This window comes from Schistocerca serialis, chromosome 1 (genome assembly GCF_023864345.2).
Source record: "Schistocerca serialis cubense isolate TAMUIC-IGC-003099 chromosome 1, iqSchSeri2.2, whole genome shotgun sequence".
In the NCBI taxonomy this organism is placed as follows: domain Eukaryota; kingdom Metazoa; phylum Arthropoda; class Insecta; order Orthoptera; family Acrididae; genus Schistocerca; species Schistocerca serialis.
Window position 1 is genome coordinate 597,231,338 of NC_064638.1, and position 144,179 is coordinate 597,375,516.

Here is a 144,179-nt window from a genome sequence, read left to right on the forward strand (position 1 = left end):
GACGTGACGGACAGTGTATATAGAAGCGGGCGCACGGTACCATTAAGCAACACCCACTGATTTTGCTCTTCAAAGCTAACAGCCCACGTTATCCCACGTATCAGATACAAAGTGTTTCTACAAAATGCCTATGTCGAAGTAACAGCGCTTTAATATTACTGGTATTTAAAAAAATAATGTAATATTATATTTATCACTTTTCCTGGTGGCAAAGCTCCTGAAATGGTAAAATGAAGCACAGAAAATTTTTACTTGTGGATAATGAAATTATATATTCCGCCAACCAGCATCAGATTCCCATCAGACCGACGAGAGCGTTGACCAACGGCATTGTTCAGAGACCAGTGACCGATCTCAAAATTACGCAGTTTGCGTAATTACATTGCCCTGATACTGATAGAAAATACCAGTAGAAAGGTCTCAGGGACGCTGAAATAAAAGTTTAGTAAAATAATAGCCGATTGAACACTAGTAGCGTTCGGCTGTGGCCACCAAACAATTCGCCGGAAACTCTCCTTCGCTGCAGCATGAAAAAGTTCTAAAATGCAGCATATTATTTTGACATGGGGAATTAATGAAAAAGGGAAGTAGATTGTTAATTTAAACACGGCAATTGCAATTAAATTAGCGTAACTATTTAATTAAAAGTTATAGATACGAGAGGGACTATTACATTTTGTGAAACAGCCATCGAAAACAAATGAGAGAGAGAGAGAGAGCACACAGCGCCTACTTTTATACTGGGTGGAGCAGAGGAAACGCAGGTTTTCACTACTGAATGATTGGGACATGGTTTGATGAAAATAATAGAAAGTGATACTTTTTTAATGCAGTTTTGAAATATACGTAAAATGTCTTGGACATGACGTCCTTCTTGCTGGATACAAATTTGGATCCTCCCCCGAAAGTTACGCATGGCTCTCTCCAACATTTGACTCGGCATGGCTACAATTTCCTGACGAATGGAATTCTTCAGGTCATCGACTATGCAAGGCTTGTTCATGTAGGCTTTTGATTTTAAATATCCCCACAAAAATAAAACGCATATCGACAGATCGTGTGAGCGAGGGGGTCAGTAAATATCACCATATCTCGAAATAACATGTCATGGGAACATTTGTCAAACCACTTCCATGAATGCTCTCGCCGTGCGGGCTGTGGCACCGTCCTACTGAACCCATGTTTCTCTCATGTTCACTTGACGCCTTTCAAGTTCTGGACGAAGAAAGTTGTTTAACATTTTAAAGTAGCGCGCTGATGTCACAGTAACTGCAGTTCTATCCTCTTCAAAAATATAGGGTCCAACAATCAAAAAAATTGTTCAAATGGTTCTAAGCACCATGGGACTTAACATCTGAGGTCATCAGTCTCCTAGACTTAGAACTACTTAAAGCTAACTAACCTAAGGACATCACACACATCGATGCCCGAGGCAGGAGTCGAGCCTGCGACCGTAGCAGTCACGCGGGTCCGGACTGAAGCGCCTAGAACCGCTCGGTCACAGCGGCCGGCGTCCAACAATCCCCATCTTTGAAATACAGCACCACACTTTTACTTTTAAACTGTGGAGAGGACTTTAGCGTAATTCATGTGGGTTCTCCGGTTCCCAATACGGACAATTTTGAACATTGATGTAACCGTCTACGCGAAAATGTGCTTCATCACTGATGAAGACTGTAGCATCTGCATCTACCGTAAAAATTTAGTCCATTACGCGACAAAACTCTCTGATCTGCACAAAATCCCCTTCACTAAGCTGCTGGACGATCATTATCTTTGACGGGTGAAGCTTAAGATCATCATGTAAGATGCGGTGAAGCGAACGACGTAACATATCTAGCGCTACAGCCTGTCGTCTAGCCGATCGTTTTGGACTAGCAAAAACTGCCGTTATCACTCTGTCTACATTTTCCGGAGTACGAACTGAACGGGCAAGACCAGGCGGTTTCTTTTTCATCACAGATCCAGTGCTTCTAAACGCTGCAACCCATCGGAATACAGTATTTCGATCAGGCACTGCACCTCGACGTCCAACTATAAAACTTTGACGGAAAATACGTTGCACTGTGACTACGGAATCACTGTGTCTAATGTACTGCTCGACAATGAACACGCGATGCTCTACGCTCCAACGCTCCATAGCGACTGAAACTGCATTGTATGGGCAGTCTGCCAACATTCATTCAAAGTCAATACCCCCTCTCGTCGCCGCGTACTAGCGGTTCAAAAAACATGCGCTTCCTCTGCTCACAGCTCCTGCTTTTATATACTCCTTAAAGAAATTACGGCGACTCCCTTCAACTTGCCTTACAGTTTCGTTACATAAACATTTCTCTGGAACATTCCTTATCGGAACGTCAGAAAAATACATTCCTTACATTAAATCGTGACCTTTTCTCTTTACTTTACAGTTTTTTTTACACAGTAAATGTATTTTAGCCTTAATTAAAACATTGGGACATAGTCTATTAATTACTCAAAAAAGTAGCTTTTCAGCGTCTACAAAGGGAACCTGTCAATTCTAGCGATATAGTGACTTTCTAAATACATAGGACGCATTACAGACAAACCCACGTCATCCCTAGATCACGTAACCACTGTGCCATTGTATATTTCCAACACAAAATAAATTCTGCTCATCTTAATGCTTACTCCAGAGATATTTCTACTGTATGGAGTGGAAGACTGTCGGCATAATTCACCTAAAACTTTGGATGACAATATAAAAGTGGAAATCGATCCGCCCATATTCTAAACACACTGAAAGCGCTAACAAAGAGCTAGCATTTCTCATGCCAGATGCGATTACAAAATGTGTCGGAGAGAGAAATCTAATTTTCTATCACACGAAAGTTTACTTAATTGACCTTCACGTAAATGCGACACAAATGTGCAAAGCTAGAAACAGTCTATACAGAATGAAGTTGATTCAATTGGCCCGTATCAGTATCGTAAGACAAAGCATCGATACGACAAGGAAAATTGACACGTCCTATCCTGACAGTAGCCAGAAAGGATTTCTATATGTCCGGCCCCAGTAAAAGCTGACCCGATAAGTCATATCTTCCAGTCTCCACGAAGAGATGTGCTGCTTCAGCAGATAGATGACTACAGGATTTCGACGATGACAAGGGACTATCGTAGCTCACGCTAATATGCGCTCGTGAGAATAAGTGTTCGTGTAAAAACAGACGCCCTTCAATGCAATGTTTTCGTATGTCCGTTCGCACAGACACGTTTTACGCAGGAGTCGTTTAGAAACAGTCAAACTCAGTATCACAAGGAATGAAAAAGCGACTCACATTTTAACTCTTGTACTAGTAGTACGGCTTGCGAACCAGTGGTCTGAGTCAATCTTTCCTCTTCTTTAAGCGCAGATACAGGCACTATTACTCGTCACTTGTAACCTGTAATAAGATCCCTCGACGATTCTATGGACACTTGATATTCTGTCACTAACGAAAATCGTTCAGTGCACCAATTTTACACGTGGCCAACGTGTACCTAGTTGTTGATAACTTATGGTGAGACTCTGCGTAAAGAGAAAACTCATCGTCATTGTTGGTAGTATTTTTCACGTTATGCATTGCCTTTCCATGCACTGTTTGCAACTGTAGAAATACTGTTGTTGAAAACAGAGACGTTCACTATCAGCAGGGCAACGTGTGCCCTTCTAAATAGTCGAAAGTGTGTGGACTATGAGGTGATCCCATACTTCTGTAGAACTGAACACAACCCGAGCACGAGTCGATGCAGACGGACTGGGTCGGTGCAAAAGTTTGTGCCGTTTTCACAGTGCCATGACTTTTTTTTTGTTAGTACAATGTACAGTAGCTTACATTACAATACAAGGCACAATAACAAGACTGATGTACAGACAGTTATGTAATCGCCAACCTTATTAAAGCTGGCGATGTACTGGAGGAAAAAATTATGGAAATGAAAGAGGATGTAGATGAAGATAAAATGGGAGATATGATACTGCGGAAAGAGTTTGACAGAGCACTGAAAGACCCAATCCGAAACAAGGCGCTGGGAGTAGACAACATTCCATTAGAACTACTGACGGCCTTGGGAGAGCCAGTCCTGACAAAACTCTACCATCTGGTGAGCAAGATGTATGAGACAGGCGAAATACCCCAATACTTCAAGAAGAATATAATAATTCCAATCCTAAAGAAAGCAGGAGTTGACAGACGTGAAAATTACCGAACTACCAGTTTAATAAGTCACGGCTGGAAAATACTAAAACGTATACTTTCAGACGAATGGGAAAACTGGTAGAAGCCGACCTCGGGCAAGATCAGTTTGGATTCCGTAGAAATGTTGGCACACATGAGGCAATACTGACCCTCTGACTTATCTTAGAAGATAGAGTAAAGAAAGGCAAACCTACGTTTATAACATTTATAGACTTACTGAAAGCTTTTGACAATGTTTACTAGAATATTCTCTTTCAAATTTAGAAATTGGCACGGGTAAAATACAGCGGGCGCATGGCTATATACAACTTGTACAGAAACCAGATGACAGTTATAAGAGTCGAGGGGCATGAAAGGGAAGCAGTGGTTGGGAAGGGAGTAAGAAAGGGTTGTAGCCAATCCGCAATGTTATTCAATCTTTGTATTGAGCAATCAGTAAAGGAAACAAAAGAAAAATGCTCCGTAGAAATTAAAATCCATGGAGAAGAAATAAAAACTTTGAGGTTCACTAATGACATTGGAATTCCGTCGGAGACAACAACGGACCTGGAAGAGCAGTTGAATGGAACGGACAATGACTTGAAAGGAAGATACAAGATGAACATCAACAAAAACAACGAGGATAATGGAATGCAGTCGAATTAAGTCATGTCGTGCTGAGGGAATTAGATTAGGAAATAAGACACTTACAGTTGTAGATGATTTTTGCTATTTGGGGAGCAAAATAACTGATGATGGTCTAAGTAGAGAGGATATAAAATGTAGTCTGGCAATGGCAAGGAAAGTGTTTCTGCAGAAGAGAATTTATTAACATCGAGTATAGATTTAAGTGCCAGGAAGCCGTTTCTGAAAGTATTTGTATTGTATTGTAGCCATGTATGGAAGTGAAACATGGACGATAAATAGTTTTCCTACTATTGAATCCCAGGCCCCCATGACTATTAAATTTACGTTTCCCTTCACTATCTGAATAATTTCTTTTATCTCATCGTACATTTCTTCAATCTCTTCGTCATCTGTGGAGCTAGTTGGCTATAATCTCGTGCTACTGTGGTAGGTGTGGGCTTTGTGTCTATCTTGGCTACAATAATTCGTTCACTATGCTGTTCGTAGTAGCTTAACTGCCCTCATACGTTTTTATTCATTATTAAATCTATTGCCGGCTGCTGTGGTCGAGCGGTCCTAGGCCCGTCAGTCTGGAACCGCGTTGCTGCTAGGGTCGCAGGTTCGAATCCTGCCTCGGGCATGGATGTGTGTGATGTCCTTAGGTTAGTTAGGTTTTAGTAGTTCTAAGATGTTAAGCCACATAGTGCTTAGAGCGATTTGAACCATTAAACCTACTCCTGCCTTACCCCTATTTGATTTTGTATCTATAACTCTGTATTAACCTGACCAAAAGTCTTGTTCCTCCTGCCACCGAACTTCACTAATTCCCACCATATCTAACTTTAACGTTTCCATTTCCCTTTTCAAACTTTCTTACCTACCTGCCCAATTAAGGGATTTTACATTCCACATTCCAATATGTAGAACACCAGTTTCTTTTCCCCCCTTGTAACGACGTCCTCATGACTTGTCCCCACCCAGATTTCCGAATGGGGGACTATTTTACCTCCGGAATATTTTGCCCAAGAGGACGCCATCATCATTTAACCATGCAGTAAAACTGCATGCCCTCGGGAAAAATTACGAATGTAGTTTTCCCTTGCTTTCAGGTATTCGCAGTACCAGCACAGCAAGGCCGTTTTGGTTAATGTTACAACTCCAGGTCAGTCAATCATTCAGACTGTTGCCCTTGCAACTGCTGGAAAGGCTGCTGCCCCTCTTCAGGAACCACACGTTTGTCTGACCTCTCAACAGATACCCCTCCGTTGTGGTTGCATCTATGGCACAGCCATCTGTATCGCTGTGGCACGCAAGCCTCCCCACCAACGGCAAGGTCCATGATTCATGGGGGGCTTGACAAGGTATGGATACCCAAACGGAACAGAAGGCGTCGCAGTGTCAGACATGTGCGGAAAATCTTTCCGCTCTGCCACAAAAATTCTCTCCTTGGTCGAAGCCGCAATCACCATGGCGACGTATGCACATATAGACTTTCCGGGACCTTTTTGGAACACTCGTTGGTTTATTTTGGTAGACTCTTACAGTAAGTTACCTTTTTCTATGGCAATGAACTCGACAACGTCACGTAGTACAATTCAGACGTTGTTCTCAGTTTTCCACCTCGATGGTTTGCCTGAAGTCCTAGTGTCGCACAACGGCCCTCATTTAATGTCAAATGAATTTGAATCACTTTGCGTACGCAACGGCATATAGCATCTAACTAGAGCGCTGTTCCATCCATTGATAAAAGGCGAGGCGCAATGTTTTGCCAGAATCTTCAAGCAGCAGATGGCCAAACTTACCACTGTACACATCAGGGATCAATCATTGCAACTATTTCTCGGCTCCTAACGTTCGCATTCACGAGATGGACCATCGCCTTCGAAATTGCGTCGGTGCCGCCGCCATTGGACACTGCTCCACTTGCTCTACCATCCTCAGCATCCGGCTTTAAAGGAAGCCCGGAAGTATCGCTTCACACCGCATAATATTGTGTTTTTCAGGGGTTTTAGCGGCAACAGTGGGTGGGCGCGAGGTGAGATTGTTCGTCGATTTGGCGCATACATGAATCGTTTCAGGCTCATAAGGATTCCAGCGCCCGCATCACAGGCACTTTCGCCACTGTGATGTGCACGGTGATCCTTCTCTGCCAGAGGGTGTCATCGCAACATCATGGGACGACCCCATGGAGATGGAGCATTTATCACCTCCGCTTCCTCTCATCCTACCGATGGAGCTGGACCCGCTCACGCCACAGCAGCCAACGCATTCTACATCTTGTTATGGCCCTTCTGGTCGTTTTCTGGAGGACGTTTCTGCCAGATGGCGGAGTACGACTGAAGGTCTGCCGTCCCCTGCAGCTCCAGCTTCCTGTCCATCGCAGCGTCCACGCTCCTGCCTCCTCAGCCGTTGTCGAGTTCCCTATATGGCGACGAGCCGTCATTTTGAGGTGGGGGTGGGGGAGGGAGGAGGAATGTCAAGCGCCGGCACGCCAGGCGGGAATGAGAGAGGGCTGTGATAAGGTGTCAGCCAATTGCACGCTGACCGACCCCTCTCCAGGACGACAACGCGACAGCAGCGGCCTCAATACGAAGAGGACATAAGGCTAGGCGCAAATTGAGACGCGTATAGCACGTGTGACGTGACACGACACTACAGCGCGACACGCACGTGCCGCACGAGTCGCGCGGGTGCAGCGCATATTGCGACGCGTACACCATACTTCGCACGCGCCGACCGGCGATGCTCTGCGCTGACAGAACCGAAGCGCGGGCAACCTGTTATCTTCCTCAAACAATTTTAAAGAAACTATTCATTGAAAATATTTGATTTTTGCCTTACTTGTAGCGTTATATGTCAGCTTCGTGGCGAAGTGCCCATCATCTCGCTAATGACCATTCTTATTGTGATTGTACACATTTTACTAAGACAGTACGCAAAACTCGTTTGCAACGAAAATTAGGGGTCCCTATGATTTTGCGTTTGGAGCGTATTACACCATATGTTGCTGCGTATGAAATTTAGCTAACATGTTGAATTTTTGTTTAGACTTGGGAGGAGATCTCTACCTGCTCTGATCTCGAGAAAATGGATCCCATGTAGCGCGCTCACTTCCGATCTCACGCCCGCGAGAAGAAATACTCGCAACATCTCTCATATCTCCTAAACCGCTCGAGACATCGAAACGAAAGTTTGGCGAATGATAGCACACAAGGAAGAGAGTGTTTTGCTAATTCTTAAACACACGGAACTTTCTTATCTATGGCGATATATCAGTACTTATACTTCCATTTTTACTTATTTCACTCGAGTGACTGCAAGTTTTTAAGAAATATCGACAGCTAGCGAAACAAAAGCTTTGTAGTATGAAAATAAACATGAAATTTCTTCTTTTACGTTACTGCAAACCGACACTAAGAGGTTTTTCGTAAGCTATTGAGCTCTGTGATTGCCAATTATTTGTTTAATGAGGCACTCCGTTCCGGAATTCTGTCTCAATAGCTGCTGTGAGATGAGTTTGGCAAATTATACTGTGACAAAGGAAGTACAATTAAACCAGTCACCAAGAGAAATGTGGGCGTTACTCACAAACGGTGATGCTCCTTCGAATGAGAAAAGGTTAACAGTTCACACAAAAATAGATTGCCAGTTCTGTTGGAATATTGGTGAAATCCCCGCAACCCATTGTATTTTTAACACTGAGCGACTGGAATGGAAACTTAGCAAAGGATTTTATTCCTTCTCTTGATCTGAGCAGTATTAAAATAATGACGAGCGTTCCTTCAGGCACATGCCAGATACTGGTTACTCACCTACAGCTTGCCAAACTGACAATGTGTGATCGCGAATAAAATAGTTGTTATTGAGAAAAATAAACAACTGATCTGTCGCACAACACAATGGTCAGTGCATTGTCAACAGCGGAGGATAATGCGCACGACAGGAATGCACAAGCTAGCCATGAGTGCCTTGTGAGTTGGGAGTTCGAAAAACATTGTCATGAAAGTAGATCTGCCTTTGTCAGCAGTAGATTTCAACAAATTAAATATATCTAATCATAACACTCTTTTAGGATATTCCTGCTTTCGTAATAGTACCGATCATTTTCTTCATTTGTGTAGCCTGTTGTATCATTAGTTCATTAATGCTGATAATGTGCATGCAACAATTGAAGTGCTTCTTCTCATCACGGCGAACCAATTAAAACATTGTTATTTGTGACTGCTTTTCGACTTTTTCTAGCTTGCAGTGGAAATGTGATGTTCACATGCATGTAGTATAGTATGTCGTATTACATTATTACATCCATATCCAAGTAATCACAGAGAGACTTCTATACTTCAGATCTTGGACGCTTTTTACCAGGAGCACAAAGAGATCACACCTGTGCGGATTATCCCTTTCTGTATTTTTGTAACAGATCGTACAGATACGCTAGCAAACTAGGCAGTGAGAAGACAACCTTGTTTTACTTTCCTGCCTTGCTTCTTAATCACATGATTTTATAATATTCCTTGCTTCCTTATTCACTACCCTCTGTCCCTTCTTGCGATTTGAAAACATCGCGGAGGCATATGATACAATTCCAGCGGCCAAAGGCTCATTAGTTACTGAAATACGCATTTTTCTTGACAGAAGAAAAACAAAACAAATCAAAACTATACAGATATAAATAACAGAAAAGTATAATGTGCTAACGAAGAAAGTTGGAGCGTTTAAATGGGGAAAAACGAAACACTACCCAAAGGCAATAAAATTTAGTACACAGTAAGGCAAAATTTATCGTATGGGCAATACTACCACTGCTCATATGCGCCGTTCAGATGTGAGCATATGGCCGGTTACTTTTCCGCTCCCCTCCTCAATTTCTCACGGTGCTAGCGAGACACGCGCGACATGTGGCGCGAGAAACTGTGCCACAACCACAACGCCGCGCGACCTGGCACAGGCGCGTGTCGCGTCCCGCGCGTGTCGCGTCCCAGTCGCGTCGCGTCGCAATTTGCGCGGTCCCATTTGAACCTGTGAAGCTACAAAAACGCGCTGCGCTGCGTCGCGAAACACGCGCTATACGCGTCTCAATTTGCGCCTAGCCTAGCACCGCGCCTGACATGTCGCGGCCCAGCTCTACAGCAGCATCGAGACTGGCAACTAAGACAGAAGCGTCAACACTTATTTTGTCTGTTCCCCTTTGCTTGCGGCACATCTGTTTAACACGTAGTTAAGTACTGTGTTTTTTCCTTTACGTAATAAAAACTCATTCATACGATTTGTCTGAATGTTATCTAGCTAACCGAGAAAGTAGGTAGACGTCCCACAATTCGATGACTAGGCAGGATTCAACAGCACCTGTGTTTTTCTTTCCAACTTCTGTGATGGCCCTTTATAGAGATGTCCATTCCTCTTCAAATGTTCTGCTTACTGAGCTATTTCTTACTGCTGTATCTATGCCCTTAGGGAACTTCAAGCGCACCTCGACATTCCTTAGTACTTCCATATCCAATTTCTTTGCATATTGATTCTTCCTGAGTAATCTCTCAAACGTCAGCCTACTCTTCATCACTGCTACATTGTGATTAGAGTCGATATCTGCTGCTGCGCACACCTTACAATCCAGTATCTGATTTCGGAATCTGTCTGACCATGATGTAATCTAGCTGAAATCATCCCGTTTCACCTGACCTTTTCCATGTATACCACCTCCTCTTGTGATTGTTGAACATAATAATCGCTATTACTGGCTGAAATTAACTACAGAACTCAATCAGTTGTTCTCCTCTCTTATTCCTTGTCCCAAGCCTATATCCTCCTGTAACTTTTTTTCTTCTACTCCTTCCGCTACAACTGCATTCCAGTCCCCCATGACTATTGGACTTTTATTTCCATTTACGTACTGTATTACCCTTTCATATCCTCATATACTTTCTTTGTCTCTTCATCTTCAGCTTGCAGAGTCGGCATGTATACCTGAACTTGTCGGTTTTGGCTTGCTGTCGATTATGATAAGAACAACCCTATCACGGAAATGTTCATAGTAACAGACTCTTTCCGCTCCCTTCATATTCATAACGAATACTACTCCCATGATACAATTTTCTGTTATTTTTGATATCACCCTATACTTTTCTGACCAGAAATCCTTGTCTTATTTCCATTTCACTTCACTATCTCCCTATAATATCTATCTTGAGCCTTAGCATTTATCTTTTCAGGTTTTGTAGCTTCCCCTCAACGTTGAAGTTTGTGACATTACACATCCCAACATGTAGAACGTTGTCTTTTCGTTAGTCATTGAAACTTTTTCTCATGATCACCTCCACCTTGGAGGCGCCTCTCGGAGACCCTAATGGGGAACTGTTCCGGAATCTTTTGCCACTGGAGAGGTGACACTTTTTCAGTTACAAGCCACATGTCCTGTGGATACACGTTATGGATCTTTCGTGCAGTGGTTTCCGTTTCCTTCTGCATCCTCAAGCCGCTGATCATTGCTGATTATTTCGCCTTTATGGGCAGTTTCCCACGCCAAGCACAAAAGACACGAAAAAAGCACTTCAGAGAGCAAATTATTTCCCGAAAGTCATCGTGCACAATACACACGAAATCATAACTGATAGCAGAAAGAGTTATTTTAAGAACACATCCATTGTTTTTCCCCCTCGCAGGTTCCCATATATCATTTCTAAAGGCAATTCTTTCATATAATTCTATAGCAGTCGTTTCCATCTGGGGGATAAAATGAAATTTTCTGGGAGGTCAAATTGGAGGCGCTTTGTGCCTGTAACTAGAAACATCTTGCAATAACCGCTTTTAGACCATAAAAATACATTGCTTCCTCCACTATACATCAAATTAGGCTTGTCGTTTGTAAGGCTGTCCACACGGTAGATCCTGCGTACCTTTCTGTGAAATTTCCCTTCTTCAGTTAAGAAAAAGTGAAAGCCGTAATTTTTGTTGTTCGTCAGATTTACAGATTGATTAAGGATCGTCAATTTGAGTGTACAATGAATGTTAGAGAATAGTGTGTATAGACTGCTTTCTGTTCTTCACTGAAAAATGTCTAAGGAATCAAAAATAAAACAGAAGAAATACAAAACAATCTGGGAAATTATAGGGAAGGACGGGGAGAACGGTTTCATCAGTAAGTGGAGATTGAGAGGATGTACCAGGGAAGATGGAGTAAAAGCGCGATGGCTGACTATTGTTGTGTGTTAAGAGCGACGAACGTTCAGTGAGGAAATTAAAAACGCGAAATTTCTAAAATTAAGTGTAACACACTACTGACAATGCTGGCAAGAGTACTGTGCATAGTTGTTTTTTTTACTATTTTCCTGTAAAAATAAGCAATAATTATTATAAAAATGTAGAACTTTATTGAAATTTTGTTTCAGTATTTGTGCTTCAGCGACTTAAATCCTTAACATATTAGACCTCAGTTTGTGAAATGTTCTTATGTGATAGAAAATTAGAGTAATTTTAAAAATCTTGTGTACTATTGATTATAGAACACTTATTAGTGAGCAATTGTGTGACAGAAGTTTTGAGGCTGGTTCGTGTTACCTGTATTTCACTGCAGCTGTTTAGCTCCGATCCTCTGCAGGTGGTGGCAGGTGTGTTCCCAGTCGTGGGGTGGGGCCTGGCCCCCTTACTGTCTTGCGCCTTCTACTCGGCCAACTCGTCTTTGCCATGTGGGAAGACGCCCTTCCCTGTGTGGCTGCCACCAGTCCTCCAGGTGTCTCCAGGATACGAGGTGATGTACATCACGCAAGTTTCTAGCCACCTGGTGACAACCAGTACGACCACTGGCGTGAATCTGTTCTTCATCAACCTCATGCTGATGATCGCTGCTGAACTGGATGTCCTGAATGAAAACATTTCTGATGTCCGGAAGGCGACTAGTACATCAGCTGGTGGTGAAGTTGAGGAGGGCGCAGTAGCATCCTATGTTATCACCGCTGATCGGCGAACCAGCACGCAGGACGTGTTCGGAAGACGAGACATCTCAGATGGCGTGCAATCGTCGGGCACTGTTCAGCATCACCCGTCTGGAGACATCATCATCGATCCTGACGAGGAGATGTACCAGCAGCTAGTGGTGAACATACGGCATCATCAATATATGATCGAGTAAGTTATATGAAACATCAATCAACATTTCAGCTATACATCATAATACTAAATTGAGTATATACACTGTTGAGCCAAAAGATTACGACCAACCGCTAGCTGGTGCGTTGATACATCTTTGGAACGCAATACAGCAGCTAATCTGTGGGACACGGAATCGACAACTCGTTGATAGTTCTCCGGAGGTATGTCACAGCAGATGTCTACGCAGAGGTTATGCAGTTCCCGTAATTATGGGCCGCTGACTAGTGGACGCGGATTTCTCGTTCGATAGCGTCCCACATGTTTTCCTCCGGATTCAGATCAGGCGATTTTGTGACTAAGAGCTTAACGTGAGTGCACTATCATGCTCCTCAAACCACTGTAGGGAGGATCTGAGTTTTTCACACCGACTGTTTTTCTACAGGGAAATGCCATCACTTTCAGGGAAGCATGAAAGGATGCAAATCGTTTGCAATAATGATGATATAGTCCACAGCTGTGGTGATGTCTTTGATTAAGAACCTATGTCCCTTGGAAGCCCTAGTGAACCTTATAATATTACCAACAAAGGCCTGCGTCCATGGCACAGTGAATGTTTCGAGCAACCTTCGTCTGGATGATGGTATCCGGACGCGACCATCACCTGATGTAACACGAAATGCCATTCATTGGATCAGGCGACATACATCCATTGACCCACAGTCCAGCCTTGATGTCTGTGAACACTGCAGTTGTAATCGACGATGTTGTTGCGTCAACAAGTGAGCATTTAGGGGACATCTGCTGCAGAGCCCCATCTTCAACAATATGCGCTGAACGAAGAGCTCGAAAAGACTTTCACCTGCACCAGCGTCGTACCTTGCCATCAGATTTGCCACGGATCGTCGCCTATCCCCTTCTACGCCTCCATCCTCCACGTCCTGTCACAGGACGTGAAAAACTGACACCTTATGTGCAACTCGTCATCTTAGAATGCTTCAACCACTTTGCGTAAGAGCTCACGACAGTAGCGCACGAGCGGCCAATTGGCTTCGTCGTTTCTGAGCTGCACGTTCCCAATTGCCGGGCGATAACAATATGACCTTTGCCACTCCTGTCCCTATATCTCACAATTTACGACCCGACATCGTCACTAGAACGATTCCTCATTCATCTCAACTCCGCTTACGTACTTTCCTTATTATATCAAGGGCCTGCAGCGCCAACAGGTAGCATTTTATCTCGTTGTGGGCAGAGGTCATAATGTTTTGGCTCTTCTTTGTGTTACAGTGAAACTGGTTGTATTACTTTAAGACAGGTCGTTTATAACGATGAGTACGGTCTGAAGATGGAGGACAGTGCCTGAAACAGGCAATCTTGAGATGATAAAACAGTGATCGACAGACTGGAAGAATCGTATTTTCTAGATAGTCTGGCGGATGCCTTTCTTAAAATGAGGAGGAAGTCATTTGAAAGTAATTTAATAGCCGCAAACCCTAAAAATTAACAAACCTTAGCAAATCTTAAGTTTGCTTTATAATTTAGTTTGGCTGAAATATCTCATTAAGGGGCATAGCTAAAAGTCCCCTTGAAAACTATGATACCAATATAAAAGTCATAACTAGTGCCCCAGTTTCAGACCTGACTGCAATGACCGCTCTAGCTCACCTAACTAAACAGCTGAACACAAAACATTAATCCAAGCGATAAATTGTTGTAGCTGAGAGAACGATTTAAAAACTGTAATTCTCGGGGGAATTTATCGAAGAGTAAGGAAACTTCAAACATTGCTGCAGAGTAAGTTGGTTAAGCCAAACGGACATTGAATACGTTTTTGATTTAAAATATGCTATTTTTGAGTTTATGGAAGAATAAGAAGAGCAGGATCGAAAATTGTAGCATCCGGAAAGGATGCAAACTATGAGTTTTAAGTGAAGTTGACAATACACTGCCCACAATGACATATTGAAAGGTGATTCTGACTTGATAGAGATGAATTTGAAAAATGAAATCACATTGTGGAATGGACGAATTCTGGCAATAAGCAAGTTCTTTTCACTAAGCTTGTTGACGTTAAAGAAGACTCTTAGTTTGAAGAAGTCAATGTGACCTTGAAAGAATTCCCATTATAGTTTTCTAAATGTTTTGAGGACACTGCTAACCTTACATCTGTTTTCGAGCTGTTTTCGCGGTTATTTTCTGTAGCTGTTAAAGCACCCCCGTGCATGTTTATATGTAACTGACTGATCTGCAGGGAAATTCCACTTTAAAAAATAAATTCAGTTGTGTTAATATCCTCAAGTCGCTCTCTGTTGTTTTCTTCTGTTAGAGTTTCTACATCTCCATAATGACACTGAGAATATGACAAAATATGTCGATCAACATATGTGTGTGAAAGTCTTTCTTCTGTTACGAAAGTAAATACGTCACGATTATGTGGTAGCCTAACAGTGAAAATGTGTGAAATTGTATGCATCTGTTAGCCGATAGTTTGTACCATATTAAAAGTTATGGCCCTAGTGCTCCAAAAATAACTGAATAATACCGGAAAATTTGTTTAGTTCGTGATATGTGGTGCTACAGAAGAATGCTGAAGATTAGATGGGTAGATCACGTAACTAATGAGGAGGTATTGAATAGGATTGGGGAGAAGAGAAGTTTGTGACACAACTTGAGTAGAAGAAGGAATCGGTTGGTAGGACATGTTTTGAGGCATCAAGGAATCACAAATTTAGCATTGGAGGGCAGCGTGGAGGGTAAAAATCGTAGAGGGAGACCAAGAGATGAATACACTAAGCAGATTCAGAAGGATGTAGGTTGCAGTAAGTACTGGGAGATGAAGAAGCTTGCACAGGATAGAGTAGCATGGAAAGCTGCATCAAACCAGTCTCAGGACTGAAGACCACAGCAACAACAACAATGCGTTGTTGAGAAGTATGAAATCTGGTGAAATGCAGTGCGACTGCCTTACCATTTCAATGCAGCACATCCGCAGATTACTCCTCTTCCCCCTCCTCATCTGGGGGAAGTGTGCAGCCAGCCAATAGGGTTTTGGCACGCGAGCAAGAGCCATTCGTGCATGCCGATTTCTTTGCCGTCCCTACCTTATGAGGTAACTGTACCATTACAATAATAGGGCGTTAAAATTTGAATGAGAATTTGGTTTTGTTGCGCATTTAACGTGTAAATATACTTGTTTTATATGCAGCTCCACAATTTCATATGTTATATAGGGCGCAGTCAAATGAAAACGAGACAGCTGGAAGAAAGTAAGTAAACTGTTCATTATTTCAAAAGTAGTCTCCATGTTAATGCGTTTATCCGACTGTGGAACGAGAAGGACAATGCCTTCATGGAAAAGTGGTTACAGCTGCCTACGGAACCATGATTATACCAAGCTATGCACCTCTTCACCAGAAGCAAATCGATGGCAATAAATGTCTTTCTTCAGTGGTCCAGAAATATGGAAATTGCGTGAGGAGAGATCGTGAATGTATCGAAGATGTGTAAGGGTTTTTCAACGAAACTTCTGCAGCGTAGTTGACACTACCTTGCCAACATATGTGCAAGCACTATACTGCAACAGAGCGATGCCATCTGTCAATATTCCTGTGTGTTTGGACTACGCTGCTGAAGTTTCGCAGGGACGCCCTTACGGTCCCGATATCTTCCTGCGTGATTACCATATCTTTGGTGGCCTGAAGAAAGACTTCTATCGCCGTCTATTTCCTTCGGAAGAAGATATTCACGCCTGTTCTTTAGGTTTTGTAGGCAACCATAAACATTTTCGCACGAAGGCAGTAAGCCTCACGTCTCGAAGTAGGATAAAAGTGTTAACAGTAATATATTGTATTGTGTGTTAACCGGGTACCTAGAAACGACGGAAAGGCTCCGTCCCCGCCGCAGCCGCAGTGGTCCGCAACCCCACGACGACTACCGCAGTCCACTTCACCCCTCCGTCGCCCCTCACCGAACCCAGGGTTATTGTGCGGTTCGGCCCCCGGTGGACCCCCCCCCCCCCCCCCCCCCCCAGGGAATGTCTCACACCAGACGAGTGTAACCCCTATGTTTGCGTGGTATAGTAATGACGGTGTACGCGTACGTGGAGAACTTGTTTGCGCAGCAATCGCCAACATAGTGTAGCTGAGGCGGAATAAGGGGAACCAGCTCGCATTTGCCGAGGCAGATGGAAAACAACCTAAAAACCATCCACAGACTGGCCGGCTCACCGGACCTCGACACAAATCCGCTGGGCGGATTCGTGACGGGGACTGGCGCTCCTTCCCGCCCGGACAGCCGTGCGTTAGACCGCACGGCCAACCAAGTGGGCTTAACAGTAATGAGAATTACTTTTGAAATAATATAGAGTTTTCCTAATTTTTCCATATGTCTCGTTTCCATTTGACTGCCCCTTATACGTCAATCAGAGTATTACATCGCCGACATGGGGTAACAGCAATGCAAGAAATCATTTACTGTCTGAATAGAGAAGAAAAAGAAGCTCGAAGAACACGAAAAGAATCCATTTGACCCTCGTCAAAAAGATTCACGAATATTACGTAATTAATCTTTGACTCACAGCACTGTTTGGCGCTATTGTAAGAACCACCTATTTTATGCTGAACCGGTACCACTGCCCTTCGCGGCTATACCCGTAGCGACTCTATTGTTTTGAATAACATACTATAATCTGTTTTCAATTACTGTTTAGTATGCGATTGCAAAATTAAATGAAATATCATTATTCGTAAATAAGAAACTACATTTATCATAACATGTACCGGACAATTTTTCTAAGTGGTACAAACTGCAGGAAACGATCCCTAAGACGATAAGGAGCAGGAAACCTGATATGCACATATGGCGAAGAGAGTTACACTCACTTGAAGACGGAAATAAAAGATCTTTGGGTGTGAGGGTTTCAATGATTGAAAGAGCTCTTGAGAAAACATTAGACAATTTGGAATTTTCTATCTCTACTAGCGTCTTAAGCCGTTGGCATAAGAACCGTGCTGTCGAACGCCAACGTTGAGCATGCCGAGTTCCACTTGCTGCTGAACGCTCAGAAACGATGCGACTTGTGCACACGATTCGTGTGCTCCAACGTGGTATAAGCGATTGCAACGCGCTCAAGTGGTCGTTGTCGGCTATATCTGGCTCATGAATCACAGTGTTTACGAAAAGGAAGGGAGTAAAATTCCTATATTAGTTCTATTAAAACGTACTTTCGTCCCTTGTCCATATGCTAGTCAGGCAGTTCTGTCTGTGGTATTCATAAATTAAAACTTCAGTATCAGTGAAAATGTTATAATGCAATAGGGAAAGTACCATGTCGAGTCAATAAGGACATCGGCTTATAAAAGTTCCATTACAAATATGCGATACAAATTTACAATAGTTCTCCACGTAATATAAAAATTATCTCACCATTCTCACTTTTTAGTAAAATGTTAAGATCATTCATACTTGATCACTGTCCGTATTAAATAGCAGAATCTCTACAACAGTTGAATTACAAAACTTAAAAGGAAAAATGTGCGAAATATCTTACTGCATGTAGTGCAAGATGTCCTGTAGATTAAACCAACAGAGTAAACTCACTCGTCAAAAGGAGTGTACTTTTACTTACGTAACATCGAATATTATCGTATATACTTGAACTAATAAAAAAGTGTCAGAACGTATTAAAAACACGAAGGTTAGAAAAAAAAAATTTAGATGTGGTGCGACGTCAACCACAAACCAACAATGTTATTATATTACGAGTCCATGACGCTACTTATAGCGCTAATGCGCCCACTGCATTATTTAGTATATCTACCTCGCTACTATGTCCTAAAGCTTCACTCGTAGCTAAATTACCAATTGAATTTCTTGCTCTGCCCGTTCGGAAAGACTCACCAACGTGCTATTCAACGCTCTGACTTTAGAAACTCGGAACGCTGAACCCTCAACGTTCGGATGCACGGTCCGTGTGCCGACGGCTTTAGCTCCACTCTCAACAGGACAGTGACCTGTGAACCACCATAATGTAATAGCCAAATTATTCTTCGTACCACCAAAGGCTTGTCTTCCAGCAAGGGAGGCAGGGTCATCCACAAGAAGTGCAAATATGCCTTGTCTAACAGACATTGTGGAAGGCGCCATAAAGGTAGTCTCATCTGTGAACAAGATGAATCACAGAAATCCCAATGCTGCACATAACCCCATATGGCGAGAGCAAGGAGCACGTAATGCACACAGGAATACTGAGAACATGATCATTTTGGTGGTCCAGGTGTTATGGTGTGGGGATTCGTTATGTTGCATGGACATACTGACCTCAAAAGTCAACGTTATTGTGTTACTGTAATCCTTTCCAAAGCGCATCGTTCAGAGGTGCATTCAGTCCTGACTCTTGACCTGAAAGATGTTTTCTGAGTGATTGGCGTGACTATATCGAACACAACACGTGGAGGAGCTCTTGGCACTAGAGATATTCGGAGAATGAACGGGCCTGTCCGTTCCTCTGACTTAAATCTCATCAGGCACTTAAGCCATACGACGGGGCAACTGCTGGACGGTAGATGGTCCATGTGCATGATTCCACATGCACAGACGACCATCCAGCACTTGTCGACCGCCTTGGTGAATGAATGCAATGCCCTACCACAGGAGCTACTGACCAACTTCGTGGCCTGCGTGGGAGGACGTTGCAGATCAATCACTGCTATCCGTGGTGATCACGCACTGTGTCAGTTACCATGTCCCGTCATTTTTAATGTCCAGAGGACGGTAATGAATGGCGGTGACTCCAGTAATGTCTTTGAATGAAAATGTCTTTTCCGTTCGTCTCATTTAGTTACCTTCCGTATTATACTGTTAACGCAGTTGATTATGGTCCAAGTTTCATCGTGCTATCTTACTTGAGAGTGTGACATCATGCAAAAGTTACTTTCGTCCTTAAGTGTTGCGCAACAGTGTATTTATGTAGTTCACTGAGGACATTAGTTACTGTCCTCGTTCTTTTAAATTCCTCGTGCTAAGCCACAAGTGACAGATCGTCAGAATGTCCAAATTAGTTTTTGTTGCTTTCAGGCATGTCAAAAATATAAAAGTGGAAAGACATAGGGGTAGTATTGACCCCTGAGGTAGTCTTTCTTGCTTATAAGATTGTTCTGGGTTACTCGTCAGTATTGAGCCAGATAATCGATTTGATTTAGTGACCGAAAATCTAAACGTATGCAATTTCAAGTATCTGTTAAAATGTCGTCCACGATGAAAGTCTTCTCAGCGATGGATGAGAACTTCCAATACAATGAGTCACTCAATACAAGTCGAGCAAGGTGCTAGATTTAACACTGGTCACATAACAGCACATAACAGGTGATTGCACCATACTGTAAAATCGCATAGTCTTTCGCGACCCACTAGTTCTGTTAAAAATTCTCGGTACTCACACTTACAAGTATTGCGACTCGATAATTGGAAAGACTATGGAATTTAGAATGCGTGAACACCTCTAATAGAGATGAGACAATACCACTAAGTAGTGCGTTGGGGTGTTCACTTTGCACCGAGATACTGCACGGGAGTAAGTCCCGGATTACAAATAACGGAAACGATGACGCTGCGAGTGGTGTGCCGCTCATCGTTCAGAATACAATCCCTGGTCGCAATGACCGTTAGTAAACCTATGCATCGTCGTTACATCTTCAACAGACAGTTACCTTCCTGACAATGACAGCCGCGGGTATTGTCGAAAGCTAGCTTCTACCATTAATGCTAGAAAGGCATCGGCAACATTTCATGGCAGACTCTCGTGTGTCCGCATCACCTAACCAACCAGCGGAATATGATCTTTAATTTAGTATACTACAGGCTACTGACGTTTGTCGTGAAACATACTGCACCGTTATTTCTGTTCTTTTCTCTTTTTCCTTATTCCCATACTCGTCGTTGTGATTGCTGTAAATTCTATAAACATTAGTGTCTTGTCTCAAACTAATGTATTTGTAGCTCTCTGTCACCTGTTAAATGTAGCCCAAGAGAAATATGATATTTTACTTCTCTACAATTGTTTTAGATCAGCAACTTTTTTTTCGAAATGTTAACTTAGCTGCAAGAACTATTGTCTCCAAATTTTTCATAACTGCATATTTATACACAAAATTATATGTGTATTTTTTTTCTGTTTCAGGTCTGTCACACTGCTGCAAACGGCAATGGATTACCCAGTTTTTATTCTCTTATTCATGAACATGTCTACCATATGTGCGAACATATTAATCATTTTTGTGGTACGTGTAATATGACAAGCGTATGTTGTTACTAAAGCCATGTGAAACAGAAATAAGTTACATTTTCTTATGTTTACAACTGTGTGATTCACACGAGAATATATCACTGGTGATAATACGAGCATAATTCTCGACATCCGACTCACGAGGGACGGGTATTTCTGATACGCGAAGAGGTTTCTAGAGCTTACAGGGGTCAAAGATAATGCTCTGATAATGGATATAACTTCAGCTCAATATAGGTAGGAAATTTTGATCTAGATAACCGAAGTGTCGTAGGTAAACATTTATGAGGATGTTGTAAACAATGAGCTTGATGATCGTCAAGATGCTATTAAGAGTACTGTGAACAAGAGGACATACCACGGAAACACTTGGAATGTTGAAACATCATCACTGTGAAGGAACTTCACAACAATCCTACGAGATCCATCCTCAGATACCTTGGATTCGAAGCGACAGATTAGCTTCGACCGGTCGATAAACACAAGACCGTGGTCAAAGTAGTAGTATTCGTATTTGAAAAGAAAGGTAAAATGTGAGTCACTCAATCCGTTAACAGGACCTCTAGTCTGACGAATAGTGCAGTCATTCGTTCGCCGTCGCACTATGATGGAGACTACCCAGCATGCCCTTGATAACACACTGAGAGGAACTGGGGTTGTCTTGGACAGTCTCGAAAGAGAAAAAATTCCTACCCCTCTCCGTGATCGAACCCGAGATCTCCAGGGCGGTGTCCCGCACTCTACCCCCACGAACATCAAAACCAACGCAATAATAAAAGATAATATTATTATTCGGAGGAAACTATGAGAGTTTGGTACATGTTATACATCTTAAGGTACTTGAATCTGGTTAATCTACGACGTCTTCATAGCTGTTCCATCTGAGGTAACTTACGTTAAACATTTATCGAAATTTCTAATGCATGAAGCAAGTCAGTATTTTTTATTTTCTCGTGACCATTATCAAGTACTAAAATAGCGTAGATTTATGTTATTCGGGCGCTAGTCCAGAAACTGAACCCAGTTCTTTGCTTTCGTATGTTACCAGACAACGCCTTAATTCTGAACTCGTGGTCAGATGTTTACTCAGTCAGTATTTCTATCCTTCTGTTTTAATATTCACTGGAGTCATCCCGAATATCTTTCTAGATCAGTGTAATGAGAGAAAGTAAACGCAAGAGAAAGGCAGTTGCTTTGGGAGTTCTGGTCAATTACGATCTGAAGAACGTCTTCTGAGTATAGAATAACTGGAAGATGATATTTTTAAATTGAGGCTTTGAGAATACTGCGCTAGCTGGACAAGAGACAACCATTTCTCGACTAGATAGAACTTTGTTGCAGGAGACATGAACATACACTTTGGCGTATGTGATACTGCCACAGGTGGTCATAAAAATAGTGTTAGTAGTGCTAGAAACTTATTAAAGATTTTTAAAAAAGTACTACTCTTGCTTTACAAGCCAATGCGATCAAGAACTTTTTTCGGAGAAACTTTTAATATTTTTCGTACACTGCACTATTTGCTCTAGTTTTTCATTTATATTGATAAACTCTAGTTTTATACATCAAAATAATCAACAACCAGTTGCAAAACAGAAATTTAATTTCTTAATCGGTTTCGGCCACTTAGTGCCCTTCTTCAGAAGATTATACCTCTCGCATTACTTGCGAGTGTGAACAACAACATGCATACATGCCTACGGCATTTTGACGTATGCATCTTATCGTTGACTCTCGAAAATAATTCCACAGATACAGTCTTCTGAAGAAGGGCAGTAACAAGTGCCTGAAACCGGTTAAGAAAGGAAATTCCTTTTATCCAACTGGTTGCTGATTATTTCTACAGAAGAAAAAAATTATACTTCTCTACATACGATCGCAAACAGTGGTTCACGTTATTGGGATCATAAGTGATGTAAAATTTCATCCATTTGAAGAGTACGCTCTGCTGGGAAGCTCTTCATTTGAAAGTCAACAATATACAATTCTCTACTTCCGGAAAAGCATTGTTCCTGCACAGCCTGCTTCCTTTAGATATCTAGGATGTTGTGCTCTCTCTCCCAGTGTTTTGCTAATGACGGTTTGATCAAAATAAACGATTTTTAAAAAAGATAAGAGACTATCGCAAGCTCAGTAAACAAACGGAACATCAAATAACAAATAAAAGCAGTTGAAGCTTTTCCGACCTCTTGTTGACGCCTGACTCGTTTGCGCTCAACTCGGAAGTTCCGGCCGGGGACAGTTCACATTTCTGACAGACAACAGCATTGTAAATGCGGTTTTGAAAACATTTACCTTTAGCACGAATCTATCAGCAATGTGTCAACGCCATAAAACTCGTAATTTCACTCCGCAACGAACACGAGGCTAAAACCGGATAAGGTCAGAATAAAGACGTAACACTAGTAGCACTTATACACTGACCTTATGCAGTATATTTTTATTTTCTAGACACGCCTTGGAATAAATGCTCATGCCCTATGATATTTTGTCTGTCATTGGGGTGTATGTTTCCTGTTGACTCTTTCACTAGCGAATATTTATAAAGCGTTTCCTGTGTACAACTGATTCAATCCGTCCTCTGCAGAACAAACTGCGCGACGTTTCTAACAGACTGTGGTCGAGATACCGACGCGTAGCAAAGGCCAATATGAAAACCTAACGACTGTTAGAAGCTGAAGAGAACTGTCTCAAAAATTATACATTGAAGCTGTAAACAATTCTGTGTGACAGCGATATTTCAGAACAAACTTAAATTCCTATTCCATTTTCTATATGCTGTAGAACGTTTCCAGATATAGGTCTTGCTGCAATCGTGCTCTGAATGCACACCTAGTGTTTTAATTTTACGATACAGCGCAAAGGACGTACGTAGGGTGATAAAAGAAAGTAATGTTAAAGGTAAATTAAAATTTATCATCGTAAGACTCTGCTGCGTATTAAATTTCAAGGCGCACAACAAATTTCAGATAGTACAATAGTTCGATATTTAGCCAGGTTAAAGAGATTTCACAAGATATTGTGGTCTCAAGGCAGGTATATTCCATCTTTACCGATCTCACTATGAATAAAAGACTGTTCATTTCTTTAGAAAAGGGGAAGTAAGCAGTACTGTATTCATACAAGTATATCATACACTATTAGTCACAATGCATTTCCAATGTTACAACATACCCCGGAACAAGTAATGGGACTGGAGCTATACACCGTTGTCTGAATCACATAGTCTGTTCTATCAGTGCAGTGAATTTCAACGTCCATCCTTCAGTATCATTAGGCTTACTAACAGTATGCACTATTGTTGTTTCAGAACGGCATGAATCCTGCGTCAGCCCTCAAGTCTGTAGTGGCAAGCCTCTTTTTCATATCTGAAACTGCGATTTACTGCTGTTTTGGTCACATCATCGTTCAACAAGTGAGTATGGGAAACAGGTACTACTTCCTCTATGTTAATAGTAAACCATTGATTTCATTGGTAGCTTAAATCAGAGTATTGTGTTATACTAAGTCTGTGTCTTGAACACTACACCTGCTCCAATAATCTCATTTCAGAGAATATAATATACTGTGATTTGCAAACACGTATGTTTACTTGTAAAAATAAGAAATGCCAACAGCCATACTTTTTATAAAACATATTAATTCCACGACCTTTTTCGACACTTCATTTGTGTCGTCTTTAGGCCTCTATGCATACTGAACGGTGATACCCAACCCTCGGTGTATTAGTATGGATTCCACGTATATCCACTGGTCTCGTGGAATTCTGTTTACACAATGTGTACGCTGTAGCCGTCTAGGAACTGCCTGGTGGAAAGTATTATAATGCACATACATTAAATTGTTACAGAGTTTAGTGATAGTGTTATTATACAGGAATATTTCTGTTGTCTGGGATTTACGTATGCACTTCATTCATTTGCAGAAACCGTTAAACACTAATCTCTAAGCTACATGTAATGCGTTCTTTTGATAGTTAAGTTTCAAGGACGACCTTTTCCACACATTGTCTACCCCAATGGAACAACATTCATAAGGCCGACCTTCTACACACATTCACTACCCCGTGGGAACAGTAGTAATATTGTTATTTTTTATTCTGTTTTAAGGTTTTATAGACAAGATTAGCATGTATTCTTGGTTTTCAAATGATGTATTGAATTGTTCATTGAAACTAAACTCGCCTTGTGTGTGTTTTATCGTGTTGCGTTCTCTTGAGTCTATTGAATGTCGCCTTGTTTATTTGCAAGTTCGTTCGCCAGTCTCCCCAGATTCTCTCCAACTCCAAGTCGACGTAGTGTAGCTGGAACTTTCTATAATAATTAGAATGACTGGAAAGCGCAATATTTACGTTCAGGTCTCACCTAATTATTTGTCACAGATGGATGCACGTTTATTTTTTTCCTTGAATACAACTTTTACTCTTACTATCGAGTTTTAATACGTAATGTTCGCAATTATAAATTCCCTTCGTCTTTGTCAGAACAAGAACAAAATTGGAGTCTGTAACATTACATTCGACAACAGAGTTAATATAAACCAGAGATAATGCAACGATAATGTTCGCTTTCCTTTGCAAGGAATAACGTCTTTAGTTCCTACACACAGCACGGTATCTGACACAGTTATTTCAGAAATAAAACTGGATGTTACACTGTCACGTTGACCATCCCACAGAAACATTGATTGTTTCGTGATTAAATGTAGCCTTTGTGTTAACTCGGTGTATAAGCAGTCTCCATTCCACATTTAATCCAAATCCATGCAGCCGTTTCAGTATGAAGAACAAACGTACCTACACATGTACACACTCACAAAAATTCGCATTTATATATAAGACTGGGAATTCAGGAGGTTATCTCCATACCCGTACATATCCATCCGTTTTCTTAATATTTTAAGTACTTCAGGATCTCCACTGTATTTTCCGGAACTGCAGATATTGAGTTTAAATACACTGAAGCTGCAAAGAGACTCGTACAGGCATGCGCATTCAAATACAGAGAAACTTCCAGTCGCATTTCATCTGCTTCTTAAGTGTTTGAAGCTTTGCACGTGTTCCAATTCTTCTCCATCGAGCATTGTCTCTGCCCTTTCATTTCCTTCTGGTGACATTTCTTTTATTATCTATCTACCGATTCTCATTCGAAAACTCTTGTTCTTACCTTCAGTAGTATCCACCATATTCCGTAATTCATTTTCACTAAATGATTTATATACCTGCACATATACAGGGTGAGTCATAAATGAGGAAAAATATGTCGAGGATCTCATACTGCTGTGTTGTTGCGGAATAGTAAAGAGTTGGAAACGTGGAATATTGTCAAAGTTTCGTTGCCTATGCCGAGAGCCAGAGGCAGTAGGTTAGTCAAGAGGTGAGAGGGTTGCACATGTATTGGAATGTGTCGTCACACAGGGGCAGTGGCCTGGATACACACAACAGGCGAGAGAGAACTGCCTAGCACACGGGTTTGTGTTAGACGGAGACTTTCGTAGAGTGTAAGACAGAGGTATAGCGTCAGCTGTAATGCATTTGACAACTTCACTTAAGTTGAAACGTCCCCTTAGAACAATTATACATGACTGTGCTTATCCTGACACACAATATTTTTAGCGCAACGCAATCTGACTTTCAAAAATCCCTACAAAAAAATTGCCCTGACTAACATTAACCTATGCGTTTCACAAATCGTTTACCTCACAAAAATCTTGGTTACTCGAACTACTGCAATACAGCGAGCGCCACTACTGCCAGCTAAATAAAAGATTCAAACTACTGAAGGCACTAACTACTGATAGGCATAGTTAGAAAATGAAAGATTTTGATAGAGTACAAATGATGTATTTACCTTAACAGTCATAATATACATAGCAGTTCATGACATCCAGTCTTACAAATTTCAAAACTCCGTCATCTCTCTCCCCACATCCACCACTGCTGGCGGCTCACCTCCAACTGCGCAACGCTACGCGCTGTTCACAGCCAGCTGCCCAACACTACAATGGCAGACAACAATGCAAACTGGCCACATACTGCACACAGCACAACCAGTGATTTTCATACAGAGCGCTACGTAACGTTGCCAATAGGAAAACATAAACATCCTACTTACAAAGTCTGTCGCGACAACACGTAACTCTGTCGCAAGAACACCTAAGGGGCGAGTATGACAGATGAATCAGCAGTATAAGTGGAACGAATGCGGTCATTACAAACGAGCATGATGTCTGCACGTCGCTCGTGCTTACTTTAAATACGCCAGCTTTGATAGCAACAAGGCACTCGCACTCGCAGTTAGATTTGCAGTTAGATGTGCACTGGGTCGCTGCGTAGCGCTCAGCTCGGTGATCGACATGTTAATCTTTATTAATGAGAAGTTGCAGTAAGGGCGGCCCGTCCAACAGCAGACGTGAGGGGACAGTACCAGCTCTGGTCCTCTCTGCTGCCGCCGTCAATCATCAACCCAGGATTAGCAGACATCACGGCAGACTCGCTCGCCGCCAATGCTGACCACATCAGTCAGCCGCCGCCGAGGTCGTGTGGGGTCTAGGCCCTGTGCATCCGCCGTCACAACCAGGTGAGCCGACGACGTTGGGGGACTGCAGCCTGTTCCGCCTGTCCACCGCGGACGAGCCACTAGGAGGAGCAGGGAAGAAGACGGGGTGGGATAGAGTACACTCGCACTACGAGAACGCTTCTCGTGCCGACAGCGCCGCGACTCCAACCCGGAGCCTCCTACCCACAGCGGCCTGCTGTCCGCCGCCGAGCCGGGCGGTCAGCCGGGCGCCGCCAGCCACGCGCGGCCGAAGTAAGGGCATTCCACCGCTACGTCACAGCATGCGGCGCTGCGCTAGTGCGACTGGTGCGGCCCGGAGCTGGTGTCATCGCTCCGAGTCAGTGAGGACTCGGGGACGGTCGTTAATATCACCAAGCTCAGCCAGCCTGTGTTACGGGGGCCACATTGTACTCGGTAGGAATAAAGGTGTCGTGAATTATTAATGTTTCTTTGGCGTTTCTGACGCGTCCACAGTCATTTCCTAGCATCCTGTCAACTGGAGAGGTCACCGATCGGCTTCCAGTCCACCGTATTTGACCGGGACCACCGGAGCACCTACACTGCTAAGCGTAACACATGACCCGCCGTTGTTAATTCCTCGGTGTACTGTGTATGTAAAACAAAAACACCTCTTGCCCATTGAACGAGATACCGACGACCCTCACGATCACGACATGTCATTCACCCGTAGACACAACACATGACACACCAATGAGCTGATATGTATCTGACAGCTTTTGAAAGATACGAGAAAGAACAAGTCCCTTCGTAATGTATGTGAAATTTTATCAGAACTTGTGACTCAAACGTTGCCGGCGGTAGCGGAGTGTGCAGTCCCATATTAGGGACTGTGTGTCCTGTAAGTAAAACCGCGGCGTGCATGACGTGTTTATAACACTGCTGCGCTGCTCACTCTGACCAATACTCGCCTTGTCGATAGCTGCTAACGTCCGCGTCGCAGTGTTACTACAGTACCATGGCAAGTTTCACAAACGAGGAATACGCTGGCATCCACCTCACCTACGCACTTGCAGATGGAAGATCTGACGTTGCAAATCAACTGTATCACTAGAGGTTTCCTAGCCGGCGCCTTCCATCCGCAAAAACGCTTTACTCTGTGGACAGGCGCTTGAGGGAGTACGGTGCATGTGTAGCACCTCGAGGATTTAGTGGTCGTGGTCGAACGTCGACGTACAGCGCGGATGACGAAGAAAAAAGTGTTACAAACTGTTGCGGAGGACCGAACAATAAGCACCAGGTCTCTCACCACTGCGGTCGGAATGTCACAATCTACTGTTATGCGAGTACTCCATAGAAACCATTACCATCCTTTTCGCATGCAGAAGGTACAGGCATTATTGCCGAAAGTCTACCAGAGGAGGCTGGACTTCTGCAACTTTATCCTACGGTGTCACACCCACGACCAGCATTTTTCACGAACAATACTGTTCATCGACGAAGCCTATTTTACGAAGGAGGGTATAGTGAACACGCATAATTGGCACGAGTGGGCTGAACAAAACTCCCACAGCACAGTGATACGAGGGTACCAACAACGATGCAGTGTCAATATCTGGTGTGGTATTATTGATCACCATCTCATAGGGCCACATGTGCTACCACAAAGGCTTACAGGAGAGCGGTATCTGCGTTTCCTGTATGCTACATTATCGAAATTGTTGGAAGACGTTAGTTTGGCCTCTTGTATGAAGCTGTGGTACATGCACGATGGTGTCCCCGCTCACTTCAGCGGCACAGTACGACGCCACCTGCACAATACCTTCCCTTCGAAATGGATCGGTCGTGGAGGCCCTACAGCATGGCCAGCAAGATCGCCAGATCTGAATAGACTGGATTTCTTTTTGTGGGGCCATTTGAAATGTGTGTTTTATTAAGGAGAGGTAGTTGATATCAACACCCTTCGACGCAGAATACAACATGCCTGTGATATTATGCATCGTGTTTAGCAATCCTTCCTGCGAAGAGTTCAACTTTGCCACATACATTGTGGTCGTCATTTCCAACAGTACTTATAAACCGCCACTGCAGCTTCTGGTCATGCGTTTCTAGGTTAATTTCTATTTGTACAGCTGTATCGTATTCGTTTGTATTAACTGCCACATACCTGTGTAGTTTTATATTGTATTCTGCATTTTTTTTTTTTCATCAGTCTACTGACTGGTTTGATGCGGCCCGCCACGAATTCCTTTCCTGTGCTAACCTCTTCATCTCAGAGTAGCACTTGCAACCTACGTCCTCAATTATTTGCTTGACGTATTCCAATCTCTGTCTTCCTCTACAGTTTTTGCCCTCTACAGCTCCCTCTAGTACCATGGAAGTCATTCCCTCATGTCTTAGTAGATGTCCTATCATCCTGTCCCTTCTCCTTATCAGTGTTTTCCACATATTCCTTTCCTCTCCGATTCTGCGTAGAACCTCCTCATTCCTTACCTTGTCAGTCCAATTAATTTTCAACATTCGTCTATAGCACCACATCTCAAATGCTTCGATTCTCTTCTGTTCCGGGTTTCCCACAGTCCATGTTTCACTACCATACAATGCTGTACTCCAGACGTACATCCTCAGAAATTTCTTCCTCAAATTAAGGCCGGTATTTGATATTAGTAGACTTCTCTTGGCCAGAAATGCCTTTTTTGCCATAGCGAGTCTGCTTTTGATGTCCTCCTTGCTCCGTCCGTCATTGGTTATTTTACTGCCGAGGTAGCACAATTTCTTAACTTCATTGACTTCGTGACCATCAATCCTGATGTTAAGTTTCTCGCTGTTCTCATTTCTACTACTTCTCATTACCTTCGTCTTTCTCCGATTTACTCTCAAACCATACTGTGTACTCATTAGACTGTTCATTCCGTTCAGCAGATCATTTAATTCTTCTTCACTTTCACTCAGGATAGCAATGTCATCAGCGAGTCGTATCATTGATATCCTTTCACCTTGTATTTTAATTCCACTCTTGAACCTTTCTTTTATTTCCATCATTGCTTCCTCGATGTACAGTTTGAAGAGTAGGGACGAAAGGCTACAGCCTTGTCTTACACCCTTCTTAATACGAGCACTTCGTTCTTGATCGTCCACTCTTATTGTTCTCTCTTGGTTGTTGTACGTATTGTATATGACCCGTCTCTCCCTATAGCTTACCACTACTTTTCTTCAGAATATCAAGAGCTTGCACCATTTTATATTGTCGAAAGCTTTTTCCAGGTCGACAAATCCTATGAAAGTGTCTTGATTTTTCTTTAGCCTTGCTTCCATTATTAGCCGTAACGTCAGAATTGCCTCTCTCGCTCCTTTACTTTTCCTAAAGTCAAACTGATCGTCACCTAGCGCATTCTCAATTTTCTTTTCCATTCTTCTGTATATTATTCTTGTAACCAGCTTCGATGCATGAGCTGTTAAGCTGATTGTGCGATAATTCTCGCACTTGTCAGCTCTTGCCGTCTTCGGAATTGTGTGGATTATGCTTTTCCGAAAGTCAGATGGTATATCGCCAAACTCATATATTCTACACACCAACGTGAATAGTCGTTTTGTTGCCACTTCCCCCAATGATTTTAGAAATTCGGATGGAATGTTATCTATCCCTTCTGCCTTATTTGACCGTAAGTCCTCCAAAGCTCTTTTAAATTCCGATTCTAATACTGGATCCCCTATCTCTTCTAAATCAACTCCTGTTTCTTCTTCTATCACATCAGACACATCTTCACCCTCATAGAGGCTTTCAATGTATTCTTTCCACCTACCTGCTCTCTCCTCTGCATTTAACAGTGGAATTCCCGTTGCACTCTTAATGTTACCACTGTTGCTTTTAATGTTAGCAAAGGTTGTTTTGACTTTCCTGTTTGCTGAGTCTGTCCTTCCGACAATCATATCTTTTTCGATGTCTTCACATTTTTCCTGCAGCCATTTCGTCTTAGCTTCCCTGCACTTCCTATTTCTTTCATTCCTCAGCGACCTGTATTTCTGTATTCCTGATTTTCCCGGAACATGTTTGTACTTCCTCCTTTCATCAATCAACTTAAGTATTTCTTCTGTTACCCATGGTTTCTTCGCAGCTACCTTCTTTGTACCTATGTTTTCCTTCCCAACTTTTGTGTTGGCCCTTTTTAGAAATGTCCATTCCTCTTCAACTGTACTGCCTACTGCGCTATTCCTTATTGCTGTATCTATAGCGTTAGCGAACTTCAAACGTATCTCGTCATTCCTTAGTACTTCCGTATCCCACTTCTTTGCGTATTGATTCTTCCTGACTAATGTCTTGAACTTCAGCCTACTCTTCATCACTACTATATTGGGATCTGAGTCTATATCTGCTCCTGGGTACCCCTTACAATACAGTATCTGATTTCGGAATCTCTGTCTGACCATGATTGAAATCTTCCCTTATCTCCCTGCCTTTTCCAAGTATACCTCCTCCTCTTGTGATTCTTGAACAGCGTATTCGCTATTACTAGCTGAAACTTGTTACAGAACTCAATTAGTCTTTCTCCTCTTTCATTCCTTGTCCCAAGCCCATATTCTCCTGTAACCTTTTCTTCTACTCCTTCCCCTACAACTGCATTCCAGTCGCCCATGACTATTAGATTTTCGTCCCCCTTTACATACTGCATTACCCTTTCAATATCCTCATACACTTTCTCTATCTGTTCATCTTCAGCTTGCGACGTCGGCATGTATACCTGAACTATCGTTATCGGTGTTGGTCTGCTGTCGATTCTGATTAGAACAACCCGGTCACTGAATTGTTCACAGTAACACACCCTCTGCCCTACCTTCCTATTCATAACGAATCCTACACCTGTTATACCATTTTCTGCTGCTGTTGATATTACCCGATACTCATCTGACCAGAAATCCTTGTCTTCCTTCCACTTCACTTCACTGACCCCTACTATATCTAGATTGAGCCTTTGCATTTCCCTTTTCAGATTTTCTAGTTTCCCTACCACGTTCAAGCTTCTGACATTCCATGCCCCGACTCGTAGAACGCTATCCTTTCGTTGATTATTCAATCTTTTTCTCATGGTAACCTCCCCCTTGGCAGTTCCCTCCCAGAGATCCGAATGGGGGACTATTCCGGAATCTTTTGCCAATGGAGAGATCATCATGACACTTCTTCAAATACAGGCCACATGTCCTGTGGATGCACATTACGTGTCTTTAATGCAGTGGTTTCCATTGCCTTCTGCATCCTAATGTCGTTGATCATTGTTGATTCTTCCGCCTTTATGGGCAATTTCCCACCCCTAGGACAAGAGAGTGCCCTGAACCTCTATCCGCTCCTCCGCCCTCTTTGACATAGCCGTTGGCAGAATGAGGCTCACTTCTTATGCCGGAAGTCTTCGGCCGCCAATGCTGATTATTTACCAAACTTTAGGCAGTGGCGGGGATCGAACCCAGGACCGAAGACATTTTGATTATGAATCAAAGACGCTACCCCTAGACCACAGGTATACGGTATCTATATACTCGTTTCTTAAAAGTAAGTCTGGGACACAAAAACGAAATTATAAAACATGCATGTACAGTAGTGGAGCCCCTCCTCGCGTTCCTTCCCTATGCCAACTAGCCACGATACAGAATACCGGTTAGCGTAACCGGTATGAGATATATGTGGGCGCTGTCATTGCTCACAGTGTCACGCAGGCGCCGTATGCCTCGCCTCCTCGTGAGCGGCTAGACAACCTACAACACTCGCAAGTTGTGCCATGTTGCCGATCTGTCCCTTTGTCCAGCTCTTCAAGTAACATTCCAACTACAAGTTTTAAAACTTCCTTCTATATTTGTCCGTTTTTCTACATTGTGTATATTGTGCTGTTATAGTCCTTCAGTGATGATGGTTTTATGAACGTAAGCCGTCAGAGGAATGAAGTAATTTTCGTACAGCGGATGGTTGCTAGTGTATTTCATATCTTTTCCATGTATTCTAAAAAGGACAATGACGTCTGAGAAGCTCAAACATAGTATCCTTCATCCTTTAAATTTTACCCACTTGTCACCAGTGGACAGTAGTCAATCATGATTTCCAAGAAAACATTGAACCGAGTGGGAGACAGCTGCCTTTTCTTACACTTTCTCCTAGGTCCGTCCAGTTTGTACTTTCTATTCTCACTTTCCCTTATGCTTTTTTATGTAAATATAGTGATTTTATAAGTAGTCTGGTTTTCCAGTCCACTCTCCTTTCCCTCTTTGGAATTGCTACGTTATCCCAAGCTACACTATCAGGTGCCTTTTCCAGGTGTGTAATACATGTATATCTCTTCCTTTTCAATAAATGCCTCTTCCAAACCTCACAGTTTTTCTATTGTACCTCTTCTGCCTGTATTCCGCCTAAAAGCAAATTTCTCCTCTGCCAAATTCTCCACCATTAGCTTACCGAGTCCTTCATTAATGCCGGCCGGAGTGGCCGAGCGGTTAGTGAGGTTTAAGTAGTTCTAAGTTCTAGGGGACTGATGACCTCAGAAGTTAAGTCCCATTGTGCTCAGAGCCATTTTGAGCCTTCATTAATGGTTTTTCACAGAAAAGAGGCTAATCGTCCCATGCTCACTGTATTTCTTGGGTCCCTGTTTCTGTGGCACTGAAATCATTACCGTAGTGAGAAGGTCCTCTGGCCAGTCACCACTATTACACAGTTCGTTAAAAAACTCAGTGCTTCTCTTACTTCTTCTTGGTTGAAACATTTTAGTATTTCTCCTGGTACCGTATCTGTACCTACTGTTTTCCAATTTTTCTGTGTGGCTGTTGCACTCTTTACCTCTTCCATTATGATTGGTGGTCTTTCCTCATCATTTCAAGCGTTTACGTTTCAGACTGTTGTTTTGTGATCTGCCATGCAACTGTTTCAAGAAGTGCTCCCGTCTCTGGAGTTCGCCCTCACGATCATTGTACAGCACAATGAGATTTTCACGCTGCAGTGGAGGGTCGCTGATATTAAACATTCTGGCATATTAAAACTGTGTGCTGGACCAATATTTTTTTTATTCAAAATATCAAATTGTAAAAACTGATATCCCCGACTGCATCTTAATTGTAAATCTGTTACATACATTCTATTACTTAACCATTCCGAAACCATTTACACAAATCGACTGAGCTACCCCAGCACGGCTCACGACCTGTCTTGACAGCCTCACTTCCGCCAGTACCGCATCTCCTACCTTCCAAACTTCACAGAAGCTCTCCTGTGAAACCTGAAACACTAGCTCTCTTCGAAGAAGTTCGTGTCTCGGTCCGGCATACTCTTTTAATCTGCCCAGGAAGCTTCATATCACCGTACACTCCCCTGCAGAGTGAAAATTTTCATTCTGGAAGTATCACTCAGTCTGTGACTAAGCCATGTCTCCGCAGTATCCTCTCTTCCAAGAGTGCTAGTCTTGTACGTTTTGCACGAGAGCTTCTTGAAGTTTGGAAGGTAGTAAATGCGGTACTGGAGTAAGTAAGCCTATGTGGACGGATAGTGCTTCGTGATTGTGTATCTGTCAGTTGTCAGTAAAGCTCTTGCCTGCGGAAGGCAACGGTTCCGAGTTCGAGTCTCGGTTTGGCACACAGTTTTAATGTGTCAAAAAATTTCATTGTAAATCATATTTTAGTCTTAACTGAGAATTTTTACACTAGCACTACTTGGTGAGCTTTAGTCCCTGGTTGTAATCTTTTATTAGTTGTACAATAAATCATATGTTACCTTCCTAATCATTTCTTCAATTGCGTCGTACTCCTCTATTAGCCATATTCCTAGCCTGCTCTTTTTCTCAACAGACTTCATTATTCAGCCTGCGATTGATCTTCCGTGCATTTTCATTGTTCTTCCTTTTGAGTTTCCTTCTCTCACCCATCTTCGAAACCGTTTTCTGTTTAACTCATGGTTTTTTGGCCATTTTCTATTTACGTTTCCCATAATTTTCTGTCCTTTCTTTATGATTCCATCGTTCCGCATATTCCAGTAATCATTCACGTTATCAGATTGTTCTGTGTCTCGCACTGTCTTAATAAGCCGAAATGGTAGCAGTTCCATAATTCTTTCTTCCCCGATTTTTGCTTTCGCTGGTATTCCCCTGCTTCTGCTTTTTTTAATTTTATTTCTGTTTCTGTCATAAGGAAATTGTGGCCGTTATTAATATCTACACCAAATAATAGTGCGTCTTCTTGATTCCCTTTCTGCGAATAATTCCGCTAGCATAAAATCAGTGTAGTTTCTGTGTAAATCCCTAGGTCGTTTCCATGCGTAGGTCGCCCTGTGATTTCTGAACCATCCAGTTGTTACAACTATGCCTCTATGATTCCTTCCTTCCGATTTCCCACGACAGGATTTCAGTCACCTGCTAACGTCTTGCAGTGTCCTTGATTATTGTCAATTATTTTCTCTGTTATATTACACATTCCATCTACGAGGAAGTTGGCATATACAACTGGATAACAAACATATATTTTTGTACTTCTTTCAGCCGTACGCTCATATCCATTCAGCTGCAAAGTCTACATTTTCCACACTTTGAGCCATTTCCTTTGTTGTAATCTATCCTACTCTATTCCTCCCTTTAATTTGCCATTTGCCATACTGAGTAGTACATTACCTATTCATCTGAAAGCAATTCTCAACGTTCATCCCACCTTATTCCGGCAACTCCAACCAGGTTCACATTATTCTTTTCCATCTTTACGATTCTCTAATTCTCCTGCTTGCAACAGCTTTCTGATATTGTAGATATCGACATTTTTTTGGTATTATTCCTCCTCTGAACACACCAGCCTCCATCCCCTCCCCATGGAGATCAAAGCAGGGGATTGTTTTAGCTCCTGATATTGATCTACATTGTGAGCAAGCCATGTTTGAATGTCACATAGGGATATACTGGTGTAGTTACTCGTTCATAGTCACATTTAGTGTTGCGTTTTTACTTTACCGTATGTTGGTAGTATACCCTGATGAAAAAAAATCATAGTGGTACGAAAGGGTTGTGCGACATTAACGAAGGTTGGCAGTCGTGTTTCTACATATGAAACATGGCGTCTATTCTCATTTCGCGCCAGTCGCATAGAAGTTGTGCTAAAAGCAGCATTATGAGGATACAAATCAATAAGTTTCTTTTAATTTAAGTCAATGGTCCCAAATTTTTGTTAACAGTTTACCGGTTTCGGTCTATAATGACCATCATCAGATCTGTTTTATGAAAACAAAGTCCTAATGTACAGCAGCCATAGTGGTATCGTAAAATGTTAAATGCAAATGTTAGGACGATGCCACTGTGGCTGCTGTACATTAGGACTTTGTTTTTATAAAACAGATCTGATGATGGTCATTATAGACCGAAACCGGTAATCTGTTAACAAAAATTTGTGACCACAGAAGTAAATTAAAGGAAACTTATTGTATATACAGGTCACTGTTTTATTAGCGACAATGTCGCAGCTTATGATACAAAACAAGTTTGCTTCCAGTACACGCTGTAACCGTTGCGATCGTTAGTTGTCTTTGAGACTGATCTTGGTGAGTTGATGTCGACAAGAATGCTTTTAAGACGACTACGACGCCATTATCAACGCCTCACTGAGTTCGAACAAGTCTACATCTACATCTAGATCTATATGGTTACTCTGAAATTCGCACTTAAGTGCCTGGCAGAGCGTTCATCGAACCATTCATACTACTTCTCTACCAGTCCACTCTCGAATGGCGCGTAGGAAAAAGGAAAACCTAAATCTTTCCATTCGAGCTCTTATTTCTCTTATTTTATTATGATGATCATTTCTTCCTACTTAAGTGGGTGTCAACAAAATATTTTCGCATTCGGAAGAAAACCGCCTTTGTTTCAGTGACTGCCACCCCAACTCGCGTATCATATCAGTGACACTCTCATCCCTTTTGCGCTCTAACACGAAACGAGCTGCCCTTCTTTGTACTTTTTCGGTGACCTCCGTCAATCTTACCGGGTAAGGATCCCACACCGCGCAGCAATATTCCAGCACAGGACGGACAAGTGTAATGTATGCTGTCTCTGTAGTGGGTTTGTAGCATCTTCTAAATGCTCTGCCAACAAAGCGCAGTCTTTGTTTCGCCTTCCCCACAATATTATCTATGTGGTCCTTCCTTTTAAGTTGCTCGTAATTGTAATTCTTATGTATTTAGTCGAATTGACATCAGATTTGTGCGATTTATCGTATACCCAAAATTTATCCGGTTTATTTTAGTACCCATGTGGATGACCTTTCACTTTTCTTTGTTTAGTGCCAATTGTCACTTTTCGCACCATACAGAAATTCTCTCTAGGTCATTTTGTTATTGGAATTGATCGTCTGATAATTCCACTAGACGGTAAATTACAGCGTCATCTGCAAACAATCTAAGGGGGCTGCTCAGATTATCACCTAGATCGTTTATGTAAATCAGGAACAGCAGAGAAATTATCTTGCGGAACGCCAGATATCACTTCTGTTCAGCTCGATGATTTACCGCCTATCACTACGAACTGTGACCTCTCTGAGAGGAAACCACGAAACCAATGCACGCAATTTGATTAATAGTTGTTTGTGAGGAACTGTATCAAAGGCCTTCTGGAAATCTAGGAGTATGGAATCGATCTCAAACCCCTTGTCGATAACACTTATTACTTCATGGGAATAAAGAGCTAGCAGTGTTGCACAAGAACGATATAATCTGAATCCGTGTTGGTTATGTATCAAAAAGTCATTTTCTTCGAGGTGATTCATAATGTTCGTGTAACAGTATATGATCCAAAATCCTACTGCAAAATGAGGTCAGTGATAAGGGTTTGTACTTCAGTGGGTTACTCCTATTTCCTTTCTTGAATATTGGTGTGACCTGTGTTACTTTCCAGTCTTTAGGAACAAACCTTTCGTCAAGTGAGCGGTTGTATATGATTGCTAAGAAAGGCGCTAGTGTGTCTGCATACTCCGAAAGGAACCCGATTAGTATACCATCTGCACAAGAAGACTTGCTTTTCTTGAGTGATTTGAGTTGTTTCGCAACAGCGAAGATATCTTCTTTTATGTCACTCAATCTAACGGCTGTTCTGTTTTCGAATTCTGGAATATTTACTTCGTCTTCTTTCGTGACCGAATTACGGAAAACTATTTAGTAACTCCACTTTAGTGACATCATCATCGGTAATAGGGTTAAGAGAAGCTATATGTTCCTTTGCGTTACTGCAGAAAGACTTGGCAGGAGTGTAGCCATTGTGCGTGATTGCTGGCAGTGTTGATCACGGGAATCTATGGCCTCAAGAGAATCAGACTCCGGACGGCCACATGATACTACCAGAAGGGAAGACCATCGTGTTCGGCGTATGGCTCTGGTGCATCGTATTGCATCTGAAAAAGAAATCTGAGCAGCAGTTGGTACCACAGTGAGACAACGAACTGTTACAAATCGGTTACTTCAAGGAAAGCTCCCAGCCAGACTCCTTATAGCCTGTATTCCACTTACCTTAGATCACCGCCATTTGCGACTACAATGGTGTGCAGCGAGCGTTCATTGGAGGGCCGGGTGTAGGTCTGTTGTGTTTCCCGTTGAAAGCTGATTCTGTCTCGGTGCGAGTGATGGCCGTGTGTTGGTTAGAAAGAGGCCAGTTGAGGGCCTGTAACCAACCTGTCTGCGTGCTGGACACACTGGACCTACACCTGGAGCTATGCTCTGGGGTGAGATTTTGTACGACAGCAGGAGAATTCTAGTGGTTATCCCACGCACTCTGACGCCGCAATTGAACGCCAGTCTGGCGGTTCGACCTGTTGTGGTGCCATTCATGAACAGCATTACAGGCGTTCTTTTTTGTCCAGCGGGATAACTACTGTAGCCCAAAATGATCTACAGAGTGTTGACACGGTGTACTTGCTGCTCGATCACCAGATCTGTCTCCAATCAGCACGTATGGAACATAATCCGAAGACAACTCCAGCGTTATCCACAAAGAGCATTAACCATCCCTGTATTGAGCAAGCAAGTGTAACAGACACGGAACATCACCCCACAAACTGACATCCGACACTTGTACAACACAATGCATGTACGTTTGCATGCTCGCATTCGACGTTCTGGTGGTTACCGGATATTAATGTGCCAGCATTTCATATTTGCAATGGCTTGTCTCGCTCTTACATTAGCCTGTGATCTTTCAATATTAATCACTTAAATAAGTTATTCACGAAATATCATTATTTTACATTAACTATTTTTTATTGTTGAAAATTTTCTCCGTCAGTATACTTTAAAAATCCTCAAATAAATTTACAGAAGAATTAAAAACCTTTTACCACCAAACAGAAGATTATAGTTACTACCGCGAAACACACACGCGCTGAATAAGCTGTCACTGTAGCTTCTGCTGCTTCAGCCAATAAATATTTAAAACTTATCCGAGTCTGTTTTGCTTATAATCCGTATGAAATTTGCAGGAATGTTTTTGGATAAATCTATGTAACAATAAAATACGAGTATAACTGTTGAAGTAAAACAGCCAATTCTAGAATTTAAATAATTCGCTTGCAGGGGCCATAGCCTCTCGTATAATTTCATGTAGCATTCTAAATTTCTTTATCATAATTTACATTTTCTTATCGCATGCCAACCTGAAATTTCTTCAGTAGAAGTCTACACAGAAGTTTTATTCAACTTGAAAAATGTCGTTGTTGAAGGGTTTGTTGGTTGGTTGATTTGTGGGAGGGAACCAAACAGCGAGGTCATCGGCCCCATCGTTCAAAAGGTGATGAATAAATAGGTGATGTGTACTTGTTCCAGCAGTGAAGGCTTATCTTTTACCATGCTGAATGTCATTGTTTCTTACGGCAGCATCACACGTCTCCACAGTCGAGGTCTTCTAGCTCACATCTGTGCGGTAGCGGTTGACTCGGAGGTAGCCGTGTTTTATCTGTAGGAATCGAAAAACGTTTTACAACAATTGAAGAGCAGAAGCAAGAAGTCATCTTCGTTTCGCGCACAGAAAAATTATGGGTAGTTCATATCACCATTAACAATGATCACTTTTCTTTAATAGTATCAAACGCATCAAGCGATATTTGGCGGCAAGGGAGGCGGGTGGGGGTAGGTGACGGGTAGGAGTACAACACACCCTCATTTCAGAGACTGGTGGAGTGTGAGATACGGTTTCTGACACCCACCCTACCCTCCAAATTCCCCCAGAGTTGTATATGTTCCATACTTTGAGCCATCGTAAGGAACTTAAGGATGACGCTGTACTTCAGCAAATGTACGAATAGCATTTTGGTTGACAGCAGTTGTAGACTTGAAACAAAAAAGCCTCTAAGTGCCAAAATTATAAATTTCAGGAATATGAGTGTTTAGTACACTAGGTAATTAATGGTCATAATTGCACGATTAATATGGTTTATTTGAAAGTTAAGCATAGTAAAGATCTAATTTCCAAAGAAAATTACAAACATTGTATTGTTACAGTATAAAAAGCTTACTGAAAGTGGAAACGTAATGAAAAGCTCTCAGTAACACTGTTCAGTACTCAGCAAAAGCATACTGGAAGTTAATTATGCTTTTGTATAACCCTACGTGGTCATTATTTGTCAGGTACTGCGTCACTTCAATCAAACGTTCCTTCTTTTCTTCACAGATGTGGCTTGAAACATCCAGGGAAGGTAGCTGTATTTTCTTGATGTCCTGTACTCGTACACCTTTCCTCAAAATAGGGATACCTTCTCAGGCTTCAATTTCATTTAAACTTCTCCTGATCTTAAGTCCATGAGGCTTATGTTTGTCTAACCTCAGCCTCTGTACTTCGGATATGTTCACTCTGTGCACTATGGGACTTGACATCTATGGTCATCAGTCCCCTAGAACTTAGAACTACTTAAACCTAACTAACCTAAGGACATCACACAGCACCCAGTCGTGATGAGGCAGAGAAAATCCCTGACCCCGCCCGGAATCGAACCCGGGAACCCGGGCGTGGGAAGCGAGAACGCTACCGCACGACCACGAGCTGCGGACTTCGGATATGTTTAGATTTGCTGTGTGTATATAGCAATCTGCTGTTTCCTTGAAATATAAGACGTCAGATGAATTCACGTTGCTGACTGTAAATGGCTTTATTTGTCATGGCGATTGTATCATGTCCTTGGAACGTTTGGTAAAGCTAGAATAAACATTCTGTCCAGATATGGAGTAGGTTATCGATCAGTAATGAGACTTACCTCGTATGCCACGCAAGTTTTTCCAGCAATACATTTATTACTTGAACTTAATAATTCATTCCATTCATTTTTCAGTTTTTTCCTCGTTGCTGTGACAGCAACTTCTCCTATAACACGTCGTTTTTGTACACTCAGACTGTTACAAGGATCTGCTGCCTCCTCCATTTTATCTGGCACCGAGCGGTAAACGCGCTGAACATAGAGCCTTACATGTGGTAACAGCAGTGGCTAATAAGCGTCATGCCATCCGTTGCTTGCATTTGAAATTACGTTTCCTTCAATGGCAATTTGAGCCGTTCATATGTTTTTGGGCTTGGCACGTAGATACCATTTCACACAGAACTTCCAAATCCCTTATAATTCCACTTAGAGCCTTTTTTATTTCAAGTCTTCAGTTTTTGCTTGGAACTGTGTCTTTGAGGCAACTATCTGTCAGACAATGTTGAACGTCTGATATTTCCAACTACGACCTGGCCTCTCCTCCTTTCTCTCTGTTCGCTCCATTTTTCATTCCGTGCGTCGTAATTCACCGCAAGGAGAAGTGCTAATGAGGTTTACGTTCTGTCACTATACCAAATGTTTTCTGAACGCCACCTTCATTCACTGCTCCCTTGAATCGAGTCCCTGCACTCTACTTTCTCAATCAAATTATGTTTTCATTTTTTCCTTTAAGATGAAACGCACAGTGCGTGTAAAATAGCAATGAACATTATCCGTAACAGCAGTGTGCAGTAAATCTATGTTCAGTGTGTGTGTGGTTTGAGGTTTTCGGGCGCTAAACAGCGTGGTCAGCAGCGCGCAAACGCATAGAAACAGGAACACATGCGGTGAAGGGACGAAGACGGACAGCGAACAAGGAGAACGGCTAAAAGACACAGGCCTGACGCAGTTCCAAATCCTCACACAGAGAGGCAAAACAAGAGGAAAAGAAACGCACTAAAAAAGGAAAGGAAACACAAGGAAAAGAGAACAGAAATCGAAGTGAAACAAGTAGGTACTCGTGACTGGCGGACCTCTTACCTAAAACCTAGGTGAGCCAGTCACCCAGCAGCACATTAAAATCCTCTCCCTAAAATCCGAGGCAACAAATTGGACAGGACACAAACCGTAAGACCTTAACCACAGTCGTTGCATCGCCTTGCAAAATAGAGGGCAGATCCGGTGGCAAGGAAACCACCACCCTCTGGTCAGAGAATAAAGGACAGTCAAGCAAAATGTGGCGGACAATAATCTGAACGCCGCAAGTACTGCAGATTGGGGGGTCCTCCCGGCGGAGTAAAAATCCATGCGTTAAGGGACTGTGCCCGATGCGGAGGCTGGCCTTGACCAGACGCAGCTTATTTTCACCAACTGCCAGCCACTCCTCTTCACACTGACGCATAACACGAAAACGCAAAAGGGGCGTAACAGCATGGAGGGGGACGGCACATTCAACAACGTGAGGGAGGGAACATGCATCTTTGGCAGCCATATCCACCAGTTCGTTTCTCCTAATACCCACGTGCCCCGGCACCCAGCAGAAGGAAACCTCCTTCCCCTGCCGTTGCAGGTGGAATAGGGCATCATGGATGTTCTGGACGACCGTATCCGCTGGGTACAAGTGTTGCATGGTCTGAAGGGCACTCAGGGAGTCAGAACAGATGAGAAACTTAAGACTGGGAACACATCTCATCCTCTACAATGCCCGCAAAATCGCAAACAATTCGGCATCAAAGATGGTAAACGCCGCAGGAAGCCGTAACTTGACGACTCGATCAGGGAAAACAACAGCACAACCAACAGAGTCCCCCTGTTTAGAGCCATCCGTAAATACTGGTACATGGTCGGGATGCTGGTTTAAAATATCGTAAAATAAGGAGGTAAAAACAAACGCAAGAGTGCAGCTCCTCCGGTACTCTGACAAGTCTAAAATGACGCTGGGCCTCTGGAGCAACCAGGGAGGTAGGCGGGTAAAACCCTGGAGTTGGGGTGGCACACGCTTCACACCAAGGAACTCAAGCAAATGCTTGGCGCCAATCCCAAATGGTCTCGTTGCCCTGGGAGGACTGGAAAAGAGACGTTCCATAGGCGGTCGGGCAACAGTAGGGTACGCAGGGGAGGTAGGACAGGCAAGGAATTGACCCATCCGTCGCACCATAAGGAGTTTCCGCCGGATGGCGAGCGGCGGTTCCCATGCCTCAGCACACAGGCTGGGGATGGGCTGGTACGGAAGGCACCAGTGGCCATTCTGATACCCTCATGGTGTACTGCGTCAAGAATCTTCAGATACGAAGGCCTCGCTGACCCATACACAGTGCATCCATAGTCAAGACGCTACCGGACGAAAGCCCTATAAAACTGCAGCAGACGCGCCCGATCTGCTCCCCAGGACCGATGGCTCAGACAATTCAAAATATTCAGTACCTTCAGGGCCCGCACCTTGAGGTGGAATCAAAAGTGAGGCCCAGGAACCTCACAGCGTCTCTAAAAGGAAGAATGGTGTCCCTCAGACGCAATTCAGGGGAGGTAAAAGCACGTCGAGAACGATTAAAGTGAACACACACACATTTGTCTGCAGAAAAGGTAAAACCCGTCTTCGCAGTCCATGCCTCTAATCGCTCTATGTTCATAAAAGGTCTCAGAAGAAAGTGCAACTAATATCTTTCCGGCTCATGACTTTTTTCTCAAAATCAAAAGACCGAAATCGTTACCATGGAGCAGGACCTAAGGAACTGGATCCATACTTACGACTTTGCGTAGTAATATTCATGAATTATTTCTTATTGCACAACAACGTAGCACTGACTGCCTAACACACCTACGCACATTATCGGTATACAAATATGCTTAATGGTTTAGCAGAAATAGTATTTATCATTCACGCTAAAGCTAGTCACTGAAGGGGTCTTCTTGTCCCCACATTAAAAATGTAGTTTGCTTGCCATTGCTGAACCAATATGTCATCAGATTGTCCGGTGTCTGTTACGGCAAACACATCTCTAAGGAGTACCGAAGATCTCAGTTGATCAAATATCATTTATCATTAGAAGTCTACCTGCGACAAATATTTTTCAATTAAATGATTGCTCACTTTCTAATAAACTGAAACAAATGTACTCAGGATTTATCAGCAGAGTAACCATACATCAATATGCGTTGGTTCATCGTGACAAATTTGTGACGAATTTTCGCTTCCCCAGAAGAGATAAAATCATGCAAATATGTAACAGTGGGTTGGCTCATGTTAAATTTTCGTTCTGTAGCACTGAACTGAATTTTCCATCTCTCTCCATTTCATACTAAATTACTAAACGATATGCATGCAGTCGAATGTTCTGTGATTGACTGATCTAAACAAGGTGCAGTAGCATGCGTTTACAGAGGCCGAATTTTTTACTGCGCTTGCAGTCAGTTTCGAATTTGTTTGCTTCTGTCTCTCACCCTCCCGCCCTTTCAAATATTTACGTCTGTTTCCACATGAATGTAACACGCTTAATGCAACGAGTTGTGTAAATTTAACGGGCTATCGAATTACGTGATTATGGCCATTTTCCGTGTTTAATGAGCTGCTAGTCGGTGATTAAAAGTGACTTGACACGACTCTGTGAGTCTTAGAATCGCAGGATAGTCTATCTGAGCATACATCCCGTTGCAGTTGCCAAGAAAAAGAGCGATTCATTCCAGTTACTGGTTTTGGAGGAAGGTGCACGCATGTAACTGAAACGCAACACTTGCAAGGTCTTCCATGTACTAGGCTATGTGAGTGTAGAATCAAAAATGTTTCTCCCAACAACCAACATAGAAAAAAAAGACTATCGTGAATCAGTGACGTAAAAATTTTTCAGTCAAAGACATAAAGTCTGCTTTCGAGTCAGCGATCATATCTGGCATATAATTAATAGTTATCCGCCTTTCTGCCACCATCCGATCATTAGGAGTATCCTGATATGATTAGCAACGTCAAATGTTGTGTACATGCAGGTGTTCATGTACCTGTGTATAAAGTATTTAACATTTATCCTTATAGTGCTGCTAATGATCTGACGCTGACACAAGACCGAAACTGGTAATATTGTGCATTTAATAACAAATTGATGTGAAACGAAAATGTTTAGCTGCGAAGTTCTTACCAGCAATAATGTGGCACATGAATAGAGCAGCTACATGTGACTAATGGCAAGTTTCAGTTTTACTTGCTGTCCAAAGCGAATTAGTGATCCCTGAGCTGACAGAAGTCGGCAAAAAGCGAATTAGCGCAGCGGTGACGGAACCGAACCGTCGTCGACTGGTGACAGGTAACAACTGCTAATGAGTCCTCGACACCTTTGTTGGTGGGAAGAGGGTAATCATCTCGAACGAAGCTCACGTAATCAGAGTCACACATGAAGTGCCAGATTCGTCAGTGGAAAGCTAACACTTGCATTATTGGGAAAACACAACAAGGTGGTGCTATTCAGCTTGGGAATATGATTTACAGCATTTCACATTTGCAATCGAGTTACCAGTTTCTCTTTACACAATATTCCGACAAGTTCCCTTGTTGTTTTCATTGGACTTCGAGCACAGATTTCGTTGTCCGCTGTCTGGACTTCATATAAACTGTGAACGATGTAGTTTGTTCACGACATTTATGACCGAGTTTTCTGCGGGGGATCGGAGGAAACAAGATTCATCTTCCAAACCCAGGACACATAGACAGCCATGGGAGACTATAGATGTGGGGGAGCAAGCAGTGCTCTTCAGTGCACGTACCTATACACTCTGTCACTGGAGGAATGATCAGTATTGACGAAAATGACAGGAACGATCATTGGAAGCAAAAAAGTTATGTGCACTTCTTCGTCTTTGGTAATGTGGAACACATCTCTTCTACTGCAAGCTCTTTGCCTTGTATATTTTGAAAGGAAGTAATATAGACCAAAACAAGAAGAAATTGTTGTGTAAACATGTGCTCTTAAGTGCATGCATAAGATGTGTGAGCACTTGTCCATCCTCGCACCTCTGGAACATATAAATCTTCTACTGAAAAAAGTGGTCATATCTCTGAAGGTATGCGTTTTAGAGACCATGTTTATTAAAAAATTATTTCTTGTTTTGACCATTACTATTTCCTCCCTAAATGTGGAAAACAAAGAGCTTGTAGTAGAAGATACTTGTTTTATGCAGCCGTAGATGAAGAAGTGCTCATAGCTCTTAAAGGTTTTTAGAGCCCATGTATAATGGACTTTATTGCTTCAAAAGATTGTTCCTGTGATTTGACTAGATATCGACCATCCCTCTTGGTATGCACTCGTGTAATACTAAATGACTTAAGACGGTACACAAGGTACGTTTCCAGCTGGAGGTTGCCTTACTAACGGCGTTCACGGGCGGTATTCCACACAGTTGTGGAACGGACTGTATTCTACTCATTAAGAGATACAGTCTTACGTTCAAGATATAACACAATAATGCGTATTTATGTTAGAAACTGTGTGTATGCATCGAGGCAGCATAACTTATGGTGCGAAATTTAACCAGCGTATACTCATCGAGTGTTTGAGAACGGAAGCATTTGGCGGCTTGAAAACAACTTCAAACACAATTTTTAACGTCGCCGAAAATTTTTTCGTTGACACCCACCACAAAATAATGAAAAGAAAAATCTTACCGCTTACTACATTTTAGCTGTGGTAAAGCTTCAGCATTAGACATGACGTTTAACCAATTCTTTGCTAATAACTCTAATCGGAAAATATTTTGCAGACAATGCCCTTCTATACCATTTAATATACTATCAAAATTTATCACTGTACGACACACAGTTCAGCAGACACGTCGTCATAAACATTGAGATGCATGAGCAACTAACTTTTCTTAAAACAGAGCTGCTGATGCTGTTTTTAAAATGAGAATTCGATTTTTTTTTAAATGCAGCTGTTGGGGGCAGGGGATTACTGATTTTGTTGCTGGTGAACTCTGGTTTAGCACGACACGGCACAACAATTCCTTCGCAATCATGTTTCCTGTATACACAAGTATTATCTTGTTACATCGCTGTTATTCTCAGCAGCCGGGCACAAAACACACGCGGCCAGAAATCGACCGATGTCTACCGACCTCAGCCGACCCAGAGATAACCCCCGTTCAAGACGTTGTAAACGAACTGCACACACTGCGTGCCGTCGTAGCCGTCTTTAAAGGACGATTCGTTCAACAGAAATACAGATCCAACACAAATTCTATGCCAGCGCTATAAACGAACCTACGAATAAGAAAACTGTAAGGATTGCCATTCTCCAAAAACTACTTAATAGGCGAGAAAGCAGAGAGCTATTGAGGAGTTTTCCGGTGTATTTCGCCGAACTATAAGCCGATTCCTGTGCTGCACTTAATCCAAGGCCTCTTTCTCTGTCAATGGAAGTATGTGCCAATCTAACTTCTACTGCCTCCCTCTATACACCTTCCCTGAAGTTTGTCGCCGGCTTCACGACGATGGTGTGGTATCTTTGTGCTCACTGAAAGGCCATTTTCGGCGACAGCTGAACTATTTTGTAGGGAGCACATTGTGCTCATGTGGGAGCGATGTAGACGCTTGTAAAACAATAAACTGGTAGCCAAGCTCGCAGGAATTCTTTTTATTCTATGATTACCGGTTTCGGCAAAACTAAAGCCGCCATCATCGGATCCGACGATGGCGGCTTTAGTTTCGCTGAAACCGGTAATCATGGAACAAAAAAAATTCCTATAATCTTGGTTACCAGTTTATTGTTTGACAGCTGAACTAGTTGCCTGCTGGAATTGTGTGTAACGTTTGTAATCCCTACATCTTTCTTCGAGAGTTCTTATAGTTTGTCCTATGTACGTACTCAAAATAAGAAAAACTATCTGGTAACCCTTACGTAATTGGGAATTGACCACTAGACGTCACTAGGGCTGGCTCCGACAGTACTACAAGAGGAGGCGAGGTGTGTTGTGTGCTCAGTGAAGATGCAGGTACAGTAGAACTGGTCGCTCAGGAGAGTTCAGTTACGTGTTAAAGCTGCCTAAGTCAGTTGATGGATACGTGATTGTTAAGCGGAAACGCGGAGGTATAGCCACAGCTAAACCACAGTCACGTAGATCTCATGTCTTGGCAAACAAGGACCATCGAACACTCGCATGAAACCAATGCGTAAAGCAACATTCGTGAGTTCCAGTGTGCTGCAAACACTCCTGATATCATAATGACTCTGCGAATGGATTAAAAAGAAGGAACTACAGCGGTCTAGACGTTCTTCATAAGCCACACATTTCTGTAATCAATGCTAAGCGACGATTAAGATAGTTTAAAGAGTGGATGATCACAACAAGTGATTTGGGGTGATGAACCACACCATGTTCTGTGACAGTTGGGTTTGGCGAAACGCTGGAGTAAATTACCTGTCATCATGTGTATTTCCAACAGTAACGTGCGGATGAGGTGATACGGGGCTGTTTCTTCCGGTTAGGGTGTGGTCTCCATATTGCGCTCAAGAAAACGCTAAATGCGGGGGGATATGAACGCATTCTACATTCTACAATAGAGAAACAGTGCAGAGACAATGTTTGTTGGTATCAGTTCGACAATGTGTACTGTTATGGAGTAGCAAGAGTGAGGGAATGTTTTGCAGACAACGTCATTCTTGAAATGGACTAGCCTTTCCAATGTTCCGACCTGAACCTGATGGAACATATAAGGGACAAGTTAGAACGCCGACTTCGCTCAAGACCCCAACATACAACATTCCTACCTTCTCTTTTAACGAAGAACAGGCTGTCTTTCGTCCACAGACGAACTCCAAACTGAATGTGTCGCTATTAGAGTTCAAGCCGTCATAAAGGCGATGGCTGAACACATCACAAATTAACGTTCACTGACTGATGTAATACGTTTCTTCATATAGTGTACGATGTGCCACACCTGTATAGTACGGGGCGTACCTCAAGGTTTTTGAGCTCTGAATTATCTGCCAGGCAACACAGTAGACCGTTTCGATAGCGAGGAATGTGAATGAGCTCTTTCCTGCATTAAAATCATCTTCTTCCTGTTTACTTTCTCCAAATTTCAATCTATGGGTAAACATAAACTTCCAATAAACCACTGATAGTGAGTTCTACGAATAAGGAAGCCCTAACGACTCGACGACCAAGCACCAGATCACACTAAATATTCACTTTCTAGAAACCATAATCGTTCTCGTGGATTTTAATTGATTTCTGCGATTCTGAAATGCGGCAGTTAGTATTCGTTATTACTTAGTATCGCCTCCTCTCTGAAAACTTCACTTTATAAAGAACTTCTATCATTACCTTCCTCCAGAATTAAAGTTTGAAAATCCACTTGCTACAGTCTGTGCTATACTTAACATCGTGCATAAGCTGAAATTGTGGACATTAAGCTATTAACACCTGTGATAGACGATTTGAATGATAGGATTTAATACCGGATTGCCGTACGCGTATGTCATTTTATACGGAAGTGTTTGGTCCCTCTGCAGACATTTCTTTTGCTCCATTTTCTATTTCGTTCATCAATATAAAGGTGTTTCGACTGGAGGCATTTATCTTTTAAGTACCCTGTTTATGCAGTTTGCACTGCTAGGGTTGACCTAAATTCTTCATACAAGTCCAGTTGTTTTCGTTGCTCCACATCTCTCGACGCAGTAACTCACACTGAACTTGTATTAAAAACTCGTCCGTTTACTTGTTCATAGAGTACTGGCGATGTAGTCTAATGGGCGGAAGAAAAACTTAACATTATTTAAGTCAATTCACCACTGTAAAAAGTTTTGTAAGTTTTAAATTTCTCGTCCAATAAGGTTTCTATATGCCTGTATTAACTGAATTCTGTTTTTTTACCACCAATAGAATATGTAGATTTCACAGCATCCAATCTTCCCTTGCCCTTTTCCAGAGCGAGCGTCTGACCAATTCTGCGTTCAGCTGCAACTGGCCAGATGGCAGCGCACGTTTCAAGCGCTCCGTGCTAATCTTCATGCTCAGGGCTTCACAGCCGATGGAGATAACAGTTGGAAAAACGTACTCCTTGTCAAGGCAGACGCTCTTGCAGGTAGGTGATGGTTAATCTAATGATACATTGTGACAAAGCTTCATTTTAATAAAATTAATGCTCTTCAAGGTAACGCCAATAATTTACGAAACTTTGAATGCTTCAGAGAACTCTAGTCAGTCACCACATTTTCTAGAAATTTTGAGGCTCTTTGCGTCTCCACAAATAGAGAGGGACGACCCGAGATGGATTATTCGTATGGTAATCTGAAGACAAACTTCAGAAGTCTAGGGATAGCGATACGCACATATGCAGATGGCGGTAGTGTAGCGTACACAAGATATAAAAGGGCAGTACATCGGTGAAGCTGTCATTAGTACTCAGGTATTCCATGTCAATAAGTTTCGGACGTGATTATGTCAACACTAAGGGAATTAAGAGACTTTGAACGTGGAATGATAGTAGGAGCTAGACGCATGGGACATTCCTTTTCGGGATATTCCGAGATCCACAGTGTCAAGAGTATGCCGAGAACATCCAGTTTCATGCGTTATCTCTCACCATGGACAACGCAGTGGCCGACGACCTTCGCGTAACGACAGAGAGCAGCGGCGTTTGCGTAGAGTTGTCAGTGCTAACAACAAGCAACACTGCATGAAATAACAGCAGAAATCAATGTGGGGCGTACGAAAAACGTATCTGTTAGGACACTGCGGCGAAATTTGGCTTTAATGTCAGTAGACGACTGACGTGAGTGCCTTTGCTAACAACATGACATAGCCTATAGTGCCACTCCTGACCTCGTGACTATAACGGTTGGACCCTAGATGGCTGGAAACCCCTGGTCTGGTCAGATGAGGCCCGATTTCGGTTGGTAAGAGCTGATGCGAGGTTTCGAATGTGGCCCAGACCCCAAGAAGCCATGGAGCTAAGTTGTCAACAAGGCAATTGTTCAAGCTTGTGGTGGCTCCATAACGGTATGGGTAGTGTTAACATCAAATGGACTGGGTCCTGTGGTCCATTTGAGCCGATCGTTGACTGAAAAGAGTTATGTTCCCAAACAATTATGGGACTTCTATGAAATAATGCGCCATATCACCAGGCCACAATTATTCGCGGTTGGTTTGGAGAACATTCTGAACAGATCGAGTGTATGATTTGGCCACTCAGATTGCCCATCATGAATCCCAACGAACATTTATAGGACCTAATCGAGAGGGTATTTCATGCACAAAATCCTGCACGGGCAACTGTTTCGCAATTATGGACGACTATAGAGGCAGCAAGGGTCAGTGGAGTTCCAACTATTGTTGAGTCCGTGCCACGTCGAGCTGCTGGACAACGCCGGGCAAAAGGAAGTCTGATATGACATTAGGAGGTATCCCATTACTTTTGTCACTTCAGTACAGATCCCATTTTGGATTAAACAGTGAACCTCTCATCATTATCGCTTTATGTCTCTCAAGTAAGAAAAGAAAGAGTCGTATGCCATTGTTGGCTGGGTGATGCCAAGGAGGTGTTCAGCTGCCTAATCGTATGAGTTTTGTTCTGCCGCACTTTATGTGTCGTATCTGTACTTTGCTTAGTGTAAGAAATTGTAACTGGTGTGTGTACAATGTTTTATCTGTATGATGACGACACGTGGAGGTGAAACCTAGTGTGGGCACAGGATCAACTCCTCTTGAATAGCACCAAAAAACAGCCGCGTGTTATATCCTAACGGGAGGGTCACTATCAACTGCTTCGCATGCCCTCATTTCAGGAGAGACCACAGAGAGGCTTGCAATTTAATCGCGGATTAAGTACGCCACAGGGGCAGCCGTGGCAATGCATCATAAATTTGGAGTGCTGTCCGACAACGAGACGAAATGGTAATTTCTGCAAGTAGTCGCCCTCCCCAGATTCCCATACGTTCCTTTCTGTTTTGTCTGAATAGGACGTTGAGGCAGCCCGTCCAGCGGAACCCTATTCTCCTTCCGGAGCCCCAAATTATGCTGGCCAGCCAGTACTGGTGTTTAGTCCCTTTTCAATAGCGATCTCTGTTTCTGAATCGGCATTAGCGCGCCTGTCCCAAGCGAAACGCTGTTTGTCCCCCCCCCCCCCCCCCCCCAAAGTTGGTGATTCCCATGAGCCGAAAGCAACAAGATACAGAAGATCTTGTAGACTCAGTTAATGACAGGTTTCCCCAGAATCGAATTGAAATAAAAGTGCACTAGTGCTCCTTGCCACTCAAGTAGTTAAACGTGAAATTAATTTGACAAAGAAAAGCAAGCATCGTGTGAATAAAAAAAGAGACTGTAGATGGCAGGCAAGACAAATGCTTATCATTATCTAAATAGGAATAAAAATATGAGAAGATGGTCTGACACAGGCTGACATCATACAACTCCCCGTGCGTGTATCTAGGATATCGTAACTTCCACTGAGCATGGCGGCGCCGGACTTGGGTTCTGGATGTGACAATGTACCGAGATGATGGAAATGGGTGCGACAGATGATGGCAGCCCATGGTACCACGGTCCTATATTGTTTAAGTATTATTTACAACCATCCAGTCTTACTGGGCACGAGTGTTAATCTCTGGGAACTCAGCGATTGCGGCAAATACGCCGTTACATTTGTCCTCCCAGCGCGGTTCCAGTCAATGACAGTGCTTACCTAGCCCCACTGGTGCTGTGTTATGCCCCTTGGACTCCTCGAGCAGCAAAGGCCGTAGCAGATCCGGCGCGGTGTCTTGTCCCGGTGAAGGTGACCACGTGATGGTGAGGTGACCAAGTGATGGTGAGGCGACCCAGAGCTCCAAACACCGTACTAGAGGACGAACGGGTACAGCTGTTTGCGCGGGCCCTAGTGGGCTCGTGGGATGCCCGGAGAACAAGAAGGCAGCTTGATCCCGACAAGTAGTCCTGCAGTGGTGGCAGAGCACAGGGCCCCCGAAAGCCCAGGCAATCCAGTCCTGTACGCAGCCAGTGCCCGGGACAAGATGTTGCAGCAGCAGGCGCCGATTCATGCATTACAGGAAGGACTGAGGTTCATATCCTTACGTGACCATGATAAATCGGATCTGATCCGTAATTATTGTTTGCGGGATCGTTCGGAAAACAGCTTTGTAGCAAACAACAAAGGTACAGTCGACGTCTAGCCTCATTCCATCAACACATGTATCTAGCCTTCGAAGAATGGAAGTATAATGTTAAAGATCCTGTTGATTGGCGACTCCATAGTGTCCTGTGCACTACGACCAGATAATGGGTATACTTGGAAGGAGAGACAGCATTGGTCGTATATTTTTGTTTATTATCGCAAAATCGATTTTCGGTCACTTAGTGACCATCTTCAGTGCTGTAATAAACAAAAATATACGACCAATGCTGTCTCTCCTTCCAAGTTAAAGATACTATCAACCACAGGTCTCACCTCTGTAATCCCGTATTCAAGGTCGCTAAGGCAAGATTGTATTCCATTCTGAAGTAACCTGTTCAAATCCCTGAGGAAAGGGTCTGGGGTAAAGTTTTGGAGCACTAGACTTTCCAGCAACGATGTGAATCACGTTCCAAACCTCTCCAGAGAAGAGTGTCTTGGGAATAAGAATCTCTGGCACTGCTAATTGCGATTCGCCCCTTGGCTGCGGACGTTCGCTTTTGACTTGAGAGGAATACACCACATGCTGGAACAGGTTAAACCCGTCCCTTCCCTTATCATGATTTACCACAGAAACACACACACACACACACACACACACACACACACACACACACACACACACACACATTCATTGCAGGCACCTACAAGAAGAAGATACATTTAAGTCGTAATTCTCACACACCGCCAGGAGTGAAGCCACTGAGCACGGGGGAAGACAATAAGACAATCGCTTTCCGTTGGGTGTAAGACCCCTCTGTCTATTAACGATGAGCTCTCAGAGACGATGTACAAGGTCAGCTAGGACAAGGATGACGAAGGAAGTCTGCCGAGTTCTTTTCAAAATAGCTTGTATGCTTGTTAATCGATCAGCAAAGACACGGCGAACCTAAATCAAGATTGGATGCGGTGATATGACTCCCGGCCGTATCGTATCTAGTGTCAATCATAGCGGCAACTAGCACCCTAGTAACCCTTCCGATATGTTATCGCTGGTATCTAATAATTTGTTGTACGTTATTTCGGGCAATTGTTCCTTATACTTCTCGAGAACAATAAAGTACGTGAAAGTACTTTGTTTCACATCGTTTGATATTTACTAGGATTCACCTTACGTATATCGTTAAAAAGTAATTCAGGTTACAACGAATTGGTCAGGTTTCTGAAGTATTAACTGGGTTCTCCTTTCCGAACGCAGTCTGACCACAATTGTCAATATTCTCAAAATTCCAATTGAGAAAGAATGAGAATCTTTTCAAATCACAATCTTTTCAACTAAATACCGCTGATTCCTAGACTTTGTGAAGTGAGTAACATCTCTCCATGGTTTATTTACGTCATGAAAAGTTTGCCGTTGGCCTCCAAACTATTGCTCGTTACATATCGGCACTCGTCGAAACATTTGGTGCCCTTACGAGACGACTGCTGCCAACCTCAGTGATCTAACAGTGGTAATACTGTACATGAAATGTATTCGCAGTTGCAAATTTGAATAGCTATCAGCTGTATAAGAGAATGACGACAGTGAGAATTTGTGGCAGACCGGGACTCGAGCCCGGATTTCCGCTATACGCGAGCGTTCGGCTCAACGGCTTTGACTATCCGTGCACCAATCACGGCCAGACCCAGGCTTCCAAATGTCGTTGTTTCTACGTCACAACGTGTACACATATATTATGTAATTCCCGTATAGTAGAGGACATTTTAATTGGAAGCCCCTGCCCGGTATCACCGGATTTTTTAAAAAAAAAAAAAAAAAAAACACTGCATCGTTCTTCTTAACAACACTGGCACTGGCAATATCGTAGTTGTAGCACTTTTGTAGCGATGGTAATCCTTGTACTACGTGTTTCAATTTTTGTTTTGTGTGAGGAGGACTGAGTGCAATAAAGATCGATTATTGGGTTTTATAGCTTTATGTAATAGTGAATTATGGATAAAGACAACTTTAGTAAATTAAACACTCCCTGTACACCTACAAAACGTAACCTTGATCGTGAAACGGATGAAATAGATAGTTAATATATTAACCTAAAAATGCCCACATAAGGTTCATACGACTATACAGAAAAGAAAGCGATTGCAGAAGTATAAAAGTCGATGGGTAGTGGAATATGGTGTTTGGCTAACTAATGATCAACAGAACGAATACAATGGAAACTGCAAATTATTTGAAATTGTATTTACAATTTATTCAGTTGGAATAGGTCTGGTTACTGTAAAAAACCTTAGTGCATGCATGTGTTGTGATGTATGTATGTATATTGTTATGGTTATGAAGGCTGGCTGTACAGGTGGTTGGTGGTGGGTGAGGTGAACTGTTTATTCCTGTTACCTTTAGATTAAGTAACACCTGAAAACAAAACATCATCAGTATAAATCAGGAATGATAAAAAAACTTCTAGGCTTCTTCACTAATTTCAGGACTCTGCTTCTGCTTCTTCGTCTATAGTTCATCTTGCAGTGATTAAAAAAAATGTTACTGGGGCTGAACCAGCCTTAGCACACTATAGTATAAAACATAATTTGCCCTACAACCGTACAGACTGTACTGTAAAAGTCAATAAAGTCGAACAGTCAACGGGTAATACTGCCGGTTCATAGTGTGCAATGGGCACAATATTTCGGCCATCAGACGTGTCACCTTCGTCAGTTGCGCTGACCAACTGAGCTCCTGATTGGCTGACTGATTTTGACTTTAGGGGATGTCTGGATCTCGTTTCTTTTGTAGTTATGGCACTTGTGGTGCCTTGCCATCTTAACTGCTCTACTCGTTTGCCTTTTTAATTCTAATTCTTCTTTTGTTACACTGTGTCTCTTACTGCGCGCTTTATTCAGGTAATAGGCACGGCCGCCTCCTGAGGTTGGTTTAAAAAAACAGGTGGACCCCCCCCCCCCCACACGCCCACGCCTGCGTAATGGCCACCACAAAAAATCTATTTCCATCTCTGCATGATGGTTAGCTTTCACTAAAGCAAGGTCTCGCAGGATGTGGGTACTGTCGTGATTGCGTATGTCTGGTTAAGGTTAACCGTTAATAAGCACTCATCTGGGTGCCGTGCTGCGGCTCGCGTTGGTGCTGTTTGTAGGTTTCTGCCCTTTGTTGCAGGCCAGACGGTATCGTTTAGTTGGCATGGTTGCGGTTGTTTGTCCTCTTCTCGTGTTGACTGGCGTCACTTGGTTTCGCAAGCGTTGCCTGTCCGCTAGTGGCAGCAGCTGCGGTTATCAATATGTAGTAACCGTTGCCCTATCTTTGGGGCGACGTCGATGTTTTACCGTGTTGTGTGAGTGTAGCAGTTCGGTGGCGACTCAGGAGGAGAAGCCAGGTCCGCGCAGTGCCAGAACACGCCGGGACCACTTGCGGCACGCATGGACCTCCGGATGGAAGGGCTGTGGTCACAAGGGTGCACGATTTCGTCGTAAACCGGATCCAGCAAGCTTTACGTTGAGTGCATTTCAATCCAAGTAGAGCGGAGTCAGTCACCCGTGTGGGCCCCGTAGGACGTATGTCATGTTGTGACAAATTATCATCGCACCATCAGGTGCAGTTTGGTGGATCTGCGTACCGCTTAGTACTTGAAGACCCTGCTGTGTTAAAAGCACATGGCTCAGTGATTAGATGGTGTGGTTACTCAACTGTGAATTAATAAAGCAGCGAAGAGATTTGTTTCATTCTGCCAACCATCGTCAGAGTTGTCACAGTGAGTTCAGTGTGCATTTGTGTACCTAATGAATTTGATGTCACTCATTTGGTACCTGGTTTTGTCTCACTTTGGGATTGTTTCCGCACTGACGTGTGGTTGCTGATTCTGGTTGGTTACATTTCAGTTTTGCCTCGCACGCAAATCGAGTGGGGTTTTAGTTACTGTTAGTTTGTCTGGTGTTCTGTACTGTGACTTGTTTGGACAGATTTTCGGGTTTTTGCAATCGGACGGAAATATGGTAGTGGTTCCTTTCTCGTTCCGAACGCTCTAAACACAGCATTCTGAGAACGTAGTGCAGACAGCCGGTTGCATTTGGTTTATGGGACGTCAGGTAGCTTCAGCAAGATTATCATTAGTCATTCGTTAGACTGCCATTTGTCTGAGTTACCATCTTGTGAAGTGAATGCAACTCTTGGCTGCCTATCTCATCGCTCGCGAAACTGTTTGTTGTCGGACCTTCTCAGAGGCCGATTCCTGGAGTACCGTCTGTGACTGGTCCTTGTGTTTTATTTTTTTATTATTTATTAGCATACGTTGCAATGCCTACATTAAAGGTTATGTATGTCTTGTTAATAGTTCTAGTCGCCTTCTGGAATTAATCTAGCAGTGTATGGTTGTGTTACAAGGTTCACCATCATCTTATTTCACCCATTTGATGAGCAGTTGCTTGTTCCTTTTAATTAACCTTTGCTGGTATTTGCTGTTTTACTGCAGGTTCTCTAAATCTTTTTATATAATTTCCGTTCCTCGCGAGTAAGGCCTTCTGTCGTGATTGTGATCATTTGCTATAAAAATTTGATATTTTTATTGTAGCAGTAAGCTTTAAAACTTTATTTACTGCCACTCCAGGCGTCTGATACCTTCTACTGTGTTTGTGGCCACTTATCTTTTAATATTTCAATACCTGTAAGTTGTAAATTGCAGCGAGTTCTTAAACATTCTTAATTTATTGCCATTCTTGGCGTGTAAGGCCTTCAGCCGTGACCACAGTGGATTTTTTAAACATTATTTGTATCTGTATTTTATGGTGATTTGCTAAATTGTAACGCACTGAAAACACTATCGTTTACACGGCAGTTTATTCCTTCATTAATATCGTGTGGCATTTTTTATTTATTGTTGAGTCTGGAATTAATGTTTTAAAAATAAATGTGTGTAACAGTAAAAGGCAACCAATAGTAACTGATTACAGCCCCGTCCACAATCGTAATCCTGGCTCCTCTTGACCATGAGGTTTTAATCTGGTCAAAAATTGAAAGAAGGGTAGAGCGGTTTGATTGGCAAGGGGTGGGGTGGGGGAGAAGCGAGAGAAAGAGAGAGAGAGGGGGGGGGGGGGGAGTGGAAGAGGGAGAGAGAGAGAGAGAGAGAGAAGAAGTGACAAGGGGAAAAAAGCCTTTGCAATAGTTGGATCGGATAGTAAAAGCAGTAGCTGATATCTTGCTGACTGCGACAATTCATACAAGGATACGTTATAGTGATAGAGGGTATCATACAAGCGAATACCGTGTCAAGACCATCTTCGTCTTAAGAAGTCAGTCCGTTAGGGTGCGGTGCTGCTGTGTGAGCTGTGGGACACTCCTTCAGTGCTGCGCCATTTGTGGCTGGGCGCCGGGTTAGACGCAGATCGCCCACCGGTGTGTGGTAGGCGTGTTACGTAGCCAAACGACCGGAGAGTCTTCCTCCGTTGGCTGCGCTGACAGGAAGAGTGAGGGACGCTGCCTAGAGTCCACTGGGTAGCGGATGACGTAGCCGATGCCCTCGAGCGTCTTGATAGCAGTAGCGACCCACTCATCGAAGCAAAGCTGCTCGGAGCCACTGGATTTCCGTGTTTTTTGCGGCAGCACCAGTGTTTTCCTTCAGTGCGTCCGTCGCGCTGTGTTTCTCCGCCAGCTGCTCCGTGAGGGGAGCGGCGGCAGGTGTCGTCCCTTCCCCTGTGGCGTTCGCACGGACATCGTGTCCCAACTGCGAGCGCAGTTGCCGCAGCTTGCTGTATGGTTCCTCCGTCTCTGCAGAAAGGGTGGCCTTTAGAGCTGCCCTCTCTCCATCCGTGGCGGCTTTGAAGGCCGAAATCGCATCCTCCGCCCTGGCCGCCAGCATGGCGAACACCTCCCGCGACTTGCAGGGCCTGCTGTGCTACCGGCGGCGGCCGGTCCCCCGCGCCACTCTCACTAGCGCGGTATTCCGGACGCCTATGGGCAGTGGAAGCTACCTTCTCAACTCTCAGTTCCGTCTTTGTTAGGCGGCGTCATCGTCGCTTCTGCTCGGTTTGCGCCTTGTCCCCAGCGGAGCCGTCGCTAGCAAAAGACTGTCAGCCACGCCAGTTGGCCACATGTGGCCCTCCGCAGCGAGAGCAAGTTGGCGCCTCGTCTCGTCGTCCGTCACAGGTGCGGGTATCGTCCGCACTTCACGCACTGCGGAGACGTGCGGCAGTAATTAGCCACATGCCCCTCAGCTTGTCACCTAAACCACTGGGGCTCAGCGTCCATACAAAGGGGGAGAGCTTCGGTGGTCACAGAAAAACATAAGAGCTTCCTTAGCCCGAAGATGTCGCCGCCATCCGTCGCAGTTTGAACGACGACGATGTGTAGCGGCGGATGCTTCTAGTTCGTCCGATTGTGCAATTTTGCAGTTGCGCCCCGGAATCCGGCGCGTAACAGCCTCTCTTGGACCGCCTTCTCGTCGCAGATCCGTGACAATCGGACTGGACTTTTAATTGGACCTTTTACCGACCCCCCCCCCCCCCCTCCTCCCGACTCAGAAGATATAGTTGTTGAACAGTTCAAAGAAAACTTGACTCTCATTTCAAATACGTTCATCACTCATCAAATTATAGTCGGTGGTGACTTCAGTCTATCCTCGATATGCGGGAGGCATAAAATTCGTCCGGAATTGTACAGGATGCTTTCTCCACAAAACTGTTTTGAACAATTACTGCATGAGGCCACTCGAAGCCTAAATGGTTGCGAAAGGATACTTGATCTCTTAGCAAGAAATAATCGTGGTCAAATAGTGAGTATGGTGACGAATACAGGGATTAGCGACCACAAGGCAGTTGCTGCCAGCCTGAATACTGTAACACCTACAACCATGAAAAAGAAACGCAAAGTATATCTGTTTAAAAAAGCTGATAAAATGCTCTTAACGCCTTTTTAAGAGACGATCTTCACTCCTACCGGCCTCATCATGTAAGTGTAGAAAAGTTGTAGAATGATTTCAAAGAGATTGTATCGAAAGCAATTGAGAGATATTGCATGGGGGCTTAATTAAATATTATTGAAAATACTTTTTAAATTTTTCGTAGCTGTATGTCCGATTACGCTGTGTCTCGTAATCGGTTGGCCCTGACTAGTATTATTACGCAATCTGACTGCAACAAACAATGAAAGAAAATTTTCGTAAACACAATTAATTAAGTCCCCAGCAACTATAAAACCTACTAAACCAAAGCACAAGTATGACTGTTCTGTATGTGGGAGTGTGACTCAACGTACACATCTGGCACGGTTCTTCTCCAACAAGACAAGAATTTTTAGATACCAATTATACTGACGTGATAAAAGAAAATTAGAAATACTATAATTGCTCAAGGAAAGTAGAATTACACTCTAATACAAGAACACAAGCCAGATGCTTTGTTGACTGAACCTGTAATGACGCATTATTTAAAACATGGAAATAATGAAAAAAACACGCAATATTTTACCTTCATATATATTGACCAAAAGCACTCTGATCGTTACAATATCTTCATTAGAATAACATCTGCTATCTCTCCCATCAAATAACTGCATAAAACATGGAACAAACACTCCTTACTACAACATCTCGACAAGCCTTGCCCACTCGCACATCTCAACACGAACTGTCTACTACGAGCTCTGCCCACGCACTGACTTCTACGAGTTCTTAACAGGCACTGACTACTACGAGCTCTTAACAGGCACTGACTACTACGCGCTCTAAACAGGCACTGTCTTCCACGAGCTCTCTCTAAGCACCGACTTCTACGAGTTCTTAACAGACACTGACCACTACGAGCTCTCGACAGGCACTGTGGAGGCGGCTTAATAATACTCTTTGGCGCAATCTCTGGCGCAGTGGCTCAGTGTAGCCACCTTTCATATGCCCTTCCTCCTCAGGCCAGAATTTGATGGTATTTTTGCCAGCATTGGTGGTGAAAATACCACCAAATTCGCCCAGAAAAATATACAGACAAAAATAAAAGATAATATTAATACCTAAATATCACATAATTAGTTAAAACTTTGGCTTTGCACTGACCTTTCAAACCTAAATACAGTAGACAATACAAATTCTTTTCATACATGTGGCTTTACATAATAGTTTGCACAATACATAAAAAATCAGTTTATACAAATGTTCACATAAAATACTTTTAATTATTCAAAAAAAAAAAACAAATAGTTGATAATTCCAGCCCAGCAATGGTCAACAGGTGCAAACACCAACAAGTGACATCATTTCAGCAGAAGCAGTCCATCAGTGGCACCCAGCAATGTTGAGCAGGTGCAGACACCAACAAGTGACATCATTTCAGTAATAGTCCATTAGTGGCACCCAGCAATACTGAGCAGGTGCAGACACCAACAAGTGACATCATTTCAGCAGAAGCAGTTCCATCTGTGGCACCCAGTAAAGTTGCAGAGGTACACACAGCAACAAGTCACATTAGTTCAGTAGAAGCAGTCCATCAGTGGCACCCAGCAATGTTGAGTAGGTGCAGACAGCAAAAAGTAACATCATTTCAGTAGAAACAGTTCTAACAGTGGCACCCAGCAATGTTGCAGAGGTACACACAGCAACAAGTCACATTAGTTCAGTAGAAGCAGTTCATCAGTGGCACCCAGCAATTTTGAGTAGGTGCAAACAGCAAGAAGTGACTTCATTTCCATACAAGTAGTCCATCAGTTGCGCCTAGCAATGATGAGCAGGTCCAGAGAGCAGTCCATGATATTCACTATCACTGATCACACTGTTCATCAGAGTATATAAGCACAAATTAAACATGTCCTAGTGGCACCAATCATGTAGAAAAAGTACAAGTAACAATCCATAATATTCACAATCACTGATCACTCAGTTCCTCAGCAGAAATTATACATGTCCTGGTGGCACCAGTCATGTACAAAAGGTACAAGTAACAGTCCATAATATTCACTATCACTGATCACTCAGTTGATCAGCAGAAATTAAACATGTCCTAGTGTCACACATTACGTTGAAAAATGCAGGTAACAGTTCATTATATTTACCATCACTAATCAGACAGTTCAGGTATGAACAATAGTTTGAATACACATACAAATGCTTTTACAATGCTCTTACACTAAACATACAAATTCTAATAAACACACAAAAGATGTCAGATAATTGTCATATTAACTATTACAAATACACAAACATCAGTAAACCTACAATATTTATGGGTGTCAGTGCAAGCCACTACAAACAAATACAATAATATTCAGGAGATAGGTGGGTACAATTAGGAAAGGTAAACACACAAAACACACTCACTCATCTTTCATCCACATTAAGTACTACTGTGTAACTGAATAGTGTTAACTGTGTAAATGCAATTCTGTCAAAATCTGATGTGCATCATGTGTATCAAGTAGTAATGGCAGCAATGTATCACAGTCAATAATAGTTAGTCAACGTCATAGTCATCATGTCAAGACCAGTGTTTGCCAAGCCAGATCAAAATGTACTGTTGTTGAACAACTGTCAGTGAGCCAAGATATGCAAATACTTCCTCTCTTCAAAAAAAATATATACTGCTTAGTGATTTAACAAAGTGTGTGTATAGACTATCTTCCTTCTACTTTAGTGTTCTAGTCTGCTATCTTCATCCTCCTTGTTCCATTAAGACCAACAAAAAAAATATGCTCCTCACTTACTTTACCTCTTATACACCAAAACTCCAATAATCATCAGCATCACATAATCTCAATACTTCACTAAAACTTCTTACATCGATACATATAACTCTTATCATCAATTTCATTCACCTTACCTCTTGTCTACAAAAACTCCAATAATCATCAACTTCATATAATCTCTATACCTCAATAATACCTCTTTAATACGTCGATAAATATGAACCTTATTACCAATATCATTTCACTTCCATAACAACTCTTTCCTCTAGTCAGTCTCCTCGAACAAGTACAGATAAAATCCTAATGCAAACCTCATCATCCCATACAATCCGAAGACACATTGTCAACACACAACCTCTGTGTAATCCATCTGAGCCAAGTCTTCTACTCATTATGAATTATAAACAAAAGAAATGCATACATGACCTCTAACAGACTTAGTTCGAATAACTCTCAGTAATTACGTACGATTACGGAGTGTGAATGATCATAATATTTCACAGTGTGTACACCACTTCAAGAATTATGGCAGAAGCAAACATGTGGAGTATTTCTTGTGTCTAGTGTCACTTCCTATTTCAATTGCTCACGAAAAATGCAGTGTAATAATTGTCAATGGTCTAAACCTATTTTTGGTATGTCATGTCGTTAGCCTCCTTCCTATTAGCATAAATTTATACAGCTTCCATAAAACCTCAGCTCATGTGACTTCAACGAAGTTCTTTGTACCAATGTCGTTCGTCGAATTATAGCAGTTCATTTTCTTATCTTAAAAATATAAGGCACTGAGCGTAAGCAAAACAAGCAATAGCGAGTAAATATACCAGTAGCGAACAGAATGTCAACAAGTGGATGCAGCACAATTCCTACAACGAGGCTCTGCCAAGCGAACAATCTATAATTAATCCAATAGTGTGACCTAAACTCTATGTTCATACACAGTATATCAGCATTTCTATATACCAAATTAAAGAGTAGTTATGACAACAACAGATATGTATAAATATGCAATCCATACGCAAAGCAGTAAACATGTCATTAGCACCATATCAGCATAAGCAAATAAATGTTCATATGTCATCTTAATAAGTAAACATGAAGACGCGAGCAGATAAATCACAAAGTATAACTTACATACCTAAACACATCAGCACAATAAATCAGGTTACAATTATAATTTAAATAAGTAAGCACAGCAGGCACATAATTAAAAAATATGTCATCAGTGAAAAAGCATAGCAGCCAAGCGATGCATAATATATACAAATAACAATCCTGTTCATTAATAAAACATTGACAAAAATCAGAAAATGTACGCAAGCACGTCACTTCACACGTAAATTCATAGAACATGAAATTAGCACAAAGTATGAATCACGTAATCGCGAGCAGCAAATTACGTCTTAAGTACGTACCGAAGTGGAAATATGTTACCTGAAAAAATAAACTCAATTAATAGTTACCTTTTTAGTTTATTAGTTTCTTCTTGGAAATTACATTCTTTCTGAAATTTTATCGATAGCAAGTCCTCTTAACGTCGGAGACACACAGAATTTACCTGAAGTTCTTAAATATTTTATACAACCATATCCTGAAAAATACTGAATGTTAATAATATAATTCATCAAGTCACTATAGCTTTATACTGAATTTAATCGGAGAAATTAAACTGTGTATTTGTTTACGGCTGTCAGTGCATTCGCACTGAGCGCTCGATCAGCTGTAGGCGCGTGACGTAGGAAGCAATTGAGCAATTGTTCGCGGTCATCGACTGCCTTGTGCGGCGCGCAGACTAGACTGTTGCTTTGAGTATATGCCGCCGCCAAAACAGCGCGGTATCCTTGTACTCTCCGCATGTTTACATCTAGCTGTTGGTTTCTCAAAAGTATGTCATTCCACAAAAATTTTTACGTTTGATATATGATGTATTCCTTTAGAGCGTCGAGATTTAAGAGTTTCTACTTCGACAGTGTTATCATGAATAATTTTACGAATTCTATATGGACCGTTATAAAGCAGAAAAAATTTGCGACACAAGCCTTTTCCTTTGTGCGATAAACGATGAGACTTAATTAACACCTTCTGACCAACTGACAAGATTTTTGAACGACCAGGACGTTTAGCTGATCTCTCTCTTCTAGCAGCCGCAGATGCAATATTTCGTAGAGCCAGATTGACAACTTCATAATGCCGCAGTTTCCGTGAAGGCGGAAAGGGAACGATTTCAGATATGCGATTTGTCGGTGCTTTGCTTTTTAATATCAGTATAGGCGGTAAAGAAGTTGAATCATTAGAGAGTTCATTCAGAATGTTTTGAAAAATATGAAGATACTGATCCCACTTTCTGTGATTCTGATGACAATAAAGTCGACACAATTTATTGATTTCCTTCATCCATCTCTCTGAAGCGTTAGATTGGGGGTGAAAAAGTGAAATAAAAATTGGTTTAATTTTACGACGCTGTAGAGTACGAAGCCAAATTTTAGAACGAAACTGTGATCCATTATCTGATATAACCTTATCAACATGACCAACTTCTTTAAGAAAATGTTTGATGAAAGCGTTAGATACTGAACGAGCTGTTGCTTTGCGTAAAGGTGTAAAACATACATATTTTGACGTCAATTCCACTGCTACGAAAATGTACGCAAAACCATTAGTAGAACGAACCACTGGACCGAACAAATCGACTGCAGCCATCTCCTTTAATTTCGCTGGAATGATAGGAAACAACGGTGCTCTGTGAGAAACTGTTGGTGGCTTAGCCTTTTGACATAATTTGCATTTGGCCAGAACAGATCGAATACGTTTTTCCATATTACTAAAATAACAATTTTCTCGTAATTTATGAAAGCATTTTCTGGGACCAAAGTGTGCATAACTGAAATGCGTATACCAAATCAATTTATTGACCCACTCATCAGGAATACAAACTAACCAAACAGAGTTGTCGACCGATTTTCGTTTAAAAAGAATGTCATTGCGAACTAAATAATGCTGTCTAATCGCTACGCATTCTTTTCTCCTCCACTTCTCCTTAATGCCCTTCCAGATTGGATCCTTATTTTGCTCCTTAGCGATGTCCTGGAGCGAAGACGAAATAAAGTTCTCAAACGCAACACCTTGAATATACATCAAACAATAATTGTTTTCTATGCAGTCCTCTTCAGCACTTTGTTTCAAACCCACAGGTGCACGTGATAAAGCATCGGCAACAATATTTGAAGAACCCTGTATGTAAACAATACTAAAGTCAAATTCCTGTAGGTACAACGCCCATCGTGACAATCTGCCGTGAGTTAATTTTGTTGACATAAGAAATCCCAGAGCTCGATGATCGGTGTAAACCTTAGTATGTCTGCCAAACAAAAATGTCCGAAATTTTGTAAAAGCCCAAACAACAGCCAAAGCTTCAAGTTCCGTAATCGAATAATTCTTTTCTGATTTAGAGAGAACACGACTTCCAAATGCAATAGTTTTCTGGACTACAACGCCGTTTTCTTCTATCTCTTGAAATAAATGTGCCCCTAGGCCCTTGTATGATGAGTCCGTCGCCAAACAAAAATCTTTAGATAAATCCGGATGTGAAAGAAGTGGAGCAGCAACTAAAGCATCACGAAGCTGTTCAAATTCTGACTGAGCTTCCTCATCCCAACACCAATTAGATTTCTTTCCAGATAGTTCACATAAACGAGGTGTGGCCAAATCGTCCAATTTAACAAAGCGTCTAAGAAAATTACAGACACCAAGGAAACTACGAACATCACGTTTTGTGGTAGGAACAGCATAGTTACGAATAGCGTCTAATTTTTCTGGATCAGGAAGAATACCTTCTGTAGAAATAATTTGACCGAGAAATTTCACCTGAGAACGACCAAATTCAGATTTTTCTAAGTTCACTGTAATGCCAACTCTTGCAAAGATACGTAATAATGAATCCAAAATTTTGTTATGCTCACTCCAAGAATGTTTAGCAATAAGAATATCGTCGACATATGAAGTAATATTGTCACGAAGATAAACAGGTAAAGTTTCATTTAAGCTACGAATGAATGCTGATGAAGATACAGTAAGTCCACATGGTAATTTCCGAAATCAGTTTTGGGTAAAATCGTCATATCCGGTTATTGTTTATCTACTGTCTAGATAGATTGATAGTCGAAGAGTTGTTTTGACAGATGCAAAGAATAGTAAAAGAGTAGGCAGCGGTGCAGAAAACTAAAAGGGAAATAGCACCACTACAGCTCGGGGCCCTATGCTCGCTACGGCACATATTCACTTAGTGTAGTGAATCCCCTGAGGACTTTAATAGACGCACGTAATTTCCAGTTTGTGACTTAGTGGCAAATTTGGCGGAAGTGCGTACGTAAATTGATCTAACCATGCACATGGATGTATGTCATTGTTAGAATTGCGGAAGATCTTAAATTTCCGAACAGTCAAAAAGTGTTTATAGTCAAAATTTTCGCCTCGTGGCGACAAAGACCTACCGCGTCTGTCCCAGTCCCAATGACGATTATTGTCAAGTTCGCGCGCCTGGCGCTCTCGTGTCGCATCCCGTAAATGAAACAAATTATTTTCTTCAAACCCCTCTGATATCTGCGATTCCAAATTTCTTTTGCTGTCTTTTCCTACAATTTCGCCTTCGATCTATTTGACTTGCTTTCGTAATGCCTCAACTTCCCTTTTAACGCGTTCATTAAATTTTCCCTGATTTTCAACATGCTTATTTATGTTCTGGTACTCTTCGGTTTCTGCAAATGGTAATGGAGCTGTATCATCCGAATCTCTGTCCCCATGTAAACTAAGATTTGTCAATTTGTCTGAAATCTCCTCAACTCTTTCCGATAAATCACCTATTTGTTCTTTCTGTTTATTTACGACTTCCGTAAGTGTCGCGACTCGGGTTTCAGTATTAACACATTTAGTAGTTAATTGTTCATACTGTTGTGTTAGGTTATTTAATCTGTCATTCGGTACGGATTCCTCGATTCTCTCAAATATTTCTTCCTTATCTTTTGCATGTTGTAAATTTAACTCTGAAAATTTCTGTACTATCACGCGATCTCTTTCTTCCTGTTCTCTATCCTGTTCCCTTTGTCTAATCTCTACTGCAATTAATCTATTATTGTGAGAATTCAGAATCGGTTGTATTTCTTCTCTGATTTCTTTCTTTAATTCATCTTTCATATTTTTGAAACATGTCCCAATTCGTGAATCTAACCGTGTTTCCAAAGTTCCCATCTCTGTTTTAATTGTTCCTATCTCTGTTTTTAATTCAGATCCTAACCGTGTTTCCATTGTTCCCATATCAGTTTTAATTGTTCCCATCTCAGTTTTAATTGTTCCCATCTCAGTTTTAATTGTTCCTATCTTTGTTTTTAATTCAGATCCCAAATTTAATATTGCACCCATCAACTGCTCCATATTTAATGATTCAAAATTCTTTTCGCCCCGAACATTTCCCGCAAAACTAACTTCCTTCTGCATAGCCATAAAGCTATCTGTATTCGATACTATTTCAGAATCTTCTATCGTTAATCTCGTATTCTGTGAATTTTCTGATTGAGAAAAATTTTGAAATGGTTCCGGACTATTCTCCCGACTTATTACATTGTTTCCCACTTCATTATTCATCGCATTGTTTTCCTCTGTTGGCGAGTTCGCCATGTTAACAATTTCGTCATTCTCACTATTCATCATTTTTGCCTTTTTCATTGATCGCGTAATCATTTGCAAAACATTAAAAAAATTCGTGACTGTACAAAATTACACACAATGACTCCTTATCTCCAACAATACCATTCACATGAAATGTTTCACTCAAACACGATTAACAAACAATTGACATAATTGCACTAGATTGTCAAACGCGTAAACAAGACAACAAATCAAATTCTGAGAAAAAATACCATTAGAAGAATGACAATTACCAAATCTACACATGCAAAATAGACTACAATTACTAACTACAAATTACTACAACAATACTACCATCTACTATTTTTACAATCAGAAGAATCCAAAGGACGATCCGAAGCAGCGGTCGCCACGTGCATGGGGGCTTAATTAAATATTATTGAAAATACTTTTTAAATTTTTCGTAGCTGTATGTCCGATTACGCTGTGTCTCGTAATCGGTTGGCCCTGACTAGTATTATTACGCAATCTGACTGCAACAAACAATGAAAGAAAATTTTCGTAAACACAGTTAATTAATTAAGTCCCCAGCAACTATAAAGCCTACTAAACCAAAGCACAAGTATGACTGTTCTGTATGTGGGAGTGTGACTCAACGTACACATCTGGCACGGTTCTTCTCCAACAAGACAAGAATTTTTAGATACCAATTATACTGACGTGATAAAAGAAAATTAGAAATACTATAATTGCTCAAGGAAAGTAGAATTACACTCTAATACAAGAACACAAGCCAGATGCTTTGTTGACTGAACCTGTAATGACGCATTATTTAAAACATGGAAATAATGAAAAAAAACACGCAATATTTTACCTTCATATATATTGACCAAAAGCACTCTGATCGTTACAATATCTTCATTAGAATAACATCTGCTATCTCTCCCATCAAATAACTGCATAAAACATGGAACAAACACTCCTTACTACAACATCTCGACAAGCCTTGCCCACTCGCACATCTCAACACGAACTGTCTACTACGAGCTCTGCCCACGCACTGACTTCTACGAGTTCTTAACAGGCACTGACTACTACGAGCTCTTAACAGGCACTGACTACTACGAGCTCTAAACAGGCACTGTCTTCCACGAGCTCTCTCTAAGCACCGACTTCTACGAGTTCTTAACAGACACTGACCACTACGAGCTCTCGACAGGCACTGTGGAGGCGGCTTAATAATACTCTTTGGCGCAATCTCTGGCGCAGTGGCTCAGTGTAGCCACCTTTCAATATATACCACATAAATTAATAAGTGATGGTATTGATCCCCATGGTAGACAAAATGAGTCAGATCGCTGTTCCACAAGCAGCGAAAAAAGCATGCCAAATTTAAAAGAACGCGAAATCCCCAAGACTACCAATGTTTTGCAGAAGTTCGAAATATGGAGCGTAATTCAATGCGAGATGCTTTTAATAATTTCTGCAATCAAATTCTGTCTCGAAATCTAGCAGAAAACCCAAAGAGATTCTGGTCAATTCCTCAAGTCACACCAGTACCCAAAAAGGGAAGTAGGAGTAATCCGCTGAATTACATATACTGTACATATACTGTATTCAAACATTATGAAGTACCTCAAAGAACCGTTTTATTGACACATAGTCAGCAGGGATTCAGGAAATACAGGGATTCAGGAAATATCGTTCTTGCGACACATAACTAACTCTTTATACTCGTGAAATAATGGGTGCTATCGACAGCTAATGTGAAATTGATTCCATTTTTTAGATTTCAAGAAGCCTTTCGTCTTCTAACCAATTTGCGTACCTATGGAATATCGCCTCAGTTGTGCTTCTAGATTCGTGATTTCCTATCAGAAGGGCCACAGTTGGTAGTAATAGACGGAAAGTCATCGAGTAAAATAGAAGTAATATCCGGCGTTCCCCAAGAAAATGTTATAGGCCCTCTATTGTTTCTGATCTATATTAATGACGAAGGAGACAACCTCAGTAGCCGTCTTATATTGCTTGCTGATGATGCTGTCATTTAAAGTCTTGTAAAGTCACTAGATGACCAGAACAAATTACAAAATGATTTAGATAAGATATCTGTATGGTGCGAAAAGGGGCAATTGACCTTGAATAACGAAAAGTGTGAAGTTATTCACATGAGTACTACAAGAAATCCGCTAATTTTCAATTACGCGGTAAGTCACAGAAATCTGAAGGCTGTAAATTCAACTAAATACATAGGGATTACAATAACAAATAACCTAAACTGGAACGATCACATGGATAATGTGGGTAGAGCAAACCAAAGACGGCGATTCATTGGTAGAGCACTTAGAAGGTGCGACAGGTCTACTAAAAAGACTGCTTACACCACGCTGTCCGCCATATTCTGGAGTACTGCTTTGCGGGGTGGGATCCGTATCAGGTGGGACTGACGGATGACATCGAAAAGGTACAAAGAAGGGCAGCTCGTTTTGTATTATCGCGAAGTAGGAGAAACAGTGCCACAGACATGATACGTGAATTGGATTGGGTTGGGTTGTGTTGGGGGAGGAGACCAAACTGCGAGGTCATCGGTCTCATCGGATTAGGAAAGGAAGTCGGCCGTGCCCTTTTCAAAGGAACCATCCCGGCATTTGCCTGAAGAGATTTAGGGAAATCACGGAAAACCTAAATCAGGATGGCCGGACGTGGGATTGAACCGCCGTCCTCCCGAATGCGAGTCCAGTGTGCTAACCACTGCGCCACCTCGCTAGGTCACGTGAACTGGAGTGGCAGTCATTAAAACATCGGTGTTTTTCGTTGCGACGGGATCTTCTCATGAAATTTCAATTACCAGTTTTCTCCTCCGATTGCGAAAAGATTCTGTAGGCACCCACCTACATAGGGAGATGTGATCATCACGATAAAATAAGAGAAATCAGCGCTCGCACGTGCTCGTTCTTCTCGGGCGCCGTTTGAGAAAGGAACGGTAGAGAGACAGCTAGAATGTGTTTCATTGAACCCTCTGTCAGGCACTTTATTGTGAATAGCAGGGTAATCACGTAGATGTAGATTCAAGAATAGTAGAAAATATAGCACTCGGAATATACAACCTGATGGTATAGTTCATTGCAAAATTACACTATCTTCTTTAATATAGAATTTGGTGACAGCTTTGAGAACACAAGCTATTAATGAAAACATTCAAAAATTGTGTTAAGGTCTCTTAGGTACAGCACAAAACCAATACAACTTTTCTTGTACGTGAATTCCGAGCAAAGGGTGCTCCTACAACACCGTCGGACACAACGGCAGGAACAGTTAATGCGTCGCTCGCCGGACTGCAAGTCAGCCGGTGGAGGGACAAGCAGTGTATTGACAGACTGCGGGCGTACGAAATAGGGATCGCTAGCCCCAAACAGATCGAATGCTCACGCCCGCACAGCAGTAAAAGGCCCACAAGCAACCAAGTTTAGTACAGACATTGACTGCGTGCACACAAAATCAAATTAGCACAACTAAGCACAGAACACGCCAATTAACCATTAAGTGCAGTGAGACGACTTCAAACAGTTGCGTAAAATGTAAATTACAAACACATGAGGGCAACAGTCATGTCAAGTGAACAACCCATGGCAATTAAATCTCAAAACAGTCGGGTCAAAACAACATCCAAAACTGCCATAAAACTACACTCCTGGAAATTGAAATAAGAAGACCGTGAATTCATTGTCCCAGGAAGGGGAAACTTTATTGACACATTCCTGGGGTCAGATACATCACATGATCACACTGACAGAACCACAGGCACATAGACACAGGCAACAGAGCATGCACAATGTCGGCACTAGTACAGTGTACATCTACCTTTCGCAGCAATGCAGGCTGCTATTCTCCCATGGAGACGATCGTAGAGATGCTGGATGTAGTCCTGTGGAACGGCTTGCCATGCCATTTCCACCTGGCGCCTCAGTTGGACCAGCGTTCGTGCTGGACGTGCAGACCGCGTGAGACGACGCTTCATCCAGTCCCAAACATGCTCAATGGGGGACAGATCCGGAGATCTTGCTGGCCAGGGTAGTTGACTTACACCTTCTAGAGCACGTTGGGTGGCACGGGATACATGCGGACGTGCATTGTCCTGTTGGAACAGCAAGTTCCCTTGCCGGTCTAGGAATGGTAGAACGATGAGTTCGATGACGGTTTGGATGTACCGTACACTATTCAGTGTCCCGCCGACGATCACCAGTGGTGTACAGCCAGTGTAGGAGATCGCTCCCCACACCATGATGCCGGGTGTTGGCCCTGTGTGCCTCGGTCGTATGCAGTCCTGATTGTGGCGCTCACCTGCACGGCGCCAAACACGCATACGACCATCATTGGCACCAAGGCAGAAGCGACTCTCATCGCTGAAGACGACACGTCTCCATTCGTCCCTCCATTCACGCCTGTCGCGACACCACTGGAGGCCGGCTGCACGATGTTGGGGCGTGAGCGGAAGACGGCCTAACGGTGTGCGGGACCGTAGCCCAGCTTCATGGAGACGGTTGCGAATGGTCCTCGCCGATACCCCAGGAGCAACAGTGCCCCTAATTTGCTGGGAAGTGGCGGTGCGGTCCCCTACGGCACTGCGTAGGATCCTACGGTCTTGGCGTGCATCCGTGCGTCGCTGCGGTCCGGTCCCAGGTCGATGGGCACGTGCACCTTCCGCCGACCACTGGCGACAACATCGATGTACTGTGGAGACCTCACACCCCACGTGTTGAGGAATTCGGCGGTACGTCCACCCGGCCTCCCGCATGCCCACTATACGCCCTCGCTCAAAGTCCGTCAACTGCACATACGGTTCACGTCCACGCTGTCGCGGCATGCTACCAGTGTTAAAGACTGCGATGGAGCTCCGTATGCCACGGCAAACTGGCTGACACTGACGGCGGCGGTGCACAAATGCTGCGCAGCTAGCGCCATTCGACGGCCAACACCGCGGTTCCTGGTGTGTCCGCTGTGCCGTGCGTGTGATCATTGCTTGTACAGCCCTCTCGCAGTGTCCGGAGCAAGTATGGTGGGTCTGACACACCGGTGTCAAGTGTTCTTTTTTTCATTTCCAGGAGTGTAGTTCACGAAATATTCAGTTTTAAATCTGGCTTACAGTCATCGCTTTTTCGGTGTCGAGGGAACACCCTGAGCTCCCCTTAAAATATCTGGCGGAATAACGAGGCTTTCGAATACGACTGGCTGATTGGAAATAGACAGTGCGGTATGGAACACACTAAATGCCAGCACTGAGAGAGACTAAAACAACAAATACCCACAATGACCACAGATTTTCAGTGTAATAATGTCAGTGAAACAACTCAAACCCAGTCGCGGATAACTTGAATGACCCGACCCACACAATAAATCATGAATATGTATTCAGAATTCAGGACCAAACGGCAAACTGTGCTTAAAACAACTTCGGGGTACACACGTCTGCAGATATAGAGGACAGAAAAAAATGATCAAATAAAACTACGCTATCACAGGAAAATCACCTTGAAACATTTCCAAGAGTCCTCGTCTGACAGCATAAATTGCCTAACTGGCAGACAAGTGAAGCAGGTCCAGATAGCAACGGGCCCCCGGCGCCTAGGCTCCCCGGCTCGTCCACAACACACCGCAAGTAATGGCGACACCGACGAAATCCACGACTACCTCGCGTGGCACTTGTCACGCTCGTACTCCCCTCACCTCTCTCCAGCACCCCCTTGTTCGTCCGCCAGAGCGCGCTATATCGCTCTCAGCTTGCAACGGACGACCAAAGATAATAACAGAAGGGGGAAAGGAATAAGTCGGCTGTGAGCGCGAACCCCAGAGAGAACAGCTCGTGGGGGAAAGGATATAGGTTGACCGCGCTTCCTCAGGAGCTCAGTTCGGCAGCGCACCTGAAGATGGCGACATGTCTGATCACCGAAATATTGCGCCCGTTGGTCATAATGAACTGGCAGTACACCCGCGCGGGGTGTTCGATCGACAAATATGTCGAGAAGGACTTACAACTCACAAAATCAGTTACGTTAATTAATCTACAGCTTTAGATATTCGTCTGGCCAGAACCAAAATAGAAACTCTACTTGCTTTAATACGCTCCTCAAATGAAATAAATTTTAAAACGTAGACAGTTTATTTTATTGCTTTCAAACTGACGATACTAACAAACAACACATAAAACGCGAGGTACTGGCGGAATTAAAGCTGTGAGAATCGGGTGTGAGTCGTGCTTTGGTAACTCAGTTGGTTCTTAATTTTAAAAAATGAGTTAATGTATCAACAATGAACTTCAACAAGTGTCATAGGACGTCCGCACCGAACAAATACAGCGATCAATTACGAACGAAATGAGATTCAAAAAAAAGTTGATAGAGCACTTGCCCGCGACAGGCAAAGGTCCCGAATTCGAGTCTCGGTCCGGCACACAGTTTTAATCATCCAGAAAGTTTCGTATCAGCGCACACTCCGCTGCAGAATGAAAATTTCATTCTGGAACACTAAAACTGTTTCCATTATTGGTACAATATTTTACAGCCAAAAATGGCATTCTGCTTAAGTTAAAGGAAATTTGTAGAAATACGAGTAGTAACAAATCTTCTGATAGCATATTGCAAACAAATCGAAAGTTAATGAAAAAATTTTAATTCTCTTCAAACTATATCTCAAATAGGTGCTGACAACAAAAAGCTAATTTTGGACTTACACATTTTTTATTTACAAATATGAAGGATTTGCTACCTGATTTGATTAAAAACATTCTTTATTTACAAATATGAGGGATTTGGTTCCTGATTTGATTAAGAAAAACAGTCATGCACACACAATGCCTTACTGCATGAGACATCACATGCGTTTCGTGTGATATACACTAGAGAACGTAATTTTGGAAAATTTATGCTCATTTTTCCCAGTGTCGTAAATCTACATGGATACTCTGCAAATCTCATTTAAGTACCTGGCAGAGGATTCATCGAACCACCTTTACAATTCTGTATTATTCCAATCTCGTATAGCGGTCGGAAAGAAAGACCAATTACACTCCTGGAAATTGAAAAAAGAACACCGTGAATTCATTGTCCCAGGAAGGGGAAACTTTATTGACACATTCCTGGGGTCAGATACATCACATGATCACACTGACAGAACCACAGGCACATAGACACAGGCAACAGAGCATGCACAATGTCGGCACTAGTACAGTGTATATCCACCTTTCGCAGCAATGCAGGCTGCTATTCTCCCATGGAGACGATCGTAGAGATGCTGGATGTAGTCCTGTGGAACGGCTTGCCATGCCATTTCCACCTGGCGCCTCAGTTGGACCAGCGTTCGTGCTGGACGTGCAGACCGCGTGAGACGACGCTTCATCCAGTCCCAAACATGCTTAATGGGGGACAGATCCGGAGATCTTGCTGGCCAGGGTAGTTGACTTACACCTTCTAGAGCACGTTGGGTGGCACGGGATACATGCGGACGTGCATTGTCCTGTTGGAACAGCAAGTTCCCTTGCCGGTCTAGGAATGGTAGAACGATGGGTTCGATGACGGTTTGGATGTACCGTGCACTATTCAGTGTCCCCTCGACGATCACCAGTGGTGTACGGCCACTATAGGAGATCGCTCCCCACACCATGATGCCGGGTGTTGGCCCTGTGTGCCTCGGTCGTATGCAGTCCTGATTGTGGCGCTCACCTGCACAGCGCCAAACACGCATACGACCATCATTGGCACCAAGGCAGAAGCGACTCTCATCGCTGAAGACGACACGTCTCCATTCGTCCCTCCATTCACGCCTGTCGCGACACCACTGGAGGCGGGCTGCACGATGTTGGGGCGTGAGCGGAAGACGGCCTAACGGTGTGCGGGACCGTAGCCCAGCTTCATGGAGACGGTTGCGAATGGTCCTCGCCGATACCCCAGGAGCAACAGTGTCCCTAATTTGCTGGGAACTGGCGGTGCGGTCCCCTACGGCACTGCGTAGGATCCTACGGTCTTGGCGTGCATCCGTGCATCGCTGCGGTCCGGTCCCAGGTCGACGGGCACGTGCACCTTCCGCCGACCACTGGCGACAACATCGATGTACTGTGGAGACCTCACGCCCCACGTGTTGAGGAATTCGGCGGTACGTCCACCCGGCCTCCCGCATGCCCACTATACGCCCTCGCTCAAAGTCCGTCAACTGCACATACGGTTCACGTCCACGCTGTCGCGGCATGCTACCAGTGTTAAAGACTGCGATGGAGCTCCGTATGCCACGGCAAACTCGCTGACACTGACGGCGGCGGTGCACAAATGCTGCGCAGCTAGCGCGATTCGACGGCCAACACCGCGGTTCCTGGTGTGTCCGCTGTGCCGTGCGTGTGATCATTGCTTGTACAGCCCTCTCGCAGTGTCCGGAGCAAGTATGGTGGGTCTGACACACCGGTGTCAATGTGTTCTTTTTTCCATTTCCAGGAGTGTATGACCAATATTGGAACAATCTCAAACAAGATGTCGCAATACAGTAATCAGAGAAGCTTGTGCAAATAACACGAACGCCATTGATCCTACTGACTGACTCTCTCTAGGCTAGCAGAGTTGAGTATTTGTGGCGTCAAGGAGTGGCTTTGCTGTGTGACGTCACTGTAATCACCGAATCAGTCTCGATCTTTGGGACTTGTCAGCGGTCTTCATTTCTGCTGTATTTGCTTAACCAGTTTGTTTCAGTATCATAACAGCTTCATAAACCTCTAACAGGTGTTGGTGGCACCCTACTGGTACTTCTTGCGTAATGCTGCGAGAGTAAAGGAGGCAGTTGGTCTACACTTGCCTTAGACTTTTGTGCTGAGCTCGCTTGCACTCACGGACAAAAATGTTAATGTTGCATTCTTGGTGACTCGCTAGCCTAAATATTTATACGTAGCATCTGGCTTAAGCTGATACATCTGTGTTCCTGAGAATTACTGGTGGTTACAAAAGTTTTCTCTCCCCCATTCCCTTACTATCGGGATGCATAACAATTCAGAGAGAGAGCTTGCTTGTGATGAAGATATGAAGCATCTCTGAATCTGATAAAAATGAATTATTTATTTATCTTAACATAAACGTAATTGCAAGGATACTGTGAAACGTTTTTACAGTGAAAGTATTTCTAAAAGCAATAAAAAAAATGTTTACATAATGTAATTGAACAAAATAAGTAATACTTCACTGTGAATCAATGTCCCCGCCCCACGTGCAATGACTTTACTCATTCTACGAAAGGGCGGGAGCCCTATACATAATGTAGGTACAGCATACTATGTAAACAAGATCAGCAGTTCCAGTGAAATTCAAACTGCAGGTACAGTCTGGAACTGCGCGACCGCTACGGTCGCAGGTTCGCGTCCTGCCTCGGGCATTGATGTGTATGCTGTCCTTAGGTTAGTTACGTTTAAGTAGTTCAAAGTTCTAGGGGATTGATGACCTCAGATGTTAAGTCCCATAATGCTCAGAGCCATTTGAACCATTTTTTGAACCAAACTGCAGGATTATAAAAATAAGGCTGTTGAGAGCAATCTTTACTGCTGCGACTTAAACGATCGTCGTGGTATGCGGTTATAGACTCCCCCAGCAAGTTTCATTGTCCGTATATCTGGTGCATGTCCCTTGTAATTTATATTAATTTACATACTGGTAGTACTCTTGTTACGAAATGATTATTTCATAATAGAATAAAGCAATTTGTGCGATAGAATTCTCACAGACGAGATCCATGCAGAACAATTTAGTATTAAGTGAGTAGCCAGCAGTCAATCTGAGAACAGAGATCAGTGGTGATAATTTTAGATTTTGCTGCACATAAAACATTCAAAGAATGGCGAATTACGAGGAAAGTTTACAACAAGAAATCAACCAAAATCAATGCTTTCCGTTAGGGGATACCACCACGGAAATGCATGAACAAAATAGGTGACCGAGCATGGTGACACTGTGGTTAGCACACTGGACTCGTATTCGGGAGAACGACGGTCGAAACCCGCATCCGGCCATCCCGATTTAGATTTTACGTGGTTTACCTAAATCGTTTTAGGCAGATGCCAGTATGGTTCCTTTGAAAGGGTACGGCCGACTTCCTTCCCCATCCGACCCTAATCGGATGTGACCTGTGACCTCGCTGTTCGCTCCCCTCCCTCAAATTAACCAACCAACCAACAAAAAAGTTCAAATGTGTGTGAAATCTTATGGGACTTAACTGCTAAGGTCATCAGTCCCTAAGCTTACACACTACTCAAGCTAAATTATCCTAAGGACAAACACACACACTCATGCCCGAGGGAGGACTCGAACCTTCGCCGGGACCAGCCGCACAGTCCATGACTGCAGGGCCTTAAACCGCACGGCTAATACCGCGCGGCAATCACTTTGCATTTGACAGGGTAACACCATAGTTGCCTGTTATCTGACAGGACCATTCGCATCTTGCAGTCCACCGTAGAAACTCAGCACTGTTACTGTCTGCTCGACGTACTCTGTTTCCACTTTCGGTTCATCGCGGAAGGTCGCAAAGCAGTTCATCGCTTTAGTTCGGCTGTGAGGTACAATGCAATTTTAATCGCACTATGATGACATTACTCCCTCATAGGATAAACATTCCACGTTTCGAACACATAATGAGGATTCTATGCTGTCAAATAGGCGCAAATATGGATGAGGTAGCCAATGGAGTACATCGGAGGTTCATAAACATTTGAGAACCACACAAATACAACTCTAGATTGGCCACACCAGGATTCCTCATATGTCGATGCTGCTCTTGCTTTTTTTTGATGGGTCAGTGTGCACACATGAGAAGGGAAGCTACATGGGGAATGATATATCATTTTCGGTGTATCCGCAAAAACATAAACCCCACAGTGATGATACAATCGAGGTCTTTACCTCGAGATGATCTATTCTGCTGTATTTTGATTACTCCACTAAAACGCCATATTTGTTCTTCGATGACGGATAACTGAACAATGTATGACAACACACAAATTTATGTTTTGGGAAATAAGTATTGCATGCGTTAACATCGTAGCCATGGTCACCGATGGGAATCTGACGCAGCACAGAGTTGCGATTCCTTGCTGAAAACAATGCGACACTGTTCATCAGCAGAGAGGGCTTCCTGGTCGTAGCACCGCTCCAAGCAGCCGTTTGTGTTGGGTTGTTAACGGTAGTCTACGCATGTACAGTAATTACCTAGTCCGTCTAAGGCCAGTCTCCGATTATTGGTGCCGGATGACACGAAGTGGTGTGAAGGAGTTAGGATGTGCTTGGTGTACAATACGGCGATTGTCCCTTGCGATGGTCACAAGTGTTTGACCGGAACCTTAACGCCGCTTATGTCTCCTCTCACATTCCCATGCAGTCCAGTATCGGGCCACTGTCATATCCGAAAGCCCCACAAATCTGGATACTGCATGATTCGTCCAGACGGTCTAATATAGTCCCACGATGAGGCCGTTTGCTAGCTTCGTCAGTTGCTGATAGCCCTGCCTCGAACGAGTACACGGCATTTCCGTGTCCTTCACGGTGGTCATCCAACATCCGACGCTGTTTACGTCATTTATAAACCTTACTAGGACATGGTACAACACTAAATGCGAACAGCACTAACACTGTCGGGTTGCCGTTTATCTGCCACACAAAATTGCAATTGCCGACATTTACATACCCACAAATGGTGTGTAGTTGTACCAAGTTACTTTGACATCCAACCATATCTTCTCTGAATTGCCCTTTTTTTGTCAGGCAGTGTATATTGCAGTTATCTACCATATGTACGCAGTCGCAATATAATGGAAACTTGTTGTGTATGCACTCAAAGTCTTAGTCACATCTGTAAGAACAATAAAATGGAAGGTATTCTATCCTTGATGACGACATGTAAGGTATAATTTTGTATGACACCGAGTGTAAAGTGCCTGCAATCAAAGTGAAATTTTTTATCTACAATACTGCAGCGGAAGGGAGTATTTCAAAAAGACTTACCCGGATGCAATAACCGTCAATTCACTGAAACGCATCTGTTTTAATTTGACTCACGGAGTAAGGTGGCTGGTGAAGCCCTTTATGCCGCCCGTCATTCAATGTTTGTACCGGGTGAGATTTTGATACAGAGATAATTAGGATCGGTGCAACTGAAAGAAACATTCGTCCAACTCGTTGAGTTCATAACAAGGATACAGCTGAAATACGCTCAGAAATCGCAAAACAGAAAGGAAAAAATACAAAACGAGGAGAGCTGGAACTAAATTGTAATCTATTGTGTCTTCGAAAGAAAGGGGAATTGAGGTTACCGTAGCCAAAAGGAACACGTAGATCGCTGAATGGATTATTTCCCTGCAGCGACCGCCGCTGACAACTCCAGAACACCAGCTGAAGTTCAGACCTCGCAGCGAACTTCCTTTCCGCCTGCAAACGCAACTGACCCGCTGCTTTCTGTGCATAACCGACACGTCGGCTGCAGGCTTGATGGGAATTCTGCAGACCACGTCCATCAGTTTCCGCTCGGATACGGAGTGGCGGACGAAACAGGTTGTTGCACAACAGACAGCAAACCACCACTAGTCAAAATTGACTACATGTCAGGTTGGTTCCCAACGACGAGACCAAAGACATTTATTCTCTAAAATCCGTGTTCGCTCAATTACTGTTACTTGGGATACGGAAGTAGCACCAGTGAAGCTTCTTGGCACATTAAAACTTAGAGTCGGAACAGTTCTCTAACCTGGGACCTTTGTCTGCTACGGGTTTAATTTACTGCCGACTGAACTACCCAAGCACGTGTGTTTGCAGAAACTTCACAGTGAGGGGTAAGATTCTAACTTTTATATAGCTGATAGCGTTAGATTGTAGACATGTCATACCCCAAAAACCAGATTTTGTGGCAGATACAGAAAATTTGGTTCAGCTGGAAACACTGATAGTTCTGTGATCAATAGCTGTGTCAACGTAGATAACTTTGAAATCCAACAGGTAAAAAATTCCCGAGGCAATGAAAAATAGTCTTTTCATATTGTTAACACCATTTTGGATAACAACTTTTTTGAGATAACTGTCCTACACTATACCCTTACGTTATTAAATGACAGGGTATATATCGAGCTAATAAAGTAAAGTTAGGAAATAAGATAACTTTTAATCATTTACCATTTGTGTTGGGTCGTCACTGAAAATTTAAAACACTGAACTTAAAAAAAAAAACAGTCCAACTACTGATCAAATCCTGTCAGATTTTAATAAAAACACACGACAGTTTGAACACCAACTCTAAACATCATTAGCGTCAATACCTTCATGGACCCATAGCAAGAAAACTGTGCACCTGTGGTCTTTTTGTCACATAATTCTGTATCCACAGCTCATTAATAACCAGTATTCCAACAGTAGCAAAATGTGAGGAAAACATCAGCATGTTAGAAACAGAAGACTTCGCCATGTGCACGAAATTGTACAGGGCTCTATTATTGGCGATCCGAGGCTAAGGAATTACATGCAGTGGACTTTCGACGGACAAAATGTAACTGCTTTTGTATACAGGATGATTCTTATTAACGTTTAAGAACTCTGGAAGTGAAGTAGATGGCGTTGAGACGTAGGGTTGCAGACGTCAGGACATACCCTAAAAGTGGATGACTAATGACGAACTTATGATGTCACTAAATTACGTGAAAGAGAAATGTAGTCTAATCATGCCGGTATGGGGCAGTATTGTACGTCATTCCGTTAGGTTGCTCTGTTTTCATTCTTGCGAGAGTGAAATGTCATTGGTACAGTCATCGAAATTCCATGGACACTGGTTCAGAGTAGATTAAAACCATTTACTACCGTCGGCATATTAATGAATAAATAATGAACTGAACCATACATTTCTATTAAATCATGTCCTTAGTTAAGACCAAGAGAAAAAAATGCTAGTGCGAGAGTGAAAAGTCATCAGAGTAGTCAACAAAATTCTATGAGCACTGGTTCGGAGTAGATTAAACCAATCAATACCTTGAACATATACCGGGTGATCAAAAAGTCAGTATAAATTTGAAAACTTAATAAACCACGGAATAATGTAGATAGAGAGGTAAAAATTGACAGACATGCTTGGAATAACATGGGGTTTTATTAGAACAAAAAAAACAAAGTTCACAAAACGTCCGACACATGGCGCTGGACAGCAAAACGTCAGTGACTGCGTATGACAATCGTGTATAAAAGGAGCTGTAATGAGAGAGAGAGAGAATCAGATGCGCCAGCAGTCGCAGCATGTTCACGTTACCTGAAAAGGCGCTTTTAGTGGAGCTGTATTGTCAGAATGGGGAGTGTGCTAGTTCAGCGTTACGATCCTATCCCCATAAGAAAGGGATTCGAACGGGTAAAAGTCCTTTGACAAATGCAGCTGTGGCGAGAATGATTTCGAAGTTCGATGCCACGGGTTGTTTAGACGATAGACCCGGTAGTGGCCGACCGAGCACAAGGCGTAATGCTGCTGAGACAGTTCAGGAAGAAATGGAGACTGTAGAGGGTTCGTCTATGCACGGGGAAGTCAGCGCTCGTGCAGTCACACGTCGCACCGGCATTCCATACACTACTGTTTGGTTGGCACTTAGGCCTACCCTCCGATGCTATCCGTACAAAATCCATCGGCATCATGAACTGTTACCTGGCGATTTAGTGAAGCGGAGGGCATTTGCGGTGTGGGCGTTTCAAAAGATGGCGGAAGATGACGATTGGTTGAGTAACGTGTTGTGGACCGACGAAGCTCAATTCACGCTATGAGGGTCTGTCAACGCCCACAGCTGCAGAATTTGGGCTACCGAAAATCCTAGAACTGTCGTGAAAACTCCACTGCATGACGAGAAAGTCACGGTATGGGTTGGATTTACCACATCTACCGTTATCGGGCCTTTTTTTCTTCGAGTACATGGGTGATTCTGGTTTTGTGACTTCTACCGTGACGGGTGAGACGTACGCCGATATGTTACAGAATCGCATAATCCCTAGCCTGGCTGATACCGCGGGACTGCTACGGTCGCAGGTTCGAATCCTGCCTCGGGCATGGTTGTGTGTGATGTCCTTAGGTTAGTTAGGTTTAAGTAGTTCTAAGTTCTAGGGGACTGATGACCACAGATGTTAAGTCCCATAGTGCTCAGAGCCATTTGAACCATTTTTGAACCTGGCTGATAAACACCTGCTGGAACGTACGATGTTTATGCAGGATGATGCTCCACCCCATACTGCTAGACGCGTGAAAGATCTCTTGCGCGCGTCGTTTGGTGATGATCGTGTGCTCAGCCGCCACTTTCGTCATGCTTGGCCTCCCAGGTCCCCAGACCTCAGTCCGTGCGATTATTGGCTTTGGGGTTACCTGAAGTCGCAAGTGTATCGTGATCAACCGACATCTCTAGGGATGCTGAAAGACAACATCCATTGCCAAAGCCTCACCATAACTCCGGACGTTCTTTACAGTCCTGTTCACAACATTATTCCTCGACTACAGCTACTGTTGCGGAATGATGGTGGATATATTGAGCATTTCCTGTAAATAACATCATCTTTGCTTTGTCTTACTTTGTTATGCTAATTATTGCTATTCTGATCAGATGAAGCGCCATCTGTCGGACATTTTTTGAACTTTTGTTTATTTTTGGTTCTAATAAAACCCAATGTTATTCCGAGCATGTTTGTCACTTTGTAACTCTCTATCTACATTATTCCGTGATTTATTCAGTTTTCAAATTTATACTGACTTTTTGATCACCCGGTAAATGAATAAATAATCGATCTGAACGTGGCTGTTATTCTATTGTTCCAGTGGCCAGAAGCAAAAGTAAACTGTTTCAAACAGAACGTTACGCTCATTACAAATGCGGAACTAATAAATATCAGAAACAGAGATCAAATAGTGTTTGCTACCTGCATAAACTCACTGCTTTGATGAGTTAATTACAGCGCGATGGGCGTTTAACTGTGGAGAAAGTTTATTAATTTTGACTGTGTGTGCCTTGCAAACTATTAGCCAAACAATTGCTTGTCACTAGTGCGCTAAAAAAAAAAAAAAAAAAAAAAAAAAAAAAATCCTTCATAACACAACTACGCTGACACGCACATTCGGATGACTCGTCAGGCTTCCCTAGTAGTGTACAGTAGTACATATCGCCTTCGGCAGTGTTACATGAAGCTGGTGCACTACAAATAAAGTCACATATTGGTGAAATCACACGTTCATACGATTTCACACCTGAATCGAGTATACTGTTTCCACCGACAACAATGACGTAAGAAGGAACTCAGGCTCGAGTAGGATAATGATATGTAAGCAAATAATTCACTTCTATTACAAAGGTATTATCCTATTATTCGACGTGGTTGATTCCGGGGAACAACTGAATTGTGGGTAGCCGGACAAGAGCCTTAATCGCTGTGCTCCGTCGCTCATTTTCATTGGTTCTATGCGACATACTACTACATAAGGTAAATCATAAATACGGTTACACAGTTTATAGAGAGATGAGCTACAGTAGTATCAGAAAAGAGGTCAATACAAAATATTTTCATTTCTATCTCATTTATGAAATACCCTTTTACGAAAGGAAGGACTGAAGAATACTAATTAACGTCCGGTCGTATATGATGCCTTCAGAGAGGGATCATAATAAGGGATTAGTACGGAGTAGGGATGGAAGTCGACCGTATCCGTCCATAGGAGACATCCCAATATTTGCCTTAAGTGATTTAGGGAAGTCACAGAAAACCTACATCTGGATGGCCGGACAGGGATTTGAACCATCGTCCTCCCAAATGCAAGTCTGACACTAATTGTACCTGGCGCGCCGATTGAATTTGCGGGCTCAACACACTTATTGGCTGTCTTCATACTCAATTAACTCGCAAACGGCGGAACGTATCGAATTTTTTTCTTAACATTTATTTCTCAGCACAACCTGGCTTGCAATTACCGTACAACGTTTTCAGACTGTTTATGGCCACCCTGTATAAACACTTTTTAAACCCAAAGGCAGTAACCAATAACAAAACCATGGGTTATAATAAATTCCACAGATAAAGCCCGCAAAACCAGTTATAATTTAACAGAATTTTTTGAACAATCTAGCTAGGTAGCTATAGCTATTATGATTGAAAGTACAACTACAGCTAGACAGCCTTGCGGCGGCACTGAGAGAGCAAATTTTACACTGCTGGCCATTAAAATTGCTACACCAAGAAGAACGGGTATTCATCGTACAAATATATTATACTAGAACCGACATGTGATTACATTTTCACACAGTTTGGGTGCATATATCCTGAGAAATCAGTACCCAGAACAACCACCTCTGGCCGTAATAATGGCGTATTGTGACGAGACAGTTGCTCGGCTACCATTGACCAGACGTTTTCAGTTGGTGAGAGATCTGGAGACTGTGTTGGCCAGGGCACCAGTCGAACATTTTCTGTATCCAGGAAGGCCCGTACAGGATCTGCAACATGCGGTCATGCATTAACTTGCTGCAATGTAGGGTGTCGCAGCGATCGAATGAAGGGTAGAGCCACGGGTCGTAACACATCTGAAATGTAACGTCCACTGTTCAAAGTGACAGAGACGTGTAACCAATGGTACCCCATACCATCACGCCGGGTGATACGCCAGTATGGCGATGACGAATACACGCTTCCAATGTGCGTTCACAGCGATGTCGCAAAACACGGATGCGACCATCATGACGCTGTAAACGGAATCTGGATTCATCCGAAAAAATGACGATTCGCCAATTGTGCACCCAGGTTCGTCGTTGAGTACACCATCGCAGGCGCTCCTGTCTGTGATGCAGCGTCAAGAGTAACCGCAGCCATGGTCTCCGAGCTGATAGTCCATGCTGCTGCAAACGTCGTCGAACTGTTCGTGCAGATGGTTGTTGTCTTGCAAACGCCCCCATCTGTTGACTCAGGAATCGAGACGTGGCTGCACGATCCGTTACAGCCATGCGGATAAGATGCCTGTCACCTCGACTGCTTGTGATACGAGGCCTTTGGGATCCAGCACGGCGTTCCGTATTACCCTCCTGAACCCACCGATTACATATTCTGCTAACAGTCTTTGGATCTCGACCAACGCGAGCAGCAATGTCACGATACGATAAAACGCAATCGCGATAAGCTACAATCCGACCTTTATCAAAGTCTGAAACGTGATGGTACGCATTTCTCCTCCTTGCAGGAGCCATCACAACAACGTTTCACCAGGCAACGTTGGTCAACTGCTGTTTGTGTATGAGAAATCGGTTGGAAACTTTCCTCATGTCAGCACGTTGTAGGTGTCGACACCGGCGCCAACCTTGTGTGAATGCTCTGAAAAGCTAATCATTTGCATATCACAGCATCTTCTTCCTGTCGGTTAAATTGCGCATCTATAGCACGTCATCTTCGTGGTGTAGCAATTTTAATGGCCAGTAGGGTAGTTAAGGTCAGTCTTGCAACGACCATCCACGGAAACACATACGCCTCTCTGCTGGAGAGCTGAAAGGCTCTTCTTTTAAGATGTTTCCCACCAGATTAAAATACCTTCATTTCTTTGTTGATGGTGCATTGAATGAAGTACACGTAGCTGCTAGCGTTTTACTCACTGCTGCCTTCGGTCTGCCGGTAATTCGACCTTCAGACTTAGCATGTTCTAAACCAAGTCTCTTCAGCTACGGAATGCCGGAAGTTGGAAGCGTGTGTCTCAATTTGGCAGGAGGCAGGCAAGGACAGCAGGCTTCAAATACAACACAAAGAAAAACATTGCTGTGTCGGCATCGATGCACTTGAATCACGGTTACTAGCGGTTCTACGGTTGGTTAGGGTTAAAGCCACTAAGCGAAGAACGTTCACTGAAGCCGACACTGCGCAGGCACCGGTCTTAAATCGGCAAAGGGGAATGCCGCAAGCACTAACACGAAGCCATAGCATTAGTTGATAGATTATAGCGTGCAAATATACAATGGAGCGAAGACTTCTATCGATAGTAGGTTGAGAGCCGAAAAGCGGCGCAGAAACAGTGTAGTACATCCGAAGTAGCAGCGGAGAAACGGGAGTGAGAGATAAACAGTTCTTGCTTGTCAGGATAAGCTCGAGTATTCTTTGGGCGTTTTTGGTTTCGTATATCGCTTAGCAGACAGGAGTTACATATAGAAAAGCCCTGTTAATTTATTCAGCTTGGACAGTCATTCAGGAGCGCATTCGTCTGTGGCACGCTTTTAGTGTCAGCTCGTGCTATGCCCACTTGTAGCGGCAATTGAGACAGCACAGCCTGCAGGGTACGCGTGCTGATGGGAAGTGACGTGCTGTACTGGTGTTGTAACACCCCACCCGTCACTTACCTGGTTTTGGTGTGTGTTCACCCCAGGTAATTGACTAACAGATCTACAGAGAATGCAAAACTGCCGCAATGTCGGATAACGCAAAGAAAGTAATAAGGCCCTCTGACTCCTGATTTAACTGCGGTGGCAGTGTTGACATTAATTGATTCAGAATTGATCCCTTTTAATTAAGAAGGGGTGCACATTGATGTTATATTCAGCTATTGAACACCAGATGCAAATGTTGAACATCAAATTAATTAAGAAAGTGACCTGGGATTTGAACTACTTGATTGAAAACAGATGCAGTCGATTAGCACAGATTTATTTTAACTCACGACTTTCAATCATCACATTACATGACTCTCCTAACAATAAATTGCGTTTGTGTGGAGTAAAGCGAGATAAATCAAAAGTAATTCCTATCGACTGACCCAGGCGTAATGCGAAGTGCGAGAAGAATTCTAGAATACACGGCCCATGAAACCCTCGTGGAAACTTTGCCGACGTGATCCAGCAAATTAATCAATGGCCGAATTGGGCGCAATATCACCGAATTCTGCGTGGCGGAGCGGTGTCGTTGTGCGGACGTCGGCTGACCTCGTGGTGCTGCAAAGCTGCGCTCATCTTCTCACTCCTAGCTATCTTGCTCAGTACATAGTTCAACCAAAATTTCATATCTCCAACCTCAATCGCTCCGTTTGCTAAGTCCTAAACTGCAGAGATGCTCACTCTTTCTCAGGCAAGCTGAGTAAAGAACGCCATGTCCGCACTCTAGGCAAGCTCTGAACGGAAGATTTCTACAGAGACTTCTCACAGTATGCTCTTCGCCTCGGTTTCCCCTCCAGCAAAATCACTTACGCCAATTGCAGCGCAAGTCGCGTTAATTATGCGTCGCTTCCCAGTGTTGACCAATACCTGCTCTGGGAAGTGAACAAATTCCCACAAAATTTCCCTTCTTCTCAACTTCTGCTATATAGCTCCTCCCAGGCCACCCATGAAGGTTAGTGTCTGCACAGACACCAAGTTTTCCGGAATTCTGACTCCCAGGAGAGTACTTCCAATTCCTTGGTCCTACGTTCCCATCAGAGGCCGGTGTATTTCATGCTGTCGCTCTTCACCTGATTTACTTCAGGCTCTGCGGACCGTGAATTCACCGTGAAGTTGCTATAGTCACGAACACGCATATTTTGACCTCTGTTGACCGCTCCACCGTGGCTTTGCGTGGCTTTCTCGCATGTTTCACAGAAAACAGGATGACGGACATTTATCAACAGGCATAAAGTTCTCCATCTGTTTCCCGGTACATCAGCATGGGGTCGGGGTTAACCACCCATGCTGTCACTCATCTTAAGGCGGCTGGAGGCCGTGCCGCATTGCCGCTTTCTCAGAGCTTGAGCCGCCCTGACCTGCCTATTGTCGCTTCCCTTCACTGTTCCCCATCTGGCCACAGTCAATTCTAAATACTTCCTTGGGGTAAACTAGCGTCCAGTAAATCGACTTGTTTCCACAAAGTTTTCATGTCGTATGAATTACTTTAAAACCATCACCCGACATTAATTATTCCACTACATCCATACTATACCCTCTACAAGATGCATTGTGCCTTGTCAGTCATTTTGTTCAGCCCTACTGTTCGCTCAACGTGAGTTAGGTGATCTTTAATGACTTCATGTAAGGGGCATAGTTCTTGCCATCTTACAGTGTCATCGGCAAAAAAAAAAATGGTTCAAATGGCTTTGAGCACTATGGGACTTAACTTCTGAGGTCATCAGACCCCTAGAACTTAGAACTACTTACACCTAACTAACCTAAGGACATCACACACATCCATGCCCGAGGCAGGATTCGAACCTGCGACCGCAGCGGTCACGCGGTTCCAGACTGTAGCGCCTAGAACCGCTCGGCCACCTGGCCGGCAGTGTCATTGGCACACCACGTTGAGTCGAAAGTGGCGGCCAAGCACTGTCGTTGCCGCGATGCGTCTTCTCCATTGCGACAGATTGTGGCGTTATCCGCTGTCAAGTTCTGAACCAATGGCTGGGAAGCACTGAGAAGCAACTGGCGTCCGCAGCTTTGGCAAGTGGTCCACAAAACACCTTGATCGACTAGATATAGAACGATCATATTCACAGGATATGTACATTAGTACGTTTTGCACAAATGGTTAACATTTCAGTCACCTCGGTCAGCATGTGTCGTGTTGCCTAATAGTCATAGGTTCCATCATTGGCCCTGATAACTTGTTCCATGCATGATGGCATCGATGTGTGTAAGGCGCCAATGGTGTCCTATAGTACAGCCCACTGTGTTGCATTCACCTGGTTTCAAAGTTATACTGTTGTGATTGGCACCGTGTGACTGCGCTGCACCTGTCGTTTCACCATATCCTACAGGTTTTCGATTGGCGATAAGACTGGTGATCTGGCGGCTCAGTACAAAATGCTGACATTCTGTGACACTATAAGGCACGTGTTCGTGCAGCAACATGTGGTCGTACATCGTCTTGCTGAAAAATTGCGTCTAGAATGGTGTACAGAACGAGTGTGACTGTGAGTCGCAGGATGCCATTTCACGAAGGTCATACTGATCACAGTGCCCTGGACACGCACAAATTGTGATTTTTGGTTGTATCAAAGAGCACCCCATACTATAAGGCCGGACAAACTGATGGAACTCCTAAGGAAACATGGAGCTGACTGGAGGGATAGAAGGCTAATTAGAAATTTATACTTGAACCAGAGAGCAAGAGTAAGAATAGGAAGTGTGATGATTGAAGAAATTGAACTGGGAAGAGGTGTAAGACAAGGTTGTTGTTTATCACCAACACTTTAAATATATATCTGGAGAAAATTATTAGTGAAAGTTTTGACGAAAGAACGTCTCCTTTATGTAGGGGGTCGGAGAGAGAAGTGTATAAGATACGCAAGCGACATGATTGTGATGGAAGAGAGTGCAACAGAGATGGAACAAATGTTAGATGATCTGAAAACAAAATTAGAAGAATATGGAGTGAAGATTAACAAGAAGAAAACGAAAAGCATGGTAATTGGAGGAAAGGGGAGAAAATGTCGTATGAAAATATGGGGAGAGGAAATAGAGCAAGTGAATAACTTCAATTACTTGGGAAGTGTTATAATGGTTTATATGTATTGCTCAACAGAAATTACGAAAAGAATTGCAATAACAAAAGAAGGATTCTAGAGGAAACGGAAATTACTTTGTGGACCAAAGATCTGAGGAAAATACTTGCCAAATGTTACATCTAGTGCGTTGCACTATATGGTGCGGAGACCTGAACATTGAGGAAGGAAGATGAAAGAAGACTGGAGGCACTAGAGATTTGGATATGAAGAAGAATAGAAAAAGTGAAATGGGAAGACCGAGTAAGGAATGAAGAAGTGTTAAGAAGAAAGAAACATGCTGGAAGTAATCAGAAAGAGAAAACGGAACTGGATTGAACATTGTATGAGGAGGGACTGTTTATTGAAGGAAGGAATAGAAGAAGTGGTGGAAGGAAATGGGGGAAGAGGAAAAAGAAGATATTAGATGCTGGACGATATCAAAGGAGGCAAATATTCAGAAATGAAAAGACTGGCTATGAACAGACAAAAGTGGAAGAGGCTTAACCTATGAGAAGACTTGCCGTAAGGCAGAATATCATAGTACTACTACAAGGCCTTGAGGTGGCACTGTATGTTTTGTGCCAATGCAGTCACTGTTACGCCGTCCCCAAGTATGTGGCTAACCAAAATCCGACCATCATTTTCAAACCCGGAATCGTCCACCCGCCAGGGTAGCCGAGAGCGCTAGTGCGCTGCTTCTTGGACTCGGGTAGGCACTCCTCGTTAATCCGCCTCACAGTTTCGATCTGGGGGCCGGTATGCCGGCCAGTCTGGATGTGGTTTTCAGGCGGTTTTCCATATCTCGCTAGGTGAATATTGGGCTGGACCCCACCTTCCACCTCAGTTATACGACTTGCAGACATTTGAAAAAAACGTTCCCACCCTTCCATGGCTTACACTAGACGCAGACAGCTGGGGTACACTAATTCCATCCTGGGGGGTTCGGGGTGGTGGCAGGAAGGGCATCCGGCCGCCCTCTGCAACTAACACAGCCAAATCAACAGGAACACAGCCGACCCCACAATGGCGTGGGACAAAGGCCCCAAGAATGAAAAAAAGAAAAGAACCTGGATTCGTCTGGAAACACTATCTGATGCCATTCCTGTCGCCAGTGATCTCGCTCCACACATCATTGCCGTCTAGCATGTTTCTACATATTCGTCAACGGTAGGCAGAGAAGTGGACGACGCACAAGAAACCCTGCCGCAGTAAACGGCAACAGACTGTCATCTCTCTTAATGTACAATGTGCTAAACTCGTCCACTGTTGCGCCAGAGACTAGGCGGACGCAGGTCTGTCCTGCAATGCCATTCGGATGAGTTGTCGATTTTCTCGGAGGGTTGGTCTGCGTCATGCGACCCTACCCATTTCGTCGTGCTCTGCGGCCTTAGGTGAACCATTCTTCACACAGTCGTTGCACTGCCGAAGCACTTCGCCATACACGAGCAGCAGTTTTCCGGATGGATGCATCACATTTTCTCAAAAAATGGCTCTGAGCACTGTGGGACTTAACTTCTGAGGTCATCAATCCACTAGAACTTAGAACAATTTAAACCTAACTAACCTAAGGACATCACACACATCCATGCCTGAAGCAGGATTCGAGCATGTGACCGTAGCGGCTCCCCACGTCGGAGGTTCGAGTCGCCCTGGGGGACGGGTGTGTGTGTTGTCCTTAGCATAAGTTGGTTTAAGTTTGATTAAGTAGTGCGGAAGCCTTGGAACCGATGACCTCAACAGTTTGGTCCCATAGTACTTCCAACAAAATTCCAATTTCACGGTACGATTCGCTTATACTTCCGCGAGGCATTCTGCGCATCTGCTCAAGTCACACTGATCCATTACCTCCGGTTTATAGCAACAACAAGACCCGCAGGCACATTTTACCGGTCTGTCCTATGTCTAGTCGTTCAAGGTGTTTGTCCTCAACTTGACTGTACTTAACGGCACTCGAAAGCTGCGGCTAACAGAGTCGGCCGTGTTTCTTGTCCAACTGACCGAATAACGACGGCTTGGCTTTATCAGGATTAATAGCTGATGCTCTCTGCTGACTTTGCATTGGTGGCTGTGTCGGTGTGTAACGCCCAACACTCTGGAACACAGGCAATGACAGAAGCAGTCATAAGCGTCTGTAGGTCGTCCTGTAGAAACTTACTTGAAAGCTGGTCTGATGGCATGGGTAGTTGCTTTTGCTGATCGCACGGTTCAGTGATCAGTGCTTCCTCTCTATGGCTCTGATCTGGTTACTGCTCTGGGCTCCACCTCTCTACCAAGTTCTGTTATACTTTAAAACCCTTACAGTAGAATGACCTAGAAGGAATTTAGAATAGCTATTAATGTAAAGTTTGTGGGAGCATCACTGTATTCTAACCATACTAACCATATGTTCTAACACCTAAACCTTTAAATGAAGTGTTCTGAAAGTCTTTTAAGGTTGTTGCAGGGTGGGATCTACTGAGATATAACTGTTAACAAATAATTCGATACATTGCGCCATTTCCGATTTAAAGTCTGGAGTTAGCCAGTCAGGTCGTAGTGTACACAATATCAAGAGCCCTGCCGGAGACAGTGTCGCCCAACCTGTTTTTCGTTTGGTTTCCTAACTAAAATTTATGACTTCCGAAAGTGGCAAATTGTGACTCATAATGAGCATTTAAAGAAGTGGTAACTCACGGATCCACAGATGTCTGTGCGTTATCGCATTTTAGCACAAGCAAGTTCTTGAATTTTGGAGCACATTACGACCTGATTGGCTACCGTAAATGCAAAATAGCTCAGAAATGCCGCAAATTATCGATTTTTTCCTTAATAGTTATTTCTCAGCACAATCTCCCCGGCATCGCCCATACAAGCTCTTCAGACTGTTTCTGACTACTCAGTATTTATGCAAAGGGATCATCTAAAAGGCGTGTATTCTGTAGCACAGTAAGACACTCTTACCATTCGAAATGTTTCAGCCACTGAATTGGTGTTGGAGCAATAATAAGAACTGTTTCTCGGGGTACCACAAACAGTGTCTGCTTTACCAGTGGTATCACTGTCCAACCAAATGTGAGTAGGGTAAAAGATTTTTTCGAGAATACTTGTACTTACGTCAATTTTATATTGATATGATTGTACCTGTTTTAAGAAAATAATAATTAGAACAAAGATTTTATTACTAAGAAAAAAATGGTTTATAGTGTTATGAATGAACCTTTTTAGACGGCACATATAGGATGTACTGAGAGTGTGTACCGAACTACTGGACACTTACTGTTCCAGGCCACACATTAATTTTGAACTGCTAGAAAAGTTTGCCTACTCTGTTTTTATGGTTGCAAAAATGTACTATTCCATCTTTCTCAAATGTTGCCAAATTTTCAAACAGGACAATGATTGCAGTGGAGTTTGCAGTTATATCGATGATTTTCTTTTATAACCTACCAAAATATGCTTTGGTTAGTGGCTGTAAACCTTATTTCTGTTTTACTCCCTAATTGTTCGAGGTAGAATTCAATCAACAATTCAAAAATTAAATACTTTTGGAAGTATGTTTACTGAGACGTTTGCTTTCTTTTGTTGTGAAGAAACTGGCACCAAACGTTGTTAAAGAATTTCTTGTATATCTTGTTTACCTGTTTTTCAAGCATGTAATCTGATTATCATTAACAATAGCTTGCCAGCTTTCTAATCCATAAAAAAATGCTTTCGGTCATTAGCCTACAAATGGGTTGTCTTTTGTCCATCGCCATTTGCCACAACTATCACTTTCACTGCATGTGGGATATTCTGTGATTTTTTTTTTTTTTTTTTGTTAACAAGCTGGATTAAATTAATATTTCGTCTGGCCGACAAGCAAATACACTGAATAAAAGGTACCAGTCCATTGATTACAACACTCATCAACAGCGAGTAATTTGTTTTCATGTGCATAAATCAGTTATTATTGAACGTCACGTTCTCATTTGAAATACGTTAGTATATAGCACAGAGTGTATTAAGAAGCACAATAACATCAGTTTTGTTCATTATGTCTACAGGTGCTGAACGGCGCATATACCTTATTCAACATGTTGTATCGCCTGAATAGCACAAAATGAGTTGAACGACGCTGGTAGCGATGTAACAGTTCGTGGATGGTTTTACTTCATCTGGAAATTTACCAGGGATGCACATACGTAATTCTTGCAAAACAAGGAAATTTATTTGTGTTTGCACTTAAAATATAGCTTAGCACAATTTATTTTTTGTTGTGATTTGTAAGAGTATGAAATATAGAAAATACATCATGTATAAAATAGCATTGTTATGACAATGTCAGCTGTGGAAGTTCTCTTTCTTGAAGGAGGAGTGTTTTAATTGATGGTTTATTAGATTACCTGAAATCCCGAGCGCCCCTGTTCAATATAAATGCAAGTTCGTCTCTCTTTTAATAATCTGGCTTAGATGTACCACTGTTATAAAGGCTGTAAGTAAAAATCCTTCAAGATGTTTGACCTCCTTACGGATCATAACTAGCGCTCTAGATCAGGGCCTGATTCCTCAATAAATTTTCACTGCTATTACAACTGAATTGAATCACTCTCTAACATATACAAGATGTATCATAATTCATGGTGCAAACGCATACAGTTGAAAGTAAAAGTCTCAGTAAACATAGGATCGAAAATGCATACCTTAATAGATACGAGCAATTTTTCGTCTTTGATACTGTGAAGCAAATCTCTCTACTGCATGTCCAGTAAAAATTTGCTCCAAAATGCATACCTTAAAAGTTATGAACAATTGTTCATTAGAAGAGATGTGTTTTCAAGTAGCGAAGATGAGCACATGCTCATAGCTCTTAAGGTATGCATTTTAAAGCTCATGTTTACTGGGCATTTTTTCTTGTTTTGGTCCACATTACCATTTCCCAAAATATGGGAAGCAAAGAGCTTGCAGTAGAAGAGATTTGCTTCACAGTTTCGAAGATGAAAAATTGCTCGTAGCTCTAAAAGTATGCATTTCCGACCCTATGTTTACTGACACTTTTCTGCTTCTAGTATCGTGTACTTTCAACTGTACGCGTTTACTCCATTAACTGCGATACACTCTGTATAGTAATGACACTCCTGCAAATTTTTGTTGTACACAGCAACAGCAGCGCTCTAAGCGGCCGAAAAGCTACACTTCAGAGTACAATATCGAGTGAGTGCCGATAAACTATCTTTACAATTGGGAGCATATTTAGTGCCATAAAAATTTAGTTACTAAAAGTTGACACAATATTTGACTCTCTAGTTTCCTAAAGACTGTGGGAGGTTCTGAACAGTATATTACAGGACAATTTATTATCTTCTAACATAGGGATATTTTCTGAAGTAACACTTCTTTTAAGAACAGAAAGTTACTAATAAGCAGCAGAAGACTGACCTTTTGAAGAAAGACCTCTTCCATTCTATCAGGATAACTTATTACCACTCACAAATGAATGGTGCTCCACCTATTCGCACTGCTTTTTACTAAAAGTAAGTTTTATCGGTACCTCTGTGATTTGTAGTTACTATTTCAAATGTGTTTCTACCTTCCTATAACCTAATACGTTTATGACTGTTCTTTAATTACTTTGGCTAGAAAGAGTTTCTGATTACTGTTTTAAACTGAAGGATGCCAGTTCAATAACTAAACATGCAACACTGAAGTAACACTGTTTGTTCTTACTTCTTAGTAACACTTCATTTCCTTTAGGCAAGGTCCACACTTACCCAGAGCATTACATACAAGAAAAATACTATGTTTTTAAGACTGGTATAAGGTAAGTAGAATGACAGTGTAACTTTGTACCAGTTTAAAACTGACATTATACTCCAAAAGGCATAATTAGCATATATTTTCTCATTTCCAAGCACTCGATAAATGCAGACGAAAATGTTACAGTGTTCGTTGTGATATGTAAATATCTTGTGCCCAGTAATTCCAAAAAATGGATAAATTGCTACAAAGTTTCTCAAGTTGACTGCATATTAACTCAACAGCATGAAGTTTTTTTCCCTACTCTTATATTAAAAATAGTAAATGTGGAAAGTAAAAAACTTGGAATGAATGCAATATCTACATTGTTTAGTGTATCAAATAAGCCACAACGACCCAGCTGTAGGGAAAACCACGCATGAGTGATAATAAAACGTCAAATGCAAAGAAAACGCGGAAAAAACCGGTTCCACAATTCTTGCTACTTCTGATCCACAGACGGCAAGAATCTTCAACACAATTGTTCTTGAAGCAAAAGTAATTTGTATACAATTTATAAAATATATTCACGGACTAGAAAGTTGAATGAAGTGTAATAATGCGCTAATCACTAGACTTCATACAAAACTGTTATGTGTCAAGGGAAGTGTCTGTCATAATGACTCAATGGTCGCAGGTTCGAATCCTGCCTCGGGCATGGATGTGTGTGATGTCTTTAGATTTGTTAGGTTTAAGTAGTTCTAAGTTCTAGGGGACTGATGACTTCAGAAGTGAAGCCCCGTAGTGCTCAGAGCCAATTGAACCATTTGTCATAATGATGTAACAGAAATAGATGCTTCTCAGTCACGAAATATGTGTTTATATTCCTTTGCTTTCAGTGAGTAAGTTGCAATTATACATATATTCGAAAGAATTTCTTCATGAATAATTTGTAGTTGTCAGTTAACCAGTCAAATTTGAATATTTTTACATTTATTCCACAGTCATTCATGTCTTGTCATAACATATTAACACTTGGAAGGCAAACATGTAATGCTAGATTGTTGATTACGTGCAAAAATAATTCAAACAGAACATTAGCGTTACGGGTTAGTTTCTTACCGCTAGGAGCGCTAGTGTCACATAGTAACAACTTCCACATCTGTGAGTCTCGCAGCTGTATAATTATGATATTCTGTGATTGAACTGACAAGTCCATGGAGTAATTATGCCTTTTAGTGTCGCACGTCTATCTGAAATGTGCGCTTTAGGCAAATAATTAGCGAAAATAAAAGGAGCTTATTCACATTCCATTTCTTTCTTTGAATCAAACCACTGACCACTGACAGCGAAACGTAAAATTTCCTGTTAAATACATGACAGACAATGAAAGTCGTACAACTAAACTGCCTACCAGTTCGATTTTTAATCAGTAATAACTGCAATAGTCCGGACGTGGCGTAACCTTAAGAACGCCAGTCCAGAATAAAAGCAATGTAACGACTATTTTTCGTTGCCACATTAGTATCTATTTTTCATAAAACAATGGCTGGTTGTTGAAGTAGTGCCCCTTTCCTTTGGGAATGGTTCCGCAGTTCCTTCGCATCCACATCAGTTCCGAGTACTCGACGACCTGGACACGAAGCTCCATGGCGTCTAGGACATTCTGTCAGGCGTAACATGCCACAGACTTTTACACATACATTTTTAAAAAACTATTTTTCCTCTTGCCATCATTCCCTCGTCAGTCAGCAGTTGCTTAATTCCACTATATTCACTTTATCATTGTAATTTAATACCAGGAGTAAAAACAATACATTGTTACCTGTTTTTTATGAACGTTTCATCCAGCACTCGTGTGGGCAGCATGTAACCTTTCGCAGCAAATGTAGAATGGGTCCATCATGCAACTGGGAACAATGATTAACTACAGAATATTATTAAAAAATATCTCCAAAACTTTTAGCGTTCCATTAATTGAAATTAGAGAGATTTTTACACTTACATCCATCCATGCGCTGATGCATGTCTGCCAAAAGTAGAATAGTTGTTTCACCACATCTGAAAGACGAAAGTTTGTAGTCAATGAAGAGTGTGGGTAATACTGGTACTTTCAATATCGTGCCTGCTGAAACGTGGGTTCTATTATTGCTAATCCAAAATATGTACATTATAGTAAAGGAAGTCCAAATACTACTTTGCATAACGTGAGATGGGAACAATTTAAGAGCAGACAACTTTGAGAAATAAATTCGATACTACACATAAAATTTTTAATAAAGTTGCCTTTTCAGTTGTTCTTAATGTGAGCTGTGTATATCTTCGCATAATATGTCTCATCTCTAAAACTAGTAATGATACTGAAGACGTCGGAGTCGAGGCTTGTCAGTGAAGGTATTGCACCTGTATGAACTGAAGTTTCATATAGATTAAATATGTCCCTTGTTCAGAATTATATCAAAAACATCTCGGCAGAAATTAAGCAAAAACTGCAAGAGTTTGTTGACTTCCACCTATGTCACTACACTAGCGAAGTTTCAAGAAATGTAGCAGCGTAAATACGATGCGGCAGAAAGAACAAAAGGAAATGGTGAAAGGATTAAGTTAAAAACCGTTTAGTTTTTCAGAGTAAATTTTGGGATAATGTTATACGTGAATAAATGCGTTAATTGTATCAAACCATCAGTAGACGTATCAATCAACCTTTCAAAGTACTTCAGTGACGTTATTAACCAATCTGCATATTGAAAGTCCCATGAAGCATATTAGATGTACTTCGGTGCGGGTGGGAGCCTATATCATTTACTAGAAAGCAAAGAGTCAAGGGGGGCATCTCCAGCAATAAGGCATGCACCCATTGACTGACTGGAGACACAACTTGAATGTTTTTGCATGATATCTGACTTCCACTATTCGTGTTATCTACAAATAGGGAAACCACTGTATTATATTATCCAATGATTAAGATACTGATATTTCTTGAGTGACATATTTATTTATTAAATAACTTACAAAAGATAAATGTGTCCAATCGAAAATTTTGGGCTGCCTCTAGAACTGCTTTGGTGAAAAAAGCTGTCCTCTGTCCTTTTGTAGTAATAAAACTTTTTATGTTGCTTGGAAGGTGTATCATACGTAAGTCATGACGATTCGATTGGTTACCAAGGTTTGTGTCCATGGGATGATTTACAAATGAATTTCACGCCGTTCAAAAAAAAAAAAAGATGGTTTAAATGGAAATGGCTCTGAGCACTATTGGACTTCACTTCTGAGGTCATCAGTCCCCTAGACTAAGAACTACTCAAACCTAACTAACCTAAGGAGACCACACACATCCATGCCCGAGGCAGGATTCGAACCTGCGACCGTAGCAGCAGCGCGTTTCCAGACTGAAGCGCCTAGAACCGTTTGGCCACTCCGGCCAGCAGTTTCACGTTGTGCCAACCTTTTTTTTTTCTCCTATTACACAAATGTATAGAAGATCAAAGGTCTTTGCGTCGACAGCTGTATAGAAGTAATATGTCAGGTTAGATGATTCTCCATCCAGTCCAGATAACGACAGCTTTAGAAGACACAGAAGTATCAGTGTTAGGTCCAAAGAGCGCAAGTGTTTAACTTCTGGATCATGCGCAACAAAGTGCTAAGATTGAAATGATCCTAAAAGGCGGTGAAGCTCACATAATAATAGGAACAGAAAGCTAGTTCAATGTGAAGTTAACAACAATGTGATTTTTTTGGGGAAACTGAACCGTACACGGAAATAATAGACTAATAGGAAGTGAAGTTGATGTATTTATCGTAATAAACAGGAAACTCTTATCCATCTAGACAAAAGCTGGATCTATATGAGGGATTGTTTTGGCAAGATTCATTGTCTGTCCACCACCAGACTAACCTCCTGATGTCTAATATCTAGTATCTAATGTCATATCTAATATATTTTATATCTGCTAAAACTAATGTATTTGCTCTACTGGCAACATCAAACAGTTGCGACCTATTTGAGGACGTCCACATCAAAATTGGTATCAGTGACATTGAGGCAGTTGTAACAACAATGATTACCAGTGAACAATTGACAACTAAATCAATTTGAAAGATTCATATGTTCACACAACTAAGAAGTTGTGTCCTATCTCAATGGCGAACTTGAAACATTTAGCTAAGGATATCAATATGTGGAGGAACTTTTGCTCAAGTTTAAAAGAACGGTTGACTATGTAGTGGATAGATGTATATACGGTAGAACAGTTCATGAGGGGAGAGACACTCCATGACTTACAATGTGAAGGAACTTCAACAAAAAAAGACGCTACCGCAGAACAGGCGTAAAACAAAGCATAGAGCTATAGATAGACAAATAGATAGATAAATAGATAGATAGATACTGAACGAAACGCGTTTGGCTGTCATGAGAGTGATGCGTGAGGTCTTCAGTGACTACCGAACTAGAATACTGTCAAAACATCTCTCACAAAACTCAAAGAAATTCTAGTCGTGTCTAAAGGCTGTTAGTGACACCAAATATAATGTCCAGTCACTCACGGACGAGACGGGAACTGAAACTGAGGAGCAGGAATGCTTAGCTCCGTTTTCAAATGTTCCTTTCTGAAGGAAAACCTAGGAGTATTGCACCAGTTTAAATCTTATATCACTGGAAACATGAGTGAAATACACTGACGAAAAAGAATCACACCACCAAGAAAGAGTTGTGCGACATGAAAGAAAGTTGGTAGGCGTGTTTCTACATCTGGGAGATAACATCTATTCCAATTTCGCACCATTCTCGTTATTGTTATTGTTGCACTAGTAGCGCCACTATGCGGACACAAATCAGGTTTGCCTTAAAGCACGTCGTAACGATAGTGGGCGTCAGTTGCCTTAGAGACTGGAAATGGTGAGTTGATGTTAGGCAAGAATGCCTTTAAGACGGCAAAAGCAGCATTATCAACTCTTCACTGAGTTTGAACGAGTCATGTAATAGGGCTACGAAAAGCTGGATGCTACTTGTGTGATATCGCAGAAAGACGTGGCAGGAAGGTAAGCCACTATACATGATTGCTGACAGCGGTGGTCACCAGAAAGTAAGGTTGCAAGACGACTATGCTATGTATGGTCACGCGGCACTACACCGAGAGGGAAGACCACAGTGTTCGGCGTATGGCTCTGGCGCATCGTACTGCATTTGCAGCAGCAATCTATGGCACCACAGTGACACATCTAACTGTTACAAATTGTTTGCTTGAAGGACAGCCCCAAGCCAGACGCCCTGTAGCGGGCATTTCACTGACCTCCAGACCATCGCCATTTGCGACATCAGCAGCGTTAAGCGGAGCTCGCTGGAGGAGGGAGGAGGGGGCGAGGGCTTTTGGTCAGAGTAGAGGTGTGTTGTGTTTCCTGATGAAAGCTGGTTCTGCCTCTGTGCAAGTGACAGCCGTTTGGAGGACAGAAGGAGGCCAGGTGAGGGCCTGCTACCAACCTGTCTGCGTTCCAGGCACCCTGTATCTGTACTTAGAGTTGTGGTGTGGTCTGGGGTGCGATTTCGTATGGCAATAGGAGCACTCTCGTTGTTACCCTACGCACTATAACTGCAAATTTGTACGTCAAGCTGGTAATTCGACCTGTTGTGCTGCCATTCATGAACAACATTCCAGGCGGGTTTTTTTTCCAACAGGGTAATGGTTGGTTGGTTTGTGGGGTTGAAGGGACCAGACTGCAAAGGTCATCGGTCCCAACAGGGTAATGCTCGCTCACATACCGCTGTCGTAGCCAACATGCTCTACAGAATGTCGTAGTGTGGTCTTGGCCTGCTCGATCTGCATACTGTATCTGTCTACAGTTGAACACATATGGTACATCACCGGACAACTCTAACGTCATGCACTACCAGCATTGACGGCTCCGTTTTGACAGACCAAGTGCAAGAGACATCTTACTCCATCCCACAAACTAACATCAGGCACCTGTACAAGATTCTTGCCGTTACACCGATTATTAATGTACCATCGTTCAACATTTGCAATGGCTTTTATCGCACTTACATTGACCTGTGTTAGTCAGTTATGTAACACATACAAATGTATTTTCGAATTTTCAGTACTTTACATTAATTATTTTTTGGTTTTTCATTTTTTTACTGTCTGTGTTGATACTAGTGCCATTGGATGAAATCGTTAAAACTGAGCTTGGCTCTAGCAGTCAATGAAATCCCCAGCAGTTTAGTTATCTCTTCTTCTAACTACTATCTCCTCCCATGAACCACGGACTTGCCTTCGGTGGACTGGCTTGCTTGCCTCAGCGAGACAAATAACTATATCGTAGGTGACGCCACAATGGAGAGTATCGGTTGAGAGGCCAGACAAGCATGTGGCTCCTGAAGAGAGGCAGCAGAGTTTTCAGTAGTGGTAGAGGCAACAGGCTTAATGACTTATCTGACCTTGTAACATCGACCGAAACGCATTTGCTGTGCAGGTACTATGAACGTCTGAAAACAAGGGAAAGCTACCGCCATAGCTGTTTTCGACTGCATGCACCCCTACTGAATGCTTGCGTCCTCTTGGGTAGGATATGTCGGAGGTTTAATAGTCCGCCATTAGGATGTCTGGTCGAGGACTACTCACGAGGATGTCGTCATCATGAGAAACAAAACTGGCGTTCTACGGATTGGAGGGTGAGTGTTACATACCTTAATAGGGCAGGTAGGCTAGAAAATGTTTAAAGCGAAATGGGTAGGTTGAAGCTAAATAGAGTGGAAATTAGTGAAGTTTGGTGGCAGGAGGAACAGGACTTCTAGTGGGCTTAAAAGCGTACAAGACACTAGGAATGTGGGTAAGCTCAACTAGCTCTGCAAATGATGATAAGATTGAAGAAATGTTCGATGAGATAAAGAAATGATTCAGGTAGTTAAGGTAGACGAAGATTTAATTTTGATGTTGGGCTGGAATTCGCTCTAATCAATTCAAATGCAGAAAGAATCACCATGACATATTCATAAGTAGAAAAGACTGACCAAACCATGTTTGAGCATGTGTTCAGTGGAGTAATAGAATTTCATAGGAAACCTGTACTACATAATTAGTATCCATGGGAACAAGATAGTTACATCCATTGTAGTTGTCATATGCACGCAACGCTGATCTGTCAAGTTACTGGTTCGCTATCTTGCTCCGAACGGACCGTGATTGACCCTTTTTTCCTTATTGCAGTTTTGAGATTATGCTCAGTACAGAGTTGACATATGAAGGACTGATAGCCTTACCAGTAACGAAAAGCCATAATTGTCTTCGTCCAACTTGAACCATGTAACAAAATACTTAATGTGGGTCTTCCTGTTGAGAAATACTTAGTCTGTGTGGCAAGAGGTTCCGCTGATGGTTTGTAGTTAGTCTGGTTTTGTGTGATTAATCATTGCAGTTCAACTTCATTTACTTCAACAAAATTTAGTCAGATAACCATGTAATTTACTGTACTTTTCGTTGTGGACGGAACATTTCTATCGACAAACTTGTGTCAGAGGCCATGGTGTTCACCCAGCACATGTACTTTGCGCCTCACGTCGTATGGGCATGCATGTGTTAATTGTACTGGCAGTTATGAAGTGCTTGGAGCTTACCTTACATTGGAAGACCTGGTACGCCATGTGACGGTGTGAGGTTTGTGGACTGGAGACTCACTGGAAGTACAGAATTCGTTGTGAATTTGCAAACGCTCTTCAATTTGATATAATGAATCACTCACCAAATAACTTGTAAAACCGTTTTCACCATACGACAGAGGCAGATAAACTCCAGTAATGTGGCTAATACGAACTGTGTACATTGGCTGTTTCGACGGAGTGGTCGCGCTATTTATCCAGCCGCTGACACACGTTAATCAGAAAAGTTACTGCGAGAAGTGAACCGTTAAGTCATATCTCAATTAGGAACAAGAAATACGCCATAAATACGCTGAACTGTCTGTGTTCCTCTCGTAACGTCAATGGTGTAAAAAGTAGTACACAGACTGGTTTGTTTCTTGACAAACTGTTTGCCGGCCGGTGTGGCCGAGCGGTTCAAGGCGCTACAATCTGGAACCGGGCGACCACTACGGTCGCAGGTTCGAATCCTGCCTCGGGCATCGATGTGTATGATGTCCTTAGGTTAGTTAGGTTTAAGTAGTTCTAAGTTCTAGGGGACTTATGACATCAGATGTTAAGTCCCATAGTGCTCAGAGCCATTTGAACCATTTTTGACAAATTGTTTGCTTAGTTCCATCTTGGGTTCAACTTGGGCAGACGTCTGGTTGATGATTTTTCTAACGTTTCGACAGTAAGAGTGGCTGGCTTTATTAAAGCTTCACATTCCAGTGCTGGTGGCAGACTTGAGTTCGGAGCTGTTTAGATCAGGGATGTTGTAAGGAGTGTGTCAGAACTCTCCGTTACATAAAACAATATATCCAACTTAACGCAGTTCTTTGCATTGTGTAAGCACTCGGATATCGATGGTAACAATCTGAGGATGAAACATGGGAGCGCGATTCTAAGCAGTGTTGTGAGACGGGGTCTGTCTGCGAGACTGGCGGTAGTAGTGTCGGTCGAGAGCTGTGCAGCTGCAGCAGCAGCGGCTAAAGCTTATTGTTACTAAGAATGAATTTAATAAAAAGGAGTTGGCTTGGGTTCTGTTAATTACTAAATAACTTTTGAGAAGGGATTTCATTAATTAAGTCTATTTAAAACTTCATAATAATCACGAACAACTATTAATAATGACAATGTGTCATTAATGACTGAGTGTCAGATTGACAAATTATTTAAATTTCAAATTTACATTACCAAATACTAACCACAGCATATTGTTTAGATGTGGGGAATAATCATCATTATTTGGAGGATACGGAGCCTTCTTTCACTGACAAGCAAAACATGGGATTATTGCAAACTCGGAATAACACTCACGAGCCTAGCACTGCCATTGCTTCTGCGCTATGCTTGCGAATTTTACCTTGAATTCCATCTTCAAGCGCAGTTAAGTCATCTAAATCCCTCCTGGCTATTTAAATGAAATCAGGCTTTGAGTGTGGTAAGCCTTGCTATCACCAACGTGCTGGCAGCGTGACACATCTTCTGTCTCTGAGCTCTCGACCGACACTACTTTTCCACTCTCGCAGACAGAACTCGTCTCACAACAGTGCTTATAATCGCGCTTTCATATTTCGCCCCCAGATTGTTACTATCGATATCTGAGTGCTTATACAATGCAAGGAATAGGGTTAAGTGAGTTAAGTTGGATATATATTGTTTTATGTAACGGAGAGTTCTTACACACTCCTTACAACGTCCATCCTCTTAGCTTACCTGGGCACACTGGAAGATGACCAGTAGTTGTGAGCCACACGTAATATACTTAACATTAACAATAATTACTGGAGAAAAAGGGTGTGGGAGGGGGCGACGGTCGGAGGTGTATAGTTAACTCTTTTAAGTAATTTAGAATATATTATGATTCTTTATTCAACAAAATCAAGACAGAGTTTATTTGAAGTTTTATACATGTGAGTTCATTAATAATTTTATACAAAATTAATGTGACATTTGACTTTGAATATGGGAAAGTAATGTATCAGTGTTAGGTTCGGTCTAAGAGGATGCTATTTTCAGAGTGTTCTCGACAAGTGCGTCTGAGATTTTCGTACTATTTCTGCTGATCGTGTGCTTTATTGTTGAAAATAACCGTTCACAAACGTATGTGCTTCCAAACAAGAATGACAAATGTAACTCATGACTGGCGTAGCAAGGGACATTTTTTCTATGGTAGGTATGACTTTAGAAAGTCGAGCAAAGACATATGATCAATTTTTTATTTTAGCTGCATGCCAGACTGCAACTCTATGCATTATATCCGAAACACTTCTGCCGACGTATCTACATTGTTTGTAAAAGGTATCAATAAATATAAAAAAATTATTATTTTTTCAGAAATCCTGGAATCGATGTTCAGATGCTTGCTTAAAATGGTATTGTATGGTTGTGTATGTCATCCTGCCCTTAGTATTATGTTTCAATTGATCAGCAAGAACTTCATCTGCATGGAACTATATCACCTACAAGACGTCATTTTTCTAGATCTAAACAAATATTCACGAACGTTGTATGATCCTTTTAACTATAAAACCAACCAAAAACGAGTGAATGTTATCCCTATTACATTCAAGTGTGTGAATACACTGTTTTCATAATGTTACCCATTTTCAGTAGTCATCTTTCATGTGTGATGTTTCAATTGATCAGCAAGAACTTCATCTGCATGGAACTATATCACCTACAAGACGTCATTTTTCTAGATCCAAACAAAAATTCACGAACGTTGTATGATCCTTTTAACTATAAAACCAACCAAAAACGAGTGAATGATATCCCTATTACATTCAAGTGTGTGAATACACTGTTTTCATAATGTTACTCATTTTCAGAAGTCATCTTTCATGTGTGATGTCAGCGATAGTACGTTACACTGTCTCAGCGGCAAACATTTTCGAGATAATTTGTGAAAAAATGTTATCTGCAATGTTTATTCTTCATTAGAAGAAGAATGTGACAGTATTTAATCAGTAAAATTGAATGTAACTAGGATCAGAACTTAGCGCACTCTACTTGCTAACATGTACGGTGCAAAGGAAAGTAGCTGCAGATATTCTTACAAACGACTCCCTATATATGTTATACTTTAAAACGTAGGAAATGTTACTATGGATTGAACCTACCATCGCTTGTATCAGAAGATATCAGAAGGTAAATTGACATGTGACAAATGGTAGCTGAACACGAAATGAAGACGAGTGCCTAATATGCCATCGGTAAATATTGACACTATTGCTCTTTTCTTCGCTATAGTTCAAGCCGATCAACTCAGAAACGTAAAAATAGTAGCCTACAGGGGCCGGAGAAACTATTGTGAATGTGTCAACACCATTAGAATCGATTGCTTGTAGGAAATAAACTAATAACATAATCTGAGACCAGTATCTTTAAAGGGTTAATTAAATCGCGCGTCATGAGTCAGAATATCAGATGCCACGGCCTCTTCCTATACATCTATAAGCGAATTTCATCTTTATCAAATAAATACTGTTCGACCGCTGTGAAATTAACATTGTTCGTATTTTCATACAGTGCTTATTTTTAATACCGTAGTTTTTTCATTGCCTGTAAAAATGTACCTCTTATGATAGAAACGACCGCAGCATAATGGATAATAACAATTTATTGTGTTTACTGCCGTTTTAACGGACGTTTGAAGCCACGTAAATTGCATTTTATTGAGTAATCACCTGTTTCATCTCGTTTGCGACATGTTTTGATCAAATCAGATAATATTTTATATTCTACGTATGCTTGTGAATTGAAAATCACAACACAACAGAGCTGAATATGGTTGGATCAACAGACAGAAGAAAGTAATTGCGTTTGTATACATATGGACAAGTATTAGAAAACGGAAATATTACGGACGATTATATGTTATTGCAGAACAGACAATGAATTTTCCGCTGCTGTGTTCAGCTTCTCTCCCAGCTAATTTCAGAGTAATGATAGTGAATATTTAAAGAGCTGACAAAATATTATCAGTAGTTAACATATATTTAGTAAACATCTGCAATCCTGTCTCATATTTCAGTTACTGTTATTAATTAATATAACACACTAATTTATATAGGTTACCAGGTAATAGTAAGATTGGAAGTGGGAAGTATGGTAAATGGCCATGGCGGGAAAAGTGACCACTGCATATTTTTTCCCTGAATAGCACTGTTCCTTGTCGAGAAGTGGTCAACTCGTTTAATATATAGTATGTCCCCATTGTTGTCAGTGAAATTGGCAAAGGAAGCTTGATTCGTTGTTTTTTAGCAGAAACTTTCTGGTTTCTGAGTCTTCTGATTCATTTACATTATTCTAGTTACCTTATGCAGACTAATATTTGTTTTTACAATATCAGTATTTAAACAACTTTTTTTTCCTACAGATATACACTGAAGCGCCAAAGAGACAGGTAAAGATATACAGACATGTACAGAGGCATAAAATGGCACCGCGGTCGGCAACTTATGTATAAGACAACAAGTATCTGGTGCCGTTGTTAGATTGGTAACTGCTGCTACCATGGCAAGTTATCAAGCCTTAAATGAGTTTCAACGTCGTGTTACAATCGGCGCACTAGTTATCGGACACAGCATCCTCGAGGTAGCGATGAAGTGGGGATTTTCCCGCACGACCACATCACAAGTGTACAGTGAATATGAGGAGTATATTAAAAGATCAAATATCCGACACCGCTGCGTCCGGAAAAAGATCCTGTTCAAATGGTTCAAATGGCTCTGAGCACTATGGGACTCAACTGCTGAGGTCATTAGTCCCCTAGAACTTAGAACTAGTTAAACCTAACTAACCTAAAGACATCACAAACATCCATGCCCGACGCAGGATTCGAACCTGCGACCGTAGCGGTCTTGCGGTTCCAGACTGCAGCGCCTTTAACCGCACGGCCAAGATCCTGTAAGGACGGGACCAACGACGACTGAAGACAATCGTGCAACGTGACAGAAAGACAACCCTTCGGCAAACAGCTGTAGATTTCAGTGCTGGGACGTCAACAAGTGTCAGCGTGCGAAACATTCAACGAAAAATCATCGAGGTGAGCTTTCGGCACCGAAGGCCCACTAGTGCACCGTTGATGACTGCACGACACTAAGCTTTACGCCTTGCCTTGGCCCGTAAACACCGACACTGGGCTGTTGATGACTGGAAACATGTGTGGTAGGACGAGTATCGTTTCAAATTGTATCGATCGGATGGACATGTACTGCTATGGAGACACCCTCATCAATCCGTGGATCCTGTTTGTCATCAGGGAGCTGTTCAAGCTGGTGGAGGCTCTGTAATGGAATGGCGCATGTGCAGTTGGAGTGAGATGGGAACCCTGATACGTCTACATACGAATCTGACAGGTGACACGTACGTATGTATCCCGTCTGATAACCTGCGTCTATTCGTGTCCATTGTGCATACCGACAGACTTGGGCAATTCCAGCAGGTTAATGTAACGCGACACTCCACACATACAGAATTGCTACAGGGTGGCTCAGAGGTCACTCTTCTGGGTTTAAACATTTCCGCTGGCCACCAAACTCCCCAGACATGAATATTATTAAGCATATCTGGATGTCTTGCAACGTGCTATTCAGAAGAGATCACCACCCACTCGTACATCAGTCGGGTCCATGCACGTCGTGTAGCGGCGGGGCACTTCAGCGTGCTCGGGGGCCCTACACGATGTTAGACAGGTCTATCACTTTCTTTGGCACTTCAGTGAAGTTCCTCGTTATATAGTCTAGGTTGATAGATTCTTCTGTGGAGCAGTAAATTGTAATTCATTCACATCGTTCTTGTTATCTCACTAGTAAGCAGAATAATACTTTTTTTACAATGTCAATATTTGAACAACATTTTTCCTACAAATATAGTTCCTTGTTATATGATTCATTTTGACAGTTTCTTCTGTGGATCAGTAATGGCTTCCGATCGACAAAAGTGTCCACAGTACTAGTTGGAGGATGTCATAAACTTATTCACCCCAATAAGAGTTACTTACTTCCGAAAAAACACACAGAATAGACCAGATAAAACTTATTTATAGAGTCTTTTATATACAACGTTATCTCCTTTTCTTCTGTTCCTTTGTCACAAATTTGAATTAATTAAGTTATTTTATTTATAACCAACTCAGTTATGTTGTATTTGGACTTCAGTCACAAAGGGTACAGGCAGAACACAGGAAGAACTAGATACAGGAACCATCGGTATAACACTTGTAAAGTGTCGTAACTGTGTTGGGAAAGCACCAGAGCTCCAAGCGCTAATAGAAAGCACTCATACTAAAATAGTTATAGGCACTGAAAGTTGGCTAAAGCCGGATATAAGCTCAGCCAAAATTTTTGCGAAGAACCTAGCGGTGTTCCGAAAGGATACTGCAGTAGATACTTCCTGTGAGGTAGTATGGGCAGAGGACATTGTTGACAATCGGCATAAAATAATAATCCGACCCTTTTACCGACCTCCCAATTAAGATGATACAGTTGCTGAAAGGTTCAAAGAAAACTTGAGTTTGATTTCAAACACGTACCCGACCCATACGATTATAGTTGGAGGTGACTTTAATTTACCCTCGATATGTTGGAAAAAATATATTTTTGATTCCGGAGGTACACATAAAATATCATCCGAAGCTGTGCTAAACGCATTCTCTGAAAATTATTTCGAGCGGTTAGTTCATGAGACCCCGCGAATAGTAAAAGGTTGTGAAAACACACTTAACCTCTTAGCAACAAATAATCCCGAGTTAATGACGAGCATCAAAACCGATGCATGGATTAGTGAACACAGGGTTGTCGTAACGACAGTGAATATTGTAACCCCTATATCTTCCAAACATAGACGAAAAATACACCTATTCAAAAAAAAACAGATAAAAATTCACTTGATGCCTACCTCAGAGACAATCTCCATTCATTCCAAATTTGTAAGTGTAGACCTGATGTGCATTGAATTCAAAGAAATTGTATCGGCAGCAGTTGAGAGATTTATACCAAATAAATTAAGAAACGACGGGGCCGATCCTTCTTGGTACACAAAACGGGTCAGAACACTGTTCCAGTAACAACGAAACAAACATGCCAAATTTCAACCGACGCAAAATCCCCAAGATCGGCGATCTTTTACAAAAGCTCGAAATGTAGCGCGGACTACAATTTGACATGGTTATAACGGTTTCCACAGCGAAACTTTGTCTCGAAACCTGGCAGAAAATCCAAAGAGATTCTGGTCGTATGTGAAGTATGTTAGCGGCAAGAAACAATCAATGCTTTCTCTGCGCGATAGCAATAGAGATACTATCGAAGACAGTGCTGCCAGAGCAGAGTTACTAAACACAGACTTCCGAAATACCTTCACAAAAGAAGACGAATTAAATATTCCAGCATTCGAATCAAGAACAGCTGCAACCAAGAGTAACGTAGAAGTAAATATCCTCAGAGTAGTGAAACAACTTAAATCACTTAATAAAAGCAAGTTTTCTGGTCCAGACAGTATGCCAATTTGGTTCCTTTCAGAGTATGCTGACTATTAGCTCCATATCTAACAATCATATACAACTCCTTCGCTCGACGAAAGGTCCTTACCCAAAGACTGGAAAGTTGCACAGGTCACACCAATAGTCAAGAAAGGTAGTAGGAGTAATCCACTCAATTACGAGCTCATATCGTTAACGTCGATATGCAACAGCATTTTGGTACATCATGAATTGCTTCGAAGAAAACGGTCTATTGACACACAGTCAACATGGATTTAGAAAATATCGCTCTTATGAAACACAACCAGCTTTCCATTCGCATAAAGTATTGAGTGCCATTGACAAGGGATTTCAGTTCGATTCCGTATTTCCGGATTTCCGGAAGGCTTTTGACACTGTACCACACAAGCGGCTTGTAGTGAAATTGCGTGCTTGTGGAATATCGTCTCAGTAGTGTGACTGGATTTGCGATTTCCTGTCAGAGAGGTCACAGTTCGTAGTAATTGACGGAATGTCATCGAGTAAAACACAAGTGATTTCTGGCTTTCCCCAAGGTAGTGTGAAAGGCCCTTTGCTGTTCCTTATCAATATAAACTATTTGGGAAAAATCTGAGCAGCCGTCTTACGTTGTTTGCAGATGACGCTATCGGTTACCGACTAATAGTCATCGGAAGATCAAAACAAATTGCAAAACGATTTAAAAAAGATATGTGAATGGTGCAAAAATCGGCAGTTGATCCTAAATAACGAAAAGTGTGAGGTCATTCACATGAGTGCTAAAAGGACTTCGTTAAACTTCGGTTACACGATAAATCAGCCAAATTTAAACGCCGTAAATACAACTAAATAACTAGGAATTGCAGTTACGAGCATCTAAAATTAGAATGAACACATAGAAAATGTTGTGGGGGACGCTAGCCACAGACTGCGTTTTATTGGCAGGACACTTAGAAAATGTAACAGATCTACTAAGGAGACTGCCTACTCTACTCTTCTCCGTCCTCATTTAGAATACTGCTGCGTGGTGTGGGATCCTTACTAGATAGGACTGACGGAGTACATCGAAAAAGTTCAAAGAAGGGCAGCACGTTTTGTGTTATTGCGAAATATGGAGAGAGTGTCACTGAAATGATACAGGATGTGGGCTGGAGATCATTAAGAGAAAGATGTTTTTCGTTGCGATGGAATCTTCTCACGAAATTCCAATCACCAACTTTCTAGTCCGAATGCGTAAACATTTTGTTGGCACCGACCTACATAGGGAGAAACGTTCACCACGATGAAATAAGGGAAATCAGAGCTCGTTCGGAAAGATATAGGTGTCAGTTCTTTCCGCGCGCTATACGAGATTGGTATCATAGAGAATTGTGATGGTGGTTCGATGAACCCTGTGCCAGGCAGTTAAATGTGATTTGCGGAGTATCCATGTAGGTGTAGATGTAGATGTAATACAAAAGTCCGGTTGGAAACGCTTTCTTGCTACTGCTTAGTGTTTCTTCACATACTAAGACGTGAAGAGGCGTAGAAAATGTGCACGATAATTCAAAAACATTGGATACAGTTGCTTTGTTACGGAAAACTGGTCTCTATGTAAAAATTCAGTAGGATGCATCTAATTCCAATACGTTATTTTCTTGTTCACTTACACAAATATTTGGATTGATGCCTTGTAACATGTAATGCTGCGTCACGAGTAAGTATAGGCGAGGATTTGGGGAATTATACTAAATATTGCGCAGCTATGGCTGGAAGGCAATATTTAAGGGACCTACTGGCACATTGAATTGCAGGCGCAGGCAATGTTGATATTCTGCAAACGATTCTGCGAGGCAAGTTCGCGACGTCGCTCGCAGGCTGGAAGGTAAGGCCCGTTGGGCACTGTATACCAATATTACAAATTTGAAGTAATCAGGTCAGCACAGGGCATCGACGTGCTGTGATGAACCCACACGCTGCAGTTACAACAGCGCCTAGTGATGTATGAGCGGGCTGAGGAAAGCTGACTTTGTAATTATCGAAGAGCACTCCACTTTCCAAAAGAACTACTTCAGAGGCGTAGGGAAAAGACGTATAAATAAGCGAGAACGGACGCTCATAGCAGGTAGTCGTGTCGCGGTTTTGTCCGCGTCGGAGAGAATGACGATTGTTTAAGTTGCAAGAGAACCACGAGGACCTTTGGGTGATGGATAACGGCGGCCGACCGACCCGCTGAAGCTATCTCCAACCTCCTCCCAAGGACGCGTCATTGCTGTGGCAGGTTGCGTCACACCTTGGAGCTACACCGGCGCTGGGAGCGAGAGGGTTGCTGGCCTCCGCTCGGTGATTCACGTCGTCCGGCGTAGTGCAAGCTGCTGTCCGCAAAGCCCGGCCCCGGACTGGAACTCGCGGCCTCTCGGGTGCAAATCTGTCTGCAAACACTGAACGAGCTGCCCTGGGTGGACTTCCGGAGCTTCTAATGCTCACTATAACGACGGCGGCCAGTTGGTGCCCTTCACCGTTCTACATGGGATCCACTTAAGGGAGCAGTCAGCCGTGTTCTGGGCCACGGACACAGTTAACGCACCCGGCGGCTTCTTAGCCGTGGCGCGAGTAAGATCGCTACGTCCGCAAGGCTGGGAAACCAGACACCGACGCCGCAGATTCTGTCATTCGCGCACGCTACAAGGCGCCATCGCCGAGTTCAGTGCAAAGCGGACCGTGTACCTTCAATATAATAAAGTCAATGACACACTTGTCTGTGTCTCTCTGCTCGCTTCAGCGTGACTCATCCCTCTTTCCCAAACCATTCATGAAAACTGAATTTTTTTGAGTGGTCCCATTCCCCCTCCCCCTACCCCTCCCTATCACCTTTCCTATGTGATCCGAGGTGTGGCCCTGCAGTGGTAGTATTGGTACTTCACCTAGAAAGGCTGACGACCACCGCTCTAGGTGTTATTCTATTCGTACTAAAATCTGAAACAGTCATGGATGACGTAAACAGTTTCTTATCTTCAATCTCTAGATCATCATGTTATCTGTGCTTTATGTGCAGGCAGAACAATCATATGATGATAACATACTTTTGTTATTTGGATTTGAGAACAATGATAAACTGATGAGAAGTTCGTCCAGGTTATGAGATGCAAACCGTGAAACAAATGGCTCAAATGGTTCTGAGTACTACGGGCCTTAACATCTGAGGTCATCACTCCCCTAGACTTAGAACTACTTAAACCTAAGTAACCTAAGGACATCACACACATCCATGCCCGAGGCAGGATTCGAACCTGCGACCGTAGCAGCAGCGCGGTTGCGGCCTGAAGCGCCTAGTACCGCTCGGCCACAATGGTCCGCTAAACTGTGAAACAGACCTCTTCTTTCAGGGACGGCTTACCTCATTCGATTAAATATGTAATATAGTTTTTAATATCGTACTGGTACAAACCACTGTAGGGTAACGCATTATAAAAACTGTGTCTGCTGAAATTGTAGCGGACTTTTGAACCCACGTACATTGCACCTGGTTTTCTCACTGTGATTAGGCTACTGTTTCGGTAATTTGTAGTACAACAAACACTTCAAATGAATCTTTATGTTAAATTACTTCTATGGTGTTTCTGAAACAAACTGCCTAAGAAGCTGTTAATACATTCAATAAATAATGTTAGCCGGGTATGACTCCTTTTTACGTGGCGAGACACGAAATAATCTCCTTTGCGAATTTCTTCATCTCAGAGCAGAAGTTGCAACCAACGTCCATACTTACTTGTAGGACATACTCTGGTCTCTCTCTTCTCATGAGGTTTTTATCCTTTGCAGGTCCCTCATATCACATGGAAATTCTTTCTTCACGTCTTAACACATGTCCCATCATCCTGCTCCTTCTCCTTATCAATGTGCTCTACATATTCCTCCTCCTCGTCGCTCCTGAGGAGAACCTTATTTCTCATCAGTTTTCTTATTAACTCACGACACGCTTCTATAGCAACACATTCAAAGATTTCATATCTATTATTTTCCAGTTCCTTCCCTCCCCCCCCCCCCCCAACGAACCATGGACCTTGCCGTTGGTGGGGAGGCTTGCGTGCCTCAACGATACAGATAGCCGTACTGTAGGTGCAACCACAACGGAGGGGTATCTGTTGAGAGGCCAGACAAACGTGTGGTTCCTGAAGAGGGGCAGCAGCCTTTCCAGTAGTTGCAGGGGCAACAGTCTGGATGATTGACTGATCTGGCCCTGTAACACTAACCAAAACGGCCTTGCTGTTTTGGAGCTGCGAACGGCTGAAACCAAGGGGAAACTACAGCCGTAACTTTTCCCGAGGGCATGCAGCTTTACTGTACGATTAAATGATGATGGGGTCCTCTTGGGTAAAATATTTCGGAGGTAAAATAGTCCCCCATTCGGATCTCCGGGCGGGAATTACTCAAGAGGACATCGTTATCAGGAGAAAGAAAACAGGCGTTCTACGGATCTGAGCGTGGATTGTCAGATCCCTTAATCGGGCAGGTAGGTTAGAAAATTTAAAAATGGAAATGGATAAGTTAAAGTTAGATATAGTGGGAATTAGTGAAGTTCGGTGGCAGGAGGAACAAGACTTTTGGTCAGGTGAATACAGGGCTATAAATACAATATCAAATAGGGGTATGCAGGAGTAGGTTTAATAATGAATAAAAGAATAGGAGGGCGGGTAAGCTACTACAAACAGAATAGTGAACGCATTATTGTGGCCAAGATAGACACGAAGCCCACGCCTACTACAGTAGTACAAGTTTATATGCCAACTAGGTCTGCAGATGATGAAGAAATTGATGAAATGTATGATGAGATAAAAGAAATTATTCAGGTAGTGAAGGGAGATGAAAATTTAGTAGTCATGGGCGACTGGAATTCGACAGTAGGAAAAGGAAGAGAAGGAAACATAGTAGGTGAATATGGATTGGGGCTAAGAAATGAAATAGGAAGCCACCTGGTAGAATTTTGCACAGAGCATAACTTAATCATAGCTAACACTTGGTTCAAGAATCATGAAAGAGGGTTGTATACGTGGAAGAACCCTGGAGATACTAAAAGGTTTCAGATAGATTGTATAATGGTAAGACAGAGATTTAGGAACCAGATTTTAAATTGTAAGACATTTCCAGGGGCAGATGTTGTCTCTGACCACAATCTATTGGTTATGAACTGTAGATTAAAACTGAAGAAACTGCAAAAAGGTGGGAATTTAAGGAGGTGGGACCTGGATAAACTGAAGGAACCAGAGGTTGTCTAGAGTTTCAGGGAGAGCGTAAGGGAACAATTGACAGGAATGGGGGAAGAAATACAGTAGAAGAAGAATGGGTTGCTTTGAGGGATGAAGTAGTGAAGGCAACAGAGGATCAAGTAGGTAAAAAGACGAGGGCTAGTAGAAATCCTTGGGTAACAGAAGAGATACTGAATTTAACTGATGAAAGGAGAAAACAGAAAAATGCAGCAAGTGAAGCAGGGTAAAAGGAATACAAACGTCTCAAAAATGAGATCGACAGGAAGTGCAAAATGGCTAAGCAGGGATGGCTAGAGGACAAATGTAAGGATGTAGAGGCTTATCTCATGAGGGGTAAGATAGATACTGCCTACAGGAAAACGAAAGATGCCTTTGGAGAAAAGAGAACCACTTGCATGAATATCAAGAGCTCAGATGGAAACCCAGTTCTAAGCAAAGAACGGAAAGCAGAAAGCTGGAAGGAGTATATAGAGGATCTATACAGGGGCGATGTTCTTGAGGACAGTATTATGGAAATGGAAGAGGAGGCAGATGAAGATGAAATTTGAGATATGATACTGCGTGAAGATTTTGACAGAGCACTGGAAGACCTAAATCGAAACAAGGCCCCGGGAGTAGACAACATTGCATTAGAACTACTGACAGCCTTGGGAGAGCCAGTCTTGACAATACTCTACCATCTGGTGAGAAGATGTATGAGACAGGCGAAATTCCCTCAGACTTCAAGAAGAATATAATAATTCCAATCCCAAAGAAAGCAGGTGTTGACAGATGTGAAAATTACCGAACTACCAGTTTAATAAGTCACAGTTGCAAAATACTAACGCGAATTCTTTACAGACGAATGGAAAAACTGTTAGAAGCCGACCTCGGGGAAGATCAGATTGGATTCCGTAGAAATGATGGAACACGTGAGGCAATACTGACCCTACGACTTATCTTAGAAGAAGGATTAAGGAAAGGCAAACCTACGTTTCTAGCATTTGTAGACCTAGAGAAAGCTTTTGACAATGTCGACTCGAATACTCTCTTTCAAATTCTGAAGGTGGCAGGGGTAAAACACAGGGAGCGAAAGGCTATTTACAATTTGTGTAGAAAGCAGATGGCAGTTATAGAAGTCCAGGGACATGAAAGGGAAGCAGTGGTTGGGAAGAGTGTGAGACAGGGTTGTAGCCTCTCCCCGATACTATTCAATCTGTATATTGAGCAAGCAGTAAAGGAAACGAAAGAAAATTTCGGAGTAGGTATTAAAATCCATGGAGAAGAAATAAAAGTTTTGAGGTTCGCCGATGACATTGTAATTCTGTCAGAGACAGCAAAGGAATTGGAAGAGCAGTTGAACGGAATGGACAGCGTCTTGAAAGGAGGATATAAGATGAACATCAACAAAAGCAAAACTATGATAATGGAATGTATTCGAATTAAGTCGGGTGATGCTGCGGGAATTAGATTAGGAAATGAGACACTTAAAGTAGTAAAGGAGTTTTGCTATTTGGGGAGCAAAATAACCGATGATGGTCGAAGTAGAGAGGACATAAAATGTAGACTGGCAATGGCAAGGAAAGCGTTTCTGAAAAAGAGAAATTTGTTTACATCGAGTATTGATTTAAGGGTCACGAAGTCGTTTCTGAAAGTATTTGTATGGAGTGTAGCCTTGTATGGAAGTGAAACATGGGCGATAAATAGTTTGGACAAGAAGAGAGTAGAAGCTTTCGAAATGTGGTGCTACAGAAGAATGCTGAAGATTAGTTGGATAGATCACATAACTATTGAGAAGGTACTGAATCGAATTGGGGAGAAGAGGAGTTTGTGGCACAACTGGACTAGAAGAAGGGATCGGTTGGTAGGACATGTTCTGAGGCATCAAGGGATCACCAATTTAGCACTGGAGGGCAGCATGGAGGGTAAAAATCGTAGAGGGAGACCAAGAGATGAATACACTAAGCAGATTCATAAGGATGTAGGCTGCAGTAGGTACTGGGAGATGAAGAGGTTTGCACAGGATAGAGTAGCATGGAGAGCTGCATCAAACCAGTCTCAGGACTGAAGACCACCACAACAACAACATTTTCCAGTTTATTCACAGTCCATGATGAAGTACCATACAATGCTGTGCACCAAACGTAAATTCTCAGATATTTCTTACTCAGATTAAGGGCTAGGTCCAGGACTGCCCTCAGTTCCCTCCCCTCTTTATTTTCTGCTTGCTTCATTCGTCATGAATTATTTTGCTTCCAAGGTAGCAGAAATCGTTCACTTCATCTGCTTTCTGGCCACAAATTTTTATTTCAAGTGTATAGGTAATCTCATTTCTGCAACTCTTCGTTAATTTCGACTTTCTTCAGTTTACTGTCAATCCACAGGACGTGCACAACAGTCTGCTCATTCCTTTCAATAGATACTGGAATTCTATCTAACTTTCAATTAATTAAGTAATGTCATCAGCGAATCTTACCATTGACATCCTTTCGCAATGAATATTATTTTTCACACTGAATTTTAATCCCAATACTGAACGCATCTTTAGTTCCCTTTCTGTTTCTTCTATGTACAGATTAAACAGTAGTGACGAAGGACTTCATGCCCGAGCAGTTCCCTTTTAGTCTTTTATTCTTGTTTTTTTTTTCTTCACTCTTGTACATATAGTATTTTATTGGTCTTTTTCTATAGCTTTTTCCTACTTTCCTAAGAACCTCGTACGTCTTGGTGCATTGTACCTCGCCGAAGGCTTTTCCTAGGTCTACAAATCCTACGAGCGTACACTGTCTAGATTTCATTATCAAACGCAACGTCAGCGCACCTCTTACATGCCTTTACTTTTCCTAAAACCAGAGTGATCGTCATCTAATAGCTCTTCAGTTTTCTTTCCATTGTTCTGTATTTTCTTGTCATCACCTTCGAGGAACTATCTGTTCAACTGATTGAGAGATTGTTCTCGCGCCTATTTTCCCTTGCTATTTTCGGGACTGTACGAATGTCTAATGGTACCGATACGTCTCCAGACTCATAGATGGTACAGTCTTAGACAGTAAAACTGACCGCCGGCCGGCCGCCACAGAGACTAAGTCCGAATCATTCACTTATGTTGGCCAATAAAACTGACAGCCCCTGACAACTCTTAAGTCCGGCAATATGCACAATCTGGCAACACTGTCAGATGCAGAAGTGTCAGGAGGAAGTGTTATCTACTTCTGAGACGTTGTCGGACTATGTGAGCCCGTGGTCTAGTGGAAGCCGGCACGGTAGCTCAGCGTGTTCGATCAGAGAGCTGGTTGGCCTCTGTAATAAAAAAAACTGAGTGGAACGATCAACAAACGAACTTGAACGGATTTCATGTGACGTCCGAAACGACCAAACACAGCGATGAACAAAGAAAAAAAAAAGTGGCAAGCGTCGTGTGTTCTAAACTTATCGTCGCCTGTTCGCGTCCAACTGTACTTTTTTTTTTTTTTTACCAAAGTCGGCCTAAAGTTATCAGTCTGACTGAGCATCGAAGATAATTCGCTTAACATTCTACCCACCAGCAATAACAAGTATTCCAGAAACTATTCTGCAGGATAGCTCGTGGCTGCGCCGCGATCATAACAGCTTATGCTCGAGCGTTTACTCGCGCTGCAGCGGCTACCGGCCACCGGCCAGACGCCACCCGCCGCCTGAAATCCGGCGCCGCTCAGGTGAACGCGTCGCGACGCTGTCAGTGTGTGTCTCAACTGTCATTTTCGAATTTCAAGTTCTAGTTATTATCTGGCAGTTAAGCAATGGATTTTGCAAACATGAAAATCGTGAACTACAGTTAAGCATTGCAAAATTGAGTCGCAAGTGGAAATAGGTGTAACATCTGCAACACAACGTTTACTTTTAGTATAACAGAGCGGTGAATGCAGAGGAGGCAGCTAGAAAGATTTGAATTGTTGTGGAGCGAGTGCTTTTGGGAAAAATACGCCAGAAAAAGATATTCTTGTTTCAACAAAGATCGTTCTGGCATGAATGATTTTCCACATTAAGGAAGTCTCGACTACTGATATACGTGATAGATTACCATTTTACCATCATGCGACATTTGCATTCAACAGGCAAAGTTCAGAAGTCTGGTGTAGGAGTACTGCATGCTCTAATTCGAAACAACAAAAATCAACGGAGTGACTATTATTGAACGTCGTCAGGTCGCTCATTGAGCATTCGTATGCAGTACTGTTACTGGTGACGTGTTATGATGCCTTTATCGTTAACTTCCTAAGAAAAAATGAAAGGCTGAGCCACTCCAAAAGGCATAAACTCGAGCAAAGAGTAGTGTGAACATAATATTTTACATGTGATAGCTCCAAAAGTGTGTTTTGGGCTTCGAATTCTGCCCCAAGGGCTGCGTGCAACACAGCTGGAATTTGTTGCCAACAACTGAGACACCTTTCGGTCTCAGCGAAAGAAAATCGAGCAACACAACTACATCACATGTGCTACTGCATGATAACGCACTTCTTGATTTGAGAAACAAAACTATCCAGGAGATTGAAATTAAAGTCGTCTCTCAGGCACTTGTATTGACAGAGAAGTCCTCTCTCAAGCACTTGTCCCTCTCGTCATATATTCGTAAAGTTTTACCTTTTCCTCTCTGGATCGATCAACCGTCAACGCAATTCATTTCTAGACGAAAGTACTCTTAACACTACTCTGGTATAATGATATCCTTGGAACCAATAGGTTTCTACTGGCGTAAAATTTGTAAACAACTTTAGCATTGTCAGATGGTTTTAGATATCGTGAAAGAAAATTCTTTTGCTGATTAATTTCTCGTTTATAATTACTGTTGCGTTTAATAAACTAATAGAAAATCCAATTAAAATATTCACTGTACTAATACAAATTAAATTCAGCTTACTAAAGAAACATCACGACGGCAGACTATCTTAATAAAGCATTAAATATCTGTAAGACGATTGAGCCTATTTTAACACGAATTAGTAGTATATTACCGACTTTTGACTTCGAAAAGATCTGTATTTACTTCATTTCCTGTATCATTCGCAATTATTATGAAAATGTGGCATTTCATAGATAAAATTATGTATTCACAACAACAAGAAATATGTCGTCATTATGAATTTGGCAGTACCGTAAGGTTTCGCTCTTACACTAAGGGTTACTGAAAGTAGCAAGGCGCATTTTGCTCGAGCGTAGTCTTACGATTCCCTTATTGCGTTTGTATCTGCCTGCTTGTAGCTCTGCTACAAAAGAATTAAAAATCTGGCTTTCAGCGAGTCTCGAAAGGCGAACGAAAGCAGCTTGCACCTGGTGGCCAAACATGTTTCTTGGGAACAGGCTACTTCCTAAAGTGGGAAGACATTCTTTTGTGGTTGAATTGTTGGCAAATGTCAGTCAGACGTGTGCCGTTGGTCTAAGGGTTTCGGTGTGTTGAATTTGTACAAATGATTTTTCTACAGGTTTTTTCTGTCCCAAATAGAGAGTTGAAGTCTCCCATTAGTATTTTCACGTCATCTTGGTGAATTTTGCTCATAGTATTTTCGAGTGTACATTTTTTATAGGGGGTCTGAATGAGCATAGTCATAAGTCGATTGTTGATGGATGCGATTTCTTAGACAGAGTTGATAACAGATCTGTGTTCGAGAAATGCAGTGCCGAAGATTGGTACGCCTTTCGCTACCTTTAGTTGTATTTTGCTCTTGAAGATGCCACGGTTTCCGTAATGCAAGTTTTAATTGTCAATTAATCGTGGTTCTTGAAGAGCAAGGATGAGAATTTTTTGTCGGTCGCTTTCTTTTGTGAGATTATTTCGTTTTCGTGCTTGGATCAATGTATCGATATTTAGTTTTCAAATGAATGTTTTCTGCTTGTAGGTGCTTGTAGGGAAATTTACCAGAGTTCTTCGATATTCTCTGCCGTGCTAACCTGGACTCCCCAGAGTGCGAAAATCCAACTGCCGCCTATCGGTGGCCAGGTTGTGTACCACCTGGGGTAAAGTTACCTTTGCTTGCATAGTTCATGTTTTCTTGTGTTTCATTGGTTTGGCCTAGGTGATAGCAGGACCGGACAGGACCAGAGGGTGTTGAAGCCTTTAGAAGCAAATACTTTCAGTCTAGCTCATTGAGATAACAGTCGGTGAACAGAGTAGCGGTGATCTTCACTCAGATGTGTCTGGATTTTGGGTTCAACGGATTGAGTAGCCATTCAGGATTGTGTTAGTATTTGGTTCACCCCAAGTATTTGATTTCCTCGGTACCACCCATATGGGGGAGGGTTTCCCCTATCGGCCACAAAGGATTATTATTATTATTATTACTATTATGTCATCAGCAAATCTGATATAGAGTATCTTCCCTCCACTGAAATAGATGTGTATTGTTCGATTCAGTATGTCCATCAGATAAATATGGGTTATAATTACGTTACATTGCTGCTAGTCGACATATTTCTCACTTTTTCTTAGACAGTTTCTAGCTGTTACTCCATCATAGGATTTTATCGTTGCAATACAGACGCTCAAATTATCCGATTTCTGTAATTTCATTTCGATACAAGATCGTCCTAATCGGATTGAGCCAGTCAGTCTTAATGTGGATATCCGACTACGACTCTCATCATATGATAGACTGGGTGAACCACATTCTTAATCGGACTGTTGAATCCAGATCACTTATCTATGACAGGGAATGAATTCTTAAACACTGTGGAAAATAATAATCCAATGTGCTTATTACAAATACGTTATTTAAATATAAATATATGAACTAAGGAGATAACAGTGTATTTACAGGAGCAGAGACCCATCCATAATAGTAGAGCAGTGCGAGATTGGTTTCAGGGCCAAGAGAGGATAAAGCTGTTGTCGTTTGTTCCACGATCACCGAACATCAACCAGACAGACAATATGTGGGCAGAGGTAACAAGGTCATTGCCATGTGTCCCTACAAATGCAAGCGACCTTTGGACGAATATAGAAAACGTATGGTGGGAAGTAAGCCATCACGCTACACTGTCGACGACTTAATGAAATCAGTTCCCCTACGCCCTCGAGAAATCTTACTAAAAGTATACTCGTCCACAAAGCCCATGTGGACAATTATCTGATAATCGGTCAAGCTTTGCTTTGTCGCAGCTCTTTAGCATACAACAAGTCCATTTACTTTCAGTCCCCTCCTTACAATTCTTGCAATGCAAGGTAATTGAAAAATCTCGTCCACTCGACGCCAACTGGGGAACTGACTGGTGCATGTGTTGTTCAACACACAGTAGTCGTCACCCTCACTGGAATCAATGACTGTTTGCGTGTGTGAGTGTGTGTGTGTGTGTGTGTGTGTGTGTGTGTGTGTGTGTGTGTGTATGTGTATGTGTGTGTGTGTTTTCGTGTTAACGCACAATCTGAATCAATATTATTAACATTAGAGAGACAACCATCAATAAATATTGCATCAAATATGACTGTAAAGTATTTTAATGCGATGGGAAGTTACAAACTGAATTTTTACCCATCCCACGTCCTTCGTATTACGTTAAGTAAGATGTATTAACTCCTTATTATCGTTAGTAGAGACAGTGCGCTCTTGTTGTCGAGGCTCGCGACAAGTGCAAGCAATTAGCAGTGCCCAATGCCGCCGCGATTTGTTTATTTTGGCTGAGCATGTACACTGCAGCAGACGCTTCGCCCTAAACAGAAAGAAATCACCTTTGCTCTGACTGCAGTGAGCGGATATCACTGCCTGCGTGTTCTTATAGTAACCAAGGTGAGACTCTATTTACAGGTGCCATGGAGCAATTGCAACGGGTATCACGTTATTAGTCATCAGAATAGTAACCAGTGATGAAAGGTCCACTCTATTTGAATCACAAGAAAATAGGAACCTTCTCACAAAGGAATGTGAGGTGATATCAAAATTTATCCAACATACAAAAATTAATTGCAGGATTTCATGTACGCAATAATAGCACACAAGGAAATATTATGTCTTGGAAGCGTATATTTCATTTCCTCTTCTCATATTAACGCCCTTGTTGTAATATGAAGTGATAAAATAAACACGAAAAACTAAAGTTCCTGAGAAGCATATAAGTCATGTCCTCTTCTCATATCACAACTTTTGTTTTAGTATGAAGTAATAAAATAAACACTTTAGAGTTTTGAAGCATAATATGACACCAGATTCTTATCGTAGGCGCTATCGGAAACTCCAAAAGCAGGGAGCTGTCTATTCTTTTGTCCAACAGTCTGTTTCCTTTCATGTATAACTTCCGCTAGGAGATTCTTATTTAAGGACTTGTGGGCATCAAGTTCTTCAGCAGAGCAAGCCTTATGTTATTGTGCTATTTACGGTATGGGAAAAATGCAACAAAGACGAGTTCAGCTAGAGCAGTGAGGATATTTGCACATGTGTGTATTCAGAAATGACTACCAGCTGCCACAACACTTCACAGAATCCTTGCGGCAGGCAACACAACTGTGCGTGCACTTCAGACTTCATTCAGTGAGACGTCAGGAGATGGATGAAAACGTCAAGTTAACGTCGCTTTCCGAGTCGTATTCAATCCAGAATGAGGTGTTATTAAGGTAGTTGAGCGTTCTAGCAATTACACTTTTATGATTCCCATATGATTCGATAGCCAAAAGAACCCGTTAGTGTGAAACTATCGGGAACTGAATTATTTCAAACTGCAAGAACTTGAGGCAATACGTGGACTCTTCTCTTCGCTGGGTGACCTATTACTGTTATTTAGCTTTCTCTCCGTCCTAGTCGTAATGCAAATGGAACTTCAGAGGCGCTTTCCAATATTCTTGACAAACATCAGCAACCTGTAATCACTGAGAGTCACAACTGCGTGATGATAATGGTTCAGGTTGTCAGTAGTTGTGGTGTCAAACTGCTTACAGTAACGTTAATGGTGGCACACATAATTTAGCGCTGACTACCTACTTAAGTAAATATAGTGTTGTGGCGTCGTCGCTTGTCTTTATTTGGCCTCAGCTTGAGTTATCCGATTTAACGAACATAGTACTCCAATCGCGGGCTCCTAATACAGTATGACTGCAGAGATTATCGTGCGGATATTACATTAATTCTGCAATGAAATGCTTAACAAATCTTACACTCAGTTGTGCAGCTGGAATGACTCATTCACAGGTACTCCATGTTGCACTTGGTTAAGTGATCAGTTCGCTGCAATCCTGCTTGTACTGTTCGTAAATACTCGTACACTTCAGAAATGGTTCAAATGGCTCTGAGCACTATGGGACTTAACTTCTGAGGTTATCAGTCCACTAGAACTTAGAACTACTTAAACCTAACTAGCCTAAGGACCTCAGACACATCCATGTCCGAGACAGGATTCGAACCTGCGTTCGTAGCGGTCGCGCGGTTCCAGACTGTAGCGCCTGGAACCGCTCGGCCACCCCGGCCGGCATACTTGTATACTGACCATTTGTTATTTGACTAAATATGAACTACAATCTGATTCGCATAGAAATGACATCGGCTATCTTTGGCACAAAGTAATCACTAAGGGTTGGATGCCGTTGAAATCCTGTTACATTTTGGCAAGACAAATGTTCGCAAAACACCTCTATTGCCTCAAAAAGAATTGCATCTTAAATATCGAAGGACCGACGACCACACTGTCACAGCGCGTTGAAATACAGCAACGATGGCAGATGAAAATTTGTGCCCGACTGGGCTTCGAACGCAGACCTCCTGCTTACTAGTCAGATGTTCTGGTCACTGGACTTTCAGCACCAGGTAGGCGGAGGCAGAGGGCAGGGGTCGGAGATCTGGTCCTATGGTCCTTCAACAAGGTTCGGATGACATTCCGCTCCCAGTTGTTAGTGGCCATGCGCTTGGGATTTGCCCTTAACCACAGTCAGAGTTGGAGACTCTCTTCAGTTACATCTATCCAGTGCGCATCTATTGCACTATTGTAACAACCGAGATGCAGTATTTTGGTATTAAAATTTTGTAAATTTGTGGTAAGAACTTATGAGACCAAGCTGCTTAGGTCATCGGTTCTTAAGCTTACACACTACTTAATCCAACTTAAACTAACTTACGCTATGGACAACACACACCCATGCCGGAGGGAGGATTCGAACCTCTGACGGTGGATACTATGATGACACAGTAGTCAACCTCTCTGCAGCACCTATCTACACACGCTCCTCGTCAGCCGCGAATTCCCATTTTTGCCTCATACCACATGCGCGGTATCCCCCGGCCATTGTTCCACTACCAGACCCGGTGGTTTCATCTGTTTTCGACCTGTCAGTATACCACTATATTATGTCTCTTGAACGGTGTAGTGGTTCGTTCTTCCACTGCTCCCTGCTTACAACTGTTACATGGCAAGGTTTATTGAAACAGCTAGAAGTTATTGTATAGTTGGTCGGCATTTCCCCAACCATCGCCATACTGATTTGGGATTCCGTATATTCTAACTATATCCAGTTATTTACAATTTTTAGCCTTTATGTCCCTGCTGCGGCCTCCATTTTAAGCCACAGGTGTAAGGCGGGCATGTCGAGCCTAATATCCATCCCAAGAATGGATGTCCTGCTAATTCCGTTTGTTTGTGAAAGAATGCCAGTCCCTGCATTTTGCGAGACTCTCTAGCAGCCATCTCCTGTTCGACTTTGTTCATATTATATGACAATAAATTATCATTGATATTTTTGCAGAGGTGTATATCCAGTACGTACTGGGTTTAGACCCCAGTTTACCCTACAGTAGCTTCTAGTGCTTATAAGATTATCTTTCGCAGTGGAATATATTCTTTATGTGAGGTGTTCATAATAGTTTTCCATCAAGGGCTACCTCTAGATACACTACAACCTTCTCTAAAGTTTCATCAAGAAACATAATTTTTCAGTATATGTGCTGGACTTGCTTCCCCATAAATAATACTACACCAATTTTCGTGCGGCGTGTCTTTAAATACTTTTTCACAATGTTCAGTGCACATAGGTTTAACAATACTATCAAATTTTCTAAGTCTTACTGTGAATAAATCGTCTACTTATTCTTTTCAAGAGTAGTCTCCCGCATTCAGCTCATCTATGAGTTCATTCACCACTAGGTTCTTCATCTCTAACCATTTACTCGAAGGTCGTATAACTAGAACCCCCTCGACATCCAGGAAGATACAGAGAGCATCCAGAAAGGGTAGTGCTTTTTCCACCTTCCCGACAAGTTGGTGAAGTGTTACCTCACATGATTTGCTTCGTAAGTATTATGAAAATGTGGTAGTTCATAGAGAAAATTACGTATTCACAACAACAAAAAAGTATGTCGGCAGAAAATAAAAGTGGCATTATGAATTTGGCAGTACCGTAAGGTTTTTTGCTTTGACACTAAGAGTTACTAAAAGTAGCAAGACGAAATTTGCTAGAGCGTTGTCTTACCATTCCCTCATTGAATTTGTATCTGCTGCTTGTAGTTCTGCTACAAAAGAAATAAAACTCTTGCATTCAGCGAGTCTCGAAAGGCGAACAAAGGCAGCGTCAACTGACAGGCAAGCACGTTACTTTTTTTTTTTTTTTAATCTCATTTTGTTCGTTGTATCTGCTCGGGGTGGACGTCGCAAGACACCCGTTTCAGTTCGTCGTTGATCCATTAACTCAGTTTTTTTATTACAGAGGGCAGCTAACCCCCTGACCGAACACCCAGAGTTACCGTGCCGGCCAAAATTTCCACTCGAGGGAAGATTTCAACCAAGAACCTTTCGTTCCGCAGCTGCTCACGCAAACCACGAGACCACGGCGCTCCAATTACCTAGGAGCTAGCGAACAGGTGCGGGTCTTTGACGTACTTATTGGCTCAGTAGCCGCTATGGCAAATAAATCACAACATAAGAGACGAGAGTAGTTGTATTTCCTGTGTGGAACCACTTTCGTTGACTCAAAAGCATTAACTGATATCCTTATGTCACGTCTCAAGAGAAAATCACTTACAGTACTCAATTGAAATGACACGATAATATCAATTTAGCAGGATAGTTCTGTGCCTTCAAGGAAGTAACTCGTCGGCCACAGAGTTGCCAAACATATTCTGCGCTGTTGCCAAGTTTCAGTTATAGTGCCAGGAAGGATACCAGCTGATGTGTTCTGTGAGTGACCTCGGAAGTGACTATTGCTTCATCTCAAAGTTGCAGGTGGCAAGGGCCGCAAGATCCTCATTATATGCCCATGAGTCTTATTCGCATTTCTGTAACTAGTTTTAGAGGCTAGAGTGCAATTATTTGTAATACATCGATGCACTGAATGCAAACTAAATGTCATATATTAATAACTGCGACAAATATTTGTGTTTTACTGTCTTAGTCGGATCGAAACCTTGAAAGCGTATTCACCAGATGCGATTCACAATTTTGGAGCTTCTCCAGTGGTTGAGTTGGCAATGCCTCTTTGCTGTACAATATTGTTATTGAGATCACTGTCATTGGAACATCCACCAGAAGACAGGCATGGTCTGGCTTATTGTTGTCAGCTTTCCTGACGGATATTCTGCCTTTGCTCGAAACGTGAAGACTTAAGGTGAATTCGAACATTCCATACGGCGAAAATTTGATGTTTCTATTCTTCCAGCTCTAACATACAAATAACAGTTACAATAAGCGGCAGAAAAGCGCCTCTGAACCAACAGTTAATGATGCATTCATAATTAGTGGAATCTGACAAATTCCATCTGTCATCTGGTAATTGTGAAAACTACTTTTTCATCTTCACAGCACCGCAGTATGAACTCAAGGGTTTCATAGAATACCTATACTTGATTTCGTTGTGATCGTTTTCAGTGACAGTAGGGGAGGAGCAAAACCATCTGACTTGAAACATACTTTTCCAGTTGGATTTGAATCTTTGGCTACAGTTGCTGTAGCACGTCCAGTGAGGTATCAAGAATGTGAGCAATCACTCATTGCTAAAGTATAGCCTAGGGCAGAAAGAAGCAGGTTTTCGACAAAGTAAACGATGAGAGACACTGTCGCTGTCACTTATTAAACAGGAATTGTTCAGAAAATTACAACAATATCTAGTGAAATGAGTAGGTTGATGCAGCTCCAGTCTGGCACTATCACTGAGTTGCCAAACGTTTTCCGAATAGCACTTATGATATAAATGTGTGTGTGTGTGTGTGTGTGTGTGTGTGTGTGTGTGTGTGTGTGTGTGTGTGTGTATGTCTGTTCTTAGGACATTTCCGAAAGGACAGACACTACGAATCGAAATAGACAGACTTCTTAATCAATTAAAGATTGATGGACAGATGTCCAGGCTGTCATGGGCATTAAAATAGAACAACAGCATCAGATGAAAATTTGTGCCTGACCAGATTCGAACCCGGATTTACAAAATTTTAATACCAAAATGCTGCATCTGAGTTCTTACAATAGTGCAACAGGTGCGCACTGGTTAGATGTAACTGAAGAGAGACTCCAACTCGGATTGTAGTTAAGGGCGAATCCCAAGCGCATGGCCACGAACAATTGGGAGCGGAAACTTAATGTCATCAGAATCTTGTTGAAGGACCATGACATGCGATCGTTAGACCGACTGAACAAAGTTCAGATTATAAATACATACATACTCAGAAAAATATATTACGTCGGAGCAGTCTTACCGATACTGCAGGTCACTGCACATAAAAATATAAGCTGTAGTCTCTTGGTATGTGTGGAAACAAAATCTCATCAAAGTAACCTTCGACACGGCGACTTTGCAGAGGCAAAACGGAGGACTTGGAATTAAAAACGTGATTTTAAACTAATGCACGCCACTAAGACAGGCATCACGAAACTTCTGTTCCTCTCGTTAGATACTGGGGATAGGAACGCTCCTGTTAATGTAGCACGCCAGCCTAGATTACGTCCGAAAGTATTATGGCGTTTGAAGCTGTATAAGACTTCCACGAGCACAAACCAACACTAGAACGGTTTATGATTATATTACCAGACATCGTCTTCACAAACCAATTCCGGTAACTTAACCTACAAAAAACTGGAGGAACGTCTGGAAAAATACCAACAATAAAATTCTATCAACTACAGTAAGTGCCGTATGGTGCAACTTTGTAAACGAAACCATACCCATAGCGGAACGGTTATGCAAAATCAAATTGAGACCATCTCCATACGGCGACAAATGACGGCTTGTAGAAACTGTAGCGCACATCTTCTCATGTGAAAATAAAATCAGGATTTGGAACTGGACTACGAAGAAGTTAGCACTGTCAATAGAACCGCAGAAAGTCAAATACCGATAACTGAAGCTCTACAACCCGACTGGAAATGTTACCCGTCCGCAAAAAACAACAGTTATTCGTGGCTTCTGGGACAGTTTGTGTTTTACGTCATAACAAACAAAACAGTAGAGTACATGTTCTATATTGCAGTAGAACATTTTAAGTTGAAGAAGAATAACAAATATAAGGAATGGTTTTAAATTTTTTATCTGTTGCTTTATGTGGGCTACAAAGAGGTGGGCAGTTTTATTCATTAGAAGAGGAATACTATTCTTTCACTTTTTTTATTCCTGGAATATTCTTTTACGTTGGATCTAAAATCAGAACTGTTATAATTTGACAAAACCCCACCGGCTCCGAAATTTCTTTTATTTGTTGAAAAATATATGGCTTCCTAACAGATCTCATATGCATCCAGTGCATAATAAATTAAAATGTGAATACATTTCTGAATGAATGTTTGTTATGTATTTTTCCGTCACCCTTTCCATTGTTATAAGTTATGTTCTACAAGGAACGCACGCCACCAAAGACGCAATCTGTAATTTACTTTACCAAAATTACTACTTCAGTTTTGTTCTACAATTTAAAGGAATATACGGGTGCAAACATGGAATACATGGGAATAATGCAGCTGCCCAGTGCCAGGTTTGGGAGAGGCATTGTGGCCAGGCCTCGGATCTTCGACCCCAGCCCTCTTTGCCTCCGCCTACCTGGTGCTGAAAGTCTTCTCAAACAATTAAAAAAAAAATAATAGTCCAATGAGCACAACGTCTGTCTAGAAAGCAGAAGGTCTGCGTTCGAAGCCCAGTCGGTCACAAATTTTCATCTTCCGTCGTTGCTGTATTTCAACGTGCTGTGACAGTGTGGACGTCGGTCCTTCGATATTTAAGATGCAGTTGTTTTTTGAGGCAATAGAGGTGATTTGCGAACATTTGTCTTGCCATCAATGTAACAGAACTTCAACGGCTTCCAACCCTTAGTCATACCTTTGTGTCGGCGCTAACCCATGTCATATACATCAGAATTAGGTTGTAGTTCACATTTAGTCAAATAACGAATGGTCAGTATACAAGTATGCCGGCCGGGGTGGCCGTGCGGTTCCAGGCGCTACAGTCTGGAACCGCGCGACCGCTACGGTCGCAGGTTCGAATCCTGTCTCGGACATGGATGTGACTGAGGTCCTTAGGCTAGTTAGGTTTAAGTAGTTCTAAGTTCTAGTGGACTGATAACCTCAGAAGTTAAGTCCCATAGTGCTCAGAGCCATTTGAACCATTTCTGAAGTGTACGAGTATTTACGAACAGTACAAGCAGGATTGCAGCGAACTGATCACTTAACCAAGTGCAACATGGAGTACCTGTGAATGAGTCATTCCAGCTGCACAACTGAGTGTAAGATTTGTTAAGCATTTCATTGCAGAATTAATGTAATATCCGCACGATAATCTCTGCAGTCATACTGTATTAGGAGCCCGCGATTGGAGTACTATGTTCGTTAAATCGGATAACTCAAGCTGAGGCCAAATAAAGACAAGCGACGACGCCACAACACTATATTTACTTAAGTAGGTAGTCAGCGCTAAATTATGTGTGCCACCATTAACGTTACTGTAAGCAGTTTGACACCACAACTACTGACAACCTGAACCATTATCATCACGCAGTTGTGACTCTCAGTGATTACAGGTTGCTGATGTTTGTCAAGAATATTGGAAAGCGCCTCTGAAGTTCCATTTGCATTACGACTAGGACGGAGAGAATGCTAAATAACAGTAATAGGTCACCCAGCGAAGAGAAGAGTCCACGTATTGCCTCAAGTTCTTGCAGTTTGAAATAATTCAGTTCCCGATAGTTTCACACTAACGGGTTCTTTTGGCTATCGAATCATATGGGAATCATAAAAGTGTAATTGCTAGAACGCTCAACAACCTTAATAACACCTCATTCTGGATTGAATACGACTCGGAAAGCGACGTTAACTTGACGTTTTCATGCATCTCCTGACGTCTCACTGAATGAAGTCTGAAGTGCACGCACAGTTGTGTTGCCTGCCGCAAGGATTCTGTGAAGTGTTGTGGCAGCTGGTAGTCATTTCTGAATACACACATGTGCAAATATCCTCACTGCTCTAGCTGAACTCGTCTTTGTTGCATTTTTCCCATACCGTAAATAGCACAATAACATAAGGCTTGCTCTGCTGAAGAACTTGATGCCCACAAGTCCTTAAATAAGAATCTCCTAGCGGAAGTTATACATGAAAGGAAACAGACTGTTGGACAAAAGAATAGACAGCTCCCTGCTTTTGGCGTTTCCGATAGCGCCTACGATAAGAATCTGGTGTCATATTATGCTTCAAAACTCTAAAGTGTTTATTTTTTTACTTCATACTAAAACAAAAGTTGTGATATGAGAAGAGGACATGACTTATATGCTTCTCAGGAACTTTAGTTTTTCGTGTTTAGTTTCTCACTTCATATTACAACAACGGCGTTAATATGAGAAGAGGAAATGAAATATACGCTTCCAAGACATAATATTTCCTTGTGTGCTATTATTGCGTACATGAAATCCTGCAATTAATTTTTGTATGTGGGATAAATTTTGATATCACCTCACATTCCTTTGTGAGAAGGTTCCTATTTTCTTCGGACTCAAATAGAGTGGACATTTCATCACTGGTTAATATTCTGATGACTAATGACGTGATACCCGTTGCAAATTGCTCCATGGCACCTGTGAGTAGAATCTCACGTTGGTCACTATAAGAACACGCAGGCAGTGATATCCGCTCACTGCAGTCAGAGCAAAGGTGATTTCTTTCTGTTTAGCGCGAAGCGTCTGCTGCAGTGTCCACGCTCAGCCAAAATAAACAAATCGCGGCGGCATTGGGCACTACTAATCGCTTGCACTTGTCGCGAGCCTCGACAACAAGAGCGCACTGTCTCTGCTAACGATACCAAGGAGTTAATACACCTTACTTAACGTAATACGAAGGACGTGGGATGGGTAAAAATTCAGTTTGTAACTTCCCATCGCATTAAAATACTTTACAGTCATATTTGATGCAATATTTATTGTTGGTTGTCTCTCTAATGTTAATAATATTGATTCAGATTGTGCGTTAACACGAAAACACACACACACACGCACACACACACACACACACACACACACGCAAACAGTCATTGATTCCAGTGTGGGTGACAACTACTGTGTGTTGAACAACACATGCACCAGTCAGTTCCTCAGTTGGCGTCGAGTGGACGAGATTTTTCAAATACCTTGCATTGCAAGAATTGTAAGGAGGGAACTGAAAGTAAATGGACTTGTTGTATGCTAAAGAGCTGCGACAAAGCAAAGCTTGACCGATTATCAGATAATTGTCCACATGGGCTTTGTGGACGAGTATACTTTTAGTAACCAACTCACCCACGATCATTACGTAAGATTTCTCGAGGGCGTAGGGGAACTGATTTCATTAAGTCGTCGACAGTGTAGCGTGATGGTTTACTTCCCACCATACGTTTTCTATATTCGTCCAAAGGTCGCTTGCATTTGTAGGGACACATGGCAATGACCTTGTTACGTCTGCCCACATGTTCTCTATCTGGTTGATGTTCGGTGATCGTGGAACAAACGGCAACAGCTTTATCCTCTCTTGGCCCTGAAACCAATCTCGCACTGCTCTACTATTATGGATGAGTCTCTGCTCCTGTAAATACACTGTTATCTCGTTAGTTCATATATTTATACTTAAATAACGTATTTGTAATAAGCACATTGGATTATTATTTTCCACAGTGTTTACGAATTCATTCCCTGTCATAGATAACTGATCTGGATTCAACAGTCCGATTAAGAATGTGGTTCACCCAGTCTATCATATGATGAGAGTCGTAGTCGGATATCCACATTAAGACTGACTGGCTGAATCCGATTAGGACGATCTTGTATCGAAATGAAATTACAGAAATCGGATAATTTGAACGTCTGTATTGCAACGATGCTGCGCACATAAATTCCTATGATGGAGTAACAGCTAGCAACTGTCTAAGAAAAAGTGAGAAATATGTCGACTAGCAGCAATGTAACGTAATTATAACCCATATTTATCTGATGGACATACTGAATCGAACAATACACATCTATTTCAGTGGAGGGAAGATACTCTATATCAGATTTGCTGATGACATAATAATAATAATAATAATAGTAATAATAATCCCGTGTGGCCGATAGGGGAAACCCTCCCCCATGTGGGTGGTACCGAGGAAATCAAATACTTGGGGTGAACCAAATACTAACACAATCCTGAATGGCTACTCAATCCGTTGAACCCAAAATTCAGACACATCTGAGTGAAAATCACCGCTACTCTGTTCACCGACTGTTATCTCAATGAGCTAGACTGAAAGTATTTGCTTCTAAAGGCTTCAACACCCTCTGGTCCTGTTCGGTCCTGCTATCACCTAGGCCAAACCAATGAAACACAAGAAAACATGAACTATGCAAGCAAAGGTAACTTTACCCCAGGTGGTACAAAACCTGGCCACCGATAGGCGGCAGTTGGATTTTCGCACTCTGGGGAGTCCAGGTTAGCACGGCAGAGAATATCGAAGAACTCTGGTAAATTTCCCTACTAGCAGAAATCATTCATTTGAAAACTAAACATCGATACATTGATCCAAGCACGAAAACGAAATAATCTCACAAAAGAAAGCGACCGACAAAAAATTCTCATCCTTGCTCTTCAAGAACCACGATTAATTGACAATTAAAACTTGCATTACGGAAACCATGGCATCTTCAAGAGCAAAATACAACAAAAGGTAGCGAAATGCGTACCAATCTTCGGCACTGCATTTCTCGAACACAGATCTGTCATCAACTCTGTCAAAGAAATCGCATCCATCAACAATCGACTTATGACTATGCTCATTAAGAGCCCCTATAAAAGATATGCACTCGAAAATACTACGAGCCAAATTCACCAAGATGACGTGAAAACACTAATGGGAGACTTCAACTCTCTATTTGGGACAGAAAAAACCTGTAGAAAAATCATTTGTACAAATTCAACACACCGAAACCCTTAGACCAACGGCACACGTCTGACAGACATTTGCCAACAATTCAACCACAAAAGAATGTCTTCCCACTTTAGGAAGTAGCCTGTTCCCAAGAAACATGTTTGGCCAACAGGTGCAAGCTGCTTTCGTTCGCCTTTCGAGACTCGCTGAAAGCCAGATTTTTAATTCTTTTGTAGCAGAGCTACAAGCAGGCAGATACAAACGCAATAAGGGAATCGTAAGACTACGCTCGAGCAAAATGCGCCTTGCTACTTTCAGTAACCCTTAGTGTAAGAGCGAAACCTTACGGTACTGCCAAATTCATAATGACGACATATTTTTTGTTATTGTGAATACATAATTTTATCTATGAAATGCCACATTTTCATAATAATTGCGAATGATACAGGAAATGAAGTAAATACAGATCTTTTCGAAGTCAAAAGTCGGTAATATACTACTAATTCGTGTTAAAATAGGCTCAATCGTCTTACAGATATTTAATGCTTTATTAAGAGAGTCTGCCGTCGTGATGTTTCTCTAGTAAGCTGAATTTAATTTGTATTAGTACAGTGAATATTTTAATTGGATTTTCTATTAGTTTACTAAACGCAACAGTAATCATCAACGAGAAATTAATCAGCAAAAGAATTTTCTTTCACGATATCTAAAACGATCTGACAATGCTAAAGTTGTTTACAAATTCTACGCCAGTAGAAACCTATTGGTTCCAAGGATATCATTATACCAGAGTAGTTTTAAGAGTATTTTCGTCTAGAAATGAATTGCGTTGACGGTTGATCGATCCAGAGCGGGGAAGGTAAAACTTTACGAATATATGACGAGAGGGACAAGTGCTTGAGAGAGGACTTCTCTATCAATACAAGTGCCTGAGAAACGACTTTAATTTCAATCTCCTGGATAGTTTTGTTTCTCAAATCAAGAGGCGCTTTATCATGCACTAGCACATGTGATGTAATTGTGTTGCTCGATTTTCTTACGCTGAGACCGAAAGGTGTCTCAGTTGTTGGCAACAAATTCCAGCTGTGTTGCACACAGCCCTTGGGGCAGAATTCGTAGCCCAAAACACACTTTTGGAGCTATCACATGTAAAATATTATGTCCACACTACCCTTTGCCCGCGTTTATGTCTTTTGGAGGGGCTCAGCCTTTCATTTCTTCCTAGGACGTTAACGATAAAGGCATCATAACACGTCACCAGTAACAGTACTGCATACGAATGCTCAATGAGCGCACTGATGACGTTCAATAATAGTCACTCCGTTGATTTTAGTTGTTTCGAATTAGAGCATGCAGTACTCCTACACCAGACTTCTGAACTTTGCCTGTTGAATGCAAATGTCGCATGATGGTAAAATGGTAATCTATCACATATATCAGTAGTCGAGACTTCCTTAATGTGGAAGATCATTCATGCCAGACGATATTTGTTGAAACAAGAATATCTTTTTCTGGCGTATTTTTCCCAAAAGCACTGTCTACGGCCATCCTGATTTAGGTTTTCCGTGATTTCCCTAAATCGCTTCAGGCAAATGCCCCGGATGGTTCCTTTGAAAGGGCACGGCCGATTTCCTTCCCCATCCTTCCCTCCCCCGAGCTTGCGCTCCGTCTCTAATGACCTCGTTGTCGACGGTACGTTAAACACTAGTCTCCTCCTCCTCCTCCCAAAAGCACTCGCTCCACAACAATTCAAATCCTTCTAGCTGCCTCCTCTGCATTCACCGCTCTGTTATACCAAAAGTAAACGTTGTGTTGCAGATGTTACACATATTTCCACTTGCGACTCAATTTTACAATGCTTAACTGTAGTTCATGATTTTCAAGTTTGCAAAATCCATTGCTTAACTGCCAGATGATAACTAGAACTTCAAATTCGAAAATGACAGTTGAGACACACACCGACAGCGTCGCGACGCGTTCACCTGGGCGGCGCCGGATTTCAGGCGGCGGGTGGCGTCTGGCCGGTGGCCGGTAGCCGCTGCAGCGCGAGGAAACGCTCGAGCGTAAGCTGTTATGATCGCGGCGCAGCCACGGGCTATCCTGCGGAATTATTTCTGGAATACTTGTTGTTGCTGGTGGGTAGAATGTTACGCGAATTATCTTCGATGTTCAGTCAGACTCATAACTTTAGACCGACTGTGGTACAAAAAAAAAAAAAAAAAAAAAAAAAATACAGTTGGACGCGAACAGGCGACTATAAGTTTAGAGTGCACGACGCACGACGCTTGCCACTTCTTTTTTTTTATTTAACCCGGGCCCTTAGGATTGACAGCCTGTTGCGCCTACCACTTTTTTTTCTCTATCCATCTTTTTTTTTTACATTTTTTCCTTTTTTTTTAATAAAGAAAGAAAATTACCTCTTCCACTTCATTCCACTTCAGGCGTTGGCCCCTATCACCCATACTACCCCCAAAAACCTATCTAGCCTAAAAACAAAAACAAAGCTAGTGCCACCGCCAATTTCATCCTAAAGCTAACTAGGACGGCCGTTCGCCACCACTCCAGGTTCCGCCAACGAACAAAAATTAAATACGCCTCTGAACTTTGTATTAAAAAAAAAAAAGGAGAAAGGAAAGGATATAATACTTTATTATATTTTATTTGTTGTTCATTTTGTTCTTATTTTGTTCTTGTGTATTTATTTGGATTCGAACGCAGGTCTCCTGCCCACTTTTTTTTATCTTTTTTTTATTTATGTAGATATCAATGTGCGAACAGTCATAGTTAATCTAAACTAAAACAGAATGAAGACGCCATCGAAGATATGAAACATAAATAACATGAAAAGAAAGCTACCACGTCGTAGTGAGGCTTCCCAGCGACTGCGCCCACTTATAAAGATTGATCAATATACGTATGCTCGTTTGCTGTTCGTTCTGACCTCATCTGGCACTGCCTGGAACGTTCCAGCTGCACGGCGGGCTGTGAAAGGCACTCCATAGCTAGTTTGCGAAGCACTGTTGATATCTGGTATGCCCGGAAATAGCATGATGTCTTTCTTGCAAATAGAGCCAGAAGTCAAGGAAATTCTTGTGTCCATCACGACAGAGGTAATGGACTGCATGTCCACGTATCCAGGTGACAGAGTTGGTTCGAGTCTTGGGGTAAAATGTCTCATCCGGAAACAATAACGTGCGTGCAGATATATGCTCCGGCCTAACTCGCAAGAGATAAGCCAGCATCTGCCGCACTAGGTGCCAAACCGGTTCCGCCTCTCCACAGCTGAGGCGGTGCTCGTCAGGATCTACTGTATTACAACCCACACAATTGGGAGATTCTGCCATGTGGATATTATAGAGACGTTCTTGCGTCACCAGCTTCCCATTAACGACTACGTACCATTGGGAAACAACATCGGAATCAAGCATGGCATCGTGTACAGTCTTCCACACCACGCGCCACCGTACGTCAGGATATTTTAGTTGGACCACATTTAGGGGGCGGCGTTGCAGCATGTCATGATATAGGCGTCGAGTACCGATAGAGATACTCAAGGTACCCTCCGCCACACACCGTCAGGTGGCTTGCGGAGTATGGATGTAGATGTAGATGTAGAGTTGTGGCCATTTGTGGTGTCGTGAGCGCGACACTGCAATAGCTTTGTTCTAAATAGAAACGTCCTATATAAAAGAGGGGCGCTGGGATGTCCTGTAGTGGCACTGGCGCTCTTAGTGAAGCAGGTCGTAGCGCCGTCAGAAGCAGACTCGTGAGGCTCGTAGGACAACGGCGCAGCAGACATAAATGTGAGCTAACATAAAGGGCAATGGCCCTATCATGGACGTTAACTAGGCCGAGACCACCTTTCTCCTTGGGGAGGGTAAGAGATACGTATCTGATCTTCAGTAACATACCAGCGGTGGCGAAGTATCCCAGCGCTCCCATAATGCTACGAGCCAAGGGCTTCGGAATGGGTAGCGTTTGGGCGACATACGGTATGCGGGACGCAAGGTATACATTGGCATAATACGCCCGCTGAACGATGTTGAGGGATCGCAAGCGCTGATTTGCAATTCCGGCCCTAATTTGGTTAAGAAGGCGTCGATAATTGAGCGTCGTCTCGCGTCGCATGTCGTTCATGAAATCTAAGCCCAAGCAGCGCACAGTATCACTGAAGCGTAAGGGGGCAATGTGTTCCTGCGGTAGCCCAATCCCAATGCTCAAGGCGACGGACTTGTCAACGTTGTTTTGGCTACCAGAAGCTGTACCGTAGGTTACAATCCAGTCCAAAGCCGCGGCCATGTCGTCAGCTCCACGTATGACGATATCCGCATATGCGGTGCAACGATAGATGGAGCCTCCGAACTGTATCCCAGTGAGCCTGTCTCGGAGACCACACAACAAAGGTTCTAAGGCCAATGCAAATAACAATGTTGATAATGGACATCCCTGTCGTACTGATCGGCGGATCGGCATGGGTGCCGTCAGTCTTCCATTAACAAGAACTCGAGAAGTTGCACCATGTAGTAGGCGTGTCAACACTGTGATAAAGGGATCGGGGTATTCCATGCGCCGTAGAACGGCCGTGAGGAAAGTGTGGCCCACACGGTCAAAAGCCTGGCTAAAGTCGATAGACGCGAGAGCTGCCGGCAAACGTCTCCCCCGTGCAAGGGAGATGAGACCTCTGTAACGACATAACGTAGTTCTGATGTTGTTGGTTCGCCCCAAGGACGTCTGATCGCCGGACAAGACGTGCAATAGTGTGCCGCGAATACGTTCTGATAGCAGCCTCGAAAAGATCTTGAAGTCACTGTTCAATAACGTTAAGGGACGATATTCGCGGACATGATTCCGTCCCTTCGGCTTATGGATGGGGACAATCAGACCTTCCAAGAATGGTGCAGGCAATGTCATACCCGGGGACATCAATACCTGGCAAATTTCAATCAAACACGGTAGCAACAGTTGTTTAAAGGCTCGATAGAACTCTAATGGTAATCCATCGATTCCTGGTGATTTATGGGGATCACCTTTACCAATGGCGTCGAGCACTTCCTCTTCTGTCACTTCTCCCAATGAAGTCGGTACCATGTCTGGTGGAACTGTACCGTGGACATGTGCTGAAACGGTGTCTATCGTCGCCATATCATGGAGCACTGCTGAATAAAGTTGAGCGTAATGCCCATAGAAGGCTTCTGCTACATCTGCTTGTTCTACCTCGTGTCGACCGTCGTCCGTTATCATGTCGGTTACCAGTGCCCTACGGCGCCTCCTGCGTTCTAGGAGCACGTGGTGCATAGATGGCCTTTCTGATTGTATCATGTTTGGAGCACGCGACCGTATAACAGCGCCTTGTAAATGATGGCGTGCTAAGGAGACGAGCTGCGCTTTCGCGCAATTGACTGTGAACTGCCTGTCAGGTGAGGGCTCCATAGCAAGACATTCCCGTAGGACGGTGTAATAAAAATTTTCCTTGCTCCTCCTCCATGCCGCTGCTTCCCGGCCGTAAGCCATGAAGGTGCGCCTAAGAGCAGGCTTCGCACATTCAATCCACCAACTGAGGGTCGATCGGTAACGACCACGACGCTGTGAGGACGCGTTCCACGACTCTTCGACAGCACCTTTACATGCCGGCTCGTCCAGATGGGCGACGTTCAGTTTCCAGGGGGGCCTACTGCGCCACACACGTGCAGGTTGGAGGGCAATGGTGCAAATATAGGCTGTGTGGTCGGTGAAAGCAGTGGGCCAGAGCTCTGCTCCTCTTGTCGCCGTCGACAGGGTGCTTGTGACGTAAATCTTGTCTAACCGACTTGATGAATGGCTTGTATAATGGGTGTAACCAGGAGCTGGGCCATGGACGTGGCGCCACGTGTCAATCAGGTGGAAGTTACGCACTAGCATTTCCAATTCCGCACACGGGACGTGATGTGGCTGCTGATCAGACGGAGATAATGTACAGTTAAAATCTCCTCCGATCACCATATCGTCTATGCGGCCCATAAATAGACGCGTAATATCTTCCGAAAAAAAGGGGGCCCGATCTCTCCGTCTCCCTGATCCTGAAGGGGCATATACATTGATGAGTCGTACACCGTTGACAGTTACTGCCATGGCTCTTGCACTCGGTAAGTACAGTACGTCCGTAGCCGCCAAACCGTCCCGTAGCAGAACAGCCACACCACAATCGGTAGAAGAGGCGTGGGAGATGTGGGCGGTATATCCGTAGAAGTCAGGCAAACTAGCGACACATACTTCCTGTAAGAGGGCCACGTCGATGTCCGCCGCGTCAAGCATGCGTTGTAGCATTGTCAGTTTGTGTGGTGCCCTTATCGCGTTGATATTGATTGTGGCAAGGCGAAAGGTGTGCTGCCTAACCTCTTCACCTAGGGTAGACGCCATGGCAATCAAAGCTAACCGCAAGAGATGCCGGACCCACCAAACCCGTTACAAATTATGAGTCTTTCACGCTAGGAGTGGCATCCCCAATGGCGCCCCCTCCCCTGTCATCCGTGCCCTCTTCAGGAAGTTCCTCAACATCGTCCGACCACAGTGGGTGCAACACGATGCTGTGTAGCTGATCGGCACCTAAATCTCTCTCACTTACGTCGTCTTTGGTAGAGGTAGACGGAGCACCATCCATCGACGCGGCCTGCCGCGTTTGTGGTGCAAGAAGTAACTGGGCACTCGTAGTACTGGCAAGCGAACCGTCTACACCACTTAGATCCTCAGCAGGCGCAGCATCCATGCCGTCTGATGAGATGTCACCTTCATGACCGGCCGTGTGTAGGAGGCAATCGTCAGAAGGGGTCCGCCGACGTCGCTTGCGTCGTCGAGGTGAACGTTGCTTTCGAACGTGGACATCCGTATCCGAATGTGGGAGGCAATCCAGCGTCGTATCACCTTCCGCTAGGAAAGCCGCGGTCGGGACAATGTTCGCGTCCACGTCCATCGCGTTCTGAATGTTATGTTGCGTCTTGAGTCCGTGGGACTGTTGCTGCTGTTGTTGCTGTGAAGGGGGCGACATATGGGTTGGCACCGAGGGTCCTTCCTCCTCCTCCCTTGGTACTTCTGACGTCGATGGATGTGTCTGATCGCCCGTTTCGTCCTCA

The 144,179-nt window shown here is 42.6% G+C and overlaps 1 protein-coding gene across 1 annotated transcript; it reads left to right on the forward strand.

The window, feature by feature from the left end:
* The first annotated feature begins 6,145 nt into the window (after positions 1-6,145).
* Positions 6,146-95,885, forward strand: LOC126417731 (odorant receptor coreceptor-like). The gene is made up of 6 exons (XM_050085144.1): positions 6,146-6,169; positions 12,379-12,929; positions 21,070-21,169; positions 24,485-24,589; positions 50,815-50,970; positions 95,806-95,885. Exons 1-6 carry the CDS (start codon positions 6,146-6,148, stop codon positions 95,863-95,865), a joined length of 996 nt encoding a protein of 331 aa, XP_049941101.1. The 3' UTR covers positions 95,866-95,885.
* The last annotated feature ends 48,294 nt before the right edge of the window (positions 95,886-144,179 follow it).

Coding starts and splice junctions, on each gene's coding strand:
- LOC126417731 (XM_050085144.1), top strand. CDS start 6,146: ATGATTCATGGGGGGCTTGACAAG. Junction 12,930..21,069: donor CATCATCAATATATGATCGA/GTAAGTTATATG, acceptor TTTCTGTTTCAG/GTCTGTCACACTGCTGCAAA. Junction 50,971..95,805: donor CAAGGCAGACGCTCTTGCAG/GTAGGTGATGGT, acceptor TTATGTCTACAG/GTGCTGAACGGCGCATATAC.